The following is a 140,898-nucleotide window of genomic DNA, read 5'->3' on the forward strand; positions in this document are numbered from 1 at the left end:
CGGAGGAGGAGACGGAGGAGGAGACGGAGGAGGAGACGGAGGAGGAGGAGAAGAAAGTAAACCAAGAAGTAAATCTCCATGACCTTGGATTAAGCAAGGTGTTATTAGCTGTAACACTAGAAGCACAAGTGTTATATATATACATACACACACACACACACACACACACACACACACACACACACACACATATATTGGACTTTATCAAAACTAAAACCTTTTATGCTCTAAGCACCCATCGAGAAAGTGAAAAGACAACTCATAGAATTGAAGTACTTGCAAATTATATGTCTGATAAGGCTCTATTATCCAGAATATAAAAAATTCCCACAACTCAGTAATCAAAATACAACTCAAGGAAATAATGAGCGAATGACTCAAATAGCCATCTCTCCAAAAAAGATAGCGAAGTGGTCAAAAAGCACATGAGAAGATGTTTAAAAATAGCATTATCCTTTAGGGAAATGCAAATCAAAACCACAGTGTGATACTACTTTACACCCACTAGAATGGCAAAAATCATAAAAAGAGATAATAAAACATCTTGGGGAGAATGTGTAGAAGTTGGAACACTTATAAATTGGTGGTAGATATGTAAAACAGTGCAACTACACTGGAAAACATTTCAGTAAATTTTCAAAATACTAAATATAAAGCTAACATTTTACCTGCTGATTCCACCCCTTGGTATATATAGTCAAGAGAAATAAAAATATGTCTATACTTAAACTTGCATAATAATGTTCATTGCCACATTATTTACAATTACCAAAAAGTGGAAATAAATTAAATGTCCATCAACTGAAAAATAAATGAAATGTGGCATATCCATACATGGAATATCCTTTGGCAAGAATGAAATACTAATATACATGCCACATCATGGATGAACCTTGAAAGCATTATGCTAAGTGAAGAAAGCTAGTCACAAACGACTGTATATGATTCCATTTACATGAAATGCTCAGAATAGACAAATTCATAGAGAAAGGAAACTGATAAATGGTTGCCAGTGATGAAGGAGAAGGGAAATGAAAAGTAAGAGTAACTGCTAACCACTATAGGTTTCTTTAGGAGATGATGAAAATGTTTTAAAAAATCAATACTTGTGATGGTTTTTAAACCCTATGAATTACTAAAGAAAGCCATGAATTATGCACTTCAAAAAGTAATATTTATGTATGCAATTTATATCTCAAATGTCATTAAAAAAAGAAAAAGTCATGCTAAAATCACTTCAAGAAGGGGGTTCTGCTTCAAGATGGCAACTTGCTGTATTGAACAGACCAAACCTACACCCAATAGAACAATTCCTCCTGAAGAAGAACTAAAGGCTGACTGAACAGCTACTAAACAAGAAAGGATAGAGAAAACAGCAAGAAATACATAGACAGGGTAATAAAGAGAACCCCCACCACCAATGCTGTGAATGGCAGTGGGAAGAATGGTACTGTGGACCTGGGAACAGATCCCTCTGTCCTTGAGCACAAGAAAAAAAGCTATGGCTTAAAAGACCAACTAGCATATAAAAGAGACAACCCTAAAATGCTCCCAAGTGAACGAAGAGCTGCAAAAAAGCTCTCTAGGTCAGAGGGACTTGGAGAACAATACCTTAAAAGCCTAGAATAGAATGGGGCCCAGACACCATAATGGTGGATCCCACCTTTCCAGTGAGCTTGTGACTTCAGAGAGCTCAGGTCCATAAGCCCACACCAGCCCCAGCTGCATTTGGGCACAGAAAAATAAGCCAAAGTTTAAAAGAGCGTAGCAGCCAAAGTTTAAAATGGCCCAGAGAACATGGGAATATTCTCTCTCCCTCCACCTTAAAAGCCCAAGACCTGAGCTGGATTGGGCTCACAAGGAACTTATGAACTCACAGCACAGGGTCCATAAGCCCATCTAGCCATCCTGTGGTGTTGGTAACAGAAAATAAGCTGTGGTTTTGGGTTGTTATTGTTGTTGTTGTTGTTGTTGTTGTTATTTAATTATTTTTAAATTGTGTCTTGCCTTTTTCTTTTTGGTTTTTTTTTTCATTTTTTTTTCTTTTTTACTTTTCCTTTTTTCTTTTCTTTTATTATTTTCTTTCTTCCTTTTTTAATTTATTATTCTTTATATTAAAAGCCATGGTTTAAAAGAGTAACTAGTATACACAGCCACATCTGCAGCTAGCCACCAAAAGTCACAAGGCATACACAGCCTGCATAGGGGATACCAAACACAAGATTACTCCTTTAACTTTAGAAGAAGCCATTTTGCTTAACCCATAAAAACAAAAAGTCAAGCAAAATGAGAAAACAAAGAAATATGCTCCAAAAGAAAGGACAAGAAAAAAAGCCTCACACACACACACAAAAAATGAAACAAATAAGCAATATGGCTGATAAAGAATTTAAACTAATGTTCATAAAAATATTCACTGGACTGGAGAAAAGACTGGGAGAATTCAGCGAGACCCTAAATAAAAAGTTAGAAAATATTAAAAAGAACTTGTCAGAATGGAATAATGCAACAACTGAAATAAATATACTAGAGGGAATCAACAAATTAGAAGATAAAGAACATATCAGTGATCTGGAAGTCATGGTGATGGAAAGTACACAAGCTGAACAGAAAACAGAGAAAATTTTCAAGATGATGATAGATTAAGAGATCTCTTGAAGAGTATCAAGGAAACAAACATTTGCATTATAGAGGTCCCAGAAGAAGAGAGAGATAAAGGTATAGAAAACTTATTTGAAGAAATAATACCTGAAAACTTCATAACCTGGGAAGGGAAAGAGACATCCAAGTCCAAGAAGCAAAGAGGTCCAGATAAACTCAAGGAGGCTCACAGCATGGCACATTAGAATTACACTGTTATAATGTTAAAATACAGAATCTTAAAAGCAATAAGAGCAAAACAAAAAGGTACCTACATAAGAAAGTTTACAAGGCTGACAGCTGATTTTTCAGCAGAAAATTTGCAAATAAGAAGGGAATAGCATGATATATTCAAAGGGCTGAAAGGAAAAAAACCTACAATCAAGAATACCCTACCTGGCAAGGCTATTCAAATTTGAAGGAGTGAACCCAAAGCTATCTACACATTCAATGCAATCCCAATCAAAATTGCACCAGCATTCTTCTCGAAACTAGAACAAGCAATCCTAAAATTCATATGGAACCACAAAAGGCCCCGAATAGCCAAAGTAATTTTGAAGAAGAGACCAAAGCAGGAGGCATCACAATCTCAGACTTTAGCCTCTAGTACAAAGCTGTCATCATCAAGACAGCATGGTATTGGCATAAAAACAGACACATAGACCAATGGAATAGAATAGAAACCCCAGAACTAGACCCACAAAAGTATGGCCAACTAATCTTTGACAAAGCAGGAAAGAACATCCAATGGAAAAAAGACAATCTCTTTAACAAATGGTGCTTGGAAAACTGAACAACATGCAGCAGGTTGAAACTAGACCACTTTCTCACACCAGTCACAAAAATAAACTCAAAATGGATAAAGGACCTGAAGGTGAGACAGGAAACCATCAAAACCCTAGAGGAGAAAGCAGGAAAAGACCTCTCTGACCTCAGCTGTAGCAATCTCTTACTCGACACATCCCCAAAGGCAAGGGAATTAAAAGCAAAAATGAACTACTGGGACCTTATGAAGATAAAAAGCTTCTGCACAGCAAAGGAAACAACCAACAAAACTAAAAGGCAACCAACGGAATGGGAAAAGATATTTGCAAATGACATATCGGACAAAGGGCTAGTATCCAAAATCTATAAAGAGCTCACCAAACTCCACACCCGAAAAGCAAATAACCCAGTGAAGAAATGGGCAGAAAACATGAATAGATACTTCTCTAAAGAAGGCATCCGGATGGCCAACAGGCACATGAAAAGATGCTCAACGTCGCTCCTCATCAGGGAAATACAAATCAAAACCACACTCAGATATCATCTCACGCCAGTCAGAGTGGCCAAAATGAACAAATCAGGAGACTATAGATGCTGGCGAGGATGTGGAGAACCGGGAACCCTCTTGCACTGTTGGTGGGAATGCAAATTGGTGCAGCCACTCTGGGAAGCAGTGTGGAGGTTCCTCAGAAAATTAAAAATAGACCTACCCTATGACCCAGCAATAGCACTGCTAGGAATTTATCCAAGGGATACAGGAGTACTGATGCATAAGGGCACTTGTACCCCAATGTTTATAGCAGCACTCTCAACAATAGCCAAATTATGGAAAGAGCTTAAATGTCCATCAACTGATGAATGGATAAAAAAATTGTGGTTCATATACACAATGGAGTACTACGTGGCAATGAGAAAGAATGAAATATGGCCCTTTGTAGCAACGTGGATGGAACTGGAGAGTGTGATGCTAAGTGATATAAGCCATACAGAGAAAGACAGATACCATATGGTTTCACTCTTATGTGGATCCTGAGAAACTTAACAGAAACCCATGGGGGAGGGGAAGGGAAAAAAAAAAAGAGGAAGAGAGCCAAAGCATAAGAGACTCTTAAAAACTGAGAACAAACTGAGGGTTGATGGGGGGTGGGAGGGAGGGGAGGGTGGGTGATGGGTACTGAGGAGGGCACCTTTTGGGATGAGCACTGGGTGTTGTATGGAAACCAATTTGACAATAAACTTCATATATTGAAAAAAAATTTTTGAAGGAGTGATAAAGAGTTTTCCCAACAAAAAAAGATTTAAAAAATTATATCACCACAAAACCTTACAAGAAATTTAAAGGGGCTTCTTTAAGTAGAAAAGAAATGGCCATAATTAGACATAAGAAAAATATGAATAAGAAGATGTAAAACATGACAACATATACATAAAATGTGGAGAAGGGAGTTGTAAGGGAAGTAGAGGATAAAAAAGAAAGATTTTTTTTTCTTTTTTGTGGTTTTAATTATTTTTATTCTTTTGTTTTGTTTTGTTTCAGAATGTGTTTGAACTTAAATGACCATCACATTAACATGTACTGCTATTTACTTAGGATGTTATATATGAAACTCAATGTAACCACAAACACAAAATCTATGATAGCTATAGAAAAAATAAACAGAAAGAAAGCCAACCATACAACAGTATAAATACACATTGATCACAAAGAAAGAAAGCAAGGGAAGAAAGGAACAAAAAATAACTACAAAACAAGAAACAAATTTTAAAAATGGCAATACTATCCATAATTACTTAAATGTAAATACCCTAAATGCTCCAATCAAAAGACACAGAGTAGAAGAATGAATAAAAAAACAAGACCCAACTATATGTTGCCTACAACATAGAGATGGAAAGTGAAGAGATGGAAAAACATTCACCATGCAAATGGAAGCTAAAAACAACAATAACAACAACTTGGGTAGCTATAATTATGTGAGACAAAATAGACTTTAAAACAAAGACTGTAAGAAGAGACAAACAAGGACAATACATAATGGTAAAAGGATCAATCCAACAGAGTATATAACAATTGAAATATCTCTATACCCAGCAATGGAACACCTACATATATAAAGAAAATATTAACAGACATAAAGAGAGAAAGTGTCGGTAATACAATAATAGTAGGTGACTTAACACTCCACTTACATCAACAGATAGATCATCCAGACCGAAATCGATAAGGAAACAATATCTTGAATGACACATTGAGCCAGATAGGCATAACAGATATATAGAGAACATTACATCGAAAAATAATAGAGTACACCTTATTTTCAAGTGTACATAAAACATTCCCAGAACAGATCACATATTATTAGGGCATAAAACAATCCTCAATACATTTAAGAATATCAAAATAATACATCTTTCCTAAACCACAATGGTATGAAACAAGAAATAAATCAAAAGAAAAAACAAAAACAGAAAAAAAAGTGGAGAATAAACATGATACTAAATAACCTACAGCTCAATGAAGCAAAGAAAAAAATACATGAGACAAATGAAAATGAAAACACAATGGTCCAAAATGTGTGGGACACCAAAAAGTAATCAAAGAAGGAAGTATATAGCAATACAGGTTTACCTCAAGAAATAAGAAAAAAACTCAAACAATCTAACTTTACACCTAGAGGAATTAGGAAAAGAAGAATAAACAAAGCCCAAGGTCAGTGGAAGAAAGTAAAAAGATAAAGGTCAGAGAAGAGAAAAAAAAAAAGATGTAGAAACGGAAAAACTAAAGAAAATCAATTAAACCATGAAACCAAGAGCTGGTTCTTTGATAAAATAAACCAAATTTACATACCCTTAGTTAGACCCATTAAAAAAAAAAAAAAAAAAAAGAGAGAGAGAGAGAGAGAGAAAGACCCAAATGAATAAAATCAGAAACAAGAGAGAAGTAACAACTGATACCACAGAAATACCAACAGTTATAGAATACTATGAAAAGTGATATGCCAAAGCAAAAAACAAAAACAAAAAACAAAAAACAAAAAATGGACCATCTAGAAGAAATGCATAAATTCCTAGAAACATACAGCCTTCCAAAGCTGAACCAAAAAGAAATAGAAAATACAAAACAGACCAATTACAAGTAACAAAATTGAATCCGTAATCTAAAAGCTACCAAAAAACAAAAGATCTGGACCAGATGGATTCACAAGTGAATTTTACCAGACATTTAAAGAAGAGTTAATACCTATTCTCCCTAAACCATTTCAAAAACATAGAAGAGGAAGGAAAGCTTCCAAATACATTTTATAAGGCCAATGTTATTCTGATACCAAAACCAGACAAAGATACCATGAAAAAAATAAAACTACAGGACAATATCCCTGATGATATACGTGCAAATTCCTCAACAAAATATTAGCAAACCACATACGAAGATACATTAAAAAGATCACACCATGATCAGGTGAGATTTATTCCCAGGATGCAAGAATGGTTCAATATTTGCAAATCAATCAACATCATACACCACATCAACCAATGAAGGATTAAAACCATACTATTATCTCAACAGAGGTAGAAAAAAAGCATTTGACAAAATTCAACATCCATTCATGACAAAAACTGTCAACAAAATGGGGATATAGCTCAACATAATTAGAGGAAATATACCTCAACATAATAAAGATCATATATGAAAATCTCACTACTATCATCGTCCTCAACGGTGCAAAATTGAGAGCTTTCCCTGTAAGGTCAGGAATAAGACAAGGATGTCCACTCTCACCACTAGGTGAGATGAAGTCCTAGCCACAACCATCAGAAAACAAAGTAAGAGGCATCCATATTGGTAAAGAACAAGTTAAATTGTCATCATTTACAGATGACATGATACTATACATAGAAAAAAACTACTAGGGGCGCCTGGGTGGCGCAGTCGGTTAGGCGTCCGACTTCAGCCAGGTCACGATCTCGGGTCCGTGAGTTCGAGCCCCGCGTCGGGCTCTGGGCTGATGGCTCAGAGCCTGGAGCCTGTTTCCGATTCTGTGTCTCCCTCTCTCTCTGCCCCTCCCCCGTTCATGCTCTGTCTCTCTCTCTGTCCCAAAAATAAATAAACGTTGAAAAAAAAATTAAAAAAAAAAAAAAAAAAAAAAAGAAAAAAACTACTAGAAGTAATAAATTCATTAAAGAGGTAGGATACAAAATTAATACTTAGAAATTGATAGCATTTTTATACACTAACAATGAGGTCACACATAGAGAAATTTAAAAAACACAATTCACAGTTCACAATTGCATCAAAAAAGATTACAATACCTAGGAATAAACTCAACCAAAGAAATAAAAGACCTTTCCTCTGAAAACTATAACACTGATAAAAGAGATTGAAGATGACTATATGGAATATGGGGAAAGATATTTCATTCTCATGGATTTGAAGAATTAGTATTTCAAAATGTCCATATTACCCAAAGGATTCTACAGATTCAATATAATCCCCATCAAAATACCAACAGTATTTTTCACAAGACTAGAACAAATACTAAAATTTTTATGGAATCAGCAAAAACCGCAAATATCCAAAGCACTGTTGAGAAAGAGGAAGAAAGCTGGAAGTATCACAATCCTAGACTTCAAGATATACTATAAGTTTGCAGTAATCCAAACAGTATAGCACTAGCACAAAATAGATCAGTGAAACAGAATAGATGCTCCAGAAACAAACTCACACTTACATGGTTATTTAATCTATGATAAAAGAGGTAAGAATATACAACGGGGAAAAGATGGTCTTTTCAATAAATGGTGTTGGGAAAACTAGGTAGCTACATGTGAAAGATCATTTTCTAACACCACCAACAAAAATAAATTCAAAATGGATTAAAATGGATTAAAAGTGTGAGAATGCTGAAACCATAAAAATCCTAGATGAGAATACAGTCTTTGTCTGACATCTGTCATAGCAAAATTATTCTAGATATATCTCCAAAGGCAAGACAAACAAAGAAAAAAAACAAAAAACAAACAAACAAACAAACAAACAAACCACCACCACCACCACCAACACCACCAACACCACCAACACCACCAACACCACCACCAACAACAACAACAACAACAACACTATTGGGACTACATTAAAATAAAAAGCTTCTACACAGCAAAGGAAAAAAATAGCAAAACTAAAAGACAACCTCCTGAATGGGAGAAGGTATTTACAAACAATATATCCAATAAGGGGCTGATACACAAAATATATAAAGAACTTTTACAACTCAGCACAAAACAAACAAACAAGCAAGCAATCCATTAAAAATAATGGGCAGAAGATTTGAATAGACATTTTTCCAAAGAAGACATATAGATGGGCAACAGACACATGAAAAGATACTCAACCTCACTAATCATTAGGGAAAATGCAAGTCAAAACCACAATGAGATATCACCTCACACCTGTCAGAATGGCTAAAATCAAGAAAACAAGAAACAATAAATGTGGAGAAAAAGGAAACTTCATACACTGTTGGTGAGAATGTAAATTGATACAGCCATAGTGGAAAAAAATCATGGAGGCTCCTCAAAAATTGAAAATAGAAATACCATATAATCCAATAATTCCACTGTTAGGTATTTACCCAGGGAAACTGAAAACACTAACTCAAAAAGATACATGCACCCCTAAGTTTATTGCAGCATTATTTATAATAGCCAAGACAAGGAAGCAACCTAAGTGTCCTTCAACACATGAATGGACAAGTTGTGACATATATTTATCACATATATATATATTTATCACACATATATATGGTATATGATATAAGATCACCTATATATATAGATAGATCACATATGTAGATGATATATAGATAGGTAGATACATAGATAACATATATATATACTGCAGCATTATTTACAATAGCCAAAATATGGAAGCAACCTAAGTGTCCTTCAATAGATGAATGGACAAGAAGGTTGTTATATACATATATATATATATGTATACATATACATATATATATATAATAGAATACTACATATTCTATATACATTATATATTCTATATATATTCTATATTCTATATCCTATTCTATATATATTCTATATTCTATATTATATACATATATATGTATACATATACATATATATATGATATATATAGAATATATTATATACTCTCTCTATATATAGAATATATATATAATAGATATATATATAATAGATATATATAATAGAATATATATATAATAGATATATAATAGATATATATATAATAGATATATATATATTATATATATGTATATATATAATAGAATACTACACAGCCAGAAAAAGGGATGAGATTATGCATTTAAGACAAGATGGATGGACCTAGAGGGTATTATGCTAAGTGAGATAAGTCAGACTGAGAAAGACAAATGCCATATGATTCTATTCATATGTGGAATCAAAAAAAAAATGAGTAAACAAACAATAAGCTGAATCATAACTAAGAATACAGAGAACAAACTGATGGTTGCCAGAGGCTGGGGCAGTAGAAGGTTGGACAAAATGGGTAAAAGGAAGAGGGAAATACAGCCCTCCAGTTATGGAATAAGTAAGTCACGGGAATAAAAAGCAGAGCATAAGAAATACAGTCAGTGACACTATAATAGTGATTTAATGGAACAGATGGCATCTACACTTGTGGTGAACATAGCATAAGGTATAAACTTGTCAAATCACTAAGTTGTATACTTGAAACTAATGTAGCATTGTGTGTTAACTATACTCAAAAAAATTGAGAGTAAAACATTAGATAAAAATCACAAGTTAAAGTAAATGACAATCTGTGAAATTCAATCTTACCACAGAAAATAATGATTGTCCTTAATATATAAATAACTTCTAAATTTATAGAAAAGTTAACAACTCAATAGGACATTCCAATGAAAAAGGCAAAATTCCAATTGAGTTATGAATAGATTAAGTTTACAGTAGCTCTCTCCCTTTTAGTATTGCTTAATTAGCTTTCAACTTTCTAAAGCAATAATTTCTTCCTTCTCTTTGAAATATATTATTTTTACATTTCTTTTTTTTTTCTTTTTAAAGTTTATTTACTTATTTTTTTTTTTTTTTTGAGACAGAGAGAGACAGAGCATGAGCGGGGGAGGGTCAGAGAGAGAGGGAGACACAGAATCTGAAACAGGCTCCAAGCTCTGAGCTGTCAGTCCACAGTCCAACGCAGGGCTCAAACTCACTGAGCTGTGAGATCATACCTGAGCCAAAGTCGGACACTCAACCGACTGAGCCACCCAGACACCTCTATTTTTACGTTTCTAATTTCTCTTATATAGTTTTGATGGAATTAGCAGCAGTTGGCCCGACTATGCTCTATTTTTGCACATCATTCACTGATGTATCTAAAACCTCATTTTAGAATGGGGACATAAGGTCCTCAACTTTGGAACTTTGGGGATTTAGCTCAAATTTCCAAATAGAAATGCCCCAGAGTGCATCAAATTATATACACTTATATCAGAGGATAAACAGTGGATTCTGACACCAACCTCCCATTCTTCCCCTAAAAATCTCCTGAAAATCTTTAGTCAGTATGATTAAGAAAACAGAATTTCTGTTGCTTTATTTTTTCCCCTTGAATTCCTAACAATAACTAAGGACATTACTATTTAATTACTTCAGGTCAAATATTATTTGGCTTATATTTATTGACTACAGAGTACAGAAAAATTTTTAAACGTCAAACAAAATATCAACAGTACACCTCTGCTCTAACTATGCTTAAGTATAAACAAGGCTGAAGTATCACAAGACAATAGGCGTATCAACAAGTGCCATACTTTTGCTTCTAGGCTCCAATGCAAATTTACGCTCCAATTTTGACTGGTCAGTTCACTGTGCCCTCCCTTTCTCTTCTGTGATGGAGTCCCCCCCACCCTTTAGGACCAAGGTGGGAGTTCTGGACATCTCTTTCATTACTTTGTGGTTGTACCACAGCTCTTTTCAGAGTTATAGTCAAGAGCAAGATGAAGAAAAAAAAAATGTGAAGGCAATTTTAAAAGGGAATGCAGCACTGTATAATTGTAAAACATCATCAGTGTTCTTTTGGTCGGAAGGAAAAATAAGAAATCGGTTAGGTCACAGGGACGTGACATGGACCTTTCTTCCTGTCACTTAGCATTCAGGGAAAAAGAACCCAAAAGTGCTTTCTGATTTTGTTAATTTTACAATATAAACATGATGAATAAAACAAGTTTAAAGACCTTGGAGGATGCTTTCTAATAACCTCATAAGAAGGTTTATGATAAGGTCATATTTACAGATGTCTTCTCATCTATATGATCAATAAATGCTCATTTTCACTAGCGCAGGATTGGGTTATACTGACAAAAAACAAACCCATTAATAACTTAGGTTCCAATACTATATTTTTCCTGAAACTCTTATGAACATGCAGAACATAGATCCAATAAAAATAAGCTTGTTTTCTTATAGTCTTGCTTTTGCACTCTTACTCCTCGTGAAAAACGCGGTGGTCAAAGGTCTAAATGAATGGATAGGAGTTGGGAAGGGATTCTGGCTGCACAATGAAAGAACATTTCCAGGTGGAGAATTATTGTGGCAGATGACTTTTATGCATCTTTCAGTTTCAGTATGACTCTAAATATTGAGGTATTTTTGGGGAAGGGGAACAGAAATATTTGCATGAAAACTAAAATGGTCTAGTCACGAGTAAATTTCCACAAGAGTAATAATATTTTCATTTTGACATCAGTGCACAATGCAAATATTTTTTAACATTAAAATCAGGAAAAGATAAATTTTCACTAGACATACGTTTATAGAGGAACAGTTTAGGAAAATAATTAGGAATTACTTTTGCTCTTACAACTCAAACACAATGGATTTTCCTAGATAACTAAGATTGAGAACCTGAAAATAAGCACAGTATCCTAGATTTTTGATCTTTAAGACAATACAGCTGATCAAAAAACAATTATTTCTGGGGCCATGGTATACACAAAATGGGTTAAGAAAATCAAAAGGTACAAACTTCTAGTTGCATAGCATGGTGACTACAGGTAAAAATACTATATTACATATTTGAAAGTTGCTAAGAGAGTAGACCTTAAAAGAAAAACACATCACAAGAAAAAAGATTTTGTAACTATGTGTAGTGATGAATGTTAACTATTGTTAACTTATTGTTGTGATTGCTTTGCATATATCAAATATTGAATAATTATATTGTACACCTGTAACTAATATGTTATGTCAATTATACTCCAATAAAACAAAGCAATTCAAAAATAAAAATAATTTCTGTTCCTCATGAAGTCTGTTCAAATTTGTACCTAAATGGGAGAAACATTTTTAAAAGGCCTGAGACAATTCTCAATATTGAGATTGGAAGGCTCTTTTTCCAGATGTCTATATTTGCCTGGCAACAGTTCCAGTAGGACTTAAACATTTCTGGCAGAGGATGTTGGACAGAGGAAGGGAAAGGAATTCAGTATCTGTATAATAACCTCTGAAATGGGAAAATGTTATGGATTTATTATATAACTTAAAAATACAAAAAAAATAAGATATAAGAGAAATCTCAGAATGATTAAAGAGTGAGTCATGTGACAAAAGGATACTTTTTCTACCCTGATTTAGAGGGGTAGGAAGATGACAAGTATTTCTTTAAATTTTTTTTTTCAACGTTTATTTATTTTTGGGACAGAGAGAGACAGAGCATGAACGGGGGAGGGGCAGAGAGAGAGGGAGACACAGAATCGGAAACAGGCTCCAGGCTCTGAGCCATCAGCCCAGAGCCTGACGCGGGGCTCGAACTCACGGACCGCGAGATCGTGACCTGGCTGAAGTCGGACGCTTAACCGACTGCGCCACCCAGGCGCCCCGACAAGTATTTCTTAAACAAGGAAATATGACTAGAATTGAAAGAGGATCGCTCCTGATTGAAAAGATGTCCACATGAATTTTAATCATCAAGATGCTCAGGCCATTCATTTCTCAAAAAATTTAAGAGCACACATTTAACTGCAGTTACTTCTAGGATGCTAATATGTCCATACTATACTCTTATTTAAAACCGGTAGTCATAGAAATAATGTTCATGCTGTTATTTATACCTGAAGATTTTAGTATACCTGAGTTTATCCTAGAGAAATCCTATTAACATTCTGATCCGCCTTGATTTTGATTAGTTTAAGATATTTCAAGATCATTATCTATGAAGGGTTATCTGGTTAGGAAATAAGGAAGACAGACATTTGTCAAATTACCCCAAACTGATTTTCTCTCTAGGTTATCAGTTTCTTTACTGCTGGGAGTTGTTAGTGCACATACAGCAGCTATAAAATACAGTGTGCCCCACCCTCCCAAATTTTGGCCAGTCTCTGAAAAATAACTTTGAAACTATCACAATAAGCTTTGAGATTCACAAGGTCAAGTATTTATCTAACGTTAAGGGTTGAATTGTGTTTTCCCCAAATATGTTGAATTCCTACCCCCCCCCCCCCCAGTATTTGTGAACGTGGACTTACTTTGAAACAGGATCTTTGCAGATGACCAAGTTAACATGAGTTCATTAAGGTAGATCCTAATCCAATATGACTGTCTTTATAAAAAGAGGAAATCTGGATACAGAAAGAGACCCACAGAGCGAGCATGCCATGTGAAGAATGGAGCAGAGACTGGGGTGATATACCTACAAACCAAGGTTGCAAGCAAACTACCATTGCCAAATTGTGGGAAATATAGTAAACAGAGTAAGGAGGAGCAGAGTGGGCCACCTCCAAGTGTGCCTCAGTGGCATAAGGATTATTTTAGGCTGATTATTTTCAATAAACAGTAGATGAAGAAACAGCACTGAAAACCGAGAAGTTGCCCTTTCCTAAGTGACATTTACATTTATAAGGGAATCTCCTTTCGTAAAGGTGTCTCTTTTCCTGTACCAAGAAGGGGATGACTCAATCCCTAGAAATTTATCTGTGAAGAAGGCAACAACCAAATCTTTATAACAACCAAACCCTCCTTTACTATGCTTTACCTGAAAACTCCCATAACTGGCTCCCCCCTCCCCAACATCTTCTTTTGCCTTTAACTGGAGATATTATTTAAGGTGGTGGTTTGGCCATTTTGGAAGAGTTAGTTGGTTTTCCTGGGTCTCTCCCATGTATACAGTAGGTATATATGTCATTAAATTTATGTTTGTTTTTCTCCTGTTAATTTGTCTTTTTATTACAAGAGTATCTCATCCAAGAACCTTAGAAGGGTACAGATAAAATTATTATTTCCCTTCCACAAAAGAAACATGGTAAATGACACAATGAGTTATAATAAAAAATATATAAGCTATTGGAAACTCCACAGGTCCAAAAGCCCTGTTTTCAACAGATAAATTATAAGACAAAGAAAAGAGATGGATGGGAAACCTACACATTAATGAGACTTAAAAGACATATCAAATACAAAAATGGGAAAAATCATAGTATCCAGGAAGAGACATTTGTGTGATAAAACTTAAAAGAAACAAATGAAATTGATTGGCATACAGGTCAGCATAGTATAGGCTTTATGCCATGCAGCTTGGGAAAGTTTCCATAGGAACACTTTACTTTCAGACAGTGGGGGAAACCTGCATTTATTTTAGGAGGATAAAAAGAATGGTGGGGCGCTTGGGTGGTTCAGTCGGTTGGGCCTTCGACTTCGGCCGAGGGCATGATCTCAAGGTTTGTGAGTTGAGCCCCACATCGGGCTCTGTGCTGACAGCTCAGAGCCTGGAGCCTGCTTCAGATTCTGTCTCCCTCTCTCTGCCTCTTCCCCACTCACACTCTGTCTCTCTCTGTCTGAAAAATAAATAAACGTTAAAAAATTTTAAGCAAAAAAGAATGGTATGATTAAGATGGGGCATGAAGAGGAATCGGGGAGGCTGGTAAAAGTAAATTTTTTGACTTGGGTGGTGGTTATGAGAGATCTTATTTTAACATAATTAAGCTATTGGGGCGCCTGGGTGGCGCAGTCGGTTAAGCGTCCGATTTCAGCCAGGTCACGATCTCGCGGTCGGTGAGTTTGAGCCCCGCGTCAGGCTCTGGGCTGATGGCTCGGAGCCTGGAGCCTGTTTCCGATTCTGTGTCTCCCTCTCTCTCTGCCCCTCCCCCGTTCATGCTCTGTCTCTCTCTGTCCCAAAAATAAACGTTGAAAAAAAAAATTAAAAAAAAAATAATTAAGCTATAAATTAGTTCTGAGTCATTTTATCTATATTTTATTGTACAATAAAATTTTAAAAAATAAAATTCATATTTCTCCTTGCCATGTCCACAGAGAAAATAAATTTATAGGAATGCTGGACTATTTCTCTGTCCAAACCAACTTCAAATTTTAGAGTTGTAAAGCAACCAATGAGATCCACAGGGTTAAAAGGTATGTGCAGTGTCACATAGATGGATGAGAGCGGATATAAATTTCCTTTCTTCTCATTTCAGTGCTTTCCCGCCTCCCTTCGAGGTCTTCTCATCACTGCCTCACCTGGATGAGCAAGGAAAGGCTTTCTGCGGGCTAAGTGAGATTTGTGAAAATGCCTCCAAGTTCAGGGAATCCTGCTGGGCAGCCAAATGCTGAGGCCAGTCACCCACCACTGATCACACTGGCATACTGAGAAACCAGAGGGATATTCTAATAGTTCCAGGGCTCAGCTTCACTTCACAGAGTAATAGAAGATAGCAGCTGTTTTAATCTATGGAATCTCCGAAGCAAGACCATATTATTTGTGTAAAATGGCAACTTCGCTGAGAAAGCTATTTCCACAGGTCAGTGGGGGAAAGGAAGCATTTAAGGAGTTGTCAGGGAAAACATGGGAGGGAAATAATGCTAGCAAACACTAGATAGTTTCAGTTTAGGAACATTTAAACTTTTATTTTTACTTTTTTATTGAGGTTTTGGTAAATTACTTATACCAACACCCCAAGATAATTATTTGAATTACCTTCTCGAATTCAAAGTTTTCAAAATCTTGAGTATTTTCCAAATTCATATGCAGATGATCAATTTGCATCTACCTTTTCTAAACACCGGCCCTGTGGATCGTTAGCAACTTTCCTATCCCTTCTGTTTCAAATCAAGATTAGTACATGATACCTACACTGCTAACCCCTAAATGTCCATTCTGAGACTGAGAATGGTGAGGCTTCCCTATCAATGCATAAACATTTAGGATGACGGAACTTTGTGTTGTATTGTTCATTATAATATATTCTTAGAAATTAAAAGGTACTCTATAAATTGTACTGATTTTAGTACATAGGTCAAAGTAGAGAAAAACTCAGGAAAAACTAATATTTGAACAATAGCCCTTTTTTTTTTTTTTGAGTCAGTTCCTGGGGTTCTGGTAAGTTTCTGAGGCTATATTTAAAATACAAACTTAATGGCATAATTGTTGCCACCAGAGGGTTCAAGGGCCCTGCTCCTCCCTGCCATCAATTATCCCCTCTAGTTAGAATGACTTACCCAATAGACATCAATAACTTTGGCCAGAATCCTAATTCTTATCTCCAACTAAGTGCCTTTATTTCTAAATAAAACTTGTCTTTCCTACTCTAAAAGGCTTCATTTCTGGCCAGTGAATAAACATGTTCCTTTCATTTCGTTGGTATTATCTTTAATCTCTTTTATCTCTTTCCTTCCAAACCTTGCTTAATTAAATGTTTTCTGTGGTTGAGGTGCCCGGGGTGGCCCAGTCGGTTGAGTGTCTGACTTCAGCTCAGGTCATGATCTCATAGTCCGTGGGTCCAAGCCCCGTGTTGGCCTCTGCGATGACAGCTCAGAGCCTGGAGCCTGCCTCACATTCTGTGTCTCTCTGTCTGCCCCTCTCCCCCTTACACATGCATGCTCTCTTTCTCTCAAAAATAAATAAACATTTTAAAAAATGTTTTATGTGGTCTATTTAATGCCTCATATTCATTTAACATTCCTGTTACTGCTAAGTCCAAACTTTCAGTAACTTCCACTTAGACTTTTCCAAGAGTTTTCTCATAGATTCCTGCCTCCGTTCTGGCATCAACACCCCAGGTGTTTCCAAACCATTCTTTACAGAGACCCCAGAGGGTCTTAAAATGTTACAATGTTGGAATTCGTAGAAGAGACCATAGCAGTAAGCACCCAGAATCTGCTTTCCCACACAGACAACAATTGCACTGGCAGAATATGTCTGATGTAACTATTTCACAACTTTCAGGGGAAGGCTTGGACAGTAAATTGCTAATTAGTTTTGGTCAATTTCAGCTTCTCCCATAGTAGCAGCTACTATCGCGCACTCTACTCGGTAGCAGGCAGCTGTGCACTTGATCATGGAGCAAACTCTATGAAGTTTGTGGGAGCCAAGGTGAGCAAAATGACCCTATCCTCCAAATATCCAGGATCTGTGCTCTGGTGTTTATTGCTACTTCTGATAGCAGAGTTGTTGCACCTGACCTACTTATTACAAATCCCTTACTATCTGGCTGAGAGACATACAAGTGATTTAAAGGGCCAGCACCCCCTTTTTTACTCCTTTTATTTTTCCCTTTGGGGAACCAGACTTCAAAGACGAGGAGATTAAAAAACAAAGAACAATAACAACAACAACAACAATAACAACAACAAAAACCTGCATATACTGGGGAAGTAAGAGTGACAACAGATACCCAGGGGAAGGCTTAGAAAAGACTGTAAATTTATACCTTAGGCAGATTGTAGGGACAGAGATAGCCTACAACAATCAATCAAAAACAATAAAAATAAACAGTAAAAAAAAAAAACAAAACAGCAAGCCCTGGGAAAAGAGTAGAATTTGATATCTAGTCCTTCCCTAGTGACGGTTACCAGTGGGGGATGTGCAAGAATCTCTTCCTATCAGGCTTATTTTATCCTCGAAAGCCAGTAAAGTAATCTTATCAACCCCACAAGCCCCAGAGGTTCCCAGGAGCTGGCCCTGGCTGGAGAGGTTAGATGCCCTAAACACAAGCAGTCATGTATTTGTAGACCATATATTTAAGAGAACCACAAGAGAAGTAAAAAGAAACTTTTTCCTTCTTAGAGTAACTCTTTCAAAGAAACTAAAACATGGGGCACCTGGATGGCTCAGTTGGTTAAGTGTCTGACTTCAGCTCAGGTCATGGTCATGATCTCAAGGCTGGTGAGTTCAAGCCTCCCATCAGGCTCTGTGCTGACAGCTCAGAGCCTGGAGCCTGCTTTGGATTCTGTGTCTCCCTCTCTGTCTCTCTCTGCCCCTCCCCTGCTTGCTCGCTCTCTTTCTCGCTCTCTCTCTCTCTCTCTCTCACAAAAATAAACAAACATTAGAGAAACTAAAACTTAATAAAACAGGCCCAGAAGCACCTAACTCAGTAACTACAATTAATGGGTAGTTTTCTTACCCAAAACATTAGTAGGTTGAACTGGAATAGTTCTTTAGTTTGTGGCGATCAAGGATATCTTTAAGCATCTACAGAAAAGTGGGAGTCCTTTTACCTAGGAAATGATATGTTTCACATATTCATTTAATTTCATACCATTTAAATTCAGGGGGTTTACCAGAATTGGCTTAAAGTTGTCTTTCTTCTCTGACATAAAAAAAAAAAAAAAAAAAAGAAAATTCTATCCCATTATTAGTGGTGGATATTCCAAGGTTTTCCATGATGGCAGGAGTTCTACCCCTGACAATGTAAATTAATTAGGATTTAGAGTTGCTCAGATTGTAAGATTTATCTATAAAAAGCAATGAGGCTCTAGAAAATTGACCAATATGATTCACTCCTCTCCTCAGTGATTCACCAACCATTTCAATGGTAAGTAGAAACAGCAGTTCAAAGTACATGAGGAACTGTGAAGACAATGCCAAAAGAGAAAAACAGAATATAATCTGACTACAAGCTAAGGACGTTAAGGCCATGTTTTCCCAGCAAAATAAATGAGATTTAATATATACTTATTTAGACAATACACCACCACCAAACAGACCCAAACCCACCAAGCAGTATGAAAGCAAACGTCACTAATGAAGGTCACGAAAAAAAAAAAAATGAAATTACTCAAATTATTCATTTTTTTTAAAGTAAGTAACAGCTGTTCTTGATGTTATGGAAGATAAAATAAATATACAGGAAGATAGATCCATCACTAATTCTGACAATAAAAGAATGTAAAAAGGACATAAAAATGCAAATGCAATCTACCAACGGAAGATAGCTTATCATAGAGACAAAATCCTAATGCCGGTGGGTTAGATTTTATAGACAATGCCTGCAAACTCAATTAAGGATTCTTGTTACAAAGTAGCTTTAAACGAAGATTGGGCAAAAAAGATATGCTGTTGTTTAAAACAAAAACAAAATGGTAAATGAGTCAGGATATAATATAAGAAGCTCTGAAGAAAGGCAGTGATTGAAAATGATGCTAAGCCCTTGACCACACATTATAAAAGTGTTCTTGGTAATGAGTAAAGATCAGGAAGTCTATTTATAAAGAGCCAAACAGGGGTGCCTGGGTGGTTCAGTCGGTGAAGCATCCAACTTTGGCTCAAGTCATGATCTCACGGTTCATGAGTTGGAGGCACCTATCGGGCTCTGTGCTGACAGCTTGGAGCCTGGAACCTGCTTTGGATTCTGTGACTCCCTCTCTCTCTGCCCTTTCCCCACTTGTGCTCTCTCACTCTCTTTAGCTCAAAAATAAGTAAACACTAAAACACAAAAAAATCCAAAACAACCAATGCAGAACTACGTTTAAATATGACTTCGAAAGGTAAAGGTAAGATATGATAAGGGAAATTTTCAACTTTTCAAAAATATTTATTTATTTATTTTAAGAGAGAGAGCATGCATGGGGGGAGAGAGAGAGAGAGAGAGAGAGAGAGAGAGAGAGAGAGAATTCAAAGCTGTCAGCACAGAGCCCAATGTGGGGCTCAAACTCACAAACTGTGAAGATCATGACCTGAACCGAAATCAAGCGTCCGAAATCAAGAGTCAGACACTTAACCAACTGAGCTATCCCGATGCCCCAGAAATTTTCAACTTTTATGGGCCATGCTCCTGACTCCTAGAGAAGCTATGCTTAAACTTTTACCAAGGTCAGAATGACTTTACCAAACTTCAAAGCATGGCCTCTATTTCTGCCCGGAGCACACATCGTACATCTGCAATGTGTCATTAGCAAATAACTTAAAAAAAATATTTCAAAGTTGAGGAGTAAAAACCTCCTTAAGTTCCATTTCCATACCTCCAAAGCCTGCAACCTTGCACACACTAAAAGCATAAGATAAAGCTTATAATTTTCTGGAATACCCTTTCTCATGATGATTTGTAACTCTTGATGTAACTGAAAACATATAACCCTATATTAAGCCTTCCCTCTCCAGGACACTCCTTCTTTGTGAAGATTGTGTATCTGGGGCAGCTGTCCTCACCTGGGCTCAAATAAAACTCTCTTCCTTTTTTTTTTAAAGACATTCCTAAAAGATTTGTTCATTTTGCATCAACAGATACACAGTTACTGCTAATGAAACATCATCCATCAATAAATGAATGTTGTAGAATGAATGTAGAATGAAGAAACATCATCAATAAATAAATGAATGTTTGTAGAATGAAGGAACATAAAGAAAGAATTGTTTAGTAAAAAGTAGGAAAATTTTCCTGGTTGTCAACACCATACTACGCAGAGGTATCACGTTAACCTTCTCAGCACAATATCTATGCTTAGTGTACTATTGGGCTTTAACGTGTCCTCAATAATTCAGTGAGTTAATGGTTGACTGAAGGAGCCATACAAGTGGCTATGGGCTGTGCTCTCACAGAGCTCACCTTCTTGGCATTGGAGCATTTAATCCAAAACGTTGATGGATTCATTTGCACAAAGTCATTCCCATTGCTTATCTCTTCCAATACTGTGCTCATTTGGGAATCACAACTCTGAGCAGTTCAGTGGGGCTTTTTGCTTTTAAGCTGACAGTGTTTCTATCCAAATATCTCAGAATACTTAGAGCCATACATTTTGTATAAGCCTTAGTGAAGAAACATCCATTGTTAAACAGTCTTGCTTCGTGGGTACAATGTGGTCTTAGATGTGGTCTACCCTTGCATCTGGGGATGTGCCCACATTCCAGGCAGAATCAGCACCAATATCAGAGAAACAGTTATCTGAAATATTTTAATTATTAGTTTCCTGAAAACTTTTTTGGTGTGTGATCAACCAATTTACTTGAACAGGGCTGCCCTGTTTGTCCATTGTCTTTTGTCCAGAAATAGGACCATCTGTATGATTCTGACACCCATCTTCCCACACTGAAAATCACTGACTTACATAATGGCTAGAATCCCCTTCCATGAAATTTGGGTTAAGAAGGCAGCTATCCTGAAAATCAATTTAACATTGCTTTTCTTAATAACAAAGTTATAAAGGTTCATGAAGTGAATATTAATAAAATTTCAGGGAGGAAAAAGTAATGTTTATATCTAAATGTATTCAAATAATATCTAAATGTTTACATCTAAAACACCTCCGAGAGCATTTAAAAAATATTCTTTTCCAGAAAAAGAAAAAAAAAAGCCCAGTCTTATTCATGGCTGATCATGAATAGCTTTAGAGCCAATAAGATGATGCCAACATTTTTTTTTTTTTAATTTTTTTTTTCAACGTTTATTTATTTTTGGGACAGAGAGAGACAGAGCATGAACGGGGGAGGGGCAGAGAGAGAGGGAGACACAGAATCGGAAACAGGCTCCAGGCTCTGAGCCATCAGCCCAGAGCCTGACGCCGGGCTCGAACTCCCGGACCGCGAGATCGTGACCTGGCTGAAGTCGGACGCTTAACCGACTGTGCCACCCAGGCGCCTCGATGATGCCAACATTTTTAAAGGTATTGCTAAGATCATCAGATCAGTGAGAACAAAACTAGGAATCAAAGCTCTGTCTCCTTATAATGACGTGCAGCACATGAAACTATGTTGTAACCTCTCATTTTCAATGCTTCTCTGGGTTTTGACTTTATTATTATTGTCGTCATCATAATCATTTCCTCTTGCTGACGCAAGTCTCCGATTGTAAAGGGGCATAAGAAGTAGTGGTAGCGTTATAGTCAACAAAAATTTTACTTGTGGTCTTGAGTGATACCATTTTTATAGGTTCTGAATCCTATTCTTTCAGGTAAAAGAAAAAGAAATACATGAGTAACTCATGGTTTTCATCTGGAACCAGTTTGCTGATACGGAAGTGTCATGGTAACAACGATAAAATGAGATTCTGCTGTTTCAGGAGCCAGCTTTGAGAACTTTTACAGAGCTGGCATTCCTCTGGAATGTTCAGGAAGCCTCCACAGGCTGTCCCCAGGTGATCACCAGCCTCCTGGTTGGCCCATGGTATCTACCATTTTACTTGTTCTGATCCAGATGTTAGCTTTGTGGAAACCTGACTAACAAGTTGGCACACCTACATTATTCTCACAATCCTTTTCTCTCTGTGGTTCAAAACAAGTCCTGCCAGTCCTCCCTTCTGCATCTTAATTTATTTATTTTTTTGAGGAAGAGCAAATATCATCAACCTCTATTTATAAAAGTAGCTGAGAGAGCCATGTTGGATAGATGACTCCAATCTTATAAAAGTACTAATAATGTGGCTCTTTTAGTCATTTCTGAAGAATCCTCTCCTGAGGACTCCAAATGATTCAGAGAGAGCTTGGTTGGCCAAGTAATCTCATTCACACACAATACTCAATATTCAATATTGGTCCTTCTCTAGGCCAAACCTTGGCCTAAACCATAAGGCAGATAGCATCAACAGAGCTTACAGTTCCCGTGCTGGCTCGGAAAAATTTCTTTCCAGAATTCCCTCAAAAAATAAATGATTAGGGGAACAACACTGAAAGCTTGACTGTGGGTATCCCTACACTTACAGTGAGTATGGAATGATCCTTTACTTCAGTGTACTTCGATATATTTGTTTCAACACATTTACCCCTTTTGTCTGCAGTCAAATGGAAGTAACACTTAAATGAGTACATCATCTAGCACTCCTCTAGGTCTTTAGATTGTATTCACAGTATAATTCTAGCTACATCAAACCAAATGAACGTATAAAAGAGGAAAAACAGAATCCTGGTCCCTTTCTAAATGCTGATCTTCCAAACATAAAAGCCAGAAAGAATTATAAACAACAAGCCCAATTTCTGAGAAAAAATATACCTTTTCATTTCCGACAAACATTAATATGAATAGAATTCAGACGCCCGCAAACCTTTGGATAACTAATCCATAAATTTGCTAAATAATCCCTGACTTGTGTAAAATGGAGTGAGGACAGATACTCCTCTGGAAAGGCCAGGAAACATCCTTTACTTCCAGACAACTTAAGTATCAGAAAACACTGATATCATTTAGCAGTGTGTGATAGGCAGCCTCTAACTGTTTTATCTCTGCAGTGGACTTGACACTTGAGATGTCAGATCTATCATTGGACATCTCCAAATAAAACACACAGTTCTTTAAGTAACAACCGGACAAGAAAAAAAGACAAAACACAGTTTTAAGCTTATGACCCAATTCTTCTCTGCCCTTAAGTGTCCATTATTGTACGAGAACTTCCCTCCACCTGTCATGTAAACAGGATCATGTTTCTCGAGACCAAATGTTTTAGAAAAGCTGTAGGAGAGCCCTCCTTCCTTCCTATTCTTAACTTTACCCTCCCTCCGGTCCTCTTCCCTTTCCTCCTTTCCATTTTGTCTGTCTTGTATCAGAATGAACACATAAACAAATTATGCCAGGGGCGCCTGGGTGGCTCAGTTGGTTAAGCGCCTGACTCTTGGTTTCTGCTCAGGTCAAGCTCCCATGATTCCTGAGTTCAAGCCCCACGCTGGGCTCTTAGCTGACAGCACAGAGCCTCCTTGGGATCTTCTCTTTCCCTCTCTCTGCCCTTCCCCTGCTCATGCGCGCTCTCTCTCTCTCTCTCGAAATCAATAAGCAAACCTTAAAAAATTATTTTAAAAATTATGCCAAAGATGACCAGATTGCACAATTGAAATTGCCCAGAAAGAGAAAGAAGGAAAAAATCGATCGGGGCCTGGTTCTGAATGAGGAGGAAACACACGTTGCTCCTGCCTCTCCGGCTGAAAGCTGCTCTGAAACCTGGAGAGAAAGCCGGGAACAGCTATGTGAAGACTCAACAGTGTAAATTGTGGCAGGTGGGTCGGTGAAGGAGAGCAGATTTCTAAGTACAGAACCCCGGGACCAGTGGCATGCTTGCCATTTTTACTTATCTTTCCTCCAGAATCCTGAGGCTTCCACTGCACACAGGCTAAAACCTAACGTGGGCATCAGGATCGAAGGAGAACCTCAAGAGCAGCGCTGCAGTTGTGGCTTCAGGAGCAGGAAAGGGATCCCCGGACCCTCAGAGAGCGAGGGGGACTCTTTCATTTGTTCTTTCCCCCACACTCTGGTGCCCCGGCGCCCAAGCAGCTTTGGCAGCAGAGGCATCAGTGACAGCGGCAGCAACCAGGGCCCCGCAGAAAGAGGGCCTGGCTCACGGCAACTGCGGTCCCAGCAGGGTGGGGTAAAACCCCATAACTTTCTGTTTTCTGATAAACGCTTACCCCCTCTCCCCCATCATCCATTTTTCCCACCTCTGGAGGAAAAGGCATTTCACACGAGTGAGTTCCGAGTCCAAACACAGCATTGCGAACGGGGTCTTCCAGGGACCCAACGGGGAGGTCCAATAATGATAACTCTGAGAATGAGGCATTGAGCAAGCTGCCTTGCTTTGGTTCTGCTCCTTCCAGTGGCTTCCAGGCTGCTAGTTGTCACCACAGATGTTGGCTATTTGTTTTGAAAACACTGGAACTAAGGATGGAACTAAGCTACTGAAACCACCACCGTGCTCCCTCTTTCTATCCTGATTCAATCATTATTCTTCAATAAATGCTCCCTGGACTGCAGTAAGCCTTTGGCAGACTTCTGAAGTCCCGATAAAGTCGAATCTATGATCATTTTTGCAAGATGTTTTTGTGCTTCTATGGAGAGGAGAATTTCTAGATGTCGGTATTCAACCGTGTTTACTAACATCACATAAAGATTTAGCTCTTCTAGCCTAAATGTCCATCAACTGATGAATGGATAAAGAAATTGTGGTTTATATACACTATGGAATACTACGTGGCAATGAGAAAAAATGAAATATGGCCTTTTGTAGCAACGTGGATGGAACTGGAGAGTGTGATGCTAAGTGAAATAAGCCATACAGAGAAAGAAAGATACCATATGGTTTCACTCTTATGTGGATCCTGAGAAACTTAACAGGAACCCATGGGGGAGGGGAAGGAAAAAAAAAAAAGAAAAAAGAGGTTAGAATGGGAGAGAGCCAAAGCATAAGAGACTGTTGAGAACTGAGAGCAAACTGAGGGTTGATGGGGGGTGGGAGGGAGGAGAGGGTGGGTGATGGGTATTGAGGAGGGCACCTTTTGGGATGAGCACTGGGTGTTGTATGGAAACCAATTTGACAATAAATTTCATATATAAATAAATAAAAAAAATACACATTAAATAAATAATATATTACTCACTTATACCAGAAAAAAAAAAAAAGATTTAGCTCTTCTATGTAACTTAATTTTATTTACTATCATTTAGTCTTTTTCTCCCCTTCCTCCTTCTGCGCTTTCCTAACTTCCATTTCATGGATTCAAATCCGTTCTAATAGCTTAACAGTTACACGTGATTTTTTTTCTTCTAGAGGTTACCCCTAACTTAAGAATCCACCACGAGCTGTTTTTTCTGCCCGTTTTCTGAAAGGTTCAAATGTTTCTCACAAAAATGCTACTAACACACATATATTCAGCTATTCTTGACATCTTGCCAGCTGACTGTAGAGTATAAACTTCCCAAGTTGCTCCCTCATACAACAGTTTTCCCCACCCCCAAATTTATCTGTGCGGGATACCTTCCTAGACCCCCCCCATGGGTGCTTAAAAACATGGAGACCACTGAACCCTATATATATTATGTTTTTTCCTATACTTTCATACTTAGGATAAAATTTAATTCATACATTAGGCACAGTAAGAGATTAACAACAATAATTAATAAAATAGAATAATTATAACGATAGGCCGTACTAAAAGTTATGTGAATGGGGTCTTTCTCTCTCTCTCTCTCTCTCCTCCTGTCAAAATCTTATTGGACTATACTCACCTTTCTTGTGATGCTGTGGGAAGATAAAATGCCCACGTGATGAGGTGAATGATGTGGGCGCTGTGATGGAGTGTAGGGCTGCTATTGGCTCTCTGACCATGCAACAGAAGGAGGATCCTGTACTTCTAGAGAGCTGTTGACCCTGGGAAACCATGGAAAGAGAAATGGAAGCTGGGGATAAAGGGAGATTACGGTAATAGTGCTCACCTGGTGAGGCTCTAACACTGACCTTTAATCAGGACTGGGTCTGTGTCTACGCCTGGGTCTCAGAAGGTTCTGGCCTCTGCAGCCCACCTCTTTATCATTATTTCGCACCACTTTCTTGTTTCACTGATGGCACTGAACCACATTAGTCTTCCAATTTGATGGCCAAGAACACTTAGTTTTTTACTCCCACATGGCCTATGCACTTTTGGTTCCCCTGCTTCAATACCTTCTCCAGTCCCACTGTTACCTCTTTAAAAAAGTTGTTACCTGATTCAGTACTGAGCTCTGACAGTACTCTGCAGATGGAAGGAATTTCCCTACTCATTACACTTAGAAAATAGCACCATTTAAACCATAGATGTTCCTGCAGATGACACTGCTCTCTAGTTTACTCAACTATATCCTGTATGAAATAGCCTATTTCATGGTTACTTGGCTTTGGGGATTATTGTTATCAACTTCAGATTTTCAATAAGATTTTGTTTAAAATTAAAATAATCTCTTTCATTTGTTCTGAGTTACCAAGTTGAATGTCCAGTCATAGACTACATCTGATATTAGCTTCCTGTAATTGAAATGAACATTTTCTCCCTTAGAATTTTGACAAATTGAGGCATGTATCCTATTAGGATACTACTTGCTTTAGAAGTTCAAAGATTATAGTTTCTTTTCTTCTATTCATTTTCTAAATTTGTTTCTGAAGTTAGGGAGGGCGAAAAACACAGCTCCCTGGTATATTTTTTCTCTTGGTCAATGCACACAAACAATAATTAACCTGGACAGGAGATATATAGCCCCATCCAGAGAATATAACTCTTTCTATATATCAGGGGAAATATAAATCCTTCATTATTTAGAGTTGTCTATTTTCCTAACAGCCTGAAAACATTAATTTTAAATGCTAATGGGAATTACTAGAATGCTCCTAGATACAGAATACATTCCAAATTCAATCTTAACAGCTGTAGGCAATCATCACACTGAATTACCTGAAGGGATATGGAAAGAGGGCAGATGCTGGTCAATTATCATAACCTAATTGCAGCAGGGCGCTTGGTATAGATAGGATAGCAAAGTTTTTATTAGGCTGGAAAAGAACTAACATTTAGGGGACTTCAAGCAGTTCTTGCCTACCAAGGGAGAAAACTAAAATTTGCCTTTGGGAAAGACACTTCTGTTCTGAGAGGGCCCTTTTAGTAACACAAGAACTTCCTCATTATTTTGAGGGAACCTTCATATACGGTGGAGAAACCCAAATATAGATGCTCCAAAATGAACTTAATACTATGAATTGAAGAGCTTTGACAGAATCAATGCATTACAGATTTGTTTTGATAATTTCCAATTGCCTACAATTTTTTCTTGTTCTTGATAGGTTCTATGAATCTTATCCAAAATAATTACTCACTGGAGATGGGGACTACAGATACTGAAAGAAGTATGTAAAAAGGCATTTCCTTGGCTTGACTCTGAAGATTCTGATTGCAATGCTGTCATCTAAGGCTGAGGAGCCTAGATTTGTAAACGGCATCACAGTGATTATTCTGTCTGGATCATTGGGAACTCACAGGGATGGATGACCAGCTTTGGATTTCTCAGAGAAAGTAAAAGTATTTTTGCTGTCAGTCATTCTCAGAAAAGTTTAATTATGAGGCAGAAAATAAGGTAAACATTGGGCTAAGGAAGAAAATAATTCCCTTTTCCCATTGCTGGTTCTCTTAGGTATAGAGACGTGAGAGGCACTCTTGATTGTTAGAATGTGCTTCAGCTGAAGGCAAATCAAGAACAGAAAGGGAGGTGAACTCTTAAAGAACTCCAAGGTCAGGTTTGACCAAGAGGGACTTAACATGCTTCTTAACCTGATTAAACTTCAGACTTCTCCCAGATTCTAGGTCTCTCTCTCTCTTTTTTTAGAACATTTACTTTAGAAAATTCATAATTTTATATTCTTTCTCTGCCCCCTTGAGATGTTTCAAAAGCCTCTTAGTTATTTTATGTCCCAGGACTGTCTTCCTCAAGGACCTGAGAACCATCCCTTTGAAATATTGTCAATCAAGAAAAATAGCCCCCTTTTACTCCAGTGTGGTGTGTGGGCGGGTAAGGACCTAACCTCTTTGGATGCCTTGCTCCAAGTTTTAAAACTACTTTCTGTCAGAGGCACCTGGCTGTCTCAGTTGGTGAAGCATGCAACTCTTGATCTTGGGGTTGTGAGTTCGAGCCCCATGTTGGGTGTAGAGATTACTTAAAAAAAAATAAATAAAATCTTTTAAAAAAAAAACCTACCTCTGTCATGAAGATAAGAGAAAGTTTACTTTCCCTTTCAGTAAGGCCAATCAGCAAATGCAGATGTCCTGTGGCACCCCCTCCTCCAGCTCTGAAACTCTCCAACCTTGCTATTTGTTTCTGTAGCGTTGAGCTCAAACTGAGTAAAGTCTTCCTTAACTGCTGAACTATGTCCAGGGCAATTTTGTTTTGACACGTTTGATCCTTTGGAATGCAAGGATGATACTACCTCATAGTGTGTACAATTTACTGTAACGTTTAGTATTTGCTTTTACAGGGACTGGATCTTATTTTAAACCAACAGAGTGGTGACATTGTTGACATTCATTTAGTCTATATGTGTCTCTAAAGTGCTGCTGACACTACAGACTCAGATCCACCTTGCACTCAGTTTTGCTAAAATATTTAGGAATTTTGTATAAAAAGTACCTTGGGCTCTGAAAAGCACTTTCGTGAAACCACTTCTTCAAATGTTTGCTTACCTAGCAAATATAAAATCATAATCTTCTCTCAAAAGTCTTGACCCCAGAATGGAAACTTTTAGGTTGATGGAAATGTTGGGTGTCTTGATAGTATGGTTTCATGGCTGTTTACATTCCTCAAACTCACTGGACAACTAAGACAGGTGAGTTTTATTGTATGTAAATTAAACTTTGAAGACGTAGAAAACAGAATTTTAAAATAATACAAAGCTATAAACACAACAACAAAACAATTGGGTCCTATTGTGTTTCTTCAGTTCTCTTTCCTAAGCTATTTTATAGACGCAATCAGAACAAAACCAGTTGTCACTGCTCTCCAAAAATACTTTAGCCAGTTGATAAACAACTAATTTATAAGAATTTCCATTTTTTTATCTATCGCAATTCTGCCTGTGAAATATAAAATAGCCATCAGAGAAGATGATATTTAATTGGAAAATATACATTTCTCATTTTTATTTGGCCCTCTATGATAAGAAACCATGATGATATATAATAATGCTGTTTCATTGGTTTCTCTAGCAAAGCAGTGGTAAATCTGCATCACTTTTTCAGTGTCTTCCTGATTTCATATTTGGTAAATTACTCAAATGTTTGAAAAGGCAGGGGATAAAAAAGGTGCTTACTCAGTGCCCAAACCACCTTCTATTCAAAATTAACAAAATGGATATTCCCATTTTTCAGTGTTGTTCTTTCTCTGTCTCAGTTTTAGCAAACACTTTTTCTGTCACTATTTTTACCTCCGTTTCTTTGTATCCTTTAATTTATAACTGAGGGAAGTATCTTATTAAAGTCCCTATTTAAGAGCCTTAGTAGAAAAAAGAGAGGGAGTTCTCTTACCTATAGAGAACAAACTGAGGGTTGCTACAAGGGAGGTGGATGGGTTGGGCTAAATTGGTGATAGGTGTTAAAAAGGGTACTTGTTATGATGAGCACTGGGTATTTTATGTAAGTGATGAATCACTAAATTCTACACCTGAACCGATGTTACACTATATGGTGAGTAGAATTTAAATAATTTTTTTAAGAGCCTTAGTGGAGTTTCTGCTTTTTGCTAATTTATATGGCACATGTCTAGGTAAATCATGCCTAAAATTTTCTTAGTTATGTCCTTTCCTTTGACCACAATTGTCAATAAAAACCCCAAACCCCAAGCGAAGAAAAGACTCATCCTCCATTTTCTTTCTGCGTCTCCCGGATGCTCCATCTGTACCTGCTTTCACTATATCTTCAGTAAACCCTGCTCTCACTTTCTGCTGTCTCATTTTGATTTCTACTCTGCATGAAGCCAAGGACCTTCTTGACTGGTCCTGCGGGACCCCATCTGGGTCATCGGACCTAGCCTTCTGGCATCAGTAATACCCATGTTTTCCGACATTCACTGGGGGGTCTTGGAGTGTATCCTCTGCAGATAAGGGGTAGAGAGCTAGTCAGTACCCATAGCTTAGCAATGTTTGTATTTTTAAGTAGCATAAGTAGATATCAATTCCTATATTAGCTGCTAATTGCACTTGGTGCCCCTAGAGATGACTATTGGTCATATAGAAGCCCAGTAGATTTCAATGTCAGGGTCACTCAAACAAATACTTAAAAATGACCCAGGCTTCCTGCCTCTTCCTCACTCATCTTTCTCGACTCCACTTTCTTCCTTCCGTCCTGTCATTCCATTCTTCCCTTTTCTCTTTTACAATTTCTCTTTAAACAAACATTTCATCCAGAGCATTTCATCTCCAGTTTATTTTCTTCTTCTTTTCCATTCATGGTATCTTTTTTACATTTCCTTATATAATTTTTTTTTATGCTGGATCTTATTTCCTTCATGCCTTCTTTGAACACTTACTAATACTTTTCAGGTACTTACGGCTACAAAGAAAAATAAAACATGGCTTTTTCTCTTAACAAGGTCACAGTACACTTTCCTTTCTCTATGCTCTTATGGAAAGGAGAATTTATCAAGTTTAGAGTGGGGGAAAAAGGCAAGCCCATGGGCAGCAAGTGTGAGCTGACCTTTTAGTGCATAAAGCAGTAATTAGTCCCAGGAATACCTTATAATGATCACTCTTTTTCAAGAGGTTAAGCATTGTGTATTTCTTCAAAGAAATAAGTTCCATGTTGGAAATACAAGTAAATCAGTGTAGAGTATAACAGATAACTTACTGCCTGCTCTGTTCTTAACTTTTACAAGAGTAGAATAAGATCTCCTTAAGATGACCTGTTTTTCATTAAAATCACTAAGCAAATAAATTGAACTATTTCTACCCTGCACGGAAGAAATAATTAAGTTACTAGATGTAGCCTTGAGCAAAAGGACAAGTGTTAAATTGCCCTGGTTCTCTGGCTATTTTCAGCACAACGGAGGGTACCAGGGTAAATAAAAACCCAGTAGGTGGTTAAAGCTCATCAAGGAGAAATCTTCACTCACAGTAACTTGACTAATTTATCATTTTTCTAGTAATAAAACACTTTGTTAGCCTCTCACATTCAACACTCACTAAGCTCCAATGTATCTTCCTCTCCAATTTCTTATGTTTCTATTCCCTTTCCTTCATTCTTATTAATGTTCTCTCTAAATTCTTTATCTTCATGACCTCAACCCTCTGTACAATCTTTTGCATTACCGTCAAAGCTATAGTCCTAAATATGTTGAAATATTTCATTCTAAACACCAAAACTTAAATGACTAGTTGGTGTATGAAGGTCAAACTCCTTATAATATCTACATACTACTTCCTCAATTCCCCAAATGTTTATTGATTATTTTAATAACTATCACCCATTGTTCCAGGCCAAAGCAATACAATAGCAAGCAAAAATAAACACAATGGCACTTTCAGGCTAATGTTGGAAACACATATGAATCAAATAGTTGAAAAAATTAGGTTCATCTAAGATAAAGTGCTATGGGAGTTTTTAATAGGGAAATCAGGCCTAATCAGGAAGATTGTCCTAAAGCTGTGGTGCTTGATCTGCGAGCTTAAAGAGTATGAGTTACTCAAGGGAAGAAATGAAGAAAGAAATTTCCTGGCTGGAAGAGCCATCAGACTGTAATGCACACTAGACAAAGTCCCCCTTCAGCCCAGCCAGAGCTCTGAAGCAAAGATAGCTTGTTAGAGAAGTCCTGCATTGAGAGTAATGGCCCTCTCACCACCTTCTTGCTCATCATTAGCCAGAGGCTGCCCCAAGAAGAGTGTAACCATGGCCTGGAAGCTAAAGCAGACCAGATGTTAACAGCTGAGGCTCTCATGTTCCTAATCGCTGGGCAGGGAGGTCTTCCCTGAAGAGGGATCTGAGCAATGCTTCCCCCTATCTACTACAATCCCCAATAACATACAATGCCAGAGAGCAGGAACAACATCTTAATAGCGTAATAGGTGCCTGTATAAACAGAAACAAAGGTTTAAACCACTTAAAAAAAAAATCCACTGTGTTGGTAACTGACAAGAATTCAAGTCTGAACCTGGATCTACATGATGCCAAAGTCCACCATCTTTTCACTGTTTAAATTCCCATATCATCTGAGCACCTACTTGGTGCCAAGCTCTGTCCTAGACGCCAGCCAGGGGGTGGGAGGTGGTGGATAGAGAATAAAACAGACAAAAATCCTGAGACATGAAGCTAAACATCCAGTCCCTCAAGATACTAAAATAACTTGCAGATACCAACCAACCATTGGCAGACATTCAGAGTATCCGAAGAATAACAAATAGTGTAAGTAGAAGTTTAAGGTATTAAATATTCCAGTTTTCATGGGGGGGGGGAATAAATGTAGTTAGACAGATAAGCGTGACTTCTTTTCATGAAATATTCTAGAATGCATTTTAAAACAGACAGCTAAAAACGCAAAAGATAATAATCATTAAGTAATAATAAGATTTCACCAAGAGTAAATCAGTTCTAGCTTATCTGCTTCCTATTGGTACAGGAAAAAAATAGGCAGTAGGGTCTTCTCTTTAAAAAATGTTAGAAAAGGACAGGTTTCTTAACTTTTGAAGAGCAGAAGTTGAGTATCAGCTGAAAAATAATATAGTGAATTAGGTTTACAGCTGGTGGTACCACTGTTCCCCAAGATATATATATTTAAGAAAAAGTGTCTCTACCTAGCAGAAGACTTCATGTAACAGGCTAAAAAATGTTGTTTCTGATCTTGTTCAATATCTTTATCCAAGTATAGTGAGTATAGAGGCGCCTGTGTAGCTCAGTCGGTTAAGTGTCCAAATCTTGATTTTGGCTCAGGTCATGATCTCATGGTTGTGAGATCGAGCCCCGAGTGAGGTTCCACACTGGGAATGGAACCTGCTTAAGATTCTCTTTTTCCCCTCTCCTTATCCCCCTCCGTTGCTCACATTCACTCTCTCTCTCTCTCTCTCTCTCTCTCTCTCTCAGACACACACAAAAAAACACATATGTGTGTGTGTGTGTGTGTGTGTGTGTGTGTGTATACACACACACACACACATATATATATAATGAGTATAAGTTATGCTCACTACATAAACACCGAGTGGCACAGAGGCGGGAGGAATGACCAACCCATTAGGGAATAAAATAAAACCTCAAAACACTCAATATACTGGAATAATAAGCCCAATTGCAGGGAGTTAAATAAGTTTTCACATGGCTGCAAAAAGGAAATCAATTTTCTTAATTCAGAATGGATAATGTCTGGTTTGGCAAAATTCTTGTGGAAAAAAAATTGCTTAAAAAATTTAGTTGACCACAAGTATAAGCTGAGGTGAGTCTATAATGTAAGTACTAAGACACCGTGTCCAAAGCTACGTTATTAAAAATACCATTGGCTCTGGGTCAGTGAGACAGGAATATTGAGTGCAAAGGGAAGAGCAAGATGCCTGAAAAGTTAGAATCCTACCCTTTCACAGACAAGGGAGAGAGTGCTCTCCCTAGATGCCTATATTTTAAAGAGATGACACTAGGGGCGCCTGGGTGGCGCAGTCGGTTGGGCGTCCGACTTCAGCCAGGTCACGATCTCGCGGTCCGTGAGTTCGAGCCCCGCGTCGGGCTCTGGGCTGGTGGCTCGGAGCCTGGAGCCTGTTTCCGATTCTGTGTCTCCCTCTCTCTCTGCCCCTCGCCCGTTCATGCTCTGTCTCTCTCTGTCCCAAAAATAAATAAAAACGTTGGAAAAAAAAAAATTTAAAAAAATAAAATAAAAAATAAAGAGATGACACTCAGCTCCCTGAACAACACATTCCTGAGTTGTAAAACTTGCAACATTTTAAAAACAAAGATGTACAATGGGGCGCCTGGGTGGCTCTGTTGGGTAAGCATCCAACTTTGGCTCAGGTCATGATCTCATGGTTCATGGGTTCAAGCTCCACATTGGGCTCAGTGCTGGCGGCTCAGAGCCTGGAACCTGCTTCAGATTCTGTGTCTCCCTCTTTCTCTGCTCCTACCCCATTTGCACTCTGTCTCTCTCTGTCTCAAAAATAAAGAAACACTAAAAAGTTTTTTTTCAAAAAAAAAGATGTACATATAACTCAAAGGGACAGAGAAAAATTTTACAATTACAAATTTACAAAAGAAAATATTCTAAGAAAAGAGAGAAGGAACATCTCTTCCTTTATTCTTAGCAGGAAGAATTAAGCCTCATTTTTTATCTTTATTTATCCTTAAAGTTGGTTGGGAATTTACATATACACTTTCATGTAATTCCTCCCCTTTCATATTGTTCTCCTCTTTTTTTTTTTTTTAATTTCTGTAGGAAAAGTGGTTTATCACTAACTCACCTCTTAAATTCTTCTTTTTCCATAATATCCTGCTTTGAGGTAAGTAGGGGAACCTCACCTCTCACTCCGCTCACCCATTCCTCTGGGACCTAGAGCATTGCCTCCACAAGGAGTTGTTCTCCTTTGCCTGGGTGGCTACAGGCAGTGCAAAGGTGTGGTGTTCATAAGACTATTTGGTGATGGAGGTGGCAACAATACATTGTTGCAGACCTGGCTCCACGGGTGACATGCTAGCTTGATGCCATTGTTTCCTTCCCCATGACATTCAGTGGGACAGAAGCAGCAACCCAGTGGTGGTGAGTGTGAAAATAGCCATTGCTGGGAGCACCAGACCCTAGGTCTGGGGTAAGTTTGCTGAGAGCTGTGTAGGTTGGATTTCTTTGGGTGGGAGAAAAAAAAAAAAAAAAAAAAGCTTCAATGTTGACTCAACATTTACCCTTACTAAATTCAGAGCTTTGTCAGTTGATACAAATAAACTGATTTTTATTTCCTCATCAAGGGAAATTTCAGGGATTTACTTTCCTGCAATGATTAAACAAACAGGGAAGTAACAGAGGTAGGTTGAATACTGGAAAAACAAAAACAAAAACAAAAAACTATGTATTGACATCAACATCTGAATTTTAACAAAAATCTCTTCAAATAACTTCCTTTTTTTGGTTCAAGGAACAGCATAAAAAGACACTAAAAGTACTGCTTAGAGAATGCTTTCTCTTTATTAAGGATTGTATCTAGGTTTCTCTAAAATATATGATCTCATTAAACCCTTAGAATAACTCTGTGGAAGAAATGTTATTATTTCCCTTTTAAGGGTGAGGAAATTTAACTTTAAAGGACTTGAGCAACATGGCCAAGTACAAACAGTAATTGTGGAGGTCGGAGTCAAACCGAAAATTTTCTGTCTATATTACCTACTATATTAATTACCTTCAGGAAATCTTGCTTTGGATAAAAAACAACCCACAATGGAATGAGTGACAGGTATAAATCATTCAAATGCTTAAAAGGAATTCATATTCCTTTTCTACAATTAAAAAAAAAGTGTTCGAATCAACTTTTAATGGTTTATTCTGTTTTCGTGTAGGTCAATTACCTTTTGTGGGCAAAAGCAGCTCCTCTGGAAACCACCCACAGTTATGTGAAGACTCTGCTTGACTTGTCAGGAGAACAGGTTCCCGCTGTGCTGACATGGGCATGCACATACTGATTACCTCAAATATCTGTGACTGGCTCTTCGAAAAGTGACGAAAATAGGCAAGATCTCATTTTTCTGCCCTAGCTGAATCACCTGGAAAGCTTTTACAAAATACTATGCTGGGACCCACTCCAAATCAATAATATCAGAAAATGTGGGTATGGATTGTAGGCATCACTATTTTTAAAAATCTCTTCAGCTTTTGCAGCCAACGTTGAGAATTTTAGATAACATAAATAAATAGCTGCATGATGGATGAGGTCTTTTTTAGTACTCACAATGTGTAATTCCACGAACAGCTCAACTACCTCTTGTACTATTTCATTTGTCAGGATAAATTTACTGAGTGCTTATTATGAACCTGACAGTGTACCAAACAGGGAAGATGTAAAGATCAACTTGCCCTGGTCACCAGGATAACTCACATTCCAGAAGAAATGTATGACTATCTATTAGTATCGTAGCAGAGGAAAAAATTTTACTCTACATTTCTGGATTCTTTGGCTATAGTTTAAATTGATCTTAAAAAAAGTCTGTAGTTTGGGGCGCCTGGGTGGCGCAGTCGGTTAAGCGTCCGACTTCAGCCAGGTCACGATCTCACGGTCCGTGAGTTCGAGCCCCGCGTCAGGCTCTGGGCTGATGTCTCAGAACCTGGAGCCTGTTTCCGATTCTGTGTCTCCCTCTCTCTCTGCCTCTCCCCCGTTCATGCTCTGTCTCTCTCTGTCCCAAAAATAAATAAACGTTGAAAAAAAAATTAAAAAAAAAAGTCTGTAGTTTAAATTGACCTAAAACAAATTAAAAGAGAAAAACAGGGGCGCCAGGGCGGCTCAGTTGTTAAGCATCTGACTTTGGATCAGATCACGATCTCACAGTTTATGAGTTTGTGCCCCGCATAGGGCTCTGTGCTGACAGCTTGGAGCCTGTAGCCTGCTTCAGATTCTGTGTCTCCCTCTCTCTCTGCCCCTCCCTGCTTGCACTCTCTCTCTTTCTTTCAAAAATAAACATTAAAAAAATCTTTTTAAGAGAAAAACAAATTTAATTACAGACATATGAGGGCCCCATAACACTCTGGGTCCCATAGACAGTCAAGCAATTGAGGCTTATATGCCATCATCCTGAGGTAGAGGTCTGAGACTTCAAAGAGGGGGAAGAAAATTCATAGGATGATGGGAAAAGCAAATGTTTGGTAAACAAATGTTTACAATACCATGGAAAGACAGTGGGACATACAAAAGAATTAGATCTCTTGGCCTTGTGGAGCCCTGGTTTACAACACCTAGCCTATAAACTTTGTAATTATCTCTAGTGATAGTTTCTTCCTGGACCAAGCCCTCTACTTAAATCTTTTTAGGCCTTGAAGGAGGGAGGTAAAAGTTCTTCCTGAGTCTTTTGGGCCTTGGTTGACTTCAGCTCAAAGTAATCCACATGTCAAAGTGGCACATTTTAGGGCCATCTGCCCCGAACCTCATCAGTATGGTTGGCCCTTGAAAAACACGGGAGTTAGTGGTGCCATAACTTTTTGACTCCTCGGACTCAACTACAGGTAGCCTACTATTGACCAGAAGTCTTACCAATAATATAAACAGTCAGTTAACACATATTTTGTATGTAATGGTGTATTCTTGTAAGAATATCTGATTGTTTTCTTAATTTTTTCACTATTTCTAGGCTATGCAGCTCCTCTGCAAGGTTTTTTTTTTCAAGTTGTCACAAATCTCCAAAAAGTTTTCCAGTATATTTATTGGAAAAAAAGTCTGCATATAAGTGGACCCATGTTCAAATATGTGTTGTTCAAGGGTGAACTATATACTGGGTAAATCCTATGATTGCTCATTTTTCACTGGACTGTATCAGATAAGACCCTGGAGGTCCTCACATCTAGATATCCACTTCAAATAATTGTTCTGCTGTCTACAGACAGCATTCTTTCTTCATATCTTCTCACATTGATTTTTTTTTAACTAAATTAAATTTAAAAACATTTTTTTAATGTTTGTTTATTTTTGACAGAGTGCAAGCAGGGGAGGGGCAGAGAGAGAGGGAGACACAGAATCCAAAGCAGGCTTCAGGCTCTGAGCTGTCAACACAGCGCCCAACATGGGGCTTGAACCCCAGAGCCAGGAGATCATGACCTGAACCCAAGTTGGATGTTTAACCCACTGAGACACCCAGGTGCCCCTAAACTAAATTAATTTAACAATTTACTTTTCTGCATTTGGATGAGTGATAAATTAACATTTTTTAAAAAATAGCGATAATAATGTAAAAAAAAAAATTAACCACAAACTCTGCTTGAATTGGCAGGTATTTAGAGGTCATCTGATCCAGTTTTCCCACCAATGAACACATTAGTAAAGTGATTTGTCCAAGGTCATACTTATGGCCTGTTATTGTTATTGACAGAGCCCAGCTGTTCTGATGTCAGTTCAGTGATCATTCCATTCCATTCATCGTTCAGGACATTCAGGCAGGTAATAGATCTTTTGCTTAACAGAAAATGTGGAATGGTGAGTTCTGTTTGCCTGATGGCAACCATCATACTCTTTGTCTTAATCATAATAAATATAAGACAATTCAGCATTGTTTGAAAAGCCACTTCTTTGCAGACATTCATTTGACCTTGAGTATTCAGTCCCTATAATTTTAAATACAGTAACACTTTAAATAAAGGAGGAAATATTACAGACGATTGTCTTTTCCGATGGGTTTTTTTGTTATGCATTTCATCTCACTAAATTGGTAATGAAAATTCTTTTTATTCAAATATATATTGAAGAGTGATTTGTTATTATGAATAAATGTTATAAATATGAACACTATTCTTTTGCAAAAATGTCTTTTTTCCAACTTTATTAAGATACAATTGTCATATTATATTGTGTAAGTTTAAAGTGTACAATAGGTTGATTTGATATACTCAATATATTGAGGAATGATTAACATAATAGCATTAATTAACATCTCCCTCACCTCATAGAATTACCATTTGTTTTTTGTGGTGGGAACACGTAAGATGTACTCTCTTAGCCACTTTAAAGTGTGCACTACAGTATCGTTAACTATAGCCACCACGTAGGACATTACATCCCCAAGATTTATTTATCTTCTAACTGGAAGCTTATACCTTTTGAGCATCTTCACCCATTAACATTTTTGACATGATAAAATTATAGAAATAGAGAACAGATTAGTTGTTGACAGGGTTAAAGAACGGGGTGGGAGCAAGAGGGAAGTAGATATGTTTATAAAAGGGCAACCTGAGAGATCCTTATGATGGAAATGTTCTGTATCTTAACTGTATCAATGTAATATCCTGGTTGTGACGTTCGAGTATAACTTTGCAAGATATTACCATTGCAGGAAGCTGGGTAAAGTGCCTATTACTTCTTACAATTCCATGTAAAATTACAATTATTAAATACACACACACACACACACACACACACACACACACACACATATATATATTTGTTTTAAGTGAGAAGTTCCTCTAAGCAAACAAAAATAAAAACTACTTGCACCTTCTCATGTTATCTACACAATTTCTCAAATCACTAATAAAATTCCAGTAAGACATATGCAGCCATAGAAAACTCAGATGAAATACATTGGGACTAAGAGTAGTTAGATGGATAAGCAGGAATGAAGAAGGTGGCAATAGTTCCAAGTTACAAAGCACAGATCAAATAATCCCATCGACATAATCAGTGAACTGTTACGACGACTAGGAGGCCAATACAGCACTCAGTGACCCAGTCCGGATACTGCAACCTTGACTAATGCAAAGCAATGTTCTTTTTTCTTTTGAATCGATTTCTTTTGAAATCACAAATATAAATGATTCTGTTACTCGAAGTTGGCACAAAATAAATTTACACAGTATGAGGAATCAATTAAATTTAGTATTAGTGTTTTGTAAAATTAAGCATATGCAAGGGGCGCCTGGGTGGCGCAGTCGGTTAAGCGACCGACTTCAGCCAGATCACGATCTCACGGTCCGTGAGTTTGAGCCCCGCGTCAGGCTCTGGGCTGATGGCTCGGAGCCTGGAGCCTGTTTCCGATTCTGTGTCTCCCTCTCTCTCTGCCCCTCCCCCGTTCATGCTCTGTCTCTCTCTGTCCCAAAAATAAATAAACGTTGAAAAAAAAATTAAAAAAAAAATTAAGCATATGTAGGAAAACAAATTTTGTGACTATTGTCATGATTTTTGTTTGCTTTATCTGAGTTTATGTTGCTAAAGGCACTTAGGAGAAGTAGGCATGTGGGACTCAATGCTACTCAATTTAGACTAGTGAAGTTTGCAATTAATTTAATTCTAACTAAGTTAGAAGAATTTGACTAGTTAAGTTTGCAATGTTTAAATTCTTAAGAGATTTATCTTTATAAGACATTAGTTTTTTTAACTATATAAGAATATTAAATATTTAGAGGAATAACTTAATATATACTTTAACTACATTAAATATCAAAGCAAACATAAAAATTCAAAAGCCCTTTGGATGGTTAAGATTTCAGAAATATGGCTAAGCCAAGGCCAGCACTCCTACTTGCTAAGGGATCAATTCTAAGATTCTGGGGAACTCCTTTAAGGACTAACGATCTCACACAAAATCAATAATTTGTAATTCTTCACGTACTAGCAGTTCAGAACCAGCACAGCACCTGGCATGAAGCAACTGCTCAATAAAAGTTGGTAGAGTGACTTATTTTTTCTGTATTATAGTCATATAATGTAGCTGAACTCCTTATTCTGAACCAGAATTTACAAATGTGATTTCTGGAAAAGGTATCATTGCCATGAATGGCCATGCTAGGACTATTATACATTTGCAATCCCCTAAGTGGTAGTGAGATCAATAGTTACCCTTGTGACAAAAATGTAAAAGAGAAAACAATCAGCTTCATTCTGATATTGCCCAGTTGAACTGCGGTCCTGCAGTATTGTTAATCTAATACGATAATTAACTTTGAGCAGGGCCTCCCATGCTGGTAATTGGGAGTGAGTAAGCTCATCGCACAGCTATGCATGAGTCTAGGTAACTCCTAGAAGCGTTCACTGCACAAATTGCAGAGACAAGAGAGACTGAACCCTCAGCGGGAGGTTGGAGGTAAGAAAAAGGATCCAGAAAAAAAAGTATGAAAATTTTAAAAAGGAGTTTAGACCTGAGCCAAATAAAGTAAGTAATGTGAGACTGTAACTGTTTAAGTCCAACGATCAAAAGTTGGATGTGAGATGCCCTCACACTCGTCTAAAACGTAGATGAGCATTGGAAAAGACTCTGAATGTCTGATGGAAAGAGACAAAGATGAAATTATTGTGAATTTGTGCACATCTTCCTCTTAAATTGGAAGTGCTAACTTTTAACATGCTTGGAGTTGTTCTGGGGGCAGAATCCAAGAGTAAAGTCTTCTGAAGCCTTCAACCGCCTCACCCCCCTAAATTTATATTTTCTGGCAAAGGACAGCAAAATTTACATGAAATAAATCTGGAGGAACTGGAAGAGAAGTTTTCTGTCTTCTGGCAGCTAGAAGATAAATTCTAGCTTATTTACCTTGCATTATGAGACAGTTACAGATGTATTACAGCTCTTCTCAATCACTTAGTTACGAGCTTATTAACTTTCCTAACAGCTGTAGTCATATCTCACTATTTGAGAGAGGCGATGTGTTAGTGATTAAATGACTTAATAAACAATCTGTCACTTTTCATGTTTCATAAACCTGAGCACATTTACGAAGGACAAGGAGGTAGATTCTTTAACGCATTTGATATAAAGCTTGTGAGAGTTAGGAAAGGATAATTTCAGGGTATCTCAGATGCCTTTCCTGATTTACATTTAATCTCTGATAAAGCAGAAAAAAATTAGACCCATTTAGAAAATAGGTCCCATATTTGCTATTGAGCAACAAGACAAACAAGAAGTCAGATACATTCATATTCATATCACATATACACACGCATGTGCACATATTATTTAAAGTACCAGAAGTGCGAAAGCGATCATTTTTAGCCAAGAGGAAACTGGCTAGCCCCAACTGTTCAAATCCCAGCTTTGCCATGTTATTTGCTACCTGTGACCCTGGGCAGGTTACTGTGATTCTGTTTTCTTCTCCACATGATATGGGTGGTAATAGTACTTACTTAGACTTGTTGGGAAGTCATTAAAATTATTTTAAAACACTTGGAAAAGAATACTTAGAACCAGAATTTAGAAAGCACACAACAAGTAGTAACAAGTTGTTTTCTTTTTTTTTTTTTCTAATCAAAGGTGAGACCAAAATTAACTTTGTTAGGCAAACCAACCCATAAGTAAATTTACTATTAATTTGTGTCCATTGGGGAGATGATTTATTTGGAGTGTCCTTGGTGCCATTTTGCTATGTCTCTTCGTGGACAAATTAGGGCAAGAAGGAGAACTGAATCTGCTCTTTCTAATTATCAGGGAATTAGTAGAGGAGTCTACTTTCCTGCCCCAGAATATCCGGTGGTATAAAGTTAAGAGGAAAAATAATTTTCTGCTTTCATACTGTTTGTAAATTAGTTCCTTACAAATCTGTTAATTTTGCTGCAACATTTTTAACGGTAAAAGGGCGGGGTGGGGAGGGGGAATCTTACTTTGGGAGCAGGAGTTCTCGCTTCCTTCCTTCCACAGCTGAACTTAGTTCATACAGAATAGCTGAAAGAGTAAGTCCTTGAATTATGAGAGTGCCTTGCACTTAAAGGACATTTTCTTTCCTGCAGCATGATAGCAATTTTAAATCTGGCTTCAATGAATACATCATAGAATCTCAAGGGGCTAAATTAAGCTGATTGTTAGTTTGAATATGAAAAAATACAAGAGCATTAATCATACGGACTACCTCCCAAAAACTCTGCAACTGAGTTATGAAAGCTCTACTGGGTCTCCTTGTGTTGCTGTCATTTTCCACCCAGTGTGTGGTCAGTACATCACTTGAAGCACAAAATTCTTCACCCTGGTCATTGTAGAGTCTACGACATGAATGCCAATGTAGGAAAAAAAGAATCTAAATAACACCGCAAAGTGTCATGTTGCACAAAACCTTGAAGAGTGTAAAACTAAATCTTGAGAGTCTGATTATAAGAGAAGACGCCTGTTTTTTAAAGTCAGCTTAAGATCATCATGTTTTTTGCATTCACCTACATTTGGCAGAATTCCTGATAAATCTCTCACTCATTTCTCTATTGCTTACTTGTATGTATGTATGTATGTTTTAGAAAGAGCATGTGAGCAGAGAGAGGCAGAGGGAGGGAGGGAGAGAGAGAGAGAGAAAGAGAGAGAGAGACAGAGAGAGAGAGAGAATCTCAAGCAGGCTCCATATCAGTCCCACAACCCTGGGATCATGACCTGAGCGAAAATCAAGTATCAGTCACTCAACCTATTGAGCCATCCAGCGGCCCCACTTAGTTGTTATTTTTAAAGATCCAGGCTATTTTATGAAACACAAATTTTACATACTTCCTCAGACCCCCTCAGTGATGGCAGCCTCCCTGACACTGGCTCACCACTGATGCTGCCATATTGAATAGAGTATGCTGTGATCCTCTCAGTCCTCCTGGGGCCAACCAGTTCCAAATCCGGTGCAACTCCCCATCACAAGAAAGGACTTGATAGTCTGAGTGTCTACAAAAATAGCCAAATGATGCATCACAGAATATACGGGAGTTCCCTGCCACTATGGTTAAACTTTGACTTACGGGAAGCAAAAAAGTTAGTGAGGCAATTAAGTTCTTTCTCCTTCCTCCGTCCAATAGACACCCAAAGTCGTAGTCTTTATCATTGATAAGATTTCTCCTTGTCATCCTCCAGAGAAGCCCCGTGTCCAGCAATGCTCTTGCTAAGAAGCTGCTATGTCTCTGTGCAGGGGGCCACGAAGTGGTAGTGGGTGTGGCCATGCATTCCTGTGGCTTCCCCTCTTTCATTGCCTCACTCATTTTTCCTCACCTATGCTGCACTGGGCTGGGTTTCACCTTTGACCTTGCTGCATTATTACTTTTATCATTGCCTCAAGCTCTCTTATCTTGGCAATGATAGTTACATTTTTCTTGTATTTCAAGATAGGGAGACTGATCACTTTACTCTTTTTATCTTCCTGCAGAAAATTGTTACTTTGGGGAATTAAGAACCCTAGCATTCTAAATTAAAGTGTGCTGAAATATTGTTATGAGCAATAAGAGCAAATAACTTGATGGCGAAAAAAGGAAAACATAATTAATGTCTACTTTCACCCTATTGGGAGACCAAGATAATTCAGAGCAGAGCAACGCACCTACTTATAAATACTCTTAGCAGGAAAGAAAAATACAATTTCTTTAACAAGGCCCATGACTTTTACTTTTTCCAAGAAACATTAGAAGAGGCTGGCCCCTGGGAGTCAGAAGGATGGTTGTTAAGGCAAGCATAATTAGGCATAGTGCATAGAATCGACTCAGCAAAGGCTGAAATAAAACATGTGGCTCTAAAGGAGAGCAAAGACTTTTTACAAAAGATAATAAACCCAATTTCTGGTTGAGCTCAGGCTCATAAACCTTCACGAGTTTGTTAGTTTTTTTGTTTATGTGTTTGTTTTTGTTTATCTCTGGTTTGTTTCTTGGGAAAGGAATGTGATGGGATTTGCAACCCTCCATCCTAGACTCCACTCCTTGGAGCAAGGAGGAGATTCTCTACGTGCTCCTTCACCTCCTACCCCCTCATCTCAACAGAAAGGACCTATAACATGGCAGCCCAACAATTACCTTTTAAAGTATCTCGAATATATTATTTAAAACTTTTTTACTATTTGTTTATTTTTGAGAGAGAGACAGAGAGAGTGAGAGGGGGAAAGGACAGAGAGGAGAGACACAGAATCTGAAGCACGCTCCAGGTTCTGGGCTGTCAGCACAGAGCCTGAACTGTGAGATCATGGCCTGGGCTGAAGTCAGATGCTTAACCCACGGAGCCACTGAGTCACATCTAAAATATATTCCTCTAAATCAAATAACTAAGTATACCTTGACCACCAACTCTCATTTTTAACTTCACACAAACTGTAATGAATCTCACAGAAGAGCATGAGGAAAACCCCTCTGATTTTCAGGTCCGCTGTTTTATTTGTATTTATCTAACAGGCAGTGATTCGACTTTAGATAAGAAATGGGCTTGAAGGATGGGAGAATATGCCACCCCAAAATATGCCACTTTGGAATAAGGATTATTTTGAGCTAAAGGCACTTAAAACTCAGCAGATACAAAAAGGCTGTTCTAATTTCCCTCTTCTTCCTAAAAGCAGGAGATTAAAAAGTCCCAGGTGAAAGACACCCTCTCCGTACCGAGAGGATAAGAACATTCTTTGATGGTGAGTCAAAGCTGAGAGAATTCTGTACAGATTTTGTTAAAACAATTCGTATCTTCCTTTGGCCTCCCCATTTATTTTAGTCTCCTTTTCACAATTGTCTCTCTTTGTTAAACGTAGTATAACAAAGGTGTCCCTACTCCTTTGGGTCCTCATTTCCTTGTGAGGGCACCTGTGTCAGGTAAAATTTACGTACATTTGTAAGCTTTTCTCCTGTTAATCTGTCTTATGTCTGTGAATTCCTGGGCCCAGCTGAAACACCCTAAGAAGGGCGGGGTAAAATTGTGCCTCCCCTACAGTCTCCACATCCCTTTACCTTCTCCACAGCATGTTTTGACTCCTCCTCTGCTATTGCTTGGGGCAGAATCAGGGGCAACAGATGCTACTGTGATCAATTGGAGTCCCGGCAGCTGATCTGCATAGAGGAGGAGGTAATCAGCTGACACAGGATGTAGCAATCAACTAAATGTTCTTTTCCAATTCTGCGTGGGCTGTTTAAGACTAAGGATTATTTCATGGTTCCAGACTGACTAGAGAAACAACAGTGATGTAAAAGGAGATAGTTTATGTTTTCACGTAAAAACAAAAAGTGTTTATGACCCCCCTAAATGATAAATACACGGTCTTCATTCTACTGTTGCAGCTGATACTTTTCCTTTTGAAAATTTGTCTTACTGTGGCTTTAGAAAGACTCTTCTCCCCTGTGTGTTTCTCCTTTGTTTGCATTCATTTCACCCAGTAAATACTAATTTTCTCTAGGATTCTAAACTCAACCCTGTTTAAATAATGTAGATGTAGAGCCTGGCATAATGTCTATAGGCCATAAATAAGGTCTTTCCTTCCTTTCTCTTCAGAGTCCCCCTCTCACCCTTTGTGGCCTTATTCACCATCAGCAATTCAATGCCCATCTCCAGCAGGAGCCTGCAAATCTGTCTCCAATCCTGAAACCTCTACAAAGGCCCAGGTCCATGTAGATAAATGTTTTCAGTCACTTCCTCAAATTTTTCAGTCATTTCAAAGTCAACTTCTACCGAACTGAAAATTTTTATCACCACTCTCTAAAAATGGTTCCCTCTCCTATGCTTCCTATAGCTGTCTAAGTTATCATAATTATTTGCCGCTAACACTGAAAATATTTTTATGCTCTTAGAGTTTCTCATTTCATCTTTCTTCTATTTTCCCTGCTCCTAGTCTATTTTACTCCCCATAATTTCTCACTAGGACAATGGCATCTAACACTTGTCCCTGCTTCCTGTGTCCTTCAACACCAGTATATCCATCCCTGTGCATCAGAATTATATGTTTATAATCCTTTCCATATCATTGTACACATCTTCTCTGAAGTCATACAGCTCTAGCTCATTGCCAGTTGTACTAGATCTCTATTTACTGTCCTTGATATATCCGTGTTGCAGCACCATTGTTGATACAATGTCTTCTGCCTGAAATTCTACCCTTCTGACTTGATAAAATCCATATCACCCTTTAAACCTTCACTCAAATTTCTTCTTTTCACTGAAATTCACTTTGCTCAGACATGTTTCACCCCTGCTTTCTCTATATTCCTGTAGGAATTCATCAAACTTTTTAAAGATTTTAACAAATGTGTATGATTAATGAGTGTACTTCAGTCTTCAATTCATCAACAGCTTGAGGTTTGTGATTACAACCTTTACTATACCATGTCACTGGCCTATTTATATATACAAATTTCCCTTTCCTGTATATGTCTGCTTCTTGAGAAAAGGGGTGAAATCCTTGACACCTTCTTACACTCTGTGTCTACCACCAGTATCTTGCTTATAGAAAGATAATTCTATCTTTCTCAATAAGCTTCATTGCACAAGAATTCAAATTAGGTAGTTTGAACTTTTGTGTGAGTATCTCACTTATTTTTTGATAATTCTTCTTTATTGTTTAATTGCATATCCGTCACTACTGACAATTGGGAAAAAGACCCAGCCTTTCCAGTTCACATGAGATACAACTGAAAATGATGAATATTGGGGGAAAAGAGGAGTTAAGATGGCAGAGCAGCATGGAGACCCTCAGCTTGTCTCATCCCTGAAACGCAGCTAGATCAGCACCAAAACATTTTTCACACCTAGGAGATTGCTATGAGGATGAATACAACGATCTGCATAACTTGAGCCACAGAACTCAGCAGGGACACAGTGTGGAGGGGTGAACTGGGGGAGAGAGAAGCTGTGGAGGGTAGGAACCTGTTTTTGTGGAGAGGACAAAGAAAGGGGGAGAGTGCAGTGCATTGGGAGAGTGCAGGAGAAACATTCCCCCCAAAAGTAGCTGGAAAGAAAGAGGGAGAAAGAATGAAAACACTCGCAGGGAAATGAACAAGAAATCTGTTTCTCAAAACCACTGACAGGAAGAAAGGTATCCTTCAACACCAGCAGAATTAATACAAACAGTGGATTGCAGAGTCTGATGTTTTGGAGCTCAAGTGCCTGGTGCCGGTGAGGAAGCAGAGTGAATCCCCAGAAGCAGGCAGCAGGGTCTGAGGGGTCTGTGTGCCACATGGAAGAAGCGGTTCCCTTGTTTGGTAGTGGTTCCCCTGCTTGGAGAACATTTGGTAGAGCCCATATGGCCTCCCAACAGGCAAAAGTCCCAGCAGATCCCAGAGACCAGCCTCGGTTGCTGATATTGGGACCAAGACGCCAGAATGTGGTGAAACCTGGCCTTGGCTGTGTGTTGTGATTCGCCATGATCTCTGAAGCTCTGCCACTGCATGGTCACATGAACGTTTTCCAGGGCAAGTTCAGCGAGACTCTCCTCCAGAGAGTCAGCATGGGTCTGAGCTATACGGGTCTCCGAAGCTTGAGGTTTTGAAACACAGCCCCATCTGGGGTAAAACTCTGGAGGGAGGTGCTGCAGGCCGATGGCTTGGACACCGACAGGGTAGAGGCGGGGAGTGGATGGAGGCCTGAGACAAAGGAGGGGTGCTTGATCACGAGTTGGTCAGAGCACAAAATACCTGTGCCAGAGATTAGGGAACTGGGTGAAGCCATTACCACCGCTTCCCCACACGCTCAGGTGTACCACATTGATCCACCCCTGTAACCTAAGCAGTGCCACAAGGTGGACAATGGAGCCATTACATCAAGCCCCACCCAACTGCACCCTCCAAGCACATCCCCTAGAAGACCAACAGGAGTCCCTCCACCTGCTTAGTAGACAGACTATAGAGTGCTTCCTAGTTTGAGTTGTAGGTGAAAGTGGTTATAACTTCATCCAGCTTTCTTTCTGTTTTCTGGTTCATCTATTCTTTTTGTTTGTCTTTCTTTTCTTTTTCTTACATAAAGAAAGAGAAAATTTTATTTTTATTTTCTTTTTTTAATATTTTATTTTTTCATTATTTTTTTACTTTACTTTTAAAATGTTTTTATTCGACTTCACTTTCTTTATTCTATTCTATTCTATTTTATTATATATTTTTTAATTTTTTAACCTTTTTTCTTTATTTTCTTTCCCTTTTTTCTCCATTCCATCAAGCTTCTTTCAACAAGCAGACCAAAACACAACTAGGATCCAGCTTCCTTTATTTGATTTTTTAAAAATTGAATAGGAAGAAATGACAGCCAGGGCTTAATCAACACAGATATAAGCAAGATGTCTGAACTAAACTTTAGAACCATGATAATAAGAATACTTGCCAGAATTGAAAAAAGCATAGAATCTCTTTGTGCAGAATAAAAAAAAAAAAAAAGAAGTAAAATCTAGTCAGGATGAGATTAAAAATGTTATAACTGAGATGCAATCTCGAATGGATGCCATGACAGCAAGGCAGTGAATCAGCAATGTAGAAGACAAAATTATGGGGAATAATGAAGCAGAAAAAAAGAGGGAAACAAATGCAAAAGAGCATGATACAAGACTTAGAGAACTCAGTGACTTATTAAAAAGGAATAACATCCGAATCATAAAAGTCCCAGGAGATGAAGAGAGAGAAAAAGGGCAGAGGGTCTATATGAGCAAATTATAAGAGAAAACTTTCTGGGGAAGGACACAGACATCAAAATCCAAGAATCATAGATAACTCCAATCAGATCCAACAAAAAGTGGCCATCAGCAAGGCATATCATAGTCAATTCACAAAATACACAGGCAAGAATTATGAAAGTAGCAAAGGAAAAAAGGCCCTTAACCTATAAGGAACACAGAAGAGGTTCTCAGCAGATCTATCCATAGAAACTTGGCAGGCCAGAAAGCAGTGGCAGCATATATTCAACGTGCTGAATCAGAAAAATATACAGCCAAAAATTCTTTATCCAGCAAGTCTGACATTGAAAATAGAAGGAGAGGTGAAGAGTTTCCTAGACAAAAACCAAAGGAGTTCATGACCACTAAACAAGAAATTCTAAGGGAGACCCTTTGAGTGGAGAAAAGACAAAACGAAACAAAAAAGACCAAAAGCAACAAAAACTAGAAAGGACCAGAGAATGTCACCAGAAACACCAGCTCAACAGGCAACACAATGGTGCTAAATTCATATCTTTTAGTATTCACTCTAAATGTCAATGTACTAAACACTCCAATCAAAAGACGCAGGGTATCAGAATGCAAAAGAAAACATACCCATCTATATGCTGCTTACCAGAGACCCATTTTAGACCTAAAGACACACGCAGATTGAAAGTAAAGGGATGGAGAATCATCTATCATGCTAATGGATGGCAAAAGAAAGCTGGAGTTGCTATACTCATATTAGACAAACTAGATTTTAAAATAAAGACTGGAACAAGAGATGAAGAAGGGCATAATATCATAATTAAGAGACCTATCCACCAGGAAGATCTAACAATTGGAAATATTTATGTCCCCAACATGAAACACCCAAATATATGAATCAATTAATCACAAACATAAAAAAACTCATTTATAATAACATAATAGTAGACGATTTCAACACCCCACTTACAACAATGAACAGATCATCTAAACAGAAGATCAACAAGGAAACAATGACTCTGAATGACACACTGGACTGGATGGACCTAACGGATATATTTAGAACATTTCATCCTAAAGTAGCAGAATACACATTCTTCCCAAGTGCACATGGAACATTCTCCAGAACAGATCATATACTAGGGCACAAATCAGCCTTCAACAAGTACAAAAAGCTCAAGATCATACCATACATATTTTCAGACCACAACACCATGAAACTCAAAATCAACCACAAGAAAAAAAAAAATGGGAAAGACAATGAATACTTGGAGAGAGTAAAGAGCATGCTAGCAAAGAATGAATGGGAGGGCACCTGGGTGGCTCAGTCTGTTAAGCATCTGGCTCCAGCTTAGCTCATGATCTCATGGATCATGGATTCAAGTTCCAGATGGGGCTCTGTGCTGACAGCTCAAAGCCTGGAGCCTGCTTCGGATTCTGTGTCTCCCTCTCTTTCTGCCCCTCCCCTGCTCATGCTCTGTCTATCTCTATCTCTCAACATTAAATAATTGTTATTTTTTTTTAAAGAATTAATGTGTTAGCCAAGAAATTAAAGAGGAATATTGATGGAAAATACTGATAAAATTAATTAAATAATTATTTTCTCTTAATTAGAAGATAGGGTAAAAATGCTTTCTTGAGATGATTTCCTCTTTTATTTTTTTATTTGATGAACTAGAGTAAAACCTCACAGTTAAAATGTTATCTATTTGCTTACTTACTTGATTTTATTAGTTTCTTTTAATATGCCAAATACAACACACAGTGTTTCTTATTGGCGGGTTATAGCATGCAAAGTGAAATAAGACATTGCCTCTACCCCCAAGATATTTATAGGCTAGTGCAGACTAGACATGTAAATAATTAACAACAAAAGCCAAATTAATCAAGTGATAAATAGAGGTATAGACAGTGCTGTGAAAGAACAAAATAGGAAAAATTAGTTTATACTGAGACCAAGAGTGATGTCACCAAGATAGTGGCATAGGTTGTTTCTGACCTAACTCTCCCTCACAAGAACAACTAACAGCTACTCAAGAACAAATCACCCTGAGAGAATCCTAGAATATAGGGGTGAGGCTGAAGTATCCCTGTACCACAGAGAAGAAAACAACATTAGAAGGGTAAGAGAAGTGGCTATAAATTGACCTCATTGCCCCTCTCCCCAGCCAGCAGAGTACCACGTGGAGAGGTCTCCACTGAGCCTTTGGTTCCTCCAGTGGGAAAAGAAAACCCTGAGTGGACAACCAGAATCCCCACCACCACCAGCATTTTGTATTGCTTTGCAAGAACCCATACTCTGATCCCACACCTTTGAAATTTCAGGGGAATCTGTGGGGCTCAGCCACAGGGAATCTGACTGTGATGGAGAAGGGGAAAGGGCTTGAAGACTGACTTCATACCAGCAATACTCAGGTAGTAATACCAACCATCAGCTTTGCTCATCTGCAAAACAAAGTTAGGAGCACACATTGACCAAGGAACACAGGTGGGTACAGATCTGCCTGATACAAATCCTCAAGGAGTTTTTCTGGCAATAGAGCCTGGGTTTTCATGCCTGAGCAAGGAACCGAATCACAGCCCCACCTGTTCTGTAGAGTATCTTCTGGCCACATCTGACCAGAAGGGTTAGAGACAAATCTTGGAAGCTGTGAGGCCCAGGGGCACTTGAGCCAAGAGGTGGGCAAGAAAGACTGATCACCTGCAGAGCAAAGCCAGAATCAGGTACAGAGTGTTCCCATGCTATGCACAGGCCAGGGATGATGTATAGCCAAGGCTGAGGGTAGCTTCCAACTCCTCCTAACTGGAGACACTGCTTGGGAATATGAGAGTAGCCAGAAGTGACTTTCCTCCCCCTGCACAGGCAAAAGAGCTAAGATAATAGCCTCAACCACTGTGGAGAGTGTGTTCTGGCCCCATCTGACTAGAAGAGCTGGTAAAAACACCTGGAAGCTGAGCTGCTGATACGTGAGCTACGAGGGGATAGAGCTAACCACTTCCAGAGCAAAGCCCGTGGCCCTGTTTGGTGAGGGAACTTGGAGGGCAAGTCAGCTTGAGTTAAGACAACAAGAGCTTTACCAGCTCTAAAGCTGCTTCTGCTGAACCAAAGTAGGGAATTTAATTCATAGTCCCCTCATTGTTGAATACAGCCTTCAGCCTGCTCAACCAGGAAACCTAACCAGAGCATGTGAGAAGCTGCATAGCCCTTTCAACAACCCTAAGTAAAGTAGCACATGAACAGAGAGCACAGCCCATGGCTTCCTCCTTCTATGGAGCAAAACTAGTGGCCTCACCTGACCAGGTAATTTACCATTCTGATTTGGGTCCTCAAACAACAAACGGTATGGGTTCTGGGTCCCATCCAGCTGCCCTGCCAGGGCAGGGATACTAAGTCACAGCCCCATCTACTACTGAATATAGTACCTAATCCCAACCACGTAGCAAACCTGACCAGAGAATCCAGGCAACTGTGAAGCCCATCCTTCAGCCTCCTTGAGTAGGGAACCAAGCTAGCAGTCCCATCCAACTATTTCAGCCAGTGCCACACTCTCTCATCCCCTACCCTCAGAGCTTGAACAGTTGCCTCACCCAAAATCGGACCATAATGGCAGGCCCCACCTACCCAAGGACATTACCAGTAGACACACCCAGAAACTAATAGATGACTGGTGAAAAGCTATCTCTGCCAAAGGAAATCTGTAAAGTCTGGAACAGGAGCCCAATTATTCAAATATGCAGGTACAAATGTAAGGATTATGAAAATCAGGTACATATGACACCAAAAGTATAATAATATGTTATTAGGTACACAATATTTTTTTAAGTTTTTTAATTTATTTATTTTAGAGAGAGAGAGAAAGTGTGTGCAAGCAGGGGAGGGGCAAAGACAGAGGGCAACAGAGGAGGATCTGAAGCAACTCTGTGAGGAGAGCTGAGAACCCAATGTGGGCCTCAAACTCATGAATCATGAGATCATGACCTGAGCCAAAGGCAGATGCTTAACTAAGTGAGCCACCCAGGTGCCCCCACAATCTTTTTTAAGTCATGTAAATTTTAATAGTAATAACATAGAATATGAGTGAGAAGAAATACAAGTGCAAATTTTATGAATTCTATTGAACTTAAGTTGTTATCAGTTTAAAATTTTTTTTTCAACGTTTTTATTTATTTTTGGGACAGAGAGAGACAGAGCATGAACGGGGGAGGGGCAGAGAAAGAGGGAGACACAGAATCGGAAACAGGCTCCAGGCTCCGAACCATCAGCCCAGAGCCTGACGCGGGGCTCGAACTCACGGAGCGCGAGATCGTGACCTGGCTGAAGTCGGATGCTTAACCGACTGCGCCACCCAGGCGCCCCAGTTGTTATCAGTTTAACTAAGATATTATAAATTTAAGACATTTTGTGTAAGCCTCATGGTAAACACAAGGGGAAAATCCTGTAGTTATTACACAAAAGAACATGATAAAGAAGTCAAAGCATGCTAATGTGAAAAAACATCAACACACAAAAAAAGACAGCAGGGTAAGAAACAATGAACAATGGATCTACAAAACAGCCAGAAAACAATTAATAATATAGCAATAATAAGTCCTTAACCTATCAGTAAGTACTTTAAAAATAAAAGTATTAAATTATTCAGTTGAAAGAGAATAGCTGAATGGATTAAAGAAAAAAAAAAAAACAACAACAAAACGCCAAGATCCAATAATATGCTGCCTACAAGAGATTTAGTTAGTCCTTAAAGATACACATAGGCTGAGAGCTAAGGAATGAAAAAAGATATTTTAAGCAAATGGTAACCAAAAGAAGCAGAGTAGCTATACTTACATCGGACAAAATAGACTTTAAATAAAAAATGGTAAAAGGATACAAAGGTCACCATATAATAATAACTGGGTCAATACATAAAGAAGATATAACAATTGTAAATATTTATGTCCTCAACATTGAGGCACCTAAATATATAAATCAAAACTTAATAGCGCTAAAAGGAGAAATAAACAGTAATAAAATAAAAGTTGAGGTCTTTACTCATTCTCAATAACAGATCATGCAGACAGAGAATCAATAATGAAACAGTGGTTTTAAACAACACTTTAGACCAAAGGGACCTAACAGACATATATAGAACATCCTATCCAACAACAGCAGAATACATATTCTTCTCAAGCATATATGGAACAATTTTTTTTAGGATAAACTATGCCTTAGGCCACAAAACAAGCCTTAGCAAATTCAAGAAGATTTAAATCATATCAAATATCTTTTCTAACCACAATGACATGAAACTATTAAAACAAGAGGAAAGTTGGAAAATTCATGAAATGAAACACATGGAAATGAAACAACACTCTTCTAAACAATTAATGGATCAAAGAAGAAATTAAATTTGGGGGTAAATTTCTGGAAAGTTTTTAATGAAAATGGAAACACAACATACCAGAACTTGTAGGATGCAGCAAAATCAGTTCTAAGATGGGAGTTCATGGTGATAAACACCTACATAAAAATCAAGATCTCAAATAAACAACCTAAGTCTACACCTTAAGGAACTAGGAGGAAAAAAAAGATACAGAGAGAACAAACTGAGCCCAAAGTTAGCAGGAGAAAGGAAATACAGAAAAACAATAGAAAAGATGAACCAAACTATGATTTGGTTCTTTGAAAAAATAAGTGACAAATCTTCATTAGAAAACTCAAGGAAACAAGATAAAGAACCCAAATCAACAAAATTATAAATGAAAAAGTTGATATTAGAACTAGTAACACAAAAATTCAAAGGATTGTAAGAGACCTATGAACAATTTTATGCCAACAAACTGAACAACCTGGAAAAAAAAATTCTTTTTAATCTTAAAAACAAACAATTTACTAAAACTGAATCAGGAAGAAATAGAAAATCTCAATAGACCACTTACTAGTAAAAAGATTGAATCAGTAATAAAAAATCTCCCAGGGGTGCCTGGGTGACTCAGTCAGTTAGGCATCCGACTTCAGCTCAGGTCATGATCTTGCAGTCTGTTAGTTTGAACCCTGTGTCCAGCTCTGTGCTGACAGCTCAGAGCCTGGAGCCTGCTTCTGATTCTGTGTCTCCCTCTCTCTCTGCCCCTCCCCTACTCATGTTCTGTCTTTCTCTCTCAAAAATAAATAAAAACATTTTTTAAAAATCTCCCAAAGAAGGAAAGCTCAGGGCCAGATGGCTTCACAGGTGAATTTTACCAAAAATGTAAAGAAGAATTAACACCAATCTTTCTCAAAGTCTTACCAAAAAATGAAGAGGAAGGAATGCTACCAAACTCATTTTAGGAAGTCAATATTATCCTGATCCCCAAACCAGAAATCTACCAAAAACAAAAATAAAAACAAAAACAAACAAAAAACTATAGACCAATATCCTGATGAATATAGATGTAAAAATTCTCAACAAAATACTAACAAATTGAATTCAACAGCACATTAAAAAATTATTCATCATGATCAGGTGGAATTTATCCCTGGGATGCAAGAATGGTTCAACATTTGCAAATCAATCAATGTAATATATTACATTAATAGAATGAGAGAAGAAAATCATTTAATCATCACAATAAATATAGAAAAAAAACATTTGGCTAAATTCAACATCTGTTCACAGTTTTAAAAAAAAAATTTAAGAAATTAGGCATAGAATAAATATACCTCAACATAATAGATGCCATATACGGAAAACCCACAATTAACATCATACTCAATGGTGAAAGGTTGAAAGCTTTTCATATAAGATCAGGAACAAGATAGGGATCTCCATTCTCATTATGTGTGTTCAATATAGTAGTAGTAGTAGAAGAAGTAGTAGTAGTAGAAGTCCCAGCCAAAGCAATCAGGCAAGAAAAATAAATAAAAAATAACAGAATTGTAAAGGAAGAAATAAAATTGTCCCTATTTGCAAATGACATAATTTTATATATAGAAAATCCTGAAGAATCAACCAAAAAACTGTATATCTAATCAATAAAGTCAGCAAAGTTGCAGGATAAAAAATTAACATACAAAATCAGTAGCATTTCTATACACTAACAAGAAATTTTCTAAAAGAAATAATGAAATTGATCCCATTTATAAGAGTATAAAAAACAATAAAATACTTAGAAATAAATCTAAGGAGACATTGATGAAAGAAATCAAAGAAGACACAAGTAAATCAAAGAAGGTATCCTATGTTCCTGGATTAGAAGAATTGCTGTTTTTAAAATAATAATATAACAGCCATCTACAGATTTAATAAAATTCCTATAAGGATTCCAGTTATATTTTTTACAGATTTAAAACACTTCTACAATTTATATGGATCCACAAAAGACCCTGAAAAATCAAACAAATCCTGAGAAAGAAGAACAAAGTAGGAGGCATCACACTTTTTTATTCCAAGGTATACCATAAGGCCATAGTCAGGAAAACAGTATGGTACTGGCATAAAAACAGATAAATATATCAATGAACAGGATTGAGAGCCCAGAAATAAATCCAAGCATATACAGTTAACCAATATCTGACAAGGGAGACACAAATATTTAATGGAGGAAGGTCACTTCAATAAATGGTGCTGGCATAATTGGATCACATGTAGAAGAATGAAACGGACCCATATCTTACTCCACTCAAAAAAATTAATTCCAAATGGATTAAAATGTACTCCAAATGGATTATAAAATTAACTCCAAATGGATTAAAATATAAGACAAGAAACCATAACTAGAAGAAAACATAAGAATAAAGCATGGTAATTGCTTTTTAGATATGACCCCTAAAGTACAAGCAACAAAATAAAAATCAATGAGACCAGGGGTGCCTGGGTGGCTCAGTCGGTTAAGCATCTGATTTTGGCTCAGGTCATGATCTCACAGTTCGTGGGTTCAAACCCTGTGTCAGGCTCTGTGTTGACAGCTGAGAGCCTGGAGCCTACTGAGATTCTGTGTCTCCCTCTCTCTGCCCCTCCCCAGCTCTCTCTCTCTCTCTCTCTCTCTCTCTCAAAAATAAACACTAAAAAAAATTAAATAAACAAATGGGACCATATTGAACTAAAAATCTTCACAGCAAAAGAAACAATCAACAAAGCATAAAGACAACCTATTGAATAGGAAAAAAAATATTTGCAAACCATATATCTGGTAATGGATTAACATCAAAACAATATAAACAACTCACATGACTCAATAACAAAGAAACAAATACTCCAATTTAAAAATGGGCAAAAAACCTGAAGATATTTCTCCAAAGAAGATATATGAAAGGCAAAGAAGTACATGAAAAGATGCTCAACATCATTTGTCATGAGGGAACTGCAAATTAAAACCACAGTGAGATATAACCTCTCATCTGTAAAATGGCCATCATCAAAAAGACAGGAAATAACAAATAGTGTTATGTGTGAATGTAGAAAAAAGGAAACCTCATACATTGTTGGTAGAACTGTAAATTGGTACAGCCACCATGGGAAACAGTATAGAGGATCCTCAAAAAATTTAAAAAAGATCTACCATATGATCCAACAGTTCCGTTTCTGGGAATATATCCAAAGAAAACGACAACACCAATTCAGGAAGATATCTGTGGCCCCATATGCATAGCACAATTATTTACAATAGCCAAGACATGTAAACAACCCAAGTGTCCATAGATGGATGAATGGATAAAGAAGTGTGGTATATATATACAATGGAATACAATTCAGTCACAAAATAATAGGAAATATTACTGTTTGTGACAACATGGATCAACTTAAAGGCATTATGCTAAGTGAAATGAGTCAGACAAAGACAAACACTGTGTGGTTTCATTTACATGTAGAATCCAAAAAGAAAAAAAGAAAAAAAAAAAAAAAAGAAGAAGAAGCAAACAAACAAACTCATAGAAAAAGAGATCAAACTTGTGGTTGCCAGAGATGGAGGGTGTGGGGAGGGGCAATTGGAGGCAGGTGGTTCAAAGATACAAACTCCCAGTCATGAGATCTACAAACACTTTAGATGTACTGTACCACATGATGACTACAGCTAACACCACTGTATGATATACAGGAAAGTTCCTAAGAGAATAAACCTTGGGGCACCTGGATGGTTCAATCAGTTAAGCATCTGACTCTTGATTTCAGCTCAGGTCATGATCTCATGGTTTGTGGGTTTGAGCCCTGAGTTGGGCTCTGTGCTGACAGCACAGAGCCTGTTTGGGATTCTGCCTCTCTCTCTCTCTCTCTCTCTCTCTCTCTCTCTCTCTCTCTCTTCCTCTCTCTTTCTCAAAATAAACTTAAAAAAAAAAGAGAGAGAGTGTAAATCCTAAGAGTTCTCATCAAAAGGAGAAAACTTTTTTCCATTTTTTTTCTTTCTTTTCTTTTTATTGTATCTGTATGAGAAAATAAGTGTTAGCTGAACCTATTGTGGTAATCATTTCACAATATATGTAAATCAAACCATCGTGCTATATACCTTAAACTTATATAGTATTGTATGTCAATTATTTCTCAATAAAACTGGAAGAAAAAAAAGAATATATTTCATGGAGGAGTTGGCCATTTAAAGGACATTTAGCAAATTCAGCCTTGATTCTTGGCCCATTTGTAACAATGATTAACTCACCTTGGATACCCTTATTGCAATTGCCTCAAACAGTAACTTGTTTATTTCTGTTCCATCTATTCTGTTTTGTCATAGAATAATAGAACCTTACACATTATGTTTACTTGTTATTTGCTGTTTAACCATTACAGAGTTAGGTACTATTAACTGCGACTTAACAGAATGTGTAGAACTTTCAAGTTAATTACCTGTAACAATGCTATTAATCTAGCATTTCTGAACTCAGGATCATTTGCAATAGCTGATTAGATAATTTCAAAAAGTACTGCGGACTTCACTTTTTTTTATGAAAAAAATGTCATTTTTCTTAATGAATCTCTTCGAGACTAAAAAGGATAGTTGTTTTAGGGTGCTTGGATGGCTCAGTTGAGCATCCGACTTCAGCTCAGGACATGATCTCCTGGTTCTTGAGTTCAAGCCCAGCATCGGGCTCTGTGTTGACAACTCAGAGTCTGAAGCCTGCTTCAGAATCTGTGACTCCCTCTCTCTGTCCCTCTCCCGCACATGCTCTGTTAATTGTTAAAAAACAATTTTTAGAAAAGATAGTTGTTTTGAGGTACTTAAATTTACCTTAAGTAAATATTACATTTTATCAATCTATAAGTAAAAATTAGTTTGCATAAACAGCTATTCATTTATTGATTATAATTGGAATATTAATTAATCTACCTCTTTGTAAACTACTAAAAATTGTTATCCTTAAAAAAAGGCAGTGAAAAAAAGAACTTCTCTAATACTGACTTCTAAGGCAAAAAAAAAAAAAATAGCCAAATTATTTTGTATTTTATGTTATCAGTATAAGCATAATAGAAAGTTTTAAAATGTCTCAAATTATTTGCAACCTTTTTTCTGCATTCCTGACCCTGTTCCAATTTCCACAATATAATTTACAATCCTTTTTCCTACAACAATGGACATAAGGAATCTCATTCCTAGAATAAATTTATTCTTAGGATAAATTAAAATCTAGGAATGTATCAATCCAAAGCAGACTCCTACAAACTGGAAAGAGTAATCATTTTTGTGGAATAGTGGGGAGAATAATAAAAATATGTGCTGCTCTTTAAGTGTGTTCAGTTATAAATTCCTTTCCTAAGCCTTTGAAATTTTAAAGACATTCTATGCATCATTAAGGTATTTATGTCAAGGAAAGGTAAATGATTAAAGAAACATCCTAGACAACATCCTCCACAAGGAATATCAAACAGACATAACGATTATTAAAGTATTAACTACTCATTAGTGGCAGTGCTGATTAATGGAACGGTTATTTGAATCTTAATAATTCTGTGTTGTTGAACAAGATATGCTAAGTCTCTGCCTCATGCTTTATGTTTTCTTAAGCATAAGTCACGCACACAATGCCTCCAAGAAAGCTTTAAAGAACATAGCACTTTGTACAGGCTTTCTAGAAGAGAGCTGTGACTAATTAGTGATCATGCCATTGAATAATAACAATTTTTTAAAATTTATTTTGCTTCTACATACACTATGTATTATTTAATCCACTTTATAAGCTTTCAACAGCCTGGGATAGAAAAGAAGAAAAGGCACAGCTTATGAATCTTTTCCTATACCTTAGATTAGTCCTTTATACTGCTATTCACCCTACTGAGAGCTACTGTTAGCTGAAGGAGAAGACATTAGAACAAAAGTTCTCTCTGTTTTTCCTCTTACTTTTTTTCATGGACAAGCAAGAATCAGGGAATATAGGGAATTTTATACTGCTTTCAAAAGAAGGAAGGTAAAATCTGCAGTTTCACTGTTAATAAGAAAACTTCTTGGTAACTTCTATTGGACCTGTTTCTACGTCACTGAGACAAGTATGTCTGGGTCTGATGATGATGGCCAACATTTATTCAATGTTAACGCTATGTAGACATTGTGCTATATGCTTATACATGCACTCTTATTTGCCCCTCATAAGTTCCACATAAAGTAGACACCATTATTACTCTCATTTTAACCTATTTCACTGAAGGCATAATATCCAAATTATAGCCAAGAAAGAAGGGTAAAAGGACATAGGGAAAACAGGTTTCATGGGGGGTTTTTGTTTGATTTTTGACAGGCTTTGGATTTTACTCAGAAAGGATGACTTCTCCAGGGACTTTTGCCAATAGTCCAGCCAAAGTCATATGGCCCCCAAACTGTAAAGGAGCCTGAGATATCAAATATTAGCTTCTATCCTTGATAACAGAGAAATGCCAGGAAACAGGATTTGTGGCATTGTTAGAGAATAAGCCAACCAACAGAATCTGACACATTTAAAAAAGAAAGTAAGGGCACCCGGGTGGCTCAGTCAGTTGAGTATCCGACTTCATCTCAGGTCACGATCTCGCAGCCCGTGGGTTTGAGCCCTGCATTCTGTGCTGACAGCTTGGAGCCTGGAGCCTGCTTTGGCTTGTGTGTCTCCTTCTCTCTCTGCCCCTCACCAGCTCACACTCTGTCTCTCTCTCTCAAAAATAAACATTAAAAAAAAAAAGAAAGTAAACTTCAAGTACATTAAATAACTGAATTTAAATTTAAATAAGATAAAATTTGTAAAAAAAGTTAAGAAGAATATACATCTATCAGGACCAGGGGAGACATTCTTATACAAGACTGGAAAATTATACATAACAGAATAAAAAATAACTTATTTAATAATATAATTTTAGTTAACAAAAAAAAACCCCACAAACAGAGTTAATAAACAGAACATTCAGAAAATGACCGTGATATAGCAGGCAAACACAGACACATATACAAACACATGCACCCAACACACATACTCAACACAAATAGTTCTTACAAATACACAAGAGAGATATAAAGTGCAAATGAGTAAATGGGCAAAGATATTGTTGGCATAATTCATAGGAGTAAATTGAAAGAGAAAAATAACATCAAAGAATCTTCAACCTCCCCAGTCATAAGTAAAATGCAAATTAGATTAATAAGAAAATATCACCTCTTATTTATTAGAACTGCAAACATTTTCTAAAAAGAGAGAGATATATGTCCTATGGTGAGAAGCCCAGCAAAAGGATATTCTTTTCCCAGTGGTGGAAATTCAAGTTTTATATCCTTTTCAGAAACCAATCTGGCCGCATCTTTTAAAATCTGAAATACACACTTGACCTTAGAAATGGCATTCCTAGGAACCTAATAAAAATAAAAGCATTACTATGTAAGGATATAACTAAAGATTATTAATTGCAATATTATTTATAATGCCAAGAACTGGGGAAAAAGTTTAATATCAATCAATAGGAACAGGGTTGGCTAAATTATGTTATATTTATGTTTTAGAATACTATGTAGCCCACTATAAAAAATTTAAATTTTACCAATTGACTTAAAGCATTTTCATAACTTTCTGAGTGAAAAAAAAATGTGCAGAAAAAAACATACATGATCATCCCATTTGGGACAATAATAACATATTTCTGTATAGATAGACTTTTGTATGTGTGCACATATATATGCTTATATAGAATTACATAAACGTGAAGAAAATATGTAAGAAGAAATGGTGGTGTGAACATATGTTACAGGGTTGAAGAGTGATTTAGGTGAAGCATGGCAGAAGATAGGGAACTTAACCAAGTAAAAAAGAAAGAGAAAAATACCACTAATAATAACTATATAACAGCAGATATGATCTGCTGCTAAGTGTGCATTCATGTAAAATTATATTTATTTAAATACACATATATATGAATACATTTATGTTAAAAAATTAAAATAGTAACATGATATAGAATAAGGGTTGTGACCATGCCTATAATGTCATATGTGGTTCTAGGCAAATATAGAAGACATTAAGAAAAGAAAAGAGTTTTGTAAAAAATATTTAATGTAATTAAAATATACACAAACTTAAAATAGAAAAGTCAAAACAATGTGGAAGCAAGAATCTTCTACATACATTACCTCACTAGCAAGATAGTTTTTGTTTTTTAATTTACCATATTACAACATATGGCCTGTTGCTATTGTATATTCTGTATATGGCATGGTTATGTCTACAAATATGAAACATCTGGAACAAATCTGAGAAATCCAAACATCAAAAGTGTTTTCAAGTGCTTATATAGACATCATCACGTTGATAAGACAGCCAGATGATGACCAAATTTTTCAAACTTTATCAAGGTATTTATTGTTTTATAGATACAACATTTGTTCTATTTATTAAAATTATAAGTCTATGTCAAAGTGTGTGTAAATTAGTAATGGAAACCATTATTTTTTTCCTAAAAATCCTAAATCCTAAATCCTTTTCCTAAAAAAAAGAAAGAAAAGAAAAAAAGATAAGAAAAAAGAAAAGAAGAGAGTCATGAAACAAAAATGACAACTGAAATCATCAAGGAGTATTTGTTGTTTTATAGATACAACATTTGTTCTATTTATTAAAATTATAAGCCTATGTTAAAGTGTGTGTAAATTAATAATGGAAACGATGATTTTTTCCTACACCTCAAATAAATAAATAAATTAATTAATTAATTAATTAAAAAAGATAAGAAAAAAGAAAAGAAAAGCAGAGAATCGTGAAACAAAAATGACAACTGAAATCATTAGGGAGTGCAGGACCTTCAATTCTTCTAGGATTTTAGGAAAATGAGGATTAAGATGGACTAGTTTCCTCCTTTTCTGCTCAACAAATTCTACCCTCCTTTTCCCTCATCTTTAACAGGTGGTTTTCCCACCCACTTCAGAGAGAAAATACTAATTCGTGGACTGAAACTCCTCAACTTCCTATTTCTGTGCATATAAACTTAAACCCATTTCCATGCCTTCCCCTTTTCCGCCCTCTACAGCTAAGCCTTCACCCCAAACTCTGGGATTCCACGCACATCCCTCCTTCTCGGAAAATGCTTTCTATGCATTGTCCCTCCTTGTCCTTTGGCATCTTCAACTTACCCCTTTTTAGGCTGTTTGTTGTTTTTTTAAATTAGGCCTTACCTATATATCATTTTTTTTAATGTTTATTTTTGAGAAAGCACCAGCGGGGTTGGGGAGGCGGAGAGGCGCAGAGGATGTGAAGAGTGTTCTGCGTTGTGCTGATAGCAGAGCCGGATGTGGAGCTCAAACCCATGAACCATGAGATCATGACCTGAGTGGAAGTAGGACGCTCAACAGACTGAGTGCCCTAAATCTTTTTTTTTTTTTTTAATCCAAGTCTGGGTTAGAAAATGTAGCAAATGAGTCTGCCACATTTTACATATCTGAAGACAAGAAAATTATCAAAAACTACTGAGGACTTGTCAAAATGACTCACCAATTTTAAGAGGGTTGCAGGGTCCAAACGTGGTATACTTTAAGCATCAGTGAGAATAATAGCTACGGTGGGTGGAAACTTGTGAAGCCATTTAAAATTCTTGCATTCATAATAACCATTTTTGAAAAAAATTAAAAATGCCCAGGTATTCTTTGAAGGATGTCAGATAATTAACTCAGAATTTTGAAACTGGTCAATAAACGAAACTAATCACTGTCCATACAAATTATACCTCAGAGTAACCAAATAGTTAATGAGGAAAAGTCTCATTTACAGACTTATTCCAGCTAATGAATGACAAGGTAATATCACATTTTGCAACTCTTAATAAATTAATAGACCCAGGCAAAGGTTCTCAAAGGCTGCTGATTTCACAATAAAAAACACAACGGGACATTTTGTGCCTCCAGATGAAAGAACAAACTGCAACATGTGAAGCAGTCTTCAAAAAATAATTGAACTACAAGAGGATCAAGACTCCAGTTCTAAGTACCAATTTAAAGAAAATGTGGAGCATAGAAAACATATTACATAGCACAGTTCAGCAACTAGCAACATCCAAACCATGAAACATTCTGCAGGACAAATGGTCCATTTGCTCAAAAAAATCAATAAGAAGAAGGGGTGTGGGAGAAGAAACCTATAGTTTAAAAGAGATATGGGAGGATTCCTCTCTGTGCTCCAAAGGAGGACACATCCTCTTTCCAATTGGAAGTCTCCTGCCCATTGGTGGTGGGTCTGCAGGGCTGGTCAAAGTATAGACCCTGGCCTGGTTCTGGTCCATGATGGCAATGGAAGAAGACCTCACCTCCTCCACAGACACACCAAATCCACACCTATTTATACAGCAATTCCTCCTGAAGAAGAACTGAGGGCTGACTTAATAGCTTCTGTATAACAAAAGATAAAGAGACCACGTAGAGGGGTGCCTGGGTGATTCAGTGGTTTAAGTGTCTGACTCTTGATTTCCCAGGGTTGTGGGATCAAGCCCCACATCGGGCTCTGAGCTGAGGGTGGAGCCTGCTTAGGAATCTCTCTCCCATTGCCCCTCTCCCCTGCTTGTGCTTGCTCTCTCTCTCTCCAAAATTAAAAAAAAAAGCTAAAAAATGTTTAAAAAGAGACCACATAGAGAATGACGAGCAAGACAAAGACATGATAATGAAAAGAATCCTCACCTCTGATACTGTGAACTGCAGTGGGGAGGGATAGTACTAAGGGACTATGAGCAGATTCATCTGTCCTAAGGCAGAGAAAAAAACCCCTGTGATTTACAAGGGCAACTAGTGGGGTGCCTAGGTGGCTCAGTTGGTTAAGCGTGAGACTTCGGCTCAGGTCATGATCTCTTGTTTTGTGAGTTCGAGTCCTGCATCAGGCTCTGTGCTGACAGCTCAGAGCCTGGAGCCTGCTTTGGATTCTGTGTCTCCCTCTCTCTCTGCCCCTCCCCCACTCACACACTGTCTCCCCCTCAAAAAAAAAATAAACATTAAAAAAATTTTAAAAAACAAAGAAAATCCTAAATACTCCACCCAAGAACTATTAGAACTGATAAATAAATTCAGTAAGGTTGCAGGATACAAAATTAGTACCCAGAAATCAGTTGCATTTCTATACACTAATAACAAAGTAACAGAAAGAGAAATTAAGCAACCAATTCCATTTATAAGTCACCAAAAAGAATAGAATAACTAGGAATAAAATTAACAAGGAGGTGAAAGACATGTACTCTGAAAACTCTAAAACATTGATAAAATTAATTGAAGACAACACAAACAAATGGAAAGGTATTCTATATTCATGGACTAGAGTCACTGACATTGTTAAAATGTTCATACTACCCAAAGCAATCTACAGATTCAATGCACTCTCTATCAAAATGCCACAAGCATTTTTCTCATAGCTGGAACAAGTGATACTAGAATTTGTATGGAACCACAAAAGACCATGAATAGCCAAAGACATCCTTAGAAAGAAGAACAAAACTGGAGTTATCACAATCCCATATTCAAGATACTATAAACCTATAGTAATCAAAACAGTATGGTACTGTCACACAAATTAACACAGAAATAAATGAAACAAAATAGAAAGCCCAGGTATAAACCCACATTTGTATGATCACTTAATCTACAACAAAAGAGGCAAGAATATACTATAGGAAAAGTCAGTCTCTTTTTTAAGATGTAGATATTTTTACTTTTTATTTTCTTAATTTTTTATTTAAATTCCAGTTAGTTAACATAAAGGGTAGTATTAATTCCAGGTGTGCAATAAGTGATTCAACACTTCCATATACCACCTGGTGCTCATCACAAGTGTACTCCTTCATCCCCATCACCTATTTCACCCCTCCCCTTGCTCACCTCCCTCCTGGTAAACATCAGTTTCTTCCCTTTAGTTAAGAGTTTGTTTCTTGGTTTGCCTGTCTCTCTCTCTTTTTTTGTTTGCCCTTTGCTCATTTGTTATTTTTTCTTAAATTCCCCCATATGAATGAAATAATATGGTATTTGTTTTTCTCTGACTGACTTGTTTTGCTTAGGATAATACTCTGTAGCTCCATCCATGTCATTGCAAATGGCAAGATCTTATTCCTTTTGATGGCTGAATAAAATTCTATAGTATATATAACCACATCTTTCTTATCTGTTCATTAGTCAGCTATTTCCATAATTTGGATATTGTAGATAATACTGCTATAAACATTGGGGTGCATGTATCCTTTTAAATGAGTATTTTTGTATCCTTGGGTAAATACCTGGTAGTACAATTGCTGAATAGTGGGGTACTCTTATTTTTAACTTTTTGAGGAACTTCCATACTGTTTTCCAGAGTGGCTGCAACGGTCTTTTCAAAGTGTCCTCAGAAAACTGGACAGCAACATGCAAAAAAGTGGAACTGGAAAACTTTCCTACACTGTACACACACACACACACACACACACACACACACACACACAAACCCTAGAAGAAAAGATAGCCAGTGGTTTCTTTGACAATGGGCATAAAGCACCATTTTCCTACATATGTCTTCTGGGTCAAGGGAAACAAAAACAAAACTAAACTACTGGGACTACACCAAAATAAAAAGCTTTTACAGCATGAGGGAAACCATCAACAAAACAAAAAGCCAACCTGCTGAATGGGAGAAGATATTTGAAAATGATATATCTGATAAATGGTTAACATCAAAACTATATAAAGAACTTATATAACTCAACACCAAAAAATAAAATAAAATAAAAATAAACTGATTAAAAAATGGGCAGAGGCACTGAATAGACATCTCTCTAAAGAAGACATTCAGATGGCCAACAGACACATGAAAAGATACTCAACATCACTAATCATCTAGGAAATGCAAATCAAAACCACAATGAGATCTCACCTAACACCTGTCAGAATAGCTAGAACAAAAAGACAAATAAAAAGTGTTGGTGAGGGTGTGGAGAAAAAAGAACCCTGTTGGTGGGAATGCAAATTGGTGCAACCACCGTGGAAAACAGTATGGAGCTTCCCCCCAAAATTAAAAATAGAAATACCATATGATCCAGTAATTCCTCTACTGGGTATTTATTCCAAGAAAACAAAAACATTAATTCAAAATGACATATACACCCCTATGTTTATTGCGGCATTATTTACAATAGCCAATATATGGAAGCAGTCTAAGTGCCCATGGATAGACTAAATGGCCAAAGAAGATGTGGCACACACACACACACACACACACACACACACACACACACACACAGAGTGGAATATTACTCAGCCATAAGAAGGATGAGATCTTGCAATCTGTGACAACATAGATAGACCTAGAGGGTATTATACCAAGTGAAACAGTCAGAAAGAGAAAGACCAATACCATACGATTTCACTTATATGTGAAACCAAAAAAAATAATAATAAACCTATAAACAGAACACACTAATGGTTGCCAGAGGGAGGGCAGGTGGATGAATGGACAAAATTGGTGGAGGAGAGTGGGAGACACAGTCTTCTAGTTATGGAATAAATAAGTCATGGGGATAAAAGGTACAGCATAGGCAAATAGTCAATTGGACTATAATAACACTGCGTGGTAACTACACTTGCAGTGAGCATAGTGTAATGACTTGTCAAGTCACTATGTGGTACACCTGAAACTAATGTAACATTGCTTGTCAATTATGCTTTAATAGTAAATAAATACATAAATACGTAAATAAATACATCAGACAAAAGACATTATTAAAGGGTGATTCCGGGACTTAGCTCCACTCTGTGTATGGGAAGTTCCTTCACACCAACAATTCTCCACGACACCAGCTGGATGTCCTACAATTTATCTCAATCCTGACACTGTCTGGAGGTGGTGTCAAACTCCACAGGTTAAGGGGTAGTCCCACAAGACTGCCTCCACGCCTCTCCCCGCAGCCACCACTTGAGACACCAGTTGCAAGCCCAGGTTATCCTGTGCTTCTGACCAACTAGCTATACATTGGAGGTTTCAGGGGCTCCCTTCTTGGGTTTCATTAATTTGCGAGAGTGACTCATAGAACTCAGGGAAACACCTAAATTTACCAGTTTATTAAAGAATATGACAGAGGATACAGATGAAAACAGCCAAATGAAGAGATTCACAGGATAAGATATGTGGGAAGGGGCGGAGAGTTTCCATGGCTTCTCTCAGTTCCTTGTTCTCCTGTGTCCCATTATGAAACTACAAATCATCTGTGGTAGAAACCCCTCTGTCACCACATTCTTCAGGCTTTGGTTACTTTCGTATATGCCGATTTAAACCCCAGATTTATAAAAGTTACCAGGTTACCACCCAGATGCACAGTATCAGCATTCATGATGTAAGAATAGCTCTAGGATATATCGTGATCAGATAATCATTCAGTTACTGAATTGTAAATAATTCTTGGGATGGCTTCTTGACTTTAAGTACACTGAATAAAACTATAAAATTGTACTCTGTGTTACCAGGCACTAGGATAGGGTACTGAAAATTGTGCATGCAGACACATGACACGAGCCCCTTTGCACACAATTCATAGTTACGCAGTCTCCGTAAACACTTATGTTCACATGCACTATGTGTATGGCAATAGATCGTCTGTGTTCAGACAAAAGTAAAAGAACAGTTTTCTCAAGTTGTTTTTTGGAGAAATTTATGAAAATCCGGCTGTATATATTTGACATAAAAAATTTCCATTTAGAGTCAAAATAATAAGAAAAATTAATCTGTATATTCCTCAGTTCCATTGAGTATACCTCTCCTTTATTTATACCTCTGCATTTCCTTCTGAGCTTCTCTGCTTGTTAAAATGCAGCTTCGTTGTAAAATAAAAGACCATTTTGTGATTCTAAACAACACTCAGTAAATACCACCAGTGAAGCATTGGGAATCTCCATACTTCTACTTGTTCACTAACTAGAAGCTTCCTGAATCCTCTATTATTGGCATTTTATGGAAGCTTCCTCACATAACCATGATCAAGTATTAACTTCATTTTGAGCCCCTTTCCCCTCTCTGGAGGATGGAAGGGTAGGCTGAAAATTCCAAGCTTCTAATCATGGTTTGGTCTTTCTGGTGACAAACCCTCATCCAGGAGCCATTCAGGAACTCACCCAGTCACCTCAATAGAACAAAAGGTGATTCTAGTATTTCCTTATCACTTAGGAAATTATAAGGGCTTTAGGAGCCCTGTGCTAGGAAACAGAGACAGGACAAACTCATAGTTTGTATTATCTCACAATAATCAATGACAATGTAAAGGCTCTATTTCAATCCAAAATTAAATAAATAAATGGTAAAATGAATTACAGAATAATTGAAGCAATTTGAACACTGAATGGATATTTAGCAATACTAAGTAATTACTATCAATTTTTAGGTAGTACAATCATATTGTGATTAATTTAAACAGCAGATAACTTTTGAGGGACATAGACTACACTACATGTTAATGAAATTACACAGTGTTTAGATTTGCTTAAAAATACTGCACATGAGGGGTGCCTTGGTGGTGCAGTCGGTTAAATGTCTGACTCCTGATCTAGGCTCAGGTCATGATCTCACAGTGTGTGAGTTTGAGCCCCACATCAGGATCTGCAATGATGGCGTAGAGCCTGCTTGGGACTCTGTCTCTCCTCTCTGCCCCTCCCCCACTTGTGCTTGCTCTCTCTCTCTCTCTCTCTCTCTCTCTCTCAAAATAAATAAATAAATAAACTTTTTTAAAAAATTAAAAAGATAATTCAGACAAAGGGCACCTGTGTGGCTCAGTTAGTTCAACTCTTGATTTCAGCCTCTGTGCTGACAGTGTGGAGCCTGCCCCACCCCCATTCACACCCACTCTGTCTCTCAAAATAAATAAGTAAACTTAAAAAAAAATAATGCAGATGAAGGAGCAATTGGTTTAAGTATAATTGAAGCAATATCAAAAAATGATATTGTTTAAGCTGAGTGATGATTACATGGGAGTTCGATATTTATGTACTTTTGTATATAATTGAAATTTTCCATATTATCTTTTTAAAAAAATCTTACTTTGATTTTCCCTAACATCTTCCACGAACAGCTTCTATCTCACATTTCTGTCACAACAAAATGACTAAGTTATCCAGACTAATACTACTACTCCCCTACCTTCATTCTGTCTCCTTTCAACTTTTCATCCCCTGGCTTTCACTCTTACTACCACACTTGATCTGTACTTTCTAATCTTAGAAAAGACCTGCATACACTTAATTTCATTGGCTCCCTTTTAGTCCTTATTATGTCCTTATTATTAACTTTTTATCTCATCTACTCCTTTTATTCCTTCCTTTCTTTGTCGACATTTTCCAATCTTGGCTCTGTAACATTTTATTCTCTTGGCTTTTTGCTTATAGTTCAGGCTGTTTTTGCCACATCTATCTGTGGACTCCTGGCCTAGATGGGGCCATCTCTCTGTACTCTGTATGAACAATGGAGAGTTTTTAAGTCATATACTTTACCACTTCCGATCAGTCTTTGAAATCAGAATCTCACCCCCAGGCATTATAATACATCATTCTCTGTTATTAAAACGTTTTCCTAATCCTCCCCACTCATCCCTCTTTTCTTAAGGGCTCCAGCATACTGTAGAGGTCTTACTTATTTTTCAAGACTTTCTTTCTGCAGGGACTCTCCCCTTCTCTAAACTAAATGAAGCCTTTATGCTCTCTGCATATAAGAGAATAGACTTCCTCTAATTATTATTAGACTCATCAGACACTGTTTGCTTGCTTATTAAATTATCTTTTTCTCTAAAAGATTAAGTTCTCTAAAAGCAGAAATCTTCCACCTCTTATTTGTTGTGGTATTCTGAGCTCCTAGCAGTACCTGGCTCAGAACAGAACCCCCAAATATGTGTTAAATAACAGGTTTGATTCACTACTTGTTGGCCTGAAATGACTTTCACTGTGTGTGTATTTCACTCTTTGTTCCAGTACCCATGGAAAATTATTTGTACTTGCACCCAAAACTCCTGGATCAAACACAGTAAGAGCTTCAAAGAAAAATCACAAATTTATTTTAAAAATAAATTCAGTCAGTGTTTCAAATTGCAAGCATCCTTCTATACATTAGTGGATATTGAAGTCAATTTAGAATATTTTTAATGAAATAGAAAAGAAAATATCAAGGTGTGTTGCAGAGTAAGTATTTATTGTTATTTTATTTTTTATTTTAAAAAATTTAATGTTTATTTACATTCTGAGAGAGAGAGAGAGAGAGAGAACGATCCGGGGAGAGGCAGAAAGTGAGGGAGACACAGAATCTGAAGCAGCTTCAGGTTCTGAGCTGTCAGCACAGAGCTCGAACCCACAGACCATGAGATCATGACCTGAGACGAAGTTGGACCCTCAACCCACTGAGCCACCCAGGCACCCCTATTGTTATTTTTAAAAATTAAATATATACATATATGAATATGTGTGTGTTACCTGCATGTGTGTGTACACTGAGTTAAGATGTAAAGTGTATCTTTTGTTTTCTGCAAGTCTCAAAACAGTGTGAAAGCCATCCACTTAGGATACATGCAACAAGAACAATAACGTAAGAATGATTTCTTAGCCAGCAGGCTTACTCCCAATGATTACAAGTAACCTCTGCAGAAGCAGGCAATCCCTTCTGGATATGGAGTTTAATAAGAGCAATAGTGTCAAAAGTAACCTAATGGAAATGGGTGGCACCCGTGGTTAAGACTCACCAAGGAGGATTTAGCACGCAATTTTCCTTAAAAGCACTTTGACGCTAAAGAGATGCATCTCTTACTTCAGGCCAAATTAACCATAGAGGAGACCCATTCACTAGACTCTGTCAAAATGCCAGAGAGGATTTCTATCTTGGACACATTTTTCAGAACTTTTCCAGGAAGGAATTTATGTACTGCTAAGATTTCCAAGTGTGTCAAATTTATCTTCCCCATTTATTACCACATCTTAGTCCCATCTTCCTGTAATTCAACCCTCATTTCTTCCCCTCCAAAGCTCTACTTCTATCTACAGACTTATTGATCCATTACCCTTTCTCTTTCCCAGTCCCATAATTCTTTGTTACTATGACTTTCAATTCTGACATCATTCTCTCACTGTTGTATATAATTATTTTAGAGTCCTCTTTCTGGGGTACCAGTCAAACATTAAGTGACACTGAAGGACAGGTGGAGAGAAGAAAGGACACAAAATTAAGTGCCTTGCCCATAGTAACTTTTTACTAAGGTTGTCTCTTAATTATTTTTAAGAATGCAAAATGGCGGGGGAGTGGATGAAATGGCTGGAGAGGATTAAGAGGTACAAACTTTCAGTTATAAAATAAATGTCACAGAGATGAGATGTGCAGGATAGGGAATAAAGTTAATAATATCATAATAACTTTGTAGAATGACAAATGGTAACTACACTTATCATGGTGGCACCAAGTAACGAATATGAATGTCCAATCACTTTGTTGTACACCTGAAACTAATATAACATTGTATGTCAACTATGCTTCGGTGATAATTTTTTAAAAGAATACAAAAGAATTACAAATGGTACTTAATTGCAAAGTACTCGTATAGTTACAAAGGTGTGGCAGGGAGACTGGCTGAGTGGGGAGACGGGTGAGAGAATGTAGGTTCAAGTTTTTCTTTAGGTTGCATTTATTAAGCCTATGAGCCTTCCTTACCTGGTCCATTCAAACAAGCATTTTGTTGAAAAGAGAAAATGATGATTGATAAAGACATACTTTGATGGTAACTGTCCAAGGAAAAAAAGATATGGGGCAAACGTGTAGCACATCTTGTAACTTGAGAAAGTAGCTGGCAATGACCTGTTTAGAATGCCTCCTTGTTACTTCCTTGAGGCTCCATTTCAGACCTTTACTTGACATCATTTGAACACCTTCCAATGGCCAGGAGAGGCTGAGCTGAATTCTTTATTTGAGGTTTTTTTCGGTAAGCTGAATATAGAAAATAATTTAACCTCAGCTTATTCACACATTTAATAATTTAGTACAGAAACCAAATTGTCAATGTTTGGAGAACTTCTAATTCAGAAATCAAAGTCAGAATACCACATTTTATAACCAGAAGTTATAAAACCTGTGATATAGGTAAGAATTGCTTTTAGGTAAACTAATTAAAAAGAAATGAGAGTAGCCCTCATTCTATAGGTTTTCATAGTATGGATTTTCATGACATATACTTGAAATCTATGAGTGAAGTAAACACATTAGAAACACACTTATGATGAAATCACCATTTTGTTGTGCAAAAAGAAGTAATTTCCTTGCCATCACATGCTATTTATAAATAGTTTTTCTTTATGCACCCAGTCATTAAATGCTTTTGCTTTGCTGGCTTCTGACCCTGAAAATTTTTCTGGTATTAAAACAAATTGACAGTTTCGTTTTGTTAGTGAAATGAGTTTTTACTAGAGTGCCCTTTCTCTTTCAAGTTTCTGCTTGTCAAAGTCTCAATTTCCTTGGAGCTTAGCAGACATTCTTCTGATATTATATATTGATTCCTAGCCAAAGAAATTACAAGAGAGTAAAATCACAAAGGATGGATGCCACAAAGAATTAGTTCAGCATTTCAAGAAACAGAAACACATATGACATACTGTGTAATCACTGCCAGTGAGAGTGCTAAATAATCTTTATTTTGTATCCTTAATGACATCCTTGATTTATACTTTTGATTTTGATTAATAATTAATAATTTCTACTGCAGATGTTATCATCTTTTAAAATTAATTATATAAAAGTTATCATTAGTATTTTAATTAATATCTAATAAAGAATGCATTTATATATGTAACATGGTATAAGGCTTCCTTGTGGAACTTTTGGTCTCTAAAATTTCCAAGCATTCCAGACACATATATTACAATCAGAAACAAGGGTTATATGTCAATTTGTGGGATGAAAAGTATCTTCTTTGCCCTTCATGACACACAGAAGCAATAGTGATGACTCTTGTGGATGGATGCTCATTGCAAAAGTTCTAACGGAGTGTCTAGAATGAGGATCGTGAAAGCATCACTCTAATCTTAGCTTTGCCGCTAAATGGCTCTGGGCCTTCAGGCAAAACTTACCTGGATGTTGATTTACTCAACTGTGAATAGTGAGAATTGGGCTCCTTGACTTATAAGGTTTCTTCCAGCTCTGAAAGCTGTGATTCTGAGTCAAATGTTTTTTTTTCCCTCATTAGCAGTTTAAAAAAATGTGTGTTGCCTTTCTTTTTCACTATAGTCAATGGTAAAACAAAGGTACTTATTTTACAATTGAAGAGGACATAGCTTGGAGCCTTACCAAAATAACTGTAGAATTCTTATGAAAATTAGAGAAGAAAAAGACCATTTTTGACATTTTGTACATGATTATTTTTTCTATTCTTTTATCCACATGCAGAATTTACAATGTGGAATTTGACTTGGATATGTTTTGTTGTGCTTTGATGCCCCAGACTATCTACATGAAGCATATGACTTGAATATAAGGCTCAGACATTGTACTGGTCACTCTCTGCACTGAAACAAATAATATACTTCCTGAACAAACATACTCTACTGCCTTATATGTTAAAAGTTCCTAAAGGGGTTCCCAGGTGGCTAAGTTGGTAAGCGTCCCACTTTGGCTCAGGTCATGATCTCACAGTTCATGGGTTTGAGCCCCCCATTGGGCTCTGTACTTACAGCTCAGAGCCTAGAGAGGAGCCTCCTTCAGATTCTGTGTCTCCTTCTCTCTCTGCCCCTTCCCCACTCATGCTCTCTCTCTCTCTCTCTCTCAAAATTAAACATTAAAACTTAAAAAAGAAAAAAGAAAAATAAAGTTTTTTCTTAGAGTCTTTATAGTAACAATGCAATCAAGAATGACTGGTTTTTTTCAACATATAGAATAATGAGCTCTTTTGATAAGATTGAACTTAAAATTTCCAATTTAAGTTTTATCTGACATGTTAATGAAAATGATGTCTGGATTTTTCTGTATTAATTGGAAAAATAATAGACGATATTTCAACAATATAAAATATTTTCAACTTAAGTAGGTACTTAATAGGTAGGTACTATTAATGTGTAAAGCATTGTCAAATAGTGAAAACTTTACATACTCCTGCTCTATTTCCACGTTTTTCAGGGTACACAACTTTGTGATTTTTTTTTAATTTTTTTTTCAACGTTTATTTATTTTTGGGACAGAGAGAGACAGAGCAGAGAGAGAGGGAGACACAGAATCGGAAACAGGCTCCAGGCTCTGAGCCATCAGCCCAGAGCCCGACGCGGGGCTCGAACTCCCGGACCGCGAGATCGTGACCTGGCTGAAGTCGGACGCTTAACCGACTGCGCCACCCAGGCGCCCCACAACTTTGTGATTTAATAAGAAATCATAGAATGATTTTTTAAAAACATTTTAAATGTCAAACTCAATAACTTGTATACAAAATCCAATTTTTTCACTTCAGTGATGACAACACGAATACAAATTGACTAAATGTGTGCATGCACTGACTGATAACCTTGCTACAACAGCATTTGGCTGATGGTAACTGTTAGATATATCCTGATTTTAGAAATGTTCGAATATCATCATCATCTTAATTTTTTTTTAATTTATTCATTTTTGAGAAACAGAGAAAGACAGCACAGAGCCTGACATGGGACTCAAACTCACGAACCGTGAGATCATGACCTGAGCTGAAATCGGACGCTCAACCCACTGAGCCACCCAGGCTCCCCTCAAATATCACCATCTTAGAATCAATAAATTGTGGTCTATATTTATAAAATATTCCTGCATAATACTAATTTGAATAAAAGAAAAGCCACTAATTCACTATCCATCAATTGTAGCATAGTATTAATATTGCATATGCACTTTCAAATTTTGTCAAAAGCAAAAATTCTATCCTACACTCTAGATAAATTTTTTTATATATACAGTTGGATATACCTACTCAGAACTTATTCAAGCACCTCAAATTGAAAGTGGCCCATACTGAACTTCCTTCCTTTCACATCACCTCTCTTCATGTATCTTACAACTTGGTTACTAATAGTACTATTTGCACAGGTGCTTCTGTTAGAAACTTTGGAAACAACTGTTTACAACCTTTCACCTTTATTCTCAACATTTGAAGACTTGAGTACCAAGATTTAAATATTCTATTACCAAATAAATCTTTGTGGCTCCACCTTTCAGCCTATCCTCAAAGTCATTGCATTAATTCATTTTATGTGAAGGCTTATGGGATTTTTTTTTTTTTTTTTTAATGTTTATTTTATTTTTTAGAGAGAGAGCAAAAGCAGGGGAGGGGCAGAGAGAGAAGGGTACAGAGGATCTGAAGCAGGCTCCATGCTGACAGCTGAGGAGCCCAATGCGGGGCTCAAACTCCCAAACCCCAAGATCATGACCTGAGCCAACCAAAGTCGGGAGCTTAACCAACTGAGCCATCATGGCACCCTTGGGATTATCCAGTTTTAAGACATATTTGTATTTGTGTTATCCAGTTTTAAGACATATTTTCCACACATTGATGCGTTTAAAATGTGTGCATGTAATGCGGTTTTCTCCCCTTCATCCAGGAAGCTGTAATTAAAATAGTAATGCATTTTACAATAAGTCTTAGAACCAAATAAACATGATTGTGATGGTTGATCTTATGTGTCAACTTGACTGGGCTAAGTGATGCTCAGAATACTGATAAAACATTATCCCTATAGTGTCTGTGAAGGTGTTTCCAGAGAGATAAGCATTTGCATCAGTGAATGGAATAAAGCAGGTGGCCCTCTCCAGGTTGTGTAGGCTTTGTCCAATCCACTGAGGGTAAGAATAGAAAAACAAGGCAAAGGAAGAGTGAATTTACTCCCTCTTTGTTCGAGCTGAGGCATCCATCTTCTGCTTTCAGAAACATGATAAAAGGCAAAACTGAAGAAAATAAAGGTTTAACTTCAGTAAGTATGTATATGCTAAATGAAATCACATCTAATGACCTAACATAAACACCACTAATTTTTTTTCAATTTTACCTCTTATCCTTGCACAATAATTTTTATCTCATTTAATATCCTTAAACTTAAATTCTATCATTTATGATTACTTATACCATCATTCCTGCTTTTTTGTTCTTTATCTGGACTGGGTATCCCCTTATCCATCCTGTTAGTTTTAACATTTAAAACTAAAGGCACTTTGTTTTCAATGTGTGTGTGTGTGTGTGTGTGTGTGTGTGTGCGCGCGCGCTAAGTTGTTTGAACAGCTTAGATTAGTGCTTTTCTTTTTAACCCAATATAAAAACCCCTTTTTCACATTGGTTGTAATAATACCCATATGTGATGTATTCTTTCCATTTTTATTATTTTCTATTTCACTTATATAACTTTCTAATCAGAAACTGATGGCTTTAATATTTTATCAACAAGATACCTACTGTTTTCCATATTTAGAATCACTGTTTTCTCCACAAAGGTACAGATTCTCCCCAGTCTTGTTTTTTTTCCCAATAAGATTATATTTTTAGAATATTTTATTCCACTTTCTCTCTTCCTTTGCCCCAGTCCCAGCTAAGACTTCTGGAACACTTTTACTTCCCACCCACATCCCTCACATTCCCAAGTCTTTCTGAGACAATTTAGTACTTACTAGAAATTTTCTCATGTATTTAAACAGATCTTAATTGGCATTCATATTACAGACCCCAGGTAAGTTTATTATTATCTGCAAATTACTTATGTCACCAGGCTCATTTCCCAAGATTATTTACTTTTTCTTTATCTCCCCCTACTTCGCTACCTCTATTTATTCATTTATTTATGTAGTCATTTCACAGGTGTTCTCTGTACATGGAAAATGCAGATAATACAGTCTCAGATTCCTTGCATATCTTTAATGTTTGTCTTTCTTCTAGAATGGGTGAATGATATTTTTGCCAAGTCAAGGACTTCTGTCCTTTTGTTTCAGCAATCTGCTGGTTTGTTCCAGTATTTTAGGTTCTGGCAGTGCAAATAAGGTGTGCAGTACCATCAGATATTTTTCTCTACACAAAAGTTTGTAATTTTTTTATCTTGAAATGTATGAATTTTCTCTCCATTATAGGAATTCATGCTCAGATGTACAATTCGTGTGTCAGGCTATGTTCGGATTCACATATTATTTTTTATCGTCCAGAATGGAAATCGGTAAAACTTCAATTTTACACTCAGATCTTTTTGCAGTTAGGGAAGTTTCTTTCCCTCTAATTGTTTAATTATTGTCCCTCCTTTATTCTTTTTCCTTTTTTGGCTTTTCAATCTGGATCACTTATTTTACTCATATTGAGTCTCCTAAAGTGATCTTTCAAGTACTTTATCTTTTTATTTATGATTTCTTTCCCTTTCTCTTTCAATGCTCTGTTAGGAGTTCTTTGTTGCACATGAACTTCTCACAAGTGGTTATCTCCTACGATTTGCTGAATGTTATATTTTAAAAATCATGATTTTGGAACCCCAAACTCTCTTATTTTACATTATACTTGGTTCTTCTTGTGTGATCTTATTTTTCTTTTTACTTTCATTCCTCCTTCCTAGGACAGATTTTATTTGACTGTTCTTATATTCCAATCATTTCTCTTTTTGAAAGACGAATCAGTTTTGATGGGTGACTGTTTTCTCTGTGTGCCGGTTGGGTTTATATCTGATAGCTGGGATATCATTAATAAAAAGAATCCTGCAGTGGAGAAAGACAATACACTGTCTAATTTTGTGCACTATTACTCTACCTGCAGCCTGTCTGCTTTTAAGTGTCCCACACTCCTCAGACTTGTCAGGAAAGACTCATCCCACTTGCTCAGTCTCTCACTAGCTATTTGTGCCTCAGGGCAATGGACACTCATGTCTAGGTCATTATCAAACAACTTCCCTTCCCTTTCTCCCCCACTACATAGATCCAAATCACAAGAACTTCCTATGATTAAACTTGCTGGTCTGTGCCTTTAGACTTTGTATCTGTCTCCAATCAATTTTTCAGCACACAGGAGCTGTTCGACAGAGAAAAGGAAACCCATCTAAAAAATAGAAGCCAGACGTTCCCTCTAGCTCCTGGGCTCACGAGAGGCAAGGTGCTTGGCATTGAAGGTAGAAGGAAAGGGTTCCTGTTCAGATTGCTATTCCAGTTATTAATCACTGGAAATTAAAAAACCCAAAGCCCAACGTAATAGGATTCTTTCGAAAACATTGTAGGCCTCTTATGAATCAAATTGTCATTCATACCATTAGGCAAAAATCACATCCCCATTTCTTTCTAAGACATGTTCTATATCTAGGCTGTATGTGTGGCCATTGTGAGGAAATTCCCCTAACATTCTTCAGAAGCACAATAAGGCATGCCCTAAATACAATTAGTGGCTCTATTATTTACCTGGAGGTGCAAACTTACACATTTCTGAGGACCTAGCAAAAAATATTATAGGTATACTTCATATTTTGATCTCTGCCCTGAGGCCATTTCTTTTTGAGAACATTTGCTGTTTGAAAAAAAAAAAACTGTTCTGGGACTTTATTTCCTCTAGGTTCTATTTGAAAACTAAATATTTCTTTTTTAATCCCTCTGGCTCATCTCATATTCTCTCCTAGACAGTTGGCACTTTTAGCATCCTATCTGGAAAGCTCTTCAGCAAGAGCCTGAGATCATTAGATAATATTTTCTATTTCCCATGGTACTGCAGGCAAGAGTTTCACTGTTTTGCCAGAATGCAAATTTTCTCCAGCCTAAAATAATGGTTTTCTCACTGTCCTTCAAATTTTCACCAACCTTCTCAACTCCCTTCTAGCTTTCTCTAATCATCACCTTGTGGCTTTTCCAGATTTTTCTGTCACTGGTCCCCAAACCAATGCCACGCGTTAGTTTTGGGTTAGAGCAGCATTCCACTTTATGGCAGCATCCCAAATTCTGTTCCAGTTATCTATGCTTTATAACAAATTATTCCAAACTTAGCTGCTTAAATCAGAAGCAAATCTTTTTTTTAATCTCACCAATCTTTGATTTGGCGGAACTCAGTTGAGGAGGATTTGTCTACGCTGCCTCTAATATGGCCAGGCTGACTGCAAATGGCGGGGGGCTAGAACAACTTGGTGCTTCCTGAGAATCTCTCTGATCATGTGGTCTCATGGCCTCTCCACGGGGTCTCTCTACATGCTCTTTCTATTCTGCCACTTAGAGTGGTTTAACTCCCTCCGTGGCTGCTCAGAGCCCTAAGAACAGCTATTTCAAGGGACCAAGCAGAATGCTACAAGTCCTTTTAGGAAGTACGCTTTGTGACCCATGGCCAGCACTAATTCAATGAGAAAATGGGACTCCACAGGGGCATAAACACCAAGATACAGGATTATTGGGAGAGAGGGTCAACCTACAGGCTAACCACCACAATCAGCTTCCTGCTCTTACACCCCACCCACAAGTCTTTAATTTAACAGTTATTACATAGTATTGTAAACATCCACTACTTTATTTCTTCTTTTATGCCAATAAGCTTTAGAGAGACTGTGCCTTTTTTTTTTTTTAAGTACCTTTAGGTGATCATAGTCACAGTTTACATTTATTATTCAGGTATAATTATTTAGGGCCATTTTCAAGGGTCTCATTTTGGTGAGGAAATATTTGGTCACCCATCTTGTTGTTATTATATCTCTAGCATCTCAAACAGTATCTGGGACATACTTGGTAAAAAAAAAAATAGATGTCTGTTGAAATACTTATATACTTGTATCTGACACTTGAAATAACAAGTAGTATGTTATAATTGCAGCTTTAAAGCAAGAGGTATTATGCTTTTTTGTGAAAGAATTACTCTAATGTCCTATTTGAGGATACTAATTGCTCACTCTTAAAAGTCACATCAATCTGCATATCTGATGAGTAGGGTCACAATGTACTAAAATAGTTAGCTTTTCACTTATAGCATTCAAAAAGCGTTGACTTTAAAGTTTCCTAAATGCACATGGACATTTTCTATTTTTCAAGACACTTCCTCAAGTCACTTACTTTTTTTTTTTTTCTATTGACCTTTGTTAGCTCATCCTTGCATCTTCCCCTAATTTAGAGAATACAGGATCAAACACGAGAGTCAAGAATTTCTAATGACATATTCTCAATTGCCCTTTAATACACCCATAACAAATGATCTTTTTAGAAATAAGTGCTTCACAAATAGAACAGAAATGGTCTGATCTATTTTTGATGACATTTCCATTTTCTTATGCATTCCTTAAAGAAAAAGGGGAAGGAGGTAAACTTCAAAGAGCAAAAAGAGAAACAAGGTCACCTTTAAGATTCTGTCCCATATATGTCTCCAACGGCAGGAGTTCCTAGTTTGTATCTGGCTTCCAAGTACACACTGGTATACAAATTTTAATGTATTTCCTGGTTATCATCCCTGCCATGGTGTCTTGGATGTAGTCACCAGTCAATGAGTATTTATTAAATAATTGTCTAATCTCATCTGCCATCATTTTACCAAGACTCTAAAATAAATGTTGCTTGTAAAGTTCTCACATTCTCACTGTGCCCTAATTATTCATCCACACCAGCAATGGTATTTATTTGTAATAGTTTTGCCCTTCCTGACAGTGCTATGAAGCACAGACAAGAATCCAAACAGCTAGAGTTTATAAGGCAAACAATGAAACAAGGTCTACCTGCTTTATTAATGTTTAATGTGGCTAGACTTAAGGACAATTTAACAAATTAAAACCACATTTTTTTTCCAAATGTTTCCCCATACGTTGTTCTGCCATGGTTCACTGTTTTGGTTTTTTTTTTAATTTTTTTAATGTTTATTTATTTTTGACAGAGAGAGAAACAGAGCATGAGCAGGGGAGGGGCAGAGAGAGAGGGAGACACAGAATCTGAAGAAGGCTCCAGGCTCTGAACTGACAGCACAGAGCTGGATCCGGGGCTCGAACTCACAGACCGTGAGATCATGACCTGAGCCAAAGTCGGACGCTCAGCTGACTGAGCCACCCAGGTGCCCCCCATGGTTCACTGTTAATAAGACTTCACTGCTGACCATACCACTTCCCCAAGTACAGAAGTAATGCAACAAAAGCAGTGATTCAAACTTCAGATTAAAGAAATAAGTGTTTCAATTCCAGTTAGAATACAGAAAGTTGCCAAATAGCATTGCTCTTACCATAAAAACCAGAAACATCATGAAATCTTTTTAAAACGTGATTTTTATTAAAGTCATTGATGAGAATGGTAAGCAGAGAAGAGATGAACTTTTGTTTCTGGAGTTAATTCCTTGTCTGGATATTAGCATTTAAGAAGGTTAGAAGACTTTACTGGAACACAGAAAAATGAGCTGATTTTTTTTTTAATGTGATAGAGCTAGAGACTAGTACACTCAGTAAAATAAGCCAGTCAGAGAGAGACAAATACCATATAATTTCACTTATATGTGGAATTTAAGAAACAAATTGATCACAGGGGAAAAAAAGAAAGAGAAAAGCAAACCAAAAATAGACTCAACTCTAGAGAACAAACTGATGGTTACCAGGGAGAAATAGGTGATGGGGATTAAAAAGGGCACTTGTGATGAGCACCAGGTGTCGTATGTAAGTGTTGAAATACTATATTTTGTACCTGAAACTAATATTACACTGTATTAAATAACTGGAATTTAAATAAAAACTTAAAAACAGTGTGGATTGACATAATAATTAAAGTTGAAGAAGCCCTAAACACAAGGCTTATTCTCCTCAATCAACAATCCCTGCCCCCCATAGGATTTTTTTTTTTTTTTTTGAGAGGTCAGGATCATGGGAAACAGAACTGGACTCAAAAACAGACAAATTTTTTTTCCCTACAATGCTAAGGATCCAAAGCATTGCTGGGTCCCAATCTCATCCTAAAGACTTTCAATGTTAGAGGTGAACCAAACTAAGTAAGGGTGTAACCCAAGTCCAACACAGTTCAATCCCAATTTGCTCAAAGAGATCACCCTTTATCCTGGGATATCTGACATTTAAAACAGTGAGTACTTTCTGGAAAAAAGCAATATGCATTTCTATCTCTAATGATACCTTATCTACAATATTTGGCATAAAGTCTAAAAAAATACAAAATATATGAAGCAAAATATGTTCCCTATCTTCAGGACTAAAACCATCAAGGGAAGCAGACAAACAAATGACCCAAGTGTCCAAAACAGCAGATAAGGACTTTAAAATCTTTTGTATGTTAAAAGATTTAGAAAAAGACAAAATGCAGAAGGAGTGGGAGTATTTATAAAAATAAATATAAACTCTAAAAAGGAACCAAATGGAAATTGTAGAACTGAGAAATATATAATATTTGAAATTAAGAATTTATTGGATAGACTTTATGGTAGAATGCCCATAGACGAAAAAAGGATCACTGAATCAGACCCCTGTTTGAAATGATCAATATCTAGTAATCAGAATCCAGAGAGAAAGAAGAAATGGCCACAGGAGATAATGGCTGCCAGTTTTTACAAAATTCATGACAGTCATCAACCATGTGTTCAAGAATCAAGCAGGATGAATACAAAGATAATGAGAGTGAGGCATAATCATAGTTAAGCTGCTGAAAATAAAATTAAATTGGAAACCTTAAACGTAACCAGGAAAACCAGGCATATTATATTTATGAGAAAAAAAATTAGATGTCTATTTCTCATCACACATAATTGACATAAGAAGCTAATTGATTGACAGCTCTGGAAAGTGGGGGATAAACAAAACAAAACCCTGCAACCTATAATTCTATGTCCACTAAAACTGTCTTTCACAAATAACTGTGAAATAGTCACTTTCAAACAAACGAAAGCTCAGACCTGAACTACAAGAAATTAGCAGCAGACCTGCACTACAAGAAATATTAATATATATTGTAAGTAAATTATATTCCAATAGAATAAAGGCATTTGGGGCAATGATCGGAATTATAGGATTTTAAGATTCTTATGTAGTTAATGAAATGATATAATGGTAATTAAGTTAGTCTGTCATAAATTAAGTCTACATATTGTTATCTATAGTTTAACCACTACAAAAAAAAAAAAAAACACAGAGGCATAGCTAAAAAACCAATAAAAAATAAAAAGAAACACTAATAAATATTTTACAAGTTTTTTAAAAGGCAAGAGAGACAAAACAAACAACATTTAAATAGAGAACAAGCAGCAAGAAGGTATACTTTTTTCAAACAAAAAAATTTAATGTTCATACATTTTGGGGGAGAGAGAGAAAGAAAGACAAAGCACAAGTTGGGGAGGAGCAGAGAGAGACACAGAATCTGAGCAGGCTCCAGGCTCTGAGCTGTCAGCACAGAGCCCTGTGTGGGGCTTGAACCCACAAACTGCAAAATCATGACCTGAGGCTAAGTCCAACCCTTAACCAACTGAGCCACCCAGATGCCCCCAAGAAGGTATATTTAATATTGAAACAAAATTAGATGTTGGCCCTTTGATAACTTGGTACTCAGCTAAATATTTCCATCAAACCCTTGCAAAACAGACAATGATACTTTAGAAATATGATTTCAACACAAGTGATTGGAACTGATTGTAGGCAGTGACTAAAGTAACACTGAACATATAGCTATCTGATTCAACTTCTTGTTCAGTACTTATATAGTCTGCAGGATGAGAAAGAAACACAGATGCTTTCCACTCCTTAACCTAAGAATAATAAACAAATCACACAATAATATATAATACCTATACAACATATATACAACATGTAATCACTTTAAATACAAGATAGATGATAGATAGATAGATAGATAGATAGATAGATAGATAGATAGATATGTTATATATGTACACACACATCTGTACTTTGGTGGAATATATTTCAGTGTGTCTGATAAGGACTGATGCTATGTGCTGTAAAAATAATTCTTTTGATTTCTATAGGAGGTTATATTTCTTGGATATTTTAAGTTTATAGAGCTATGTCTTTACTATGAATCTTGAATTTGTCCACATTAACAATGATAATTATTTTACTTCAGTAGGTAATTAATGATCCACTAACTCTGGAAGTTAAAGTAAAAGAAAAAGACTATGAAGAAATTGATATAGGGAAGTAGATATTTTCATTTCAAACCAGTCATAGCCTCTAAAATTGAAGTTTTAGTGCTTATTTGCCTCATGGATGAGGTTATTTATTCATAGAAAGTCATTATATCATTAATTCTAACCCAGCAGAAGCCCATTGACAGTTCACTACTGATAACTTCGTCTTCCTATTTAAAATTCACCTATTTTTGGGGCGCCTGGGTGGCGCAGTCGGTTAAGCGTCCGACTTCAGCCAGGTCACGATCTCGCGGTCCGTGAGTTCGAGCCCCGCGTCAGGCTCTGGGCTGATGGCTCAGAGCCTGGAGCCTGTTTCCGATTCTGTGTCTCCCTCTCTCTCTGCCCCTCCCCCGTTCATGCTCTGTCTCTCTCTGTCCCAAAAATAAATAAACGTTGAAAAAAAAATTTAAAAAAAAAATTAAAAAAAAATAAAAAATAAAATAAAATTCACCTATTTTTTTAGCCCATGCCTAGTAAGTTTCCTATTCCTTGAATTTAAATCAATCCTTTTTCTTCTATATTTAATCATCTCATACCCACAAAAATGATTCTTCATAGAAGTGGTATACTAAAAGAGTTTTCCATTATAATAGAATTTATTTTTTCCTTTTCATAAACATGTTCCAGAGGGAGTCTTCTAAGCAGTCTGATCTCTTCTATGGAAATGAGAAATAAATTTGAATTATGAAGAGGAATCAATAAAAAAGATTTTTAAAAAGTATAACATGATATGCTAAAAAAGAGAAATGAAATTGTATAAAATGCTCAATTAAAGTCACAAGAGGAAGAAAAAGAGCAGAAGACAAAAACAGGCAAAAAGAACAAGAGCAACAAAAAGAACAAAGGTAACAGAAAACAGTAACGAATATGGTAGATATTAATCCAACCATATCAATAATCTCTTTGAATGTCAATGGTCTAAATGCAGTAATTAAAAGACAGATTGTCAGATTGCATCAGAAAACACCACCAGCCATATATGTCTATGAGAAAACCATTCTGAATATAAAGACACATATACATTAAAAGTAAATGGATGAAGAAAATATACCATGCTAACACTAATCAAAATAAAGCAGGAGTAGATATATGAATTTCAGACACAGACGACTTCAAAGTAAAGAAATTATCAGGGATAAGGGAGATATTTACATAATCAAGGAGCAAATTCTGGAAGAAGACATAACAATTCTTAATATGTATGTATCTAACAATACAGCATCAAATTACATAAGACAAAAACTAATAGAACTAAATTCCATTATGTCAGCAAGATAAAAAAAGAAAAAAATCACGATTGTATCAATAGATGCAGAAAATACATTTGACAAAATCCAACACTTATTCACAAAGAAACTCTTAGTAAGCTAGGACTAATGGGTACTTTTCTCAACTTGATAAAGACTATGCAGAGAAAATCTACAGCTAACCTTATACTTAATGATGAGAAATTCAAAGCTTTCCTGCTAAGGTCAGGTAAAAGGTAAGGCTGTCCCTCTTACCTGCCTTTTTCAACATCAAACTGGAAGTCCTTTCTTAAGCAATAATTCAAGGAAGAAAATAATATATATACAGATTGAGGAAGAATATATAAAATTGTCTTTGTTCACAGATGACGTAATTTTCTATATAGCAAATCTGAAAGAATTGACAAAAGAACTCCTGAAACTAAGAAGCATTACAGCAAAATTGCAGGATACAAGGTTATTGCACAAAAGTATATTGCTTTCCTTGGCACAAAAACAGACACTCAGATCAATGGAACTGAATAGAGGACCCAGAAATGGAACCAATTAATCTTTGACAAAGCAGGAAAAAACATCCAATGGAATAAAGACAGTCTCTTCAGCAAGTGGTGCTGGGAAAACTGGACAGCGACATGCAGAAGAATGAACCTAGACCACTTTCTTACACCACACACAAAAGTAAACTCAAAATGGATAAAAGACCTAAATGTAAGACAGGAAGCCATCAAAATCCTCGAGAAGAAAGCAGGTAAAAACCTCTTTGATCTTGGCCGCAGCAACTTCTTACTCAATATGTCTCCAGAGGCAAGGGAAACAAAAACAAAAATGAACTACTAGGACCTCATCAAAATAAAAAGCTTCTGCACAGCAAAGGAAACAGTCATTAAAACTAAAAGTCAACTGACAGAATGGGAGAAGATATTTGAAAACAACACATCAGATAAAGGGTTAGTATCCAAAATCTATAAAGAACTTCTCAACACACACAAAAAAAACTAATCCAGTGAAGAAATGGGCAAAAGACATATATAGACACTTCTCCAAAGAAGATATCCAGATGGCCAACCGACACATGAAAAAATGCTCGACATCACTCATCATCAGGGAAATACAAATCAAAACCACAATGAGATACCACCTCACACCTATCAGAATGGCAAACATTAACAACTCAGGCAACAACAGATGTTGGCGAGGATGTGGAGAAAGAAGATATATCTTGCATTGCTGGTGGGAATGCAAGCTGGTGCAGCCGCTCTGGAAAACAGTATGGAGGTTTCTCAAAAAATTAAAAATAGAAGTACCCTATGACCCAGCAATTGCGCTACTAGGTATTTATCCAAGGGATATAGGTATGCTGTTTCAAAGGGACACATGCACCCCAATGTTTACAGCAGCACTATCAACAATAGCCAAAGTATGGAAAGAGCCCAAATGTCCATCGATGGATAAATGGATAAAGAAGATGTGGTATATATATACAACGAGTATTATTCGGCAATCAAAAAGAATGAAATTTTGCCATTTACAACTACGTGGGTGGAACTGGAGGGTATTATGCTAAGCGAAGTTAGTCAGTCAGAGAAAGACAAATATCACATGACTTCACTCATATGAGGACTTTAAGATACAGAACAGATGAGGGGCGCCTGGGTGGCGCAGTCGATTAAGCGTCCGACTTCAGCCAGGTCACGATCTCTCGTCCGTGAGTTCGAGCCCCGCGTCGGGCTCTGAGCTGATGGCCCAGAGCCTGGAGCCTGTTTCCGATTCTGTGTCTCCCTCTCTCTCTGCCCCTCCCCCGTTCATGCTCTATCTCTCTCTGTCCCAAAAATAAAAAAATTTAAAAAAACGTTGAAAAAAAAAAGATACAGAACAGATGAACACAAGGGAAGGGAAGCAAAAATAATATAAAAACAGCGGGGCAAAACATAAGAGACTCTTAAATATGGAGAACAAACAGAGGTTTTTGTGAGAGGGGGGATGGGCTAAATGGGTAAGGGGCATTAAGGAATCTACTCTGAAATCGTTGTTGCACTATATGCTAACTAATTTGGATGTAAATTTAAAAATAAATAAATAAATAATTTTTTTAAAAAAAGAAAGAAAAAAGGGCTTATCTGATCCCATGGACATTAAAGAATAAAAAAAACAAAAACTATATTGCTTTCCTATAGACCAATAAGAAACAAGTGGAACCTGCAATTAAAAACACAATGTCATTTACATTAGCACCTCAAAAATGAAATACTTAGTTATAAATCTAACAAAATATGTATAAGTCCTATCAGAGGAAAAACTACAAAACTCAATGAATGAAATCAAAGAATAAAATAAATGGAGGTGCGCCTGGGTGGCTCAGTTTGTTGAGTGTCCGACTTCGGCTCAGGTCATGATCTCATGGCTCATCAGTTTGAGCTCCATGTTGAGTTCTGTGCTGACACCGCAGAGCCTGGAGCCTGCTTCAGATTCTGTGTCTCCGTCTCTCTCTCTGCCCCTCCCCTTCTCATGCTCTCTCTCTCAAAAATAAACATTAAAAAAATGTTTTAAATAAATGGAGAAATATTCTACATGCATGGATAAGGAAGACTCAATATTGTCAAGATGTCAGTTTTTCCTAACTTGATCTATAAATTCTGTGAAATCCCAGGTCCCAGCAATTAGCTGATGGATATAGACAAACTGACTCTAAAGATTATATTGGATAAGCAAAAGACTCAGATGGCCAACGCAATGCTAAAGGAGAAGGACAGAGGACTGCCACTACCTGTATTCATGACTTAATATAAAGCTACATTAATCAAGAGAAGGTGGTATTAGTGAAAGAATAGACAAACAGATCAATGGTAAAGAATATAAAGCCCAGAAATAGACCACCATAAATATAACCAACTGATCTTGACAAAGGAGCAAAGGCAATACACTGCAGCAAAGATCATCTTTTCAAAAAATGATACTGGAACAACTGGACATCCACATGCAAAAAAATGAATCTAGGCACAGACCTTATACTCTTCATATAAAGAAACTCAAAATGAACTGGAGAGCTAAAATTAAAATGCAAAACTATAAAAATCCTGGCAGATAACATACGAGAAAACCTAGATGACCTTGGAGTTTTTAAGTAAAACACCTAAAAATATGATCCACGAAAGAAATAATTGATAAGCTAGACTTTATTAAAATTAAAAACTTCTCTGTGAAAGACAATACCAGGAGAACTAGAAGACAAGCCATAGAGTAGGAGAAAATGTTCCAAAAGACACACCTGATAAAGTCTTGTCATCCAAAATATACAAAGAACTCTCAAACTCAACAATAAGAAAACATGCAACCCAATTACAAAATGGGCCAAAGATCTTAACAGACATCTCACCCAAGAAGATATACAGATGGAAAAAAGCATTTAAAAAGATACACAACATCATATATCATCAATGAAAGTCAAATTAAAACAATAATAAAATACCACTACACACCTATTAGAATAGCCAAAATCCAGAACACTGGCAACACCAAATGCAGGTGAGGATGTGGAGGAACAGGAACTGTCATTCTTTGCTAGTGGGAATGCAAAATGTCGCAGACACTTTGGAAGACAGTTTGGCAGTTTCTTACAAAACTAAACATAATCTTATCATATTACCCTTCAATTGTGCTTCTTGTTATTTACTCAAAACATTTGAAAATCCATCTACACAAAAACCCATACATGGTTATACACAGCAGCTTTATTTGTAATTGCCAAAACTTGGAGAAAAAAAAGATGTCCTTATAAGTAGGCAAATAGATAAACTATGGTGTATCCAGATAATGGAATATTATTCAGTGCTAAGAAATGAACTATCAAGCCCTGAAAAGACATGGATGAAACTTAACTGCATATTACTAGGTGAAAGAAGTCAATCTGAAAAGACTACATCTTGTATGGTCCAAATTATATAAAATTCTTGAAAGAGAAAAACTGAAAACAGTAAAAAAGATCAGTGATTTCCAGGGGTGTGGTAGGAAGGGGGGGCAGGGATAAATAGGCAGGGCACAGAGGATTGTTAAGGCAGTGAAAATACTCTGTATAGTATTATAATGATGGGTATAAATCATTATACTGTTGTCCAAAGGCAGGGAATGTACAACACCAAGAATGAACCCTAAGGTAAACCTATGGGCTTTGGGCAATTATGTTTCAATATGTTCATCTTTAGTTTAAAGAAAGAAACAAATAACCACCATTTTGATGAGTGATTTTGATAATAGGGGAGATGATGCATGCATAGGGCAGTGGATATATATGGGAAATCTCTGTGCCTGCCTCTCAATTTTGTTGCAAATCCAAAACTGCCCTAAAAATAGTCTATTAAAAATTAAATTATGAAAAATTAATAACAAGCAATTTTAATCATATCTTTGAAATATTTTGTTTTAAAAGTCTTTCAAGATTTCAGATCTAAATTAATGTTTAGTTGACAATTTCAAGCAGTGGTGAATGTTCTAAAAAAGAGAGAGTTAGAAAAAGGGCTGAGAGGCTAAATACCATAGTGCAGTCTCTGTGAACACACAATATGTCTTAATTTTCATCATTTGTTTCTGCTCATTCTTTGTCCTGCTGTAGATAATATGTTTTTGCATTTTAACAGGTTATTCTCATGATGTCATATAAATGCAAATTTCTTTATTTTTGCTAAAAATGATGTCATCCTTGGGGCAATGTTAACTTAAACCTTTGTTTTTGACTGTGGATTGATTGCTCCAGCTGGTATCCAGCTGAAATAGGCAAACTGATAGCCCTGAAGACTCCAGAAAGAAATAGACAAGTACAAAGAAGATTGTAGAAGGAAAAAAGATAAGAAAACAGATAAAAGGCATAAAGATAAGTCAGAAATTAATATAATTAGCTAACTTACAGAATATAGGTGGTAATACGGTAGAAAAATCAGTGCAACTAAAATGGGGTAGAAAGAATGGCTCTGAGGTTGCTTCTGGGTATAATTCTGACTTTTAGTGCCACGGTAAAGTTTGATATATACATGATCTACACACATTTTGTAAATAATTAAAATTATCCAGAATGTGGGAAAGCACAAAATGAGGTACAAGCAGTAATAAGGCAAACTTACTGTATTACAAATGCCTAACAAAACCACACAAAACTGTGTGGGGAAGAAAAGAACTAATCTGTTAATTCAGTAAAACATTATTTGCATTATTTGACTGTAAGCTAACAGGCTAAGACAAAATGAACTACATGCAAATATTCTACTCTATACTCACAAGAGTATAATTAGTAATTATAAAATTAGGATTTTTGTAATTATGAAATTAGGGTTATTCACCTTCAAATGAATGTGAATAATTAGATGCAGTTTTCTTATTGTAGGAGAAAGGAATTATAAATATGAGTTGAGGAAGGCTAGAATGAACCCTTGGGTGTTGGACTTAACCAGATGAATCAGTATGTACTAACAATTCTTAACAAACACATAGAAAAATACATAGAAATCAATATAGATATTGGTATAGATGTCCATGTGTACCCACTAAGAAGACCTAGAACAGTAACACTACAGTAGCAATGAGCATAACTAGTGCCCATATTTTGTTTTCTGAACGCCATTCTTCAATAAAAATGAAAGGACTCTGAGAAAATGGCTGATTTCAGGAAAAGTACTAGATTAGAAGGGAATACTTCATGTTGCCTGGAAGTATGCGAATGCTTAAAACAAATTATTGGAGATATAGAAAGGAATAAATTTGAAGGGATTCTCATGACCAAACCTGGGATAATTTGAGCAAAAATAAATAATAATAATGAACTATGAATCATAGAATAAAATATCCAGGAGCCAATGCCAATATAAATATACCATTGAAGAAATAAAGGGGAAAATGGGCTGTTCTTCCTTCTAGTAAAATTCCAATTAATAAATGTAGAAGGGATGATGGAAATAAAAGTCACTATTTGGCAACATCACAGTAAAAATTGTCACAGCAAGATTCATCCATGAATGCTAAAATTAGTAGGCAAAAGCTTAATAAGAAACAGGATATTAGCATAACTTAACAGTATCTTCCCACAAGATAATTATTATTTACAAAGAGAGAAAATAATAGCATTACAATGGAGAAACTTTTTAGGTACCACCTGAACCAGGTTGTCTAGCATTTCCCTTAATAACATCTATAAACATTACGTGCCTCCTACTATGATATACTGAGAAAGACATGGTATTACTTTTCTGGCACTCTTACAAAGAATGCATAATCTGAATTTAATCATCAGGAAACATCGGACAAATCCAAATTGGGAGACATTCTACAAAACAATTGTACATTTCTCCTCAAACGTAGGATCATGAAACACACAAAAAAGACTGACATGATAACTAAATGCAATATGGGATCCTGGCTTGGACAATTTGGACAACTGGCAATTAAACAGGGTCTATAGATTAGTTAATAGTATTGCATCAGTGTTAATTTTTATTTTGATCCTTGTACTTGAGTTAAAGAAACTATTAATTTTTGTGCAAGAATTTTCAGTTCTATTTCTGCAACTTTTCAGTTCTCTTTCAGTTCTCTCTTTGTGTATGTCCAAAATTATCTCAAAATAAAAGGTTAAAAATATACAAAAAGCAAATCATTTTTACAATCAAGTAAAGCTCTTTTTAGTTAAAATGCAATTACAAAAGAGTGAGACATCTTTTAATCATAAGCATGCCATAAATTACATATCAAATTATGCTTCGTATTTCAGAAAAGTATCTTCTTTGGGAACTATTTCAGTAATAATTCTTTTAAAAATGCCTCACAAATACTTTTTCTGGAAATAATTTTGCCACAAAAGTAGATCATGTGCCACTGAGAATATTAGTTATTTTATTTTAAAAGTTGGGATTTTTTCACTATTACCCAGATAGGATAGATAGGTGATAAATAAATAGATGATAGATAGATAGATAGATAGATAGATAGATAGATAGATAGATGCATAATAGATAAATGATAGAGGGATATATAGACAAATATATAGAAACATATACATATATATTCATATATTCATTCTTCTGTCTTGCCTCCAAAACAATTACATCTATTTTTAGATATTATGATCCTCCACATAGATTTTCTGCCCTTGAGAATATGTAAAATAGTCCATTGCAATAATTCTTAAAGTCACAAATTAATCTTGAAGAATGATAGATGTGTTGGAATTGATGCACAAACTTCTAAAGTGACAGCTTAAAATGTAGTAGCACCCCTAATTTCTGCTATGTTTATAAAATTGGTTTCATTCAAGGTTTGATGAGAGACACTTTAAAGACTCAAGGGTACATTTGAAAGCTGTAATTCAACAGCATCAGGCTAAAAGGGCTTGACTGACTTCTCAAATAGGACTTGCCCTGCTATAATTGCTGTGATTATGTCATAAATCAGCACAACTGAAAACAATGTACATTTGTTGGCTACATTTTTAAAAGACAGAAGAGTTATGGATAACAGCAGTAACTCTGAATGTTCCTATAAAAATCTACATTATGGCTTCCCCTACCCAATAAAATGGGAATGACTAGCTTTTGCATTTTAATTATCACACAAAAGCATTCTTAGGGTATTAACAACCAGCTGGTAATGGCCTTTTCCATTTCATGGCATAACATTGTTTAACTGTAAAATAATAGTCATGTTTTATGTCACTTTTTGCCATTAGTTTTTCCATCTTGCCCTCATCAATCTTGGTAATTTTTATGTGAAAATCAACTTGTAAGTTCTTTAATGGCTAGTTTTATGAAACATCAATTTAGTATTATTTACATGCTGGAGAACACAAATATAATTATGAATTAATTGGATTAATTTTATCAATCCAACATAGCTGCATATTAGGAAAATGTCATTCTTTCTTTCTTGTATTGAGTTTGTTCCATATAAAATCTGCAATAATTATATTATTCCAAACACCACAATTAGCTTGAGATGTCATTCATTATCGTTCAAAATAAATTTACTCAGCATTCTTTATACTATACTTTTGAATATTCTCTTAAAGAGATGTGTTTTTAAACACAAAAAGAAATGAGAAAACTCTATATTGGTTTGAAATAACACTAAGTTAAACATTCATTATGTCTTCCTTCATTTAATATTTGGCTTCGCATCTCAAGATTATTGTAGAATTTAGGACCTAGAAACACAGTCCACAATTTTTATTTATTTTTTTTTCCCTGACAACTACGCTACTTTATTATTTTTTTTTATTTATATATGAAATTTATTGTCAAATTGGTTTCCATACAACACCCAGTGCTCATCCCAAAAGGTGCCCTCCTCAATACCCATCACCCACCCTCTCCTCCCTCCCACCCCCCATCAACCCTCAGTTTGCTCTCAGTCCACAATTTTTAGCTTTACATGTAATTGAAAATATTTGAGTCAGATAGCTAATGAAGATCACAGCTCATACTTTAAAAGTGCTTTATGGCTTAGAAAGAACGTATTATTGTGTCCTTAAAAGATAAGGAAGCTAAGTCTCAGAAAGGTCCAGGCTATGCAAGTATAAAGTGAAAGAACAAAGGCTAGAAATTCAACTCTCCTGATTTCATTGTTTTCCCAAACATAACACAGCTGCCTTTATAATAAGGCAATCTGATAATTCTTCCAGCTTCTCCTGGCTGAGGAAAAAAAGCAGTCAAAGAGCAATTTGGCTAAAGGAAGTACTTTCCTAAACAAAAAGCATTGTATAGCTAACATAGCCAAGTTATAGGTGTTATACTCCAGATATACATATATGTAAGGATCCTCACTCCCACATTTCATTTATAATATTTCTATGAAATAATTTAACAACTCCATTCACATTAATTGTTTTTTTTTTTTTTGAGGACTTAGTGTAGTTTTGGACAGTAGTGATCTACTTCATTGCTATCTAATTTTACCATGATTAATCATTTTCTCTCCCCCAGTGGATTGTAAATCTTATGAGCCTAATGTCCAATACTGGCAGTACTGTGTTGAATACATGATAGTTCATACCATGATTATACATACATAATAGCAGTAAAATAAACATTGTTGATTTATTGATTAACTTATTCAGGGCAAAGAGTGCTACATATTTATATTATTTGCAGATTAGTCATACAGTATGTAACACATGTATATTTTATTACTGGATGCAGTTATTTTATATCTCAGTCAATAGAAGGGATTACCTTCATGGCACGTAATAAAAGGAACTGGTATGGGCTACGAATATACATTGAGTGTAGATAAAATGACTGAAAAAAGCGTGAGAGTTATGATTTTCTAAGCATAAGACAATGTAAAAGGATAAGGATATGGGCTAGTTTGGGAACCAGGAAACATAATCTAACATATGGCCAGTCCCAAAAGACAGCCAGAGCATAGTGACAAGAACTACAGCAACGGAAGACGTGAGGAAGGTGAAAACACCCAGCTGAAGCACAAATATCAATTTTGTAAAGGGAAGATGGCAACTCTGGCAAGCCATCAATCAAGGCACAGACAGAGGAGTGTGTTGCCACCTCCTAACCAAGAGAAGTTGGGAGAGTTCTAGGAAGGGTTTGCAGAATCTAGACATTGTAGTTGGCTGTTTTTTTTTTTTTTAAATAAAAACTCATATTGAATAATACAGAAATAAAAGAAGACGTAAATAAATCCCGAAGCTTTGTCATTGGGCACAAATCTTTCTGGTTACAGTGTCTTCCTATTGAATTAACTCCTGTATCATTTATGAAGTGTCCCTTGCTATTTCTGTTAATGCATGCAATTTTGAAATCTATTTCATCTGATATTATCTGAGAGCAAACCTTCATATTTTTACTTTGCATTGTATATATTTTTGTCTATTTACTTTCAACCTATCATTATATTTAAAGAACATTTCTTTTAGATAGCAAATAGTTGGATTTTGTTTCAATTTTTATCCATTCTAACAATTTCTGAACTAAATTAGCATGATTAGTCCATTAACATCTAATACAATTATCAACTGTGTCCCTGAAAGCTCATGGGTAGGATTCTTGATGGAGTCTGTTGTGTTACTAGTAGAATCTGCATCCCTTTAAAGCCCTCTGAGAGTCTCATTGGCTGTTCTGCTGCCTCTTTCCACCCACCCCCCCAAGTCATGCAACTCATGATGCAGTATTCTGAATGAAGCAAGAAACAAATGGGCTCTTTGGCAGCACAATGCACAGATAAGGAAACAGGCACCCATTCATATGCTCTTACTTTCCCCCATAGGAGAAATCAGGAGCCAAGAACTCTTTGCACTAGGCTGTGCCACATGGTGGAAGAGGTGATGCAAGTAAAGTCAAATGTTCCTCTTACCCTCTCTAATGCATCCAAACTCACATTTTTTTCTTCCAACAGTGTGCAAGAGTTTCTCCACTAGATGGATGGATGACAAATTGTTATAGTTGAGTGTGGGATATGACTGATGAATCAGCCATATGCTGATGTCATTCTAGAAATTCTCAACTTGGGTTTTAAAAATTAACTCAGCCATATATATTTATGAAATACACCTCAAACACATATATACTGAAAGCTGGAAAATAAAGAAAAAATATTTTAATTAATGAAAACTAGAATCTTATGTTTGTATCAGAAAAAATAGACTTTATATAAAAATATTAGGTAATATTCAATGTCAGTCTATATTGAAAAATGATTCCTCATATTTGCTAAATATCTTTAATGTTTACATTACATATTTCATATATATATTTCATATAAATTTCACATATGTATTACAAATACATATATTTCATATACATATATTTCAATTATATTATTTCATATACATATATGTAATACATATATCTTTCATATGTATATTTCATACATAAATTTCATATATATTTCATATATGTATTTCATATACATAGTTCATATATAGTTCGTTATATATTTCATATATATGTGTGTATATAGTGTATACAAAATATATACATATGAACTATATATATGAACTATATATACATGAAATACATATATATGCAATACATATATGCCATATATATAAATAAGCAATACATATATGCCATATATATAAATCGCATATATATATGCAATATATACATATGCAATATACATGAAATATATGTGTATTTCATATATAAATAAGTAATGTATATAGATATGCATATATATTGCTTATATATATTGCATATGTATTGCAATATATATAAGCAATATATATTATTTATATACATATTTCATATTTATATGCTATATGCATACAAAATATATATATGAAAAATATGTTATATGAAAAATATATATATGAAATATAGATATAAATAAGCAATATATATGCTATATATATGTTGTGTATATATATTGGATATATATGCTATTTATATGAAATATATATGCAATATATATTTATAAATAAGCAACATATATATTGCATATATATATACACTATATATATACTATATATACAAAAATATGTATATGAAACATACAATGATATATATGTTATATCATTGTAACATATTATGATATATATATAATATATAATATATTATGATATATAATATATATGAAATATATATAATACATATATACAAAATATATATGTGAAATATGTAAAAATAAGCAATATATATGCAATGTATATATTACAAAGTATATACACGTTATATATATGAAATATATGTATAAATAAACCATACAGATGCATATACATTACTTATATATATATACTATATATATAATACATATATAAGAAATACATACACGAAATGTATACATGAAATATATATATGCAATATATATATGCAATATATATAACTTACATATATTTCATATATACATTGCATATATATGTATATGTATATATATTTATGAATATTTATACATGTATATATAAATACATATATATACATTTATATATATTTATTGCCTATATATATTCCATATATATATATTTCAGCCTGACTGGAGGCAAGACACTGGTCCCCCGACTTTCCTGGCCAGGCCTTGTTTCCTTGTGCCTGCAAATGCCTCTGACTATTGTATGGAACCTTCAAAGAAATCGGAGCTTAATTTCATTCTCACCCAGATGAATGCCAGCCTGAGCCTGAGGCTTTGCAAGGCTAACACCAGGGAGGTGGGCGTGCAGGTGAGTCTGCGGATGGACAAGTCTGTATCGCTGGGTTCTCACACTGTTCTCCCTCTGGGGCAGCACAAGCCACAAGGTACCCCTGCTGGCCTGGGGAGTCTATTCACCAGGGATAGGTTATAGGAGCTTTATCCAGCTGCAGAAGGAGGGGGAAGACCAGGAAAGGAAGGTACTTTGGGGTCCTGCAGAGGACAGCCAGCAGCACCAGAAACCACCAACTCCAAGTTCTGAAGAGTGCAAAAGGGAGTAGCTTTGCCAGTATGAGCTGGGGGGAAGAAGATGCCTCAAGCCCTCAGGAACGGAAGTGCAAGCAGACGGGAAGTCAGCGGAACAGATTTGCTCAGAAAACCCAACTTCCAGTTTTTGGAACCAAAATATGGCTATTTTCACTGCAAAGATTGTAAGACCAGGTGGGAGAGTGCTTATGTGTGGTGCGTTTCTGGAACTAATAAGGTTAATTTCAAACAACTGTGTTGCAAATGCCAAAAGAGTTTTAAGGCTTATCAAGTAGAAGCATTCCAATGTCAGACCTGTTCAAAGTCTCATTGTTCCTGTCCTCAAAAGAAAAGACACATTGATCTAAGGAGCCTGCATAGATAGGAACAGTATAACTTGTACAGGACACCCAAACTTTCCTTGTAACTTATGGTACTGCTCCTTTTTTGCAACTTAGCTCTCACCTGGTATTGGAAAATGGACTAGGCTTTTGTACTTTTTGCAGGTTGTTTAACAATTGTACAATGTGAGTAGAATAACATAAATGCATGTAAAAAAATATATCTATGAAATGCATACATATGAAATATATGATGTAAACATTAAAGTTATATATATATATTTCATATATAAATATTTCTATCTTTCTATTTTATCTATCTGTTGCCAAGATAATTGAGTTATGAAATTTCTACTATTGTTATGTGATTTATGAATAATAAATAGTAAATAGTGATTTATGTAGTTCTAACAATGATTGTCCATTTGGTCTGATTGTAACATAGTAGTGATTATTATGGTAATGTTTTAGTATAAAATTTTCCATCTTTTTATTGTAGCATATTGTTTCCTTAAATTTATGTGTGTCTCTTTCCAGAACATATACTTGAATATTGATTTTCTATTCAGCCTACTAATCCCTACCTTATACTTAAAGTTTTATTCCAATTATATTTAATGTAATTACCTATATGGTTGGATTTAATAATTCCATTTTGCTTTCTATTTCCCTTTGTCTAACTTTTCATCTGTGTTCCTCCATTCTTCCCTTCTTTCAGAATAATCAAATGGTCCCTTGTATTCTGTTTTGATTCATCTTTGGTTTTTAGCAATTCATCTTATTTTATTAGTGCTTGTTCCGGGAATTAAAATATGCATTTCTAAACTATTATAATTCAGTTAATGTTAACATTGTATTTTTATATGTAAATATTGAAAATCTGAAATAATGTAGCTTACTTATTATTTTCCGTCCTTTATGTTTTCCTTTTATATGCAAGTATACATATTACAGACCCTATAATGCAATGTTAAAGCCTTTTGCTTTAAACATTCATATGCCTTTTGGTGGGAGTTAACATGGCAGAGGAGTAGGGAGACCTTAGGGCTGCTTCGTCCCTCAAACACAACTAGATAAATATCAAATCATTCTGAACACCCAAGAAATAGATCTGAGGACTGAAAGAGCAAAAATGCACAAATAGAGGTGAGGGGCACCTGAGTGGCTCAGGCTGTTAAGTATCCAACTTTAGCTCAGGTAATGATGTTGCTATTCATGAGTTTGAGCTCCTGCTGACAGCTCGGAGCCTGGAGCCTGCTTCAGATTCTGTGTTTCCCTCTCTCTCTCTGCTCCTCCCTCATTTATGCTCACTCTCTCTCAAAAAATAAATAAATAAACTTAAGAAAAAAACAAATAGAGAAGAAAAAACCACAGTGGTAGGGTCCCCTCCCTAAGGAAAGGAAAAAAAAAAAAACCTTAAGGCAACTTTGCTATTCAAGTACTTGACAACATCCCTTGTGACCTTGTAACATGAGACCACTTAATCAGACTGCATGTTTGTGTGTTAGCATATATGGGAGACAAAGAAGTAAAAAATATAATATAAAAAAAAAAAAAACTACGTCACGTGGCATTCAGGGCTCAGTTCTTTGGCTACGAACCCAACTGAATGGTGCCAACAGGAATACAGTTGTTTCCTGGAAAGACAAACCTCGGTGTCATGACTCTCTATGCAAGAATCCTGCTACACCACCACATCATGGAAGGTAGGAGCAGCGGAGAGTTGATGTGAGGGGAAGAAGAGTTGATGGTGCTGCGATGGGAAGGGAGCCCTGATAGTGGAGAGAGGAGAAGAGAGAAAAAAAGAGAAAGAGTAAAAGTGCGTGTGTGGGGAATTTCAGAAGAAAAACTCTTCCCCAAAAACATTGACTGGGAAAAAGAGAGGGGCTCAATATGGCAAGTTTTGATAGCCAGCAGAGCACCAAATCTGAAGTTTCAAAGGTCCATGCCATCATCAGGGTCACACCTGGTAGGCCTACTGGTCCTCCAGTGGGGGTGGAGGATGGGAACACAGGAGTGGGAAGTGTAGACTACAGATCCCTTGGTTCCCACAGGAGCAGAGTTCCCCTGCTTGGAGTGCATCTGGGAGAAGGGACACAGCCTGTCCAGGAGCAAAAGACCTGGCAGGCACCATTGAGCTGCTCTGTTCACTAACATAGGAACAGGGATACTGACTGAGGGCAATAAGCCCTGGTGATAGCTTTCTGCTGCACTCTACTATTAATTCTGAACCACTACACAATTGTGCATTCAATTTCTGGGACAAGCCTGCACTGGCCAGAGTGCAGCAAGACCTTCTCCTACAGGATCAGCTTAGGTCCATGCCACATGATCTCTAAAATTGGGAGTTTTGAAACCCAGCCAAGTGCTTGAGATAAAACATAATGGTACTATACTGCAGGCAGGCTCATAGCTCAGACATAGGAGGGTGAAGGCAGGGATCTGGTGGAAGCAGGGGACATAAGGCAGGTGGTTGTTTTCTCTTCTGTGGGGGCTTCCTGAAGAGGGACAAGCGGAGCTCTCTGCTCTAGGGATGACAAAGCAGAATGATGCATTTTCACCCCACCCATCAGCACAAAGGACTTCAGTGAGCAAAACAGTGCCACCAGGTGGAGGCCAGAGCAGCTTACACCAAACCCCACTCTTCTGTGCCCTGCAGGTACATTTCCAATAGGGCAAGTCCACCTGACAATCAGCACAGCAGGCCTCACTCCCAGAAGACTAGCACAAAACACTCACATGCACCAAGTCTACTGACCATAGAGTGCTGCAATGCTTTATTTGTAGGGGAAGTAGGATATAGCTTCCTTTGTTTGTTTTGTGGGTTTTTTTACCTTGACAATATGACAAGATGGAGGGATTCACCCCAAAAGAAAGAACAGGAAGAAAGGACAGCCAGGAATTTAATCAATACAGATATAAATAAGATGTCTGAACTATAATTTAAAACAACAATTATAAGGATACCAGCTGCATTAGAAAAAAAAAAAAAGCATAAACAACACTAGAGAATCCCTTACTGCAGAGATAAAAGAGCTAAAAACGAGTCAGGCCAAAATTTAAAATGCTATAACTGACATGCAAATCCAAATGGATGTCAGGACAACGAGGATGAATGAAGCAGAAGAAGGATTTCAGTGATATAGAATAACAAATTATGGAAAACAATTATGCAAAAAGAAGAGGGAAACAAAGGTATCAGACCATGAATATAGATTCAGGGAACTCAACAATTCCTTAGAATGTAATAACATTCATACCATAGTAGTCCCAGAAGATGAAGAAAGACAAAAAGAGGTAGAAGGTTTATTTGAGCAAATTATAGCAGAAAGTTTCACTAGCCTGGGGAAGGAAACAGACATCAAAATCCAAGAAGCACAGAGAACTCCAAATTCAAAAAACACCAGACATCACCAAGACACTTCATAGTCAAATAACAAGATATACATACAAGGAAAGAATCCTGAAAGCAGCAAAGAAAAAAAGTCCATAAGCTACAAGGGAAGACAGATCAGGTTCACAGCAGATCTATTCACAGAAATTTGGCAGGCCAGAAAGGAGTGGCATGATATATTCAGCATGCCAAACAGGATAAAGATGCAGCCAAGAATACTTTATCCAACAAGGCTGCCACTCAGAATAGAAGGAGAGATAAAGAGTTGCCCAGATGAACAAAAAATAAAGGAGTTTGTGAGCACTAAACAAGCCCAGCAAGAAATATTAAAGGGGACTCTGGGGGGGGGGGGGGGGCGGTGAGAAAAAACACTAGAAAAAGCAAAAAAAAAAAAAGACTAGGAAGGAACAGAGAACATCACCAGGAATACTAACTTTACAGGTAACACAAAGGCACTAAATTCATATCTATCAGTAATCACTCTAAATATAAAAGGGCTAAATGCTCTAATCAAAAGACATAAAGTATCAGAATGAATTAAAAAAAGACCTATCTATATGCTGCCTACAAGACACTCATTTTAGACCTAAAGGTACCTGCAGATTGAAAGTGAAGGGATGGAGAACTATCTATCATGCTAATGGACGTCAAAAGAGCTACAGTAGCTATACTTCTATCAGACAACCTATATTTTAAAACAAAGACTGTAACAAGAGATGAAAAAGGGCATATTAACATAATTAAGGGGTCTATCCATCAAGAAGATCTACCAATTATAAATATTTATGTCCCCATATTGTCAGCACCCAAATATATAAATGAATTACTAACATGTGTAAAGAAACTCATTGATAAGAAAACAAAAATAGTAGGGGATTTAACACTCCACTTACAATGGACAGCTCACCTAAGCAGAAAATCAACAAGGAAACCATGGCTTTGGATGAAACACTAGACCAAATGGACTTAACAGATATATTCTGAACATTTCACCCTAAGGCAGAAGAATACACATTCTTTTCAAGTGCACATGAAATATTCTCCAGGATAGATCACATACTGGGTCACAAATCAGTTCTCAACAAGTAAAAAAAGACTGAGATCATACCAGCATAACTTCAGACCACAACACTATGATACTTGAGGGAAATCAGAAGAAAAAATTTGGAAAGACCACAAATACATGAAGGTTAAAGAAAATCCTACTAAGGAATGAATGGATTAATCAATAAATTAAAGAAGAAATTAAAAATACATGGAGGCAAATAAAAATGAAAACATGACAGTCCAAAACTGCACTAAAGGCAGTCTTAAGAGGAAAGTATATTGCAATACAGGTCTACATCAAGAAGCAAGAAGAGTCTAAAATAAAAAACCTACCCTTACACCCAAAGGAGCTAGAAAGGAAACAACAAATACAACCTAAAGCTAGTTGAAGAAGGGAAATTATAAAGATGAGTAGAAATAAATAATATACAAACAATAACAACAACAACAACAAGGAAAAAAAACCAACAATAGAACATCTTGAACAAAACTAAGACCCAAAACTGATAAACCCCTACCCAGACTTATCAAAAAGAAATGAGAAAGGACCCAAATAAATAAAATCATGAATGAAAGAGGAGAAATCACAACCAACACCATAGTAATACAATTATAAGAGAATATTATGAAAAATTATATGACAACAAACTGGACAATCTGTATGAAATGGAAAAATTCCTTGAAACATACAAACTACCAAAACTGAAACAGAAAGAAATAGAAAATTTAACCAGACCCATAATCAACAAAGAAATTGAATCAATAATCAAAAATCTCCCAAAAACAAAAGTCCAGGACCAGATGGCTCCCCATGGGAATTCTACCAGACATTTAAAGAAGAATTAATACTTATTCCCAAACTGTTTCAAAAAATAGAAATGGAAGGAAAACTTTCAAACTCATTCTATGAGGCCAGAATTACCTCAATTTCAAAAACAGACCAAATTAAAAAAAAAAAAACAAAAAAAAAACACAACCATTGAAAAGGAGAATTACAGGCCAACATCCCTGATAAACATGGATGCAAAAATTCTCAACAAAATACTAGCAAATTGAACAACAGTACATTAAAAGAATTATTCACCATGATCAAGTAGGAATTATTGCTGGGTTGCAGGCCTAGTTCAATATTCGCAAATCAATCAATGTGATACCCCACATTAATAAAAGAAAGGATAAGAACCACATGATCCTCTCAATAAATGCAGAAAGCATTTGACAAAACACATCATCCTCTTGATGAAAACCCTCAAGAAAGTAGAGATAGAAGGGACATACCTCAATATCGTAAAGGCCATATATGAAAGACCCACTAAAAACATCAGTGGGGGAATACTGAGAGCTTTCTCCCTAAGGTCAGGAAAACAACAAAGATGTCCACTCTTACCACTATTGTTCAACATACTACTGAAAGTCCTAGCCTCAGCAATCACACAACAAAAAGAAATAAAAGGCACCAAAATCGGCAAGGAAGAAATCAAACTTTCAATTTTTGCATATGACATGATACTCTATGTGGAAAACCCAAAAGATTCCACCAAAAAATTGCTACAATTAATACATGAACACAGCAAAGTTGCAGAATATAAAATCAATGACAGAAATACACCAGTAATTAAGGAGCAGTAAAAGAAATCAAGGAATCTATCCCATCTGCAACCACACCAAAAACAATAAGAAACCTAGTAATAACCCTAATCAGGGTTAGAGAGAGGGAAGATGGCGGCGTAGGAGGACGCTGGGCTGACCGCGCGTCCTGCTGATCACTTAGATTCCACCTACACCTGCCTAAATAACCCAGAAAACCACCAGAGGATTAGCAGAACGGAGTCGCCGGAGCCAAGTGCAGACGAGAGGCCCACGGAAGAGGGTAGGAAGGGCGGAGAGGCGGTGCACGCTCCACGGACTGGCGGGAGGGAGCCGGGGGGGAGGGGCGGCTCGCCGGCCAAGCAGAGCCCCCGAGTCTGGCTGGCAAAAAGCGGAGGGGCCTGACGGACAGTGTTCCGACAGCAAGCGCGACTTAGCGTCTGGGAGGTCATAAGTTAACAGCTCTGCTCAGAAAGCGGGAAGGCTGGAGGACAAAGGGAAGGAGAGCTGCTGAGCCCCCGGATGACAGAGCTCAGTTTGGTGGGGAACAAAGGCGCTCGCCAGCACCATCTCCCCCGCCCATCCCCCAGCCAAAATCCCAAAGAGAACCAGTTCCTGCCAGGGAACTTGCTCGCTCAGCGCAAACACCCAACTCTGCACTTCTGCGGAGCCAAACCTCCGGCAGCGGATCTGACTCCCTCCTGCTGCCACAGGGCCCCTCCTGAAGTGGATCACCTAAGGAGAAGCAAGCTAAGCCTGCCCCTCCTGCCCCTGTGCACCTTGCCTACCCACCCCAGCTAAGACGCCAGATCCCCAGCATCACAAGCCTGGCAGTGTGCAAGTAGCCCAGACAGGCCACCCCACCCCACAGTGAATCCCACCCCTAGGAGAGGGGAAGAGAAGGCACGCACCAGTCTGACTGTGGCCCCAGCGGTGGGCTGGGGGCAGACATCAGGTCGGACTGCGGCTCCGCCCACCAACTCCAGTTATACACCACAGCACAGGGGAAGTGCCCTGCAGGTCCTCACCACGCCAGGGACTATCCAAAATGACCAAGCGGAAGAATTCCCCTCAGAAGAATCTCCAGGAAATAACAACAGCTAATGAGCTGATCAAAAAGGATTTAAATAATATAACAGAAAGTGAATTTAGAATAATAGTCATAAAATTAATCGCTGGGCTTGAAAACAGTATAGCTGACAGCAGAGAATCTCTTGCTACAGAGATCAAGGGACTAAGGAACAGTCACGAGGAGCTGAAAAACGCTTTAAACGAAATGCATAACAAAATGGAAACCACCACGGCTCGGATTGAAGAGGCAGAGGAGAGAATAGGTGAACTAGAAGATAAAGTTATGGAAAAAGAGGAAGCTGAGAAAAAGAGAGATAAAAAAATCCAGGAGTATGAGGGGAAAATTAGAGAACTAAGTGATACACTAAAAAGAAATAATCTACGCATAATTGGTATCCCAGAGGAGGAAGAGAGAGGGAAAGGTGCCGAAGGGGTACTTGAAGAAATAATAGCTGAGAACTTCCCTGAAGTGGGGAAGGAAAAAGGCATTGAAATCCAAGAGGCACAGAGAACTCCCTTCAGACGGAACTTGAATCGATCTTCTGCACGACATATCATAGTGAAACTGGCAAAATACAAGGATAAAGAGAAAATTCTGAAAGCAGCAAGGGGTAAACGTGCCCTCACATATAAAGGGAGACCTATAAGACTCGTGACTGATCTCTCTTTTGAAACTTGGCAGGCCAGAAAGAATTGGCACGAGATTTTCAGTGTGCTAGACAGAAAAAATATGCAGCCGAGAATCCTTTATCCAGCAAGTCTGTCATTTAGAATAGAAGGAGAGATAAAGGTCTTCCCAAACAAACAAAAACTGAAGGAATTTGTCACCACTAAACCAGCCCTACAAGAGATCCTAAGGGGGACCCTGTGAGACAAAGTACCAGAGACATCACTACAAGCATAAAACATACAGACATCACAATGACTCTAAACCCATATCTTTCTATAATAACACTGAATGTAAATGGATTAAATGCGCCAACCAAAAGACATAGGGTATCAGAATGGATAAAAAAACAAGACCCATCTATTTGCTGTCTACAAGAGACTCATTTTAGACCTGAGGACACCTTTAGATTGAGAGTGAGGGGATGGAGAACTATTTATCATGCTACTGGAAGCCAAAAGAAAGCTGGAGTAGCCATACTTATATCAGACAAACTAGACTTTAAATTAAAGGCTGTAACAAGAGATGAAGAAGGACATTATATAATAGTGACAGGGTCTATCCATCAGGAAGAGCTAACAATTATAAATGTCTATGCGCCGAATACCGGAGGGCCCAAATATATAACCCTAATCAAAGAAGTAAAATATCTGTATGCTGTAAAGTATAGAACACTTATGAAAGAAATTGAAGAGGACAAAAATAAATAGAAAAACATTCCATGCTCATGGATTAGAAGAATAAATATGGTTAAAATGTCTATACTACCCAAAGCAACCTATGCATTTAATGCAATCCCTATCAAAATACCATCAGCATTTTTCACAGAGCTATAACAAACAATCCTAAAATTTGTATGGAGCCACAAAAAAACCTATATATCCAAAGTAATCCTGAAAAAGAAAAGCAAAGCTGGAGGCATCACAATTCCAGACTTCAAACTACACTACAAAGCTGTAGTGGTCAAAAGAGTATGGTACTGGCACAAAAATAGACACATAGATCAATGGAACAAAATAGATTACCCAGAAATGAACCCACAACTATATGATCAACTAATCTTCAACAAAGCTGGAAAGGATATCCAATGGAAGAAAAACAGTCTCTTCGACAAATGGTGTTAGGAAAACTGGACAGCAACATATAGAAGAATGAAACTGGACCCTTTCTTAAATGAAGTAAGTAAGTAAGACAAATATCACATGATTTCACTCATATGTGGAATTTAAGAAACAAAACAAATGAGCATAGAGAGAAAAAGAGGCAAACAAAGAAACAGATTCTTAACTATAAAGAACAAACTGATGGTTACCAGAGAGGAAGTGGGTAGGGGATGGGTGAAAGGTAATGGGGATTAAGGAATGTAATTGTCATGATGAGCACTAGGTAACATATGGAATTATTGAATCACTATACTGTACACCTGAAATGAATATTATACTGTATGTTAACTAACTGGAATTCAAATATAAACGTTTAAAAATATCTATTTCAGATTGCTTGTTAATATCTTACAGGTTTTTTGTCTCTGTTCATTTTTTTTCAGGTTTTACTAATATTTCAGGTTGGATTCAAGTTCACTGACTCTCTTCTGCTAGCTCCAGCTGATTATTAAACCCATTCAGTGAATTTCTCATTAAATCTATTGTACTTTGTAGCTCTAGAATTTTCATTTGGGTCACTATTATAATTTTTACTTATTTGCTGACTTCTACCCATCTGTTCGTTCATTAAGGAAGTTTTCCTATAAACCTTGAACTTATTTATATGCCCGATTTAAATAATTGTAACATCTTAGTTATCTCAGGGTTGGCCTTTATTGACTACTTCATTCTTAATATGGTTCATATTTTTTTCTCTTTTTTCATATGTCTATAACTTTTGGATGAATAAAGAAGACTACTCTATAGTCTCTGAATAGTGATTTTGATTCTGGTACATTTAACCCAGATAAACTAAAACTCTAAAGCTTTTCTTCTTTATAGTGGGCAACAGTTGACATTTCTGCTCAGTTTTTTGTTTGTTTGTTCGTTTAGCTTCTTGATGCTACTTTTTCATGGGCCCCTTGGTGTCTATGTATAATAATATAATTTTTTTTCATTTTGAATTATGTGTAATTTAAGAGTTAGCTAATTATTTGGGCAGATTTGGGGACTCAGCTTCCCTCTGATCCCCTCTCTTTCAGAATATTTTATTTAAACTTCTTAGTTCTCTAGCCATTAACTCTATCTTTTGACACCTCAAGCTTATACACTTGTGATTTTCTGAATTTCAAGTTTATTTGTGAATCAGGGTGTTCTCTCAGGCAGAGGTTCACAAAGTCACAAAACTTTCACATTCCAATTACTCTTTCAAGGATAAATTATACAGTTTCTGTTAGCTTCTTATGGCTCTCCAGTGCCCAGAAATAGTTGGGTTTTATAATTGTTATCTCTAGGAAAATTAGAAACTACCAAGCTACTCTGCCATTATAAGCAGCTGCAACTCCAATATGGTTTTTTTTTTTCTTTTTTTCCAATGTTTATTTGCATGTGTATTTTTTCCTTAAGTTTGTATATGAATTCCAGTTGGTTAACAGACAGTGTAATATTAGTTTCAGGTGTACAATATAGTGATTCAACACTTCCATACATCACCAGGTGCTCATGGTCACATGTGCCCTCCTTAGTCCCCATCACCTACTTCACCCGTCTTCCCACCCACCTCTCCTCTGGTAACCATCAGTTTGTTCTCTATGGTTAAGGGTCTGTTTCTTGGTTTGCCTCTCTATATCTCTTTTTATTCCCTTTGCTCATTTCTTTTCTCTCAAATTCCAAGTATGTGAAATTCCAATGTTTAAATCTAGAGAAAGTTTCATATAAAAAAATCAAGATCACAAAATAACCCTTATCTTTTTCTTTCAAAAATTTTGTTAGCCAAGATGCTGTACTTAAATCTTAAATCTATCTTAAATCTCTCAAGTTGTTCTTCTAGTTCTCACAGCTATTTCATGGTCCACCAGTTTCAGTCTTTTTAACATATAGAATGCTCAAAGCATAAAATCATATTTGCTAGCATATAGGAAAATCACATTTATTAATGTCCAATCTGTGACAAGCACTGTACTAAGTATTTTGCACACTATTTCTTTTAACATATGTCTTGTGCCAAAGCCCATGCTTGACTTGAAATACTTAACACTCCAATTTATTTCCTATTGGATGTGAATGATAATAATAATGGTGACAACAATTACTCGTGGATCTGATATCTGCCAAATTGCTGAGACTCCTATCCTTGACATGACAATCAGAGTATGGTTCATAAATTCTCATTTGTATTTTTTAATATTTGCCCCTGATGCAACTAGTCTCTTACACCATTTCACCCCCTAATGACTTTAGACACTACTCTCCTGGTATTTTTTTTTTTAATTATATGAACTAACCTTGGAGTGACTTTGGTTTTGGCTACATCGACATCATGCCTTCTGTTTTTATATTTTACAAACACAAAAGCTACTTGCTCTTTGAGAGCATTGTTTCTCCCCAGCGGTGCTGAAGTTATTTTAAATTTCAAACACAATGACTCGCACCATTGATGTTGGTCACTATATGTTTAGGTTGCCTCCGAATGGTTCTGAAGCCAGTCCAACAAGAACGGATTCCAAGGCATCTGCCTCTTCACACTTGTTTCCTTTCTTTTTTTCTATTTTTTTAATATTTATTTATTTTGGAGAGACAGAGAGAGAGAGAGAGAGAGAGAGAGAGAGAGAGAGAGAGCACAAGTGGGGGAGGGGCAGAAAGAGAGGTAGACACAGACTCTGAAACAGGCGCCAGGCTCTAAGCTGTCAGCACAGAAACCAATGCAGGGCTTGAATTGACAAACCGCGAGATCATGACCTGAGCTGAAGTCAGATGCCTAACCCACTGAGCCACCAGGTGCCCCTTCACACTTATTTCTGAAGCTAAGTCTCACACGACTATGTTTAATGGCTATCCGCTAGGCTGTACATATTTATGCCCTAGCTGCTAAGGAAGCAGGGAATGTGTTTCTGACTCCCATCACAAGTGACTTATGAAATTCCCCAGATTCTTAAAGGTACTATTCAGCCAAAAGCCTAGCACATTTTTCCTAGATGGTCGTCAGCATATGGGTGAAAATTGGGCCATGGATTTAGATGCTATGAACCAGGAAAGGTAGATGATATAGCTATTCACCTTACTTATTTCTTTCCTTATCCCTAAAAAAGAATTTGTGTACTGTCCTATTTTTAGGGCAAAACAGAGTCCATAGAAATATGTGGAGAAGACTTAGATATAAAGATAGATTATCAATAGAGTTGCAGCCCATGCAGAAAGCAGGGCAAACGTGTATTTTACAAAAAAGTTTGCTGGCCTCTATATTCCTAAGATCATCCTTATAAAATGAAACAATTTAGGAGTGCCTGGGTGGTTCAGTCGGTTAGGTGTCCAACTTCCGCTCAGGTTTGTGAGTTCTCAGGGTTTGTGAGTTTGAGCCCTGCATTGGGCTCTGTGCTGACAGCTCAGAACCTGGAGTCTGCTTCAGTTTCTGGGTTCCCCTGTCTCTCTGTCTCACCCTGCTTGTGCTGTCTCTCTGTCTTTCAAAACTGAATAAACATTAAAAAAAATTTTTTTAATGAAACAACTTAGAAGACACAGAGAGGGACCTCATTTCTGGAAACACCAGGAGCTAGAAGAGAAATTTTAACGGAGATTTATACTTATATAACTATCGGATATATTTTACATATTATAATATTATCTAATTATTGGATATATTTTACATATTATAGTATATATTAAATAATTACATATTATTTAATATACATTATATATTATAAATATATTTACATATTATATAATATGTTGTTATATATGGTTATGTTATATTATATTATATATTAATGTAGTGTTTAGTGGTAATGCCTCTTTCCTGAATTGTTATTCTCTTCCTCAGACAAGTTTCATGTTTTTACAGAGATTGAGTTTTTCACAAGCAATATAGAAAGTCCAAACACAAATAGTAACAAGTCACAGAGTGAGAAAAAAACAGCAACAATAAAATTAGCTTATTTTGTGACAAGTTGAAGCAGTGATGTCTCAGATATGCTTGATTAGAGTTGGAGGAATAGGATACTTTTTGCAGAGTTTTAAATTTTATAAATCTTGAAGACAAAGCTGCAGTGAGAATTTGGCACATTTACTTCTGTTACGGACAATAGCAAAAATCCAAGATCTCCAAATAAAGGAATTCCCAACTTTCCCAAGACCCTCCCCTAGAGATTCCTTTAAACAGATTTGTTCTCTAAGAAAAAAAAAAAAAAAGCATTTATATATAATAGGAGACAAAATCAAAAGCTCCTAGAACTTTTTTTATGATTCTCTTTTAAATCTTTCATAGAGAATTCTGTAAAATAATTAAGAGTCAAAATCTGACATGTAGAGTTTATTTGTTTAATGTTGGTGACTTTTTTAAAAATTATTTTGCTTTGTTTGTGGTGTTTAGATTATTGCAATGAACTCCGAGTTTTGTTATCTCACAGATTTCTTCTTTCAATAGATAGCTCGAATAGTATCTCATGATGGGCCTGGTATATTTCTTCTAGGGGTCTTTGAATCTATAAAACCATATCATCAGATATACCCTTGATCTTTATTCACATCCCATAATGTAACAGATTTCTTACAATACATCCTAAATGTAGAAAATGTATGGTAGATTCAGATCCAAAAATAGGCAAACACTGAAGTGGAAACACAGATTCAGTTAAAATGCAGAACAGAAGGGCAAGTGAGGAAAGAAGTACAGCCATAGATATTTACTTGGGTCTATTCATCTCTCTTAGGAAACATAGAGTAGGGTTCCTGATTCCATGATGTCATCACCATACGAAATGTTCTTCCACTCAGCAATGTCCACGGATCACTAAAGATCACAACATTGCCTAGCAACCCTGCACATTTTCCTGGTATGCTTGATTTTCCACTGTCCAAGAAGACCATTTCAAACTCTTCTGTTGACAGGTCGGCCACACATTTCCCCCTCCCCTGCCCCAGTGGATGGCTTTGTCTCTCTTTTCATTAGAAAAAGAGAAGCACCACAGCTAGTAATCACACACCTAGGAGCCCCATCTGTCTGTCTTTTCATCTGTAACAGTTCTGCTTCCACACCAAAGAGATCAGTGCAGTGCCTGCTCCCCCTCGAAAGGCTCACACATCTTCTCTGATTAGAATTCTATTCCTCTGGCAGGGAGCTTCTATCAATTTCCTTCTTCTATTCTACCATACCAATTTCTATGTCGCTAGTGCATCCTTCTCCATCACTGCATAATACTTACTACCTTAAAGAAAAACAAACAAAAAAATACCAAAAAAAAAGTCATTCTTTTCATATCACATTCAGCTTCCCTCTCAATTCTTCAAAATAGCTAGCGAATGAACATGACTGAAAAATACTTTTTATGGCAGATTTACGACCGTCTCTGCTGGTTTTCATGCTACCTATTTTGACTCCTTTTCTACCCTTCCCTTCCCTCTGCTTGACATATTAATATTGGGATGTGTCCAAAGCTGTCCCGGGTCTCTTTCTCTTCTCTCTATATATTACCCATCCAAGGAAGCTTATCTATTTCTCTGATTTTAAGTTCTAACTACACATCAATGAACCCTAAATTATTCTCTCTAGCATAAATGTTTCACTATGTTATAATCTTTATAAAACTTCCTATTTCCAGCTTAGAAAGAGAACTATCCTCCATCACCAACAACTAATCTATCCTTCTCAATAAATACTATTGCCTTACATGCAATATTTTAAGCCAGATATGCAGAAATTATTCTTGGTTTTTTTTTTTTTTTTCATGCAACTTAATTGTCCTGTAGGGACCTGGCTAATTGGACTAGACTGTATAAGGGTTCATAGACAGTTTTTGACCAAACTAGCAGCAGGAATTAGCTTAGATAAAAATCAGGCTAATTTATTGGGTCTCTTTTCCAGGCCGGTCCTCCAATATAAACCTTCTCAATACCGCTACCATGACATGATTAAGATTCAACAAATGAGGATTTCAAGGAATATCACATGAAGTGGAGAAAGAAAGTCCATTTGTCCCATCATAGGCTTATTCGCTGTAATATCTATTGCTGATACTTCAATGTATTAGTGATGCTTCAAATAAAGCTTTATCTAAGAATATGCAGGCCACATGGCCATGGCCACTCCGCATATTCTGGAACGTAGAATGAAGGAGAGGGTCTGAGCTCACACCAGAGAATACTGCATGCCACTCATTTTAAAACTCTCCAAATATATCAACACACACATCTCTTTATTTTATTCTATTCACTATTTAATGGGTATTCACTTTGTTTCCAGGTTGTTTGGGGTGTTGTCAGGTGATAGGAGGGGTGGTGGTGTTGCCGCAACAGTGATACATTGAATACAAAACTATAATTTGTTGGTTTGGGTTTTTCTAAGTCCTAAAGTGTGCTTACTTTATGGATGCTTTTCATTCTTTTCTTCAAATTCAAAATTATAGAGCTGTCAACTCTGATTTATAAGATACAATGTGCATGCAAAGTCTGTATCTATCTCAGAGTAAGGGGATGGAAAGCACAATGGAAGTCACAAAGTTTATTTCTGCCCTTGTGTAGCAACAGCTGCTGGATCGAATGTAATTGCGTTTCCGTGTCTCAGTTTTATCACCTCTGTCAAACTTTCACAGGGATAATGTGAACATAAAAAGAATACATAAGTAAAATGTGCCCCCATAAAGATTTGCATTAAGACTGCCATGGGAAAGGGCAACATTTGCTTCCCCATCTTCCCTGACTCTAGAAAGCCTAGACCTGGCCTAATTATTCATAACAGGGTTTCTACTTATATTTTAATAATGATACTGAATAAAATTATACATGTGCACACACGCATCGTTGACATAAGCCATTCTAAAACATTTTCTTTAATGAGTGGAAGTTCTAAGAAAGTGACACAATATTATATTTATGGCCAAGGTGTTTTTGATGAACAGAAAATGTATTGTGTGACTAGTTTAGAGACTGAGACTCTCTATTTGTTCTCCATTCATTTCCCTACACAGGGCTCTCAACATAGGCACTGTTGACATTTTGCGCAGGATATATCTCTGTTATTGGAGATTGCCCTGTGCCATATAGAAGATTTAGCACCTTTCTGTCCTCTGCCCACCAGATACCAATAGCACACCTACACCCCCAATTTTCACAACCAAAAATCTCTTCAAATACTGCCAAATGTCTTCTGAGGGAGAAGTGTGTGCAAAATCACCCTTGATTGAGAACCACTGTTGTAACAGAATTAGAAATTGCCTTCCTTGGAGATGACTTTCTTGGGAATTAAGAAATAAATTATGTTTTATTACTATTTTTTTAAATTTTTTTAAATGTTTTTATTTTATTTTTGAGACAGAGAGACAGAGCATGAGCAGGGGAGGGGCAGAGAGAGAGGAAGACACAGAATCCGAAGCAGGCTCCAGGCTCTGAGCTGTCAGCACAGAGCCCAACGCGGGGCTTGAACTCACAGACTGTGATATCATGACCTGAGCCGAAGTCGGATGCTTAACCGACCGAGCCACCCAGGCGACCCTGTTTTATTACTATTTACATGCGCACGATGAGGTTAATTTGGGGGACCTATTTCCAAAGCAGAATGGAGAAGAGAGTGAAAAGCAGAGAATGTAAGTATCAGTCCATATATATGTGTCCTATTCACCATCATATTGAAAAATATATCAAAAACTTTCTGTTGGGTATTGATTATGAACTTAGAAAATGCTTAAGATCGGCGCCTGGGGCAAGAAGGAAAGAACTACATGTATTGATTGAAAATCTGTGGTCCAGTATGAATCTGTGGTATTCGTATATTGTTTTTCCATTAAATCCAGTGGGTAAAAACAAGGATTCTGCGGAAGACAAGCCTGAATTTGTTCCATTTTAGTCAATTTGTGGTTGTGCAACGTTGTACACGCTATTTAACCTCTCTTGAGCTACAACTTCCTCCTTGGTACATACGGTTAATAACAGTTTCTACCTTGCAGGATTACTGTGAGATTTAAATGTGGCAGTGCATGAGCAAAGTCACCAAGTCTCGAGATGTAAATAGGCTCAGATGTGAAATAAAGTAAAATAAAGTAGAGCAATTTACAGGTCCTTTAAATGTCACACCCTTGAAATAAAATTTCAATGATTTCTTCTCCTTATCTATTTTTTTTTTGCATACATTGCAGTTCTTCAAGTTTGTGTTTTTTTTTTTTAACTGCAAGAGATTAATGCTGTATTGCAAATTCTGTCAGATTAAAAGTAATAATATCTTTTGGCTTATTTGCACAGTAATAACTACTGAGCTATTCTGAGACCCAGTGTCATCTGTAAAAACAAAAGCCTGAATATTCAACAGTGAATGTATTTTTAATGCACTCTATGCATAATAATAATGGATTATAAACTGACAATATGTCAAAGAAGGGAGAGTAGAAATCTCACCATTCCCTTACTGATATTGTTTATCTTTGATATCATCATTTTTATATAATTATTAAAAAGCAGAATTTTAAACACTATGTTTCATTTTATGAGTATAATAGTCACTTGAAATGCTCAGTTTTTGTCAATTTTGATATCATAGTGACACAGAAATGAGTGCTGACCTAGTAATTGTACAGATAACTACTTGATTCTTATTTTCTCTGTCTCTAAGAAAGCTAAATTAGATTAGAAAGTAAGTATAATATCATTAAGTTATCTCTTCAGATAGATGATTCTTGGATTACTAATTTTGGTAGGAATTCTAGCAGATGAATTTTGAAGGGATCTAAATCATAGACTATTGAGGGGCAACTGAACAAATTATATGATTCCACACAGTACTTGTATTTCAATGAGAAAAGCCCAATGATAAAATTCCTACTCTAGGGGCGCCTGGGTGGCTCAGTCCGTTAAGCACCAGACTTCGGCTCAAGCTCAGGTCATGATCTCATGGTTCATGAGTACCAGCCCTGTGTTGGGCTCTGTGCTAACAGCTCAGACCCTGGAGCCTGCTTTGAATTCTGTGTCTCCCCTTCTCTCTGCCCTCCCCTGCTCACACTCTGTCTCTCTCTCAAAAGCAAATAAACATTTAAAACAAATTTTTAAATTCTTACTCTAGACTTAAATGTCATTTAGGCTTATACATTTTAATATCAAATGTTAAAGATTTATAAACATTATACATATTAAATATCAATTTATGACCAGATCTACAGAACTACAAACTTTCATTTACATTAGGATAGTATACAATTCCTACAGAATCCTTACAGGAAAAAAAAAAAAATGTGCCTTTATTAAAAAAAAAAGTGCTTGAAAAAGTGAATCACTACATCAGGAAAGTATAGATAATTTTCAAACATTGCATCAACTGCAACCATAGTAGTTAACTATCTCCCACATATAAAGAAATTATTTCATAATGGGAAATGGTTGCTAGACATGTTACAGGGTGTTAACTAAAAGGCTGAGCTTAGACTCCTGTATAATTTCTCCTATCAGTCTGTGAGACCCTTTCAGAAATATCTTCCATTCTATGGCTGGTGCCCTCTCACTGCAAATAAACAAAAGAGTTGGCTCATTCTCCAAGAGAACATTTATAGTGCCTACTTCAGCCCCGGATTCTTGGTGGCTCATTTCTGCACAGACACTGCATCAGGACCTCACTGCCCCCCAAGGCAGCCCTCCTGTACAAACTTCTTTAAAATGGCTCCAGGACTGCCTTAATGCTCGGATCTCTTTAACCACACTGTTTTGTATTCTCCCAAAGAAACGTCCAACCTTGCTCTTAAGCCACTTCCTTGGTAGATAAGTTTAAGTAGTTTTGCACCTTGCTTTGAATGTGAGAATTTTTGACATCTGTTGTGTGGTTCTTGGTATGTGGGGTCTTAGCTGAAATTACACAGTCCCAAATAAGCCTCCTTTTTCAAGGACAATAAAGATTGCATTCATACATACATACATCCAATTTAATTTATTGAAGGTCTGCTACTGTTTGGGATCCAGAGCAGAGGAAGAGGAGTTAGCCATGGTTAAGAAGAGGGATTCTTCCTCCCACCTAATAATAAGAAAAGATGATTACAGATGGAGGTAGTTTGTAAGTTTGGTGACAGTTTAGGCTTACTTTTCACTTCTATCCAAATGTTTTCTCTTCCAACTGCATATGAAATAGAAGATTAAAATATTGTGTACACATGATGAAATCTTGGCAGAAAAGTTTCAGGAAATAGAAACAAAGCTATCATAACAATGTTGATGAAAGATTAAGTGTTCTTCCTTTAACATTGGATGGAATCAAATATATTATAAACTTATAAGCACAATCATTAACCAAGCCTTTTTATTTCTGCAGTACAAAAATAAATTAAATTGGAAAAAATTAAAGGCTACCATTTCCTGTGTTTGCTGAAAAGCCGGCATACCAGGTGCTATTAATTTATTATCCTCAACAAAGAGCTTTCAGAGAGCAAATTGATTGTTTTAAGATAGGCTCCAATTTTTATTAAAACCCTCTGAGGAACAATTAAGATAAAGCATGTGTAATATACAATTGATGTCTTTGTTGTGCATTGTAGAATTAGAACAGGGAGAGCCATTAATTAGCCATCACCATCTACAATGTATAACTCTCTATGCCTTGGTATCCTTTATTTTTGTTTGGCTAAATATGTGAAGAATAAACTTTACTGCATTTCATATGCTGCAGAAAGGAATATTGAATACTGTCAGAGAATCCTGTGGTTATGCAGATGCATGAGATATTCTAGGAAGAAAAAAAAAACCATTATGTCTCTGGCATGTGAATAACAAAGGGAAAATTGCTTCCTACTTCAAAGGGAAAGATCATAGAACTACAGAATTTAAAACCTTAAGATATCATTATAACCATTTTCTTGTCAGAAAGTGTCTAAGACATCAGATTTTAGGAAAACAATCATTTAGAATTATTCATCTCATAGTGAGGCCTCAAACCCCAACTTCAACAGACAGGTATGACTAAATATTCCAAGGTCTGTTGTGACTCATTCCTTTTTGATAAATCATAGTACCCATTTTTCCTATCTTTCAGAGGCAGAAATGCAGTGGAAAACACAGACATGGGAACAGAATCCCTGGAATTACATTCTGGCTCTAGAAACTCTCATCTATAAAATCGTGAATTTAACCTTTCTCTTCCTGAGTTCCTTTATAATGTTAAATAAATATAATAATTAATTTATCTCAGAGGGTCCTGAGGATTAAATTGGAATAGTGACTAATGCATAGCAACTGCTTTTTATAAAATTTAACCATTAGTATTAACCACAGTTCATTTCTCTGTGCCAATTTTTGCATTTTCCTATACTTACAATTTTTATATGAAATCATTCCTCTCATTCTGAAGTCAGATATTGCTTTTTAACCCCATCAAGCTCAATGCATATAGTGAGTGCTCAGCAAAGCTTTTTCTAATAAATGTAGCTGTATTTAAAAGTCTGTCTGTCTTGGTCAAAAGTGGGAGAGAAAACATTTTGTACAAGGAGATGGGTTCACTGTGAAATAGACTGTAAAGCATTACAATGATGTGGTTTAAACCAGTAAGAGGATAAATAGCACTTCAAATGGCAAGACCTAAAGGAAGCAGATCACAGAACAGAGAAACCTGAGGGTGAGAATTTTACTGGACTTACAATGTGAAAATGTACCAGTACCAGGATATTTTCTTTTAACTTTCTACTTAGTCCCAGGTTCAGGAAAAGGGAACTTGAAGCAGAAAGCAGGCCCTTTACCCTAACAAGTTTCTTTTTTTTTTTTTTTTTTTTAATATTTATTTATGTTTGAAAGAGAGAGAGGGTGTATGCGCAAGCAGGGGAGGGGCAGAAAGGGAGACACAGAATCTGAACAGGCTCCAGGCCTCCAGGCTGTCAGCACAGAGCCCAACATGGGGCTGGAACTCACGAACCAGGAGATCATGACCTGAGCCGAAGCTGGATGCTTAACCAACTGAGTCAGCCAGGGGCCCCTTCAAAGAACTTTTGAAGAAAATTTCCCTGTATCTCTGAAAATCATTATGGTTGTGAACAAATATGAATATATTTGCTCTTCAAGTTAAAAGATTTAGAGTCACTTTTGGAGCATCTGGCTGGCTTACTCAGAGGAGTGTGCCAACTCTTGATCTTGGAGTTGTGAGTTTAAGCCCCACCTGGGGAGTAGAGATTACTTAAAAATAAAATCTTAAAAAAAAAAAAGGGGGGGGGGGTTAGAGCCAGTTTAGTAGGAGGGTCATAGGATTACCTGCAGCTTTGTTGTATAACAAACATGTTCTTTTTCTCTTACATATAATCTTGGAGTCACCCCTGAATCTTCTCTTTTTCACACCTAGTGAATCTAATACACAGAAAATCTTGTTGGCTCTATTTTAAAAATATATCCTGTTTGCAACATTTCTTCCAGCCAACCATTCCTACTCTGGCCCATGCCTCTGACACCTCTGCCTGGATAAGTGCAGTAGTCTCCTAACTGATTTCGCTGTTCTTTCTGCCTTTGTTTCTTTAGATTCTTTTCCATGAGGAAAAGAGAGCGAGAGCAGGAAAAAGAAATGTTTTGTCAAGAATGTTCATTAATATTCTTATTGAAAATTTCTCTTTTCTGTGCCATCAGACTGACAATTTACAAAAATGGAAGTCTGCTTTAAAACATTTTTCTCATTTTAGAAAGTAGGTCTGTGACTTTAGAAAGTACTCCTTTTACAAAACGCCTGTTAAAAAATTGAGAGAACTAGGGGGCACCTGGGTAGCTCAGTCGGTTGAGCATCCAACTTCGGCTCAGGTCATGATCTCGCAGTCCGTGGGTTTGAGAATCACGTTGGGCTCTGTGCTGACAGCTCAGAGTCTGGATCCTGCTTCCGATTCTGTGTCTCCCTCTCCCTCTGCCCCTCAGCCATTGGGCTCTGTCTGTCTCTCTCAAAAACTAAATAAACATAAAACAATTTTTTTAATACAAAAAATTGAGAGAACTGTATTCTGAGCAGAAGTTGAGATACTTTGAACACCTTCCTCATGAAACTAACTAAAAGTGCAAATAATGAATATGGAGTCCAGAGGGTTAGAAAACAAGCAAGCTGAAGCTTCTCTTTTGATAGTCACATATGTCATGGAAAACCATATATAAAACCTGTGTGTGTCCAATATGGTGAGACCCAATTGGAAATCCATAAATTAAGTTGCTATTTTTTTAAGTTTATTTATTTATTTTGAGGTGGGGGAGGAGCAGAGAAAGAGGGAGAGATGGAGAGATTTTCCAAGGAGGCTTCTCACTATCAGCGTGAAACCCGACATTGGGCTCAAACTCACAACCTGAGATCATGACCTGAACCGGAACCAAGAGCCAGCTGCTTAACCTACTGAGCCACCCAGGTGTCTCAAATTATGTTTAAATTTTGCCAGCATTGAGTAGTAAGAGATAGGTTCTCCCTTGAGCCTATGCATATTTGTGGCCAAAAGTTATGTATACTACTTGTGTAGTCCTATGAACCTCAGTCAGAATTTATCATAAAGTAGCTCAGAATGGTAGTGCTGCTTTGCTCCCTCAAGCCCTCCACAACCCCCTCCCCCACCAAAAGCCATAATTTTTGTTCATCTGAAGGGATGCTGAATTGAAGTGCCTATAGGCACATACCAAAAAAGAATCAATGTCCTCTAAAGGAATTCACCTTCAAAAAAGCTTCAAAAATTATCCCGATAAAATTCTAAGGATCCAAAAATTTTTCAAAAATCATAAAACATAAGGAAGCAGGATATCATGAAAAAGAACTTCTGAAAATAACAGACAACAGAATTAGATCTGCAAATTTTCAGATAGTCACATTACCACTCAAACACAAAATAAATGTGTCAAATATATTTAAAGAAACAAAAGAGAGAACTATAAATATAAGTGAGAAATACAAACTGTAAAAATTACCAAACATATTCAAAAAGAAACAAATATAATTACTAAAAATTAATACTGAACTTGAAAACACAATGGATAAATTCCAGTTGGGAGAAAAAAATGGAAAGGTATTAACGAATAGGAAGTTAGACCTACGAGATGGTCAAACATGAGGCACAGAAAAAGGCAAGGGGCATATATGAGAAGCGATGAAACAGGGAAATAACATAAAATGTTCCAATATATGTGAAATGGGAGTATCAGAAGGTAAGAATAGCGAAATGTGGAGATACAGAATCTGACCAGATAGTAGCTGGCAATTAAAGCACAGATTTTTGAAGCTATTAAATTGCAAGTCAGATAGGGGTGCCTGGGTGGCTCAGTCGGCTAAGCATCCAACTTTGGCTCCTATCATGATCTCATGATTGGTGAGTTCGAGCCCCTGAGACAGGCTCTGTGCTGACAGCTCAGCCTGGAGCCTGCTTCAGACTCAGTCTCTCTCTCAGCCCCTCCCCTACTCATGCTCTCTCTCTCTCTCTCTCTGTCTCTCTCTCTCTCTCAAAAATAAATAAATATTTTAAAAAATTACAAGTCGGATAAATTTTTAAAATCTGATCTATAATTCTATATCCAGCAAAAGTATTCTTTAAGAATTAGGATGAAGTAAAACTTTGTGGAGAGAAAAAAAGGCTTTAGCAAGCTAAAAGGACAATGACATTCTGCAGACTGGAGGAAAGTGATACAATCTGCACTCTCAAATTCCAGAATGAATGTTGAGCAAAAAAACCTGAAGCTTCTCATTTCTGGTTCGATATGTATAAAGATCGGAAGTTGCCACTCTTGCCTCACAACCAGCAAAAATCTGAACGGACTGAAAGTCAACTGTTCTTAGATCTATCAGAGAATCAAGGTCACAGGGCAAACTGCTACCTGAAGAGCACAGGCAGAAAGAGAATCCCAGTTTATCAGGAAAAGGGAACAGAAACTTCTACTGGAGCCAGCAATCCGCAGGAACACTTTAAGGATCACTGACTAATTGCTGGAGGGAGAGTGTGGATGAACTTCAAAGATAAAAGCTCCTGAGCTCCCAACCTTAGGGGCCCCACACTTTTCTGAGTTTTACCTCTAGTGGCCCCACCACATTCTCAGGGTAAAGATCAAAGAACAATCTGTCTTCATGCCTTAACAAAGGCCTGCTCTCAAAGGGAGACTATTTTACCAGAGCCTAGCTGAACTAGAATTTCATTAGAGCCTAACTAACCAACCAGGAGGAAGAGAAATGCCCAACCCCATGTTGATCTAGTCCTCTGGTCTCAACTGAGAGGGAAAAAAAATAATCTAAGAAGCTCTTGTGAAGGTCACAGTCCAGAAGCCCAGGCCCACCACAAAACTGAGACCTAATCATGGGATTATATAACACTTCCTTTCTCCACACACCTTCTCATCATTGTATCATTCAAGCTCATATATATATATATATATATATATATATATATATATATATATATAAAACAGAGAATTACAGCGAAAAGAAGTACAAGGCTCAGACCCATTTTTTTTAAACCTGTAGAGAAACCCAAAGAAAATGGGAGATATAAAAAGAAAGACACTAGAGGAAATTTTAGCCTCTGATATCTACAGCTAGAGCAAACAGTAAGCACAGCCTCACTGCTAGCCAGATGAACATAAAACCTTACACTAAAGTCCTATTTACCTCAATTCCCTATACCTGATATACCATATACAGTTTTCAACAAAAACCTTTTTAAGGCATGATAAAAGGCAAAATACAGTATGAACAGACAAATCAAGCATCAGAGCCTGACTCAGATATAGCAGAGACTCTGAACTATCAAACCCGAATATAAAATAACTATGATTAATGTGCTAAGGACTCCAATAGACAAGTGCAATAGACAAGCATGCAAGAATAGACAGGTAATGTAGAGATAATGAAAAGCAGAGAAATGAAAATTTTAGGAAGAAATCAAAGTGAAATGCTACAAATAAAAATAACATTGTAAGTAAAATGAAGAACAACTTTGATGGGCTCATCAGTAGACACTGATAAATAAAATTAAAGCAATGTTAGTATCTATATTCATTTTATATGACTGTGTAACAAAGTACTACAAGCATGGTCTTCAATCAACATACATTTATTATCATACAGTTTCTATGAGTCATAAAGTAGTCACAGAAGTGACATCTCATTATCTTTGTCATATTCTATTGACTAAAAGCAGGACACTGGTCCCACCCACACTCAAGGGGACCAAAGGCATAGATACCAAATCAGGGACCATTCCAGGGTCTGTCTGCTACAGTGTCCAGCTCATGATGCTAAAGATGCAGAATTGAAAGATAAGAGTGGTATATGCATTGGCACTGGGGTAATTGTAATTAAATTGTCCTATACTTTTATTGTTGGGGATGAAGGTAAATACACTGATTAATGTTTATACTTTGTAAATTGAGTGTGTATGTTAAATTCATAGAAACTATTAAAAGAATGGAAACAGAGAAGGAAAAAAATAGAACAGATGAAGGAAGGAAGGAAGGAAGGTAGGAAGGAAGGAAGGAAGGAAGGAAGGAAGGAAGGAAGGAAAGGGAAGGGGAAGGAAGGGAAGGGGAAGGAAGGGAAGGGAAGGGAAGGGAAGGGAAGGGAAGGGAAGGGAAGGGAAGGGAAGGAAGGAGGAAGGGAGGGAAAAGGGAGAAAGGGAGGAGGGCAGATGGGTGGGTCAAATAGAAGTACAATAGTTGTAACAAATCCAAATACATCAGTAACCTGATGAAAATAAATGGGCTAAAACTCTATAGTTAATAGAAAAGATAACCAGAGCAAGTTTCTAAAAACCCCAATAATATATAGATTATAAGAAACATACCTAAAACATACCTAAAATATAAAGAAAGAAAAAATTTGACACTGAAAATATAGAAAATGAGATCAGACAAATCTGATTGAAAGAAAATATATTAGGACCAAACAAAGGGAACTTTAAAGTAAAAGAAAAAAAAAAGTTAAACATTATGAAGTTTCCACAATGAAAAAAAGGTTTAATTCAACATGATGATATAATAATCTAAAGGTCTATGCCCCTGTAACATAACTCCTAAACATATAAAGGAAAAACAGGAAAAAAACCTCATAAGAATAAATTCGCAATTTACAATCCATTGGAGGATTTTTAAAATACGTATCAGCAATTGATACAGTCATCATTTAAAAAAACAGAAATAATATCAAAGAATTGAACTGCAAAAATTAGAAAACCTTGAAGCAACTGATATGAATATGTTGCTATTAAACATATAAGCATCACGCCCAAATATAATAGAATATACATTTATATCAAGCAAACATAAAATGACCACATAATAACATATAATAATGCAAATGTAAGCCATGGAAGTGAATAGACTCATCCAATTTATAGAGAGATAGAAAGAAAAAAAGAAAGAAAGTTTTAGGCAGAATCCTGAGTATGAGACTAAATATAAGGGCAAATATTTGATTACTTCTTCTTTTTTTTTTTTTTTTTTTTTTTTGACAGAGAGAGACAGAATGCAAGCAGGGGAGGGGCAGAGAGAGAGGGAGACTCAGAATCCAAGCTGTCAACACAGAGCCCAACCTGAGACTAGAACTCACGGACCGTGAGATCATGACCTGAGCCAAAGTTGGATGCTTAATCGACTGAGCCACCCAAGCGCCCCGATATTTGATACTTCTAAATCTATTTCCCTAGGTTTAACTATTTTTTCTTCAGCTCCAACTAAAAACATCCATCTGGATTTCTGTAGGTGCATCAAGGAAATTATTTCCCAAACTTAATTAATTTTCTTATGTACAAAATGAATCACCTTCCTACATGCTCTATTTCAGAAGCTTAAACCTCTACAGACTACATTACAATGGCTTTCTTGCCTCTGACTTCCTGTTGGGTTTAATGTCTGGGAGTCTCTGAAAGATCAAAGTGGGAAAAGAAAGAAGTGGGGTTGGAATATTTACTGACCCCAATCCCATCACACCTCCAGCTTAATTCTGGCACTGGGGTTGTAGCTCTAACTGCTTCCTGCCTTAGAATTCTAACAGACTCTGCTCCTGGTAGTGTCTGGCTGCCTTATGAACCATTGTAGGTTCCCATCACTTGGAATACACCTTTGTACAAAGCTTTGTATTAAATTATTTTTAGGTAATTGAGTGTACCATCTGTTTTCTGTTGGAGGCCTGAATGATCCATCACCTGTAAATTCCAAACTTAATTCTTAGACAAATGCAAATGCAATCATGTACCCCCCTAATAAACTGAGGCTGGCAGCCAATCTTCAAAAATACAAAGATAATGTGTGTTGAAAGGCAGGGGTTTTACTAACAGAGAAGCATAAATAATTCAGAAATTATCATCCATTCCTGAATACGCAAGTACTCAGCTGCATACCGTGATTGATATTCTTTTGACTTTTCATACAAGCTTCAATAGCATAGTGTTTCTTAACCTCTTTTATTTGAAGTCTATTTAACTAAAAGATAAAATAGTAAAATAGTCTCCTGATGTTTACAGTACTCTCATTTTATCTCTGAAAGATGAGTATGTTTGCATAGCAACTGTGGACACCAAAGCTATTTTCTGTGGGGTTTTATTTCTTCTAGGCAACTCCCTCAATTTTTTATTCTTTAGGTTGTTCATTTCTCTTTCTCAGGAAATCTTCAGTGTCATTTCTTTTTGAGAAATAATTTATCTCTAGTCTGCTGTCAGGACCCTTATCATCTGTGGATTGAAATCCATCCCTCCCATAAATCAACCTGATTTAAACTTCCCCTCTGTCTCCCTCTGCTTCTTCCCTCATTCTTTCTCTAATCTTACTCTCCCCATTGTCTTATCTCCTTTTGACTATTAATGGGACAAGTATTTAGTCTGTCCATAAAGTTGTGTGTTAGGGACAATTTTTCTGGGCTAATTTATCTTAGCCATCCAGTGTTCTAACAAGGCAGCACCTCAAAGCCTTGTACTAGGTAGATAGTAGCCCTATCAATAGAATCCTAATAAAACAGTTGCATACAATCCTTACTACCCTGGAATGATTAGTTTCTGTTCCTTTGGGAGGTGAGGATAGTCAGCCGTTTTTGGAGACACAGGCAGGTTGACTCTGATCATAACCCGTCAGTAGGAAAATGTTGAAAGACCAGAATTAGGTTAGTCCAATGCACTGACCTCTGCTCCCAGAAAAACAGGAGAAACCTGGAGAAAGACTGGGAGCATTTAGAGACATCATCTTTTCCTCTAAGGAGAAAGACTTTTTTATATATTACTGGGCACTATCCATAATGTGCGTGCACGAGGGTCACACAACTGAGAATGTAACATCAAACGAATGAGCATTCTACCAAAACTAAAAATTCTGTCAATTTAATATTCCAGGAAGACAGAATGGGTTTGCTTTTACTGCCTGGGCATTTTACAGTAATGCAGTATATGATCAAAACAAATTCTAGTGCTTTAGAGTTCAAGCCTTTGCTGAAATGATTACTCTGTTAAAACCATGGAAGATAAATATACTCCAGAGGATATCATCTTACATACCAGACTATTTGTAACAAAAGGCTTTGCTATACCCTCAACCTTAATCATTGACTCTGTTTAAAAAAAAAAAAAAATTGATTTTTACTTCTAAGTGATTTTTATCCTGAGATTTCAAAGGAAACTTTTTTTAAATAATAAATGAAATAGAGACTCAACTAAAGGAAGTCATATTCATAGCATTTAACTAATGCTCTCACGCTGCTTCCTATTTTCTGAGTATAATTTATAATCCTCTCATCTAACCCAACTCGACTGTTTTATGTCTTTCTAATTTCTCCTTCAACCTTGGAGAATACAACCCAAACTGTATGGATCTTATTAAAATTACTTTGAGATTTTGGACACCCACTAGACAAATTAATAGAAGCAAGGTTTTCTTCATTTCATGCTGCTGCAAAAGCCCCCCTACTCCTGGCAGCATATCAAGCTGATTAATCTAATCTGGTTGAACACTAAAATCTTTCACTTTGCGACATAGAGTGACATCCTCTACCTACATCCCTGTACCCTGAGCCCTGTTTCTCTGTGATGGCTCTAGTATGGTGGAACTGGCATTGGTACACTTTTGGTCTATGTAGTAACTTACCCAAGGTATTCATGTTATCTCTTCAATGTCTTTACCTTGCCATATGCCATTCTCCCCCTTGCCATGTACTTTATTCTAGCTGAGCTGTCTTGATAATATAATGGATTTATCTGAAAGGTCACAAAATGGTCTCTCAGTTCTTGAAGTGATACAGGTACCATTTTTTTTTAACTCACTCTTCTAGTTTCCAAAAAGAAACTCCAGTTCCCAGATCTACAAGAGTTGGGGCAAAGAATAAATCACAATATCTCACTCAAAGGCATCATTTTCAACTTATAATCAGCAAGTCATTCTGGGCAGAACTCTTCTCTATTACATAGCCTTGTGATGATTAACTAGGAAAAAAAAATAAAGCACTTGGAACCTAACACATAGTAAATGTATAATAAATATTATTGATGTTATTATATTTTATTACACTCGTTGTGAACAGTCAGCCTATCATAAGGACAAGAACATGGATTTCAATCAAGATTTTAACTCTATTCCCTGTGAAATGATATATAGGTCACTGAACCTCAGTTTGGTCACCCTGACTCTAGTCAAACTTCACCTGCATGAGCACTTTAATAGCACTCCCCTTCCAGCACAATGAAGTTCAAATTCCTGCACAAGGTGTATAAGGCCCTTAACAGCATAAACCTCGACTTTCTACTTTCTTATCACTGTGACATAGCACCAACAACCCATCTCACACTCTAAACTGTAAAATATTTGCTGTTTCATATTTGTTACCCTTCACATGCCATCCACATGCCCTTTTCAAAATAAATTCTTACTTTTAAAGACTCAGTTAAAATACTCTGTGAATCTCTCTCAGAATTTCCTAATTAGTTACTACTTCTAATATGTTCATATGGAGTCCATACTTACTTATATTTTATAAGTACATGATTCCAGAATTGCTTATTTATTGTTTATATCCCTACCACAGTTAAAGTTTTCACTCAAGGGCAGGTATTTTACTTCTAATCTCAGCAACTGGTGCTGCTTTCAGCAGATAATCAGTCCCAATCATTAGTAGAAAAATAAGTGAATGAACAAAATGCATTACTGTAGATCTCAAAACTTGCATTTATAAAATTAGAAAATTATGGATAACGATCATTTAGAAAACTCTATGACATCACTATCCATAAATAATTTTTATTTAAAGAGATAAATGTTTCAATTTGATCAAAATCTATGTTTTATTCAACCTAAAGAAATTTATTACACTATATATTAATTTTATTCCACATCCACAGTGTTATTGCTGCAGAATAGATAATATTGAGAACAATTTTTATAAGGGTGTCAGTTTAAATAATATGATTTGGAAAGGCACCTGGGTGGCTCAGCTGGTTTAGCACACAATTCTTGATTTTGGCTCAGGTCATGGTCTCAAGGTTCGAGAGTTTGAGCCTTACATGGGGCTCTGCACTGACAGTATGAAGCCTGCTTTGGATACTCTCTCTCTCTCTCTCTCTCTCCCTCTCTCTCTGCCCCTCCTGCACTCTCTCCCCCCCAAAAAAAATAATTAAATAGACCTAAAAAATAATAATAGTATGATTTGGAGAATTTCCATTTCAAAGTGAGATTGAGTAGTTTGTAACAAACCATCACTCCTGCCAAGGACAACTAAAAATTCCAGATAGAACTTAAAGAAGTCATCAGTTTCAAGGCACCATGGATCTGCAAAAGTGATGAGGAACAGAGGAGCTAACATTACAAAAAATAAGAACCTCAGAGCAACTATCAAATGGACAACCACCTTTTCCCTGTGAGCAATTTCCAGTTCTGAAAATGGGCTAGCATCTGAAAACTCAGACTTCCCTTGGGAACTGGACTGCCTCTAAGGGACATAAAAACCAATAAAATGTTGATGATCTTGTGAAGTCAGAATGACATAACTGTAGAATTGAGAGATCTTAACATGTGGCAGCCTTCTCAAGAAAGTTGCTGAATTACTCAGCTATGCAAAACAAGGGTTTAAAGAAATGAGTTCAAACAGGAAAAACTCTGAAAAGCAGAATGGAATTTTCCACAATCTCATGGTACTAAGATAAAAACCTCCTAGGGAAATGGGCACTTACAGATTATCAGTTGGAGCTCCTGGGGAGCTATGCCCTGGCAGCAGGGAATGGAAGAGAGGTGTTGGAAGCATACCGAAAGGCAAGAAAAAGCACAGTCTGAAAAACAAGCAAACAAACAAACAAAAAACAAACATCAGAATCAAACTCAAATATGAGATATGTTAGGGAATTATCGGATAGGGACTTTATAATCACTATGACTCATATGTTAGGTCTCTCATGGAAAAAGTAAACAACACCCAAGAAGAGCTGAATAATAGAGCAGAGAGATAGAAACTTTATGAAAGGACAGAAGGGAATGCTAGAAATCAAAGACACTAACAGAAATGAAGAATGCCTTGATTCACTCATCAGTAGATTGGACACAGCAAAGGAAAGAATCAGAGAGCTGAAAGATAGTTAGTAGGAACTTCCCAGACTGCTTATGACAGAGATTGCATATCCATAACCAGCTACACCAGTCCATAGGCCCAGACAAAGTACTGGAGACAAGTTAAGTGATGGGAAGAAAAGAAGGAAAAATGAAATTGGTAATAGAGCAAATAATGTTAAAACTTAAAAAAAATAAAATTAAATCAGATAGGTGGAAATGGTACATTTTTAAAATGTTTATTTGCTTTTTGAGAGAGAGAGCGGGGGAGGGGCAGAGAGAGAGGGAGACACGGAATCCGAAGCAGAATCCAAGCTCCAAGCTGTCAGCACAGAGCATGACATGGGGCTCAAACCCATGAACTGTGAGATTATGACCTGAGCTGAATTCAGATGCGTAACCAACTGAGCCACCCAGGTGCCCCTGTACATGTTTAATTTATAATAAAAATCAAATTCACCAGTTTATTATACAACATATTACTTCTCTTCCTCCTTGGAGAAATGAGCCTAAACTAATCTTTCTTAGATAATAAAGACAATTTCACTTTAGCCCATTGAATTACTATGAAACATTTTAAAATTTAATTCTGTGACATCTCTGTCTCTCTGTATATCTGTCTTTCTCTCTCCATCTTCCTACCACCAGAGGGATCAAGGATTCTTCTTCACAGATCATATCCTTTCCTCCTCCAGAAAGGTCCTTTTCTCCTCCTATATTTAACATTTGTTGACATTTCAAATACTCAAAAGCCCTATTCCTAGTTCTTCATAGCAACCAATAAAATCTCCATTATGCAAATGAAGATATTAAGGAGCAAAGAGGTAAAAATGACCTCTCCTAAGTTCATACAACCAGTAAATTAAAAAGCTAGGACTTGATGCTAGTAACCTTAATCCAAAATCTGTGTGATTTTCATCTTACTACGTTGCATTTCATACCTCTTGTGGAGTTCCTACTCTTACTATGTCATTCTCAGCACCATATACTAAATCTGGATTTTAAAATGCATGATTAGTAAACATGAATTCTTAGTTTTACCTTATGAAATGCCAATCAACCTGTATGGTATAGCTTTGAGAGTCGAGAGTATCTCGGCCATTTTGGAAAAAAGTTATTGAAACCTTACCAAACATATTTGGTTTTACCAATCCTTCATGCACACCAGGAGGGCCTAGATGACTTCTTCCCAATATAAAGGGTTAGACATGTTTAATATTACTAGGACAACTCTATTTGGGGCTTAGAAAAAGCTAGCAGGACACTGACCTGGTGCCATCCACTTTCCAAACACACTCAGCTACCTCCTATAGATAGAAACATAGTTCTAATTGTGACCACATCTTTTTTTTCTCCTGAGGCTGAATGGAAGAGCCCTGTATCTGAAACACATTTTTACAACCCTTAGTTGGATTCAATTCTTCACCCTTCTAATATTAATACTATATATTTTAATTATTTACTACTTATAGGCAATTTTTCTCAGTGTATCTTGACCCAGGATCATAACGAATTCATCATTATTTTATAAGTCACTTAATATGGTCTATATATTGTATACAGTATGGTAGATAAAATATAAACAGAGCTCAGTCCTTGCTCAGAGGGTTCAAAATCTACTGGAGAAAATAGACATATGCATAGATAAAATGCCAATGCTGGATTACCAATTTTGCTTAAGTTTATTTTGAGAGAGAGAGAGAGAAATAGAGAAAGAGAGGGAGAGAGAGAGAGAGAGAGAGAGCATGCAAGCAGGGAAGGGGCAGAGAGAGAAGGGGAGAGAGAGAATCCCAAGCAGGCTCTGCACCATCAGCCCAGAGCCCAATGCTGGACTCGAACTGTGAAATCATGATCTGAGCCGAAATCAAGAGTTGGATGCTTAACCAACTGAACCACCAGGCACCCCTAGATTACAAATTTCTTAAGAGAAATAGGCCAAGAACCCAGGGTTTATTTTCTACATATTTTATTATTTCCTTTTTTTTTCAATATTCACTACACTTGATGGCACCAAACTTAATTTTACATTTAAATTTCCTTGGTTATTTCAGCATCAAAATTGGCATAAAATGATCATAAACAAAAACCAAGTAGCATTTTCATTATTTTACTTCTTAACCAGACTAATCTTTGTTCACATAAAGATAGTATAGAGAGGGAGAACAGTTGTCCCATATATACAACACTTTTAAGCTTCAGGAATAATTATAATTAAAGGAATGCTGTTATCTCCTAAGCACAGCCATTTAATTGTACCAGAGAATCTTGGCATTGTTTTGCTTAATAAATGCAGTTCCTAAAAGATGTACAAATTAATTGAGTGAATTTAGTTCATACATATGTTGTAACAATAAGACTTCAGAGTGATAAATACAATTAACAAGAGAAAATCAACAAGGCATAGAATATCCTGTAATTTCTGCCCACTTGCTATTATTACCCATAAAAAACCACCTCAAAGTTTATTATCTCAAATTTTCAAGAAACTAAGTGATTATAATTAAGAGCTCAATGGCTCCTCCATTTGTCCATTAAATAAAATCTCTTGGGCCTCACTGAATGAGGCATGCTTTGAGAATTGCTTCCTTGGGAAAAATAACAGGCTGAGCAGATATTTATATCAAAATTTGCCAGAAAATTCACTCAATCATGCACAAAAGATAATAAAACACAATGAAAAATTTAAATACAATCTTTTTCTTATTTTAACTTCATTAACTATTAATTGCCACTTATAACTAGGATGTTCTGCCCTTTGGTAAATATGAGGACTATTTTCAAAAGAAATCTAAACTCAGAAAAACATGTGCAATGAGTAACACTTGAGTTAATGAACAAAATTTATACACCTGGATAACTTACAAATATCTGAGGCTGAAACTCAGCTATAGGACAAAGGCCTTATTGAAGATTCATGACTACTCCTTGGAAATGTATGCAGTTTTCCCTCATAACTCATTTTAGGTTTCAAATGCCTTATGTTTCTAAGTGTTGGTTGTCCTGTTCCCTACTCAGATGCTGCCACTGTTGCCATAATGTAACTGTTATTAGGCCAAGGACAAAGAGTCAAAGAAGGGTTGGCAAAGACTGGTAGGCAAATGCTTTAGAAAGTACACAGCTAGAATTCATGGCTGAGAAGGAAAGAAAGAGGTAAAAATGACCTCTTTAAGGGCATACATACAAAAAAAACATATATATAACTAATAAATGGAAACTTAAAAACTAATCATCTTAATCCAACACCTACGCAATAACCTCCTCCAAGATGGACCCAAATAATGCCTGCCTCCTTATATCCATATCTTTGTATAAGCCCTGTCCACATTGTCCCATTGCTGTTCTGTATGATCAATAGCATATGGAAAAAGTGATGATATGCCACTTCTGATATTAGGTTATAGAAGATATTATGGCTTCCATCTAAGTTCTTCTATAGCCTGGATCATTTGCTCTGGAGGAAGCAAGATTTCATGTCATGAAGAGCCCAATGGAGAGGCCCATGTTGTAAAGAACTATAAGTGATCTTAAAAGAAGATCCTCCAAAAGCTATTTATAAAAGCACTCAAAACGTAAGTAGGTAAAAACCTAACAATATATTTGAAGGTTTTCTATGCTGAAAAACTATAAAACACTAAAGAAAGAAATCAAAGTAGATCTAAATAAATAAAGATATAATATTCATTGATTGGAAATATCAATATTCTTATGATGTTAAGTATTGCCAAATTGCTCTATAGTTCAATATAATCTCAATCAATACCCTAATAGGATTCTACAAAATATCTTTAAGCTGATTCTAAAATATGGACAAACAAAGGAACTAGAAAGCCAAAACAATTCTTTTAGAGAAGAATGCAGTTGGAAGACTTATCCTACCTGATTTCAATACATACTATATAGCTGCAGTGATTGAGACAGTGTGGTATTGTGGAAAGGCAGACATAAGCAAATGGAACCAAATGGACAGTCCAGAAATAGACCATATGATTTTACTTCTGACAGAGTTACAAAAGCAATTCAATAGAGAAAGGATAATCTTTTCAACAAATGATATGGAAACAATGGACATCCTAAAGCATAAAAAGAAAAAAGAAAAAGACCTCAGCTTATACCTGGTAGGCAAATGCTTACCAGTACAAAATTTACTTTAACTAGTTAACTAGTACAAATTTAGTACAAAATTAAACTAGTACAAAAATTAACTTTAATCATAGGCTTACGTATAAAATATAGAAATACAGAACTTTTATTTTTTTAATTCTTAAAAATTTTTTTCCAAGTTTATTTAATTTTGAGAGAGAGACAGACAGAGCCTGAGTGGGGGAGGGGCAGAGAAAGAGGGAGACACAGAATCCAAAGCAGGCTCCAGGCTCCAAGCTGTCAGCACAGAACCCGAGGTGGGGCTCGAACTCATGAACGGTGAGGCCATGCCCTGAGCCAAAGTCAGACACTCAACTGACTGAGCCACCCAGGCACCCATTTTTTTTTTATTTTTTTTCAAAGTTTATTTAATTTTGAGAGATAAAAATATAACTTTTAGAAAAAAAATATAAAAATTTCTTATGACGTTTGGTTAAGCAAGGTATTCTTAAATATGTGTCACAATCCACAAAAGAAAAATTGCTAAGTCCAAGTTAGGAAAAAAATAAAAACCTTTTGTTCTATGAAAAATCCTGTCAAGAGCAGGAAAAGACAAACTATAGATTCGTAGAGAAATACATACAGATCATTTATCTGACAAAGCACTTGTATCCAGAAAACATAAAGAACTTTCAAAACTCAAGAAAAAAATCCATTTTTTTAAGTGAACAATATCAAAAAGTCACTTCAAAAAGGAAGATATATTGAATGTCAATAAGCACATAAAAAGATGTTTAATGAAATGGAAATTAAAATCAAAATGAGATACTGCTATACATATATTAGAATGCCTAAAATTAAACAGAAGAATAATACATAATACCAAGTTCTGGCAAAAATGAAGGGTAACTGGAACTCTCAGACATGGCTGGTAGGAGTAATAAAGAATGGAACATCCACTTTGAAAAACAGTTGGCAGTTTCTTATGAAGTTAAACACGGAAGTTTAGAATTTCTTACCTACATGAATCGTGAAAGAGAAAAAAAAGGAAAATATAAGGAAAACTGAGAAACTAAAAACTCACAAATACTCAGTCACAAGTCATTATTAAGATGTATAGGGGCGCCCGGGTGGCTCAGTCCGTTAAGCATCTGATTTCGGCTCAGGTCATGATGTCTGAGTTGGTGAATTAGAACCCCGTGCTGGGCTCTGTGCTGACAGCTCAGAGCCTGGAGCCTGCTTCAGATTCTGTGTCTCCCTCTCTCTCTGCCCCTCCCCCACTCGCACTCTGTCTCTCTCTCTCTCTCTCAAAAAAAAAAAAAAAAAAAATTAAATAAATGTTAAAAAAAATGTAGAAGACATGATGGAGTGAATATGAACTCCTATTCTGGAGTCCCCCTTTTGCCAATTTCTGTGCATGGTCATGCTGTCTACGCCCAAGGTTTATGTCTGCAAAATCGATCTAAAACTATAAGCAATCCAAGAGTGTTATAAGATCCAAATCATTTAGTAAATTTTAAATACATTTGTAGGTTTTTAGAATCAAATGTAGATTTAGGATACTTATATGGTCATATTGAAGAAGTTGAAACTGACTTTCCTATAATGTAAAGAGAGTCAGTCTGTACTCTACTGTAAGAAAACGATTTATTTTAAAATGTACCAATATGCTGAATGGATATGGGCTTTGTTTTCTCTAAAAATGTTACCGGGGCGCCTGGGTGGCTCAGTCGGTTGAGCGTCCGACTTCAGCTCAGGTCATGATCTCCCGGGCCTTGAGTTCGAGCCCCGCGACGGGCTCTGTGCTGACAGCTCAGAGCCTGGAGCCTGTTTCGGATTCTGTGTCTCCCTCTCTCTCTGACCCTCCCCCATTCATGCTCTGTCTCTCTCTGTCTCAAAAATAAATAAATGTTAAAAAAAAAACTTTAAGAAAAAAAATGTTACCTAATATCCATTTTAGCAGAGAAAATGGACTTCTTCAGAGGAAGAAAAATTAAAATGGCCTCCAAAAAGGGCATAATCGTATTGAAATGGGTTGAATGGAATAATCATTATGTATGAAATTACTATAGAATAAGGAGGAGAAAAGCATACATTCACTCCCTAATAATTCTGGATAAAATCATTCCTGCTATTATACTTTAGTTTTTATCCCTTTTTATGGACATTAATGTTTACAGAGTTAAAACTAAGAAAAAAATATAAAGCTATGCGTTATAAAGAACTTCACTGAGATAGTACAGGGACGAACATTATTTTTCACATCATGTAATTACTTAACTGTATTCAATCCCATAGTGTGTTTTTATCTGCTAACTTTTGTTAGTTTTGTTAGCTTGGTGCATGTTTCTGTGTGTGTGTGTGTGTGTGTGTGTGTGTGTGTGTGTGTGTGTGTGTATTTAAAGGCACCTTTAGTCATGGCACTGCTGCTGAAAAAAGCAACTGGACAATCTGCATGATGTAAAACTGGGAAATGGGATGTCTTATACCTTCAATCTACTGATTGTGATAAAACAGATATGTTATATTTAGGCTGTAGAATTTTTATAGAAATGCAGTGCATAAAGAGGAGGAAAAGAAAGAAATGTAGTTCATATAGATTATGACAGTGGTAAAGGAGAAGGGAAATGAAAACAAGGCGGACAGTTGATAAGTCAAAAGAAACAGATTTAGACAAATAACATAGCTATGAAAGGAAATTATCATATAAAATTAGCAAAGAGAAAACAATTAAATCTTAATAGCTCTCTAACAAAACTTATGAATAAATAATATACTATGTAGAGAATTCTAAATGTTATAATAGTTAGAAAACATAAAAATAGATTGGGCAATCATTGGAGATAAATCATGAAGATAAATCTTACCTTCAATTTCCAGATTTCTGATCCTTCTCTTCAGCTAGTAAAACTAAGCTACAAACTTTCTTTATCAATAGTTAAATTAACATATGTTCTTTTTCTTAGCTTTAACATAAAATGCCTTTTGTCAATTTTTTTTTAGCTAACAGAGTGACTTCTCAGATAAAATTAATGTTTTGTTTCTCATTTCATATTAAGAAATAGCTATTTCTTATGGTTACATTGGTTTCTTGATTTCAAGAATGTTCTCATTTATTTAAATCCTAAAATAGTTCAAAATTAATCTGCAATAAAATGCAAATAAGATGAGATCTAATTAAAAAGCAAATTTAACAAGTTCTCCAACACTAATTTTTCATCACAATCCCCAGGCCAGATTTCACACCTTATAATACTATCAATGGTCTGATTCATGACAGTAAAGTAAAACCATATTTCAGTGTACAAAAAAAAAAAAAAAAAGTGGGGCAATAATAACCCTACTTAATAATAGCAAATATCAGAACTTCAAAGTATTTGGGCCCTAAGTAAAAGCTCCGATTATTTTAACCCATAAACATTTAATTAAGGTCCATGTTCTGTTTTTAATATTCCCATCCAAGTCCCTCAATTTTGTATTCTTTTAACATGTGCTATGCGTGTTTTCAGGGTTATAAGCAAAGTATAGGATATAAAGAAATAATATGTTTGATTGCCACACTAAAGGGGTTTACAATGTGTTTGTGGGCTGAGACCTGCATGTGACAATCAAATATCAAAAGTAGAATTAGCATTTGAAAAGTAGGAAAGGTAGTCCTTAATTGCCAAATAAATGGCATAGAAACAAACACATTTGAGTTCAAGGGAGGAGACCCATCTGAGCTACAGTGTTACAGAAGCATCTGAGTGGTGCCAAGCATTGCACTCTATGCTAGGAATACAAGAAGAATACATGTTCCTATCTTCCAGAAGCTTCCACTCCAGCCCATGGACCCGCAAAATGTAACCGGAAACAACGAGAGCTGAGTCTAAAAGTAGATGTGAGATTTAAATATATACACAAAAGAGAGCAGAGCATTGCAAGTGCAAAGTACAGTTTGGTGGATAGTAGTTTGTTGTGCATCATCTATGGGTTAGGCACTTTGCATACATTACTTTACCCCCAAACCATACTACAAAATCATTGTTACTATTATTATCCTCATTTTATAATGCAGGCGCAAATTTTTAAAAGTTAAAGAACTTGCTCGAATTCATTTGGCTAGTAAATGGCAGATTTATCATTTGAGCCAGTCAGGCCACTAATTCTCCATCACAGGTGCAAATGTTAAGAAAGGAGTCCTCCTTTACAGGTTTTATGTGAGCATCAAGTGTGTGCTCACCTCTCATTTGGGTATAGATCTACAATCAAATAAAATCCTAAACCTCATATATTACATCTATATTAGGTTTTTTCTTTGTTTGTTTGTCAGGACATATAACACATTACCACAAAATAAGCAGCTTTAAACATACACTGATTATCTCATAGTTTCTGTGAGCCAGGACCTGGGGAATGGCTTAACTATGTGTCTTCTGCTGAAGGTCTCATCAGCTGCAATCAAGGTGTCAGCCAGAGCCTTATTTTCATTGAGGTGAGGGGTCCTCTTCCAAGCACATGAAGTTGTTGGCAGAATTCAGTTCCTTATGATTATAATACTGAGGCCCTCAGCTCCTGGAGGGCAACTTTCAGTTCCCCTCCATATGGCCCTGGCACTTCACATCTTAGCTGCATGCTTCTTCAAGAGCAGAGGAGAGATTGTTACTCAGAGAAGTCCCAGTCTTTTTTCAAGGGCTTTCACTTGATTTTACCTGATCATCTCCCTGCTGATTATTTCAAAGTCCCTGATTTAGGACCTTAATCACAATGCATGTTCTGCACCTTTGTCACAGAACATAATTGAATCAAGGGATAGCATTCCTCCATTTTTGCCATATTTTATGGATTAGCAGCACGTCTCACTTCCTGCCCACAGATTATAAAAGGACATGCATACTAGAAAGCAGTGGTAATGCAGGGTCACCTTAAGGTCTGTCTGCCACACCTGTCTGCAAAACATTGGGTGTGTTTCTTTTTAGATTAAATACAGGAAGAAGAGCAATTAAGGGTAATTTGGGGGTGCATAAGCCCTGCCTATGAACCTCTAGCTAGAGAGTAGGTATGAGAGAGGGAAGCATTTTAGGTGTCAAATTTTGAAGGCATAGCCTTTGTCAAGTTAGTGTAAACTTTGAGTCCATAACCCTTCCTTTGTGAACCTCTAGCTTGAGAGTAGGAATGACAGAAAAGGAATATTTGTTAACAGCAGATGTCAGGTGATAACTGTGTGTGTGTGTGTGTGTGTGTGTGTGTGTGTGTGTGTGTGTGTGTGTGT

The 140,898-nt window shown here is 36.6% G+C and overlaps 1 pseudogene; it reads left to right on the forward strand.

Annotated features, from left to right (window-relative positions):
• Positions 1 to 24,495: 24,495 nt before the first annotated feature.
• LOC121029246 (ZAR1-like protein) lies at positions 24,496 to 100,254 on the forward strand (annotated as a pseudogene).
• The last annotated feature ends 40,644 nt before the right edge of the window (positions 100,255 to 140,898 follow it).

Source organism: Herpailurus yagouaroundi, unplaced genomic scaffold (genome assembly GCF_014898765.1).
Source record: "Herpailurus yagouaroundi ecotype Mexico unplaced genomic scaffold, PumYag 139, whole genome shotgun sequence".
NCBI classification, from domain to species: domain Eukaryota; kingdom Metazoa; phylum Chordata; class Mammalia; order Carnivora; family Felidae; genus Herpailurus; species Herpailurus yagouaroundi.